This window comes from Oryctolagus cuniculus, chromosome 17, assembly GCF_964237555.1.
Source record: "Oryctolagus cuniculus chromosome 17, mOryCun1.1, whole genome shotgun sequence".
Lineage (NCBI taxonomy): Eukaryota > Metazoa > Chordata > Mammalia > Lagomorpha > Leporidae > Oryctolagus > Oryctolagus cuniculus.
In genome coordinates, this window is record NC_091448.1 from 9,621,899 (window position 1) to 9,766,077 (window position 144,179).

The 144,179-nt window shown below is 39.4% G+C and overlaps 3 protein-coding genes across 32 annotated transcripts; 1 reads left to right on the top strand and 2 right to left on the bottom strand.

Moving 5' to 3' along the window:
* Positions 1 to 10,942: 10,942 nt before the first annotated feature.
* On the bottom strand, positions 10,943 to 21,351 carry KCNJ2 (potassium inwardly rectifying channel subfamily J member 2). Of its 2 annotated transcripts, NM_001082198.1 has the most exon segments (3): positions 13,964 to 16,159; positions 16,979 to 17,073; positions 21,143 to 21,192. In NM_001082198.1, a coding segment is annotated over 1 exon segment (1,284 nt). In that variant the 5' UTR covers positions 15,946 to 16,159; positions 16,979 to 17,073; positions 21,143 to 21,192; the 3' UTR covers positions 13,964 to 14,661.
* Positions 17,147 to 30,204, top strand: LOC108178570 (uncharacterized). Of its 27 annotated transcripts, none has more exons than XM_070060383.1 (5): positions 17,147 to 21,212; positions 22,444 to 22,614; positions 23,197 to 23,259; positions 28,608 to 28,713; positions 29,675 to 30,204. In XM_070060383.1, exons 1-5 carry the CDS (start codon positions 21,018 to 21,020, stop codon positions 29,734 to 29,736), a joined length of 597 nt encoding a protein of 198 aa, XP_069916484.1. In that variant the 5' UTR covers positions 17,147 to 21,017; the 3' UTR covers positions 29,737 to 30,204. The 27 variants fall into 27 exon arrangements, 5 of the variants coding, with proteins under 5 accessions (XP_069916484.1, XP_069916487.1, XP_069916485.1 ...); XR_011383386.1 differs by having other exon boundaries at positions 20,997 to 21,212; positions 22,444 to 22,574; positions 28,608 to 28,928; XR_011383387.1 differs by having other exon boundaries at positions 20,999 to 21,212; positions 22,444 to 22,850; positions 23,080 to 23,259.
* A 22,545-nt stretch (positions 30,205 to 52,749) lies between these two features.
* Positions 52,750 to 115,327, bottom strand: KCNJ16 (potassium inwardly rectifying channel subfamily J member 16). 3 transcript variants are annotated; one of them, XM_008271761.4, is made up of 3 exons: positions 114,892 to 115,327; positions 102,906 to 103,030; positions 52,750 to 55,629 (listed from the first exon to the last, which is right to left on the bottom strand). In XM_008271761.4, exon 3 carries the CDS (start codon positions 55,556 to 55,558, stop codon positions 54,299 to 54,301), a length of 1,260 nt encoding a protein of 419 aa, XP_008269983.1. In that variant the 5' UTR covers positions 55,559 to 55,629; positions 102,906 to 103,030; positions 114,892 to 115,327; the 3' UTR covers positions 52,750 to 54,298. The 3 variants fall into 3 exon arrangements, with proteins under 3 accessions (XP_008269983.1, XP_008269982.1, XP_051681862.1); XM_008271760.4 differs by lacking the exon at positions 102,906 to 103,030; XM_051825902.2 differs by lacking the exons at positions 102,906 to 103,030; positions 114,892 to 115,327 and adding an exon at positions 79,243 to 79,756.
* Between the last annotated feature and the right edge of the window lie 28,852 nt (positions 115,328 to 144,179).

Here is a 144,179-nt window from a genome sequence, read left to right on the forward strand (position 1 = left end):
CAGATGTCAGCAAACACAGGGGCTGGGCCAGGACAAGGCCAGGAGCCAGGAAAGCCATTCAAGTTCCCCAGGTGGGTAACAGAGATCCAACTGTTTGAGCCATGACTGCGGCCCCCAGGATCTGCATCAGCAGGAAGCTAGAATCAGGAACCAGGGTTGGGAAGTGAGCTTGGACACTCTGTTGCAGGATGCAGGCGTCTTAACAGGCTAAGTGCTTGTCTTGAAAGACAACATTTTTGTGGCTATTTCTCCATAAAGGATGAGTCTGTTTATTAGTAACATTTCCTAAGTGAGGTTAAAATTTGTTATACATAAATAAGAAGGGGGAAAATCAAACCTGTTGTATAAAACCTATAGAATTTATTAGAATTATAGATTTCCTGGGACCAGCACTGTGGTACAGTGGGTTAACGCCTTAGCCTGAAGTGCTAGCATCCCATATGGGCACCAGTTCAAGTCCCAGCAGCTCCTCTTCTGATCCAGCTCTCTGCTATGGCCTGGGAAAGCAGTAGAAGATGGCCCAAGTCCTTGGGCCCTTGCACCCACGTGGGAGACCTAGAAGAGGCTCCTGGCTTCAGATTAACGCAGCTCTGGCTGTTGTGACCAATTGGAGAGTGAACCATCAGATGAAAGACCTCTCTCTCTCTCTCTCTCTTTCTCTCTCTCTCTCTCTCTGCCTCTCCTTCTCTCTGTGTACCTCTGACTTTCAAATGAATAAATAAATCTTTAAAAAAAAAAGCAGAATTAACTGGTAACAAAAACTAATAAGTGATTTCCTGAGGTCAAGGCCAAGCGTCAGGTTGAAGGGTGCAAAATAAAGGGAGGGAGGTAAGGGAAATATGATGATTTTGACAGTTGTAAGAGTGAACAAATTTATCAAATTGACATAGATGCACCCTACACACAAATTATTATAGGTAAAATATGCTTTAAAGGATGATTAAATGACAAATTACAAATGAAACAAGAGTTTTATAGACCTCCAAAATGTAACATTAAATGAACTGTGTATATTCATTTATATAAACAAGTAGTATTTTGATTAAATGGAGGCAGAGGGCTGATGACACTGGTTGCCTCTGAAATAATCCCACAGATTGTCTTAACCAAGCATTCTTCAGGAGTCCTGTCTCAGAACATAAACAGATCTAGTGGGGTCCCACCACCAGAGGTGTGGATGGAAGATGTCACCATTCCTGACACCCTACAGCCAATTTGCATCACTTTGCCTTGCCCTGCTCTCAAGCACCTTGCAAATCCAGAGGGAGAACAAGCAAAGACCAGAGTGCTCAAGTGTGCAGTTCGTTCCGCATTCACAGTTCTCATTGTAAATGAATATTTTGAAGCCATCCATCTCCAGGCTGGTTAAATCTCACCCAGCTGATGGAATCAGATTTCTGAGCCTGCGAGAATGATGACACACCTGGACCATGACAATTAAACTTTATTAATCTCCGCATCTTAGTGGCATGGTTATTGTGTAAAGAGAAATAAATTTGCGTGGGTGTAGAATTATCCATTTCCAACAATGTGGGTATAGCTAACCATGGAGTCATTTGTTTTGTTCACCAACTTAATGCATTCAGGATGTTAAATTAAAAAAATTAAAAGGAAATAGAGTAAGGTGCTCTAAGAGCCAGGTGCTCTTAGCAAAGAGATTTAAGAGTAAGAAATTCCACTAGAGATAAGGCCTGCAAGATAAGTTTGATGTTGCCTGTGGAGTATCTGCTTAGAATTCCTCCTCTATCTCTCACTAAAAAAAGTCTGACAATCTGACACTGCTCAATTATGGATTTTTATATTATTTTGAAAAATGCAAAGGTAGATTGAGTTTCTTTTGAAGGTTAATATGGGGTTAAAAAACAAAAACAAATTAATGAAATGAAGTCAGAATAAAACAACAAACAAAAAAAAACAAAAACAAACAAACAAAAAAAAAACAGAAACAACATATCTGAACTCAGAGCCAGACAAACAACAAAGATGTTTAATGCTGTATTTGAGGAACTTCCTCTTGTGGTTGTTATAATCCTCTGAATGCAAAGGTCTGGGAATCCCACATTCTTTAAGGTAAAAATTCCCAACCTTATTCCATAGCCTAGACAGCTCATAGCAAGAGTCTCGGGTGATTGCTGACGTCATGAATAAGAGTGCCAATTGTTAAATCAACAACGGGAGTCACTGGGTACATGCTCCCCACGTAGGATCTCTGTCCTTAATGTGTTCTACTATGAAACTTAAAAACAACACTACTAGTCGAACAATACCCTATACCTTGTGCGGTTGTGTGAGTGCAGCCTGTTGAAATCCTTGCTTAGTGTATACTAAGTTGATCTTCAGTATATGAAGGTAATAGAAAATGAAACTCGATGAAGGGCGGATGGGAGAGGGGAGGGCCACGGGAGGGAGGGAGGTTGTGGGGGGGAAGCCACAACAATACAAAAGTTGCACTTTGTAAATTCACATTTATTAAATAAAAAAACTATATAACAAACAAAAAAAAGAAAAAGAAAAAAAAGAACTTAATACTTCACCCTTTTAGTATTTTTTATGTTCTGCTTAGGACTATTGTTTGAACTCTGTGATTAATACACAATTGCTCTTAGGTGTTTAATTAATGCTATAACTAGTACTCAAATAGTATTTTATACTTTGTGTTTCTGTGTGGGTGCAAACTGTTGAAATCTTTACTTAATATATGCTAAATTGATCTTCTGTATGTAAAGATAACTGAAAATCTTGATGTGAATGGAAGGGGAGAGGAGTGGGAGAGGGGAGTGTTGTGGGTGGGAGGGAAGGTATGGGGGGGGGAGCTACTGTAATCCATAAGCTGTACTTTGGAAATTTACATTCATTAAATAAAAAAAAAAAATTCCCAACCTTAGACAGCTAAGGAGGTTTTGCAACTGTGTATACCTATATTTTCTTTCTGCAAGCATGTAGCCGTTGTCAGTAGGTATTTCAGCAACATGGCAGGCCTATTTTTACAAATGACATTAGCCAAACCAGCCACATTTTTTTTAACTTGCAGGTTTCCAGTTCTCCAAATAGGGAATATCCCTTCATATTTTGTTCATATGAAGGCCTTATTTGCTTTACAGGATGTCTCAGTCTGGGACAAACACGTAGAGTCCTCTGAATCAATGTAACACCATAGAAATGTCAAAATTCACAAAACAGTACACACAGGCTTGTATACTTGCTGGTCAGACACCCTTTGTACGTCTTCATTTTCATTGGCAAATAAATTCCGTATTGCACACACTTCATGAAAATCACTACCAGGAAGTAGCAACGTAAGTAAGTTTCAAAATTATGCCAACATGCAGGTCCGTGATTGTCTTGTTTCCCTAAAGAATACTGGAAGGAAGAGGTATTTTTACTTCCTGTAAATTTATCTCTTCAGGCCAACAGAAGTAGACCCCTAAATTCCAAACAGCCCACCCAGATCACTATTGCTAGAGAATCACTGGTGAGGTACTTGTGTCTCCCACCCCATTTATTTCAAGTAGCAACAGGATGATTTTTTAAAGAATTTTGCTGGCCTTCTTTCCTAACTGCTTTTTTGGCCTTCTCCTGTCCACTTCCTTTTTATTATCCTGCAAAATGATTATAAACCCACAGAATGTTTTAGACTGGTGAGTGCCTGAAGGCAGAGCCAGTTCAGTAGCCATCCCTGGTGAGCCCAGATGGCCCAACAGGAACGTGTGCTGGAAATGGGCCCAGTTATAAAAGCTCCCCTCATGCAGATGTCAAGGGTGAGGAAGGGAAGTGTAGAAATGCAGAAGCCTCAATCCCTTGTCAGGGAAATCTGTGCAGATTTAGACTCCTCCTTGATGAGTTCAAATGTCTTGAAATGGAAGGGAGAGGGAAGCTGTAGACCGAAGCAAAAGTACATACTGTATTTATAATCGAACACAAGGTTTTATATAATTATATCCTTGTGCACTTTTTATTTTTGGTTCTGGAATAAAGTCACTCAGATGAATTTAAACAGTGTGCAGGAGAAGGTGCTTCAGTGCGCCTTGCAGTTGCTATGGCAACTCTGGGGCATCTTATTCAGCTGCCTCATTGATTGGGTGTGCCCCAAGGATGCTGGCTACAACTTTCAGCTGCTCCTGGAAAAGGCAGGCCCAGGTGCTTCTTTGATCTGATGGCCATTAAAAGGACTTAAGAGAGGCAGGTTGAGGGATCCAACCTCCCCTCATTTGTGTATGAATGGCTGCTTAGGAGGGTGCTCTTGCCAAAAGTGTCTGGTTAAGGACATATATACACTTGCCTTTGACATTTCTGTGTTGGTAAATAATCTGCTTTTATGGGTAAGTTCCCAACACAGCTATCTGTATATTTTAAAGGGAACTCCTATGTACCATTTGGGAAAACACTCTGTTTGAAGGATTAAACAGTGACTTAATTGGAATTTGAGCGATAGAACTCTATCTGCAAAAAAATAGGAAAACAAAATAATAAAGTTAAGACTTGATTCATTTTCTTGTTATACAGGAATGAACCCAGATACTTGTTCCTGGGATGTCTTTAGGCCCACTGGGTGTGTACAGAGGCAAAGATGATTCACAAAGCTAATCAAAGCAGAATCTGGGGTCAGAGCAGTCATTTAGCATGAGGAAATGAAAGAACAGAGTTTGTGAGAACACAGTCCCTACCAACTCACTTAAAAAATTAAGAACAAACACTGCAAAATTTTAAACTGAATATTGCACTAAGTAACTATGCTTTAAGATTCAATACTTTGATTGTAATTTTATTGAGTTTCTTTGATAACTGCTAATAATAGCAACAGAAATACAGTGTTGGGTATGAAACAGAGACTTCAAAAAGGAAGGAAAGCAGGAGGGAGCGAGGGAGGGAAGGAGGGGAAGCATATGCCTGCTATCTTTCAAATGCGGCTTTTGAGGATCTCTTTGCTTAATTTTCTTAGATTTCTCTGAACTAAGAAGTTGTAGTAACACTTTTGCTTTACTATTCCATAACTTTCATACCACTAGGAGCCTGTGTGGGTGTATTCGTTACAAAAAAAAAAAAAAAAAAAAAGCAGCTATCAAAACCAATCCAATGCACACAATATTTAATTTTTTTCTTGAGGGGACTATTTGATCTGTAAAATTACTATTGTAATAGTTAAAAGATAAATTTCATTATAATGTGTTCAGATTATGATTCTATATGATTATAAAATTGCTGTGTATACAATGAGTTGATTTTATCAGGTTTTTAAAACATGATATATGGCAAATTCATTCAAAGAAGGTAGCTCAAGAGAAGCTATAAGAGGAAGAAAATGGTATTTTTTGTTATTATATTTTAAAGGTTTTCTTTAAAGATTTATTAATTTTTTGAGAGGCATAGTGACAGAGAGAGAGTGTAAGAAACAGAGATAGGCCGGCGCCATGGCTCAATAGGCTAATCCTCCACCTTGCGGCGCCGGCACACCGGGTTCTAGTCCCGGTCGGGGCGCCGGATTCTATCCCGGTTGCCCCTCTTCCAGGCCAGCTCTCTGCTATGGCCAGGGAGTGCAGTGGAGGATGGCCCAGGTGCTTGGGCCCTGCACCCCATGGGAGACCAGGATAAGTACCTGGCTCCTGCCATCGGATCAGCGCGGTGTGCCGGTCGCAGCGCGCCAGCCTCAGCGGCCATTGGAGGGTGAACCAACGACAAAGGAAGACCTTTCTCTCTGTGTCTCTCTCTCTCACTGTCCACTCTGCCTGTCAAAAAAAATAAAAATAAAAATAAAAATAAAAAAAAGAAAAGAAACAGAGATAGTCACTCCATCTACTGGTTCACTACCCAAATGGGCACAATAATTGTGCGTGGACTAGGTCAGAGCCTGGAGACAGAAACTCCCTACTGGTGTTCCGTAAAGGTGGCAGGAGCCAGTATTATAAGTGGCATTTTTTTTACAAAAAAAGAAAAAAATCACTGGATATTAACATAAAGAGAGCAGATATAAAGTAGTTCAGAGATACAATTCTAAGAACATAATGCTACTTCTATACTTCCTTCCCTCCAAATTTCTTTTTCTTTTCTAATTTTTGAAATAAATTTTTAATTTACATTATAGTCAAAGGCTTAAAAAGAACATAGTCAGCAGTGCCTTCCTATACAGCCACATTGCTGGTCCCATGAGTCTTGTAGATTCCAATTTTAAGATATTGCAAGCTTGAGAAAATAGGTTTGTATCACCAAACTCCTACGTTAACAAAAATGCTCCCAGATAATACTTCTCTGGAAGTCAAAGGTAAAAACTGGAAGTAAAGGGAGACGTGATCGTGATCGTTGCTAATTAGAAGACAGAGAGTTAGGGCAGGTCAGTTTATTTATGGACATGTGAAATGTCCGTCAAAGTCATCGTGGTCAAAGGGCTGATTACTTGATCCAACTCCACCTTCTGAGTACAGCACATTTCCTGGGACTTCTGCCCTATTCTGAGCTATATCAGAATCATAAACAATTAAGACCAAACCGGCTCATTCCATGTTCTTTAGAGCCCCACAATGGTAGCTTTCTGCAAAATGGAATTTACAACTTAATTATCAGTCTTTATCATTTAAATGTGGTTCGTATTGTTACCTGATTTTTTCTTCAAAGCAAAATTTAACCAAAAAGATACAAAAATTCACCACAGTTAAAATATTCAAATAAATGCTGTGAAAATAATTCCCAAGGTGTTGTGAAAATATAGAATCCATAGTGACATCCCTGTAGAAATATTTAATAGTCCGACTGAATATTTTTGTATATGGAAGCAAGAACTACATAGTGCCTAATAGATCCTGAGTGTTCAATAATTGGTAGTTATTACTAAGATTCAGTTAATTTTCTTAATTTTGACACAAAATGAATATACAACCATACTGTCCATTTTTTCAAACCACTGACTTATTGAAGACAAAGTCCATCTATAAAAATTAAAGTTTCCAGCATCATGAAATAGTCCTCAACAAATTTTTGATCAGACTGAATAAAATTTTCCAGTAGTTAAACAATTTCGCCTCAATATAATCTTAAACCTGAAATAGAAGAGATCTCTGAAAATGAGTATAAGCATTCAAGCAAGATGTTTTGTGTTTCATGAGGACTTTCTGACCCACCTGACATTCTATAATAATAATATAATATTATCTTATAAACTTATTATGTCATATATGATATGCTGATGTATAATATGATATCATGATATGACATCATGATGTGATTTCCTTTACACAGTAGGTAAGAAGCAAATCTAAATGCTGCTAGGAGACTTCTGACAGTGGATGGTTTCATGGTAAATAACACAAACATGAAAACACTCCCCACCAGGAAGAGATGCACATACTAACTTGAGTCACATAAAGAAACATTAAATAATATATATTCTGCTTTAATAAGGTTTAGAATGGTATAACAGCTTAAAAAATTCTTCCAAACAATGAAAATGCTCTAGGCACCAAATTTCAGTTATTGGGAAAGAGCCACTTATGTGTAATTATTCACCATGATTATTCTCACCATTTAGTCATACTCGTGTGGAACCTGGCTCATGTTGCTTAAAGCTTACCTTCCACATCCTCCTTTACTCTCCCAATTCTTCCTTCCACACATCATTATCTTTTCTCTAGTTTCCAAAACAAGATAACTCACTTCCCAGTTGGGCCCTAGCACTACAAGTTCTGCCCTGGGATACTCCAGAGTCCCAGGTAACCCAGGACAATTGGACGCCTTATTCCAGGGCCAAGTACACTGATAATCTTACTCCACCTGTGCCTTGCAGGTGTTACCTTGGAATTATGTAAGTGTTTTAAGAAATCACTGTAACCACCTATAACCCTTACTCCAACGGTTAGACCACTAGACTCCAAGATTCTGACGTCAGGAAATAATCTAATCATGAACTTAATCCTTTACCTCACAGAAAGTGCACAGAGCTCACTTTCCGGTATCTAAGGACATACGTAAATTTGAAGCAACAAAACCTATGGATTAAACAGCTTGCCTGCTCTCATATGAGCATTTCCAGTGGGAAATTTCTTATTTTTTTCTTTGTAGATGTTATCTAGGGAGCTGCTGCTTAAGGTCAAGATTCTGGAAGAGTTGTTTGTCATTGTTCAAATGCAGGACTCAGACTGCACCGTTGCCTTTTCTGTTTTGCATTTATTTAATAAAACTATAAAAATAGGGGTCAAGCCCATACAGCACTGGGCTGACCACCTGGTATTACCATTATGCCTCCTGCTTAATTGTCCCCATCACCAGGGGGATCAGGTTACATCCCTGGCTGGCTCCAGAGGGAAGAAAGCAGTGGTGTAGGAGCAGCTAGGTGCCTGCAGTTTTGGGCACGAAAAGAGCTTTGCGGTTTTGCCTGGAGACAGGCCCAAGCAACTCCTCATTAATTGAAATTAATCTGAAGTTTGAAATTTACCCAAATCCCACAACCAGTGCCTTGGTTCATAATTGTTCTACCCCTTGTGAGTTGCTCCCACTGTCCAAACACTAACAAAGGAATTAAGGAACAGATTATGAAAGAGAGGCAGGAGCCCTGTGCTAAGTCCCAGGTGAGGAAGCGAAGGATGCATTTTCATCAATGAGGAGAACAATGAGAAGCAGAAAGGCCTTGGATTGAATGGTGAAGCTGCACCTGGGACACCTGTAGGAGGAATGCAGCACCATCCAGGGCTGAATGGCCTCAGTTTAAATCTCAGCTCCACACAAGGCGTCTTGAGAAAGTTCACTGCAAACCAAAATTAGAAGATGTCTTTATTTTGTTGCAAAAACATTTAAAATATATGCAAATTCTTCCATAATACTCATTTTCCACAAACTTTGTGAAGTATTCTTACCTATTGGTTGTGAATACTTAGACATGGTACTAGCCTGAGACTTCGTTTGTTTCTTAAAAGAGGACAATAAGAGTCATTCTTGTGATGCAGCAGGACAAGCAGCTGCCTGCAAGGACATCATCCCACAGGAGTGCTGCTTCAAGTCCTGACATCCAGCTCTCTGCTAAGGCACCTGGGAAGGCAGCAGAGGATAGCCCAAGCATTTATGCACCTGCCATCCACTTGTGGAAGACCAGGATGCAACTCCTAGCTCCTGTTTTCAGCTTGACTTAGCCCAGGCTGTTGCAGTCTTTTGCGGGGTGAACCAGCAGAAGATGGAAGAGTTCTCTCTTCCTCTCTCAGTCAATCTGCCTTTCAAATAAATAAACTTGGAAATTTATTATTAATCTTGAAGATTTATCTTTTAAAAATAAAAGAATAGGCCGGCGCCGCGGCTCACTAGGCTAATCCTCTGCCTTGCGGCGCCGGCACACCGGGTTCTAGTCCCGGTTGGGGCGCCGGATTCTGTCCCCGTTGCCCCTCTTCCAGGCCAGTTCTCTGCTGTGGCCCGGGAGTGCAGTGGAGGATGGCCCAAGTGCTTGGGCCCTGCACCCCATGGGAGACCAGGAGATGCACCTGGCTCCTGGCTTCGGATCAGTGCAGTGCGCTGGCCGCAGGGCGCCAGCCGTGGCGGCCATTGGAGGGTGAACCAACGGTAAAGGAAGACCTTTCTCTCTGTCTCTCTCTCACACTGTCCACTCTGCCTGTCCAAAAAAAAAAAAAAAAGAATAATGGAGTCATAGGGTTGCTGTTAATATTAAATTGTTTAATATTCATAAAGAATGTAGAACTGCAGGTTTCTTTCTTTTTTTTTTTTTTTTTAGATTTACTTATTTGAAAGGCAGAGTTTCAGAAGAATATGAGGGAGGGAAGGTCTTCCATCTGCTGACTCACTCTCCGTTGGCTGAAAAATAGAGGCTGGATCAGGCTGAAGACAAGAGCCTTAAATTTCCTCCAGGTCCCCCACATGGGTGCAGGGGCCCCAGGACTTGAATCATCTTTCACTGTTTTTCCGGGTGCATTAGCAGGGAGTTGGATCGGAAGTGCAGCATCCAGGTCTCAAACTGGTGCCCATATGGGAAGCCAGGATTGAAGGCAACAGCTTTACCCACTATGCCACAACACCAGCCTCAGAGCTGCATTTGAAATGTAATAAATGCCATATGAGAATTTGTTAAAGAAAAAATATTAAGGAGCATCCATTGTTTCAGAATGCAAATCTCCTCAATATTTCTAACCTGGAGAAGCGTGTAGTTAAGCTATTCCCAATTTCCTGCAGGAAGTGGCATTTTCTCTGAGACCACATACTCTTGGTAACTTTGTGTCCTGTAACAGTATATGGTTTAGTACCTGAAACTAGGTTTGGAGGCAGATAAAACCTGAATTCCAATTTGACTCCTTCGGTGATTGGTAAGCTTTAACATTCAGACTCAGTTTCTTCCTCTGTAGTAGGGGACAACAACCTGGCTCATTGCCCACAAGCAGTGAATAGAGTTGTTGGGAAACGTTCACATCCATGCTGTTTGTTTTTCTATCGCAGAGGAGCGCTTTCCAACTACAGCATGGCATTGCTTAGTTGAGACAAAGCCATCCAGGTCCATCAAGCCAAAATCATTTATTGCCTGGCCCCTTAAAGAGTCCTGTTATATAATATGAACCTAATAATACTCTAATTTTTCTTGTGACAATGACAAAATAATATTCCAAGCAAAATCCCACTTTTAGTTGAAGCTCAGCAGAGACTATTATTACCAAAACAAAGAGAATCAAATCTAAAGCTTATAGTATTTTTTGTTAGTTTTGTTTGTTTGCTTTTTGGTCTTTTCTATCCTTTCTCTTGTTAGCCATTCTGTCCCAAAACAAAATACGAGCTTGGTTTCCTCTAATTTGGATTAAACTACTCTGCTACCACACTGCACCTGTCTGTCCAGGCAATATCTATGGCTTATGGCTCCATTCATCCGGATTATCAAGGTTTGTGTCCTATTATGTGGGAACATTTGCTTTATACTTCTGAATCTCCACAGTGGTCATTCGGGAAGCCCAAAGATTCTTGCACCAGTTGATTGTCTGTTTTCAATTTTTTATTTAGAAATAATAAAATAAGACATAACATATAAAAATATGTACAGTCCATGGTTTGTGCAGTACAATAGGAAGACTTTAGATACAAAAAGATGGTCAATGGGAAAATAATAACTATCATGATTGTCAAAGACCAGGATTGCTCCACTCTCTAGAACCTGGAGCAGAAACCTAACATTACTAGAAAAGAAATTCTAGTTTGCCAAAGGTTGAGGTGAGAGGTGACTATGCAACACTTTTTTTTTCCCACCTTAACATTGTTGGACACAGAGTGAAAAAGAACTCACCCAACTTCTCAGGACAAGCTTTTTGTGTTTACTGAGTGGTTTACTATGAAATATGAAGTGACACTTACTACTTGCAAGGCGAACATGATTTGGGGGACAGCTCATCACATAAACATCAGGATTTGGGATGGAAGTGGATAGGGAAGAATAGTAGGGTAGGGAAGAAATAATGCATTAATAGAACAAAAACAACGTAAAAAACCTTTCTTAGGAATTTGGAAACAACTACAGTGCTATAGTGACATCCTTAAAATGTCTGATTCAAGTATACTCTTAGAGGGATAGAAAACTATTCCTTTCTCAATAATCAAAATAGAATTCACTTTGTCTACCTTTTATTTAAAAATAGGATAACCAGGAATCTATGCCTTCCCCCAAAAATATAGTGCCCATCCAGATATGGGCAAACATTCTTTAAAAGGGATTACATCCTAGGTAAGTTATTAGGGGTTTGCTTACAATACAGAAGCAACTTGCATCTGGAGATCGACCCCAGATATTCACCGTGAGTCCCTTCCATCTGCATTCTAGTGACATGTGTGCACCAGTAAAGGAGACCCAGTCAATAAGGACAAATGTTTTGAAGGTAAAACGCAGCAATAAATGTTGTGCATTACCTGTGTCTTGGCTCTTGATGAAAAAAAAAAAAATAAAAGGAAAAACAGAAAAGAAAAATTGCCATTTAAAGCTTATAACTATTAAAATGCCAATAACTAGAAAAAGCTTTCAAATGAACAGTCCATGCTGAAATAAATAACAGAAGAACATAGCAATACGAACCTTATAAGGCTGGTAAATATTTGCTAAAACCATGCTAACCGGTAGCATATAGGTGCTAGCTCTCAGAAATTGCTGCACTGAAATCATACTTTCTATGGCAATTTTTTCCTTTACAGACTTCTATTTACATTTGGCTTTAAATATGAAAATATCTGATAAACTTTATAAAATGTACACTTTAAAAACATAGCTTCTGCAAAATTTTCTTGAAAAAAAAAAACAAACCTGTGCACCAGAAATTTTAATTTTTTTCTCTTTTCAGAAATAAGTTGAAAGATTTCCCTCCCTCTTTCTTGCCCCCATACCCACCCCCTTTCACAGAGCTCAAGTCTTTTTTAAGTGGCAGCACTGTATGTTTTGGGGGAGCCTCTCTTATGGTCACCCCCTTTCTCCACTGCATCTTCATTTAATTTACATATCACTGAATACTCTTTGGTTTGATTATTTTTTCCTTTGCAAAACATCTTAATAGCAGCAGCTGATGCCTTCAATAGCTTTTCACTGTCAACGGCCAAATTTTGCCTCTTCTATAAACTCTCTTCTTCACTCAAGCTACAGTTCCTCCAACTCCTTAAACAACTTCCCAAACCTGCCTCTGAATCTGGATTTAAAATAACACCACTTGCTTAACATCTCTTTCCTGGGTACACTGAAAATAACTCCATGGTTTTCAAACTCATCAACTTTGAAGGCTGAAAACAGCAAAAACTATCATAGTTTTGCAGGCACTGCATTAGGATGTGGCTGTTCAAGAACCAGAGACCATCACAGACACCAATTTACAAATACATGATTTTAGAACAAGCTGTTTTTTAATGGCATACATGGGATATAATACCATGAGGGAGTTGATTTTGAGACTCCAATTAAAAAAGAAAAGTCGGTAACCCCAGAATTCACAATAGGGAACGTTAAACCAGAAAGAAAAAAAAAAAAAAGAGTTCCATTATTGAGCTAGAGCAGAGAAGAATATGTTTCTAGCAAGGCGGGCAGCCATGTAGAGAGGCTTCTGGAAAGCAAGGTGTCCTTAGTAACCTGCTCTAAGGCTCCAGGAGAGACAATGGTCAGCTCGCATTTAATCCTAAAAATGCAGACGCAAAGGGGGAAATAACCCTGTTAAGACTCTGATCTCCTTTACTTGTGGTTGTGTTCTGTTTCTTGACTCTCTGATTCTATAATACTGAGACATTCTCATTCTTGTCCTCTGCCGTAAAACAAGCACCTTTTTTCCCCTTCTTGAATACCTGAGCTGAGGTGCAGCATCAAAGGGGGTTGCCCACACCTTCTTACTTCCCCGCATGGGCATTTGCAGCCCTCGGTGATACTGCAGGACTCGCTGCAGCAGACAGGCTGATCAGAACAAACCTGCAGAACATGATTCGAATCTTTTCTAAAGGGAAGTCAAGCTAGAAATGTCCTGACTCCAAGCAATGAATTCAACCACAAAGGCATTTATCTTTCATGATGAATGGCTCAGTTTTGAGGATGCTAACAAAGTTCTACCAAGATCTTGTCTTCTGGAATAAGTCATGGAATGTGCAAAATAGAAAAGCCCAGAAAAATCTAAGAGCACATCACCATCTATCACTTTATGCATGAGCCTGGTCAAGCCTATCTGGCAGGAAAGAAATGATGCTGACACTAGTGTATGTGTGTGCGTGTGTGTGTGTATGAATTTTACTTTCCCTTTCTTCTTCCCCTTCTACTAAAAAAAAAGTTTCATGAAAGGACAAAATTTTAAAAAACACTACAGTCATTCAAATCTCTATTCTCTGAATAAGATGCAAAATGAACAAGTGGTTCCAGGACTTGCTGAGGTTCAAGGTTATTGCCTCAATTTCAAGACAGCCCATGGGGGCTTTGCTTCCTTTTTAGCATGAATTCCACTGTGCAAAGACATGCATTATCTTTGGTATTTATTTTAGGTAGTCTAACTTAAATTTTGAGATAACCCATTAACATTATGGAGAAAGAGAGAAGAAAAAAAAAAAACCCAGAGGCTACCATTTGGCTAGTGTTACATAATGCCCTTATGTAACCAAAGAGAGAGAGAAAAAAATCAATTCTAGCAAACAAATTACTGGCCTCAGAAAATCAGGCTCTCTTTTGGCAGTTAATAGCCAAATACTTGCCACTTTGAAGCGCATCATGAGCTTTCAACAAAGTTCAACACTGACTTTTAAATTACATAAAAGAAAAACTACACTGCAACAAAAATACAATTTGTGTTCATGTAGTTAGCAGCTTTTCAAAAATTAAGGCAGAGTCTTGCCTTTGTTATGCCATTAAAAACATTCTTGTTCCCTAAAGAGAAGCATTCTGGATAAGTCAAATACCCAACCAAGGCTTGCCTGCAAGTTCAAGTTTTGTAAAAACACAAAACAATACATAAAAACCCATAACTTATTCTACAACATATATGTGCCATCAGGTCATGCGGAGGCATGTTTAGTGCTTTATGTCAATCATCGAGCTTACAGTCTTCCCTTGAAACTGCTGTGCTAGCCTCAGTCTTGTGTGGCCGCTAGACTTGACCCACCTCTCGACCAGTACCGTCGTCTGTGTAACTGTTTCGGGCCTCTGACCAACAGACTGTGTAGTAAAGTAAATATTCCAGAGAAGGAGTCGGTCAGTCATATCTCTGACTCTCGCCGTAATGGCCTGGGCTCCAGAGGTACGCTGGCCTGGTTGTGAAGGTCAATGTCAGGGGGAGTGTCTGTACTTGTGCTTTCTGGAACCCCATTTTCACTGTCATCTTCCTCTTTGCTTGTGAGGGCGACTTCATTTTCATAGCAAAATGAATTAGCGTTTGACAGGATATATTTCTTCTCTGCTAAGTCTCTGGCACTACACAGGGGAGTGTTGGGTACTTCATAGGTTTTGTGGAACCTCGAATAGTCCACTTTGTAATAGTGCTTCTCTTCAAAGAGTACAGGCTCATAGCGGTGGCCCCAGAGAATTTCATTCGCCAGATAGGAGCTGCGGCACTGTGTTGTCATGGCAGTGGCTTCCACCATGCCTTCCAGTATTACAACAATTTCAAAGTCTGCATTGTCCATGTCCTGTTTACTCAAGTCATATAAAGGGCTGTCTTCATCTATTTCGTGCACTATTGTGATGGGGGACACCAGGAATATACGGTCAATCCCGCTGTCAAACCCAACATTGATGTCTATTTGATCCAGGGGGATATACTCCCCTTCAGAAGTAATTCTGGATTTGAGGAGCTGTGCTCGAACATGGGCTTCCACCAAGTGGCTTTTCCGAAGGTTGCCCACTCGCCACATGAGACACAGCTTGCCATCTCTCATGGCGATCACAGCATTGTGACTGAAGACCAGGGTCTCGTTTCTCTTCTTCGGCTTTGCCATCTTTGCCATGACTGCGCCAATGATAAAGGCATCGATTATGCAGCCCACGATTGACTGGAACACCACCATGAAAACAGCAACTGGGCATTCGTCTGTGACACACCGGAAGCCATAGCCTATGGTTGTCTGGGTCTCGATGGAGAAAAGGAAGGCGGCTGTGAAGCTGTTGACCTCAGACACACAGGCTTTGCTCTCTCTAGAAGCATCCAGATCCCCATGGAGCAGAGCTATCAACCAAAACACACAGCCAAAAAATAGCCAGGAGAGAACAAACGCCAGGCAGAAGATAACCAGCATCCATCGCCAGCGAATGTCCACACACGTGGTAAAGATGTCTGCAAGGTATCGTTGTCCCTTCTCACCCACGTTGATGAACTGGACGTTGCAGTGGCCATCTTTCTTCACGAAGCGGCTCCTGCATTGCTGTCGAGTGTGAACTTTACTCTTCCCATTCCCAAAGCCATTTGCAACTGCCATGGTGGCCAACTTCATCCCGTCCTCCTCTGAAGAGACAATGCTGTAGCGGTTGGTTCGCACGCTGCCCATCGCTTCTGCTGTGGACGCCAGTGCTTCTGCTTTGGAAAACAGTCTGAGTTTTTGTAAAAACCTTTGGAGAAACAGTTTTGAATGCTCAGTGAGGACACACACACACAAAATGAGGAGAGATGAGTGTCTCCAGGGGCCGTGAAGTTCTACCAAGGTCTGTCTACTGACATGCAGCGTGATCTCAATAATTCAGATGCTATCCAGAGAATAAGTCCTGCAAGAAGAAAGAAACTGTTAATTACAAAACAAATCATTCTTGAACAGTATACTCTCCAAGGCAACCGATCTTAAGGAAACCATCAAATTAGATATTGATAAACACAACAGTTTCCTTTGAATTATGGGCTTTTGGTTTCTTGCTAGCCTAAAATCACGTGTTTTTTTTTTTTTTAATTTTATTTAAAAGTAGAAAGTTACCTAACATGGAAAGGTTGTATGTGACAGAGATTCAACAAAAATTTTAAGTCTCTTTTCTCTCTCTTTTATTTGGTTACTTGTCTATAATAGTCTATTTTTCAGGTCTACTTTTCCTCTCACATTCTCTTCTTGTGCCTATCCTACTTGCGACTGTCCAGGGCAATTAAGCAGAAGAGGAAAGACTTTCTAATTCCTGTGTTTGTCACAAAGCTTTTAGAAAAAGGACCTGGGTTGAGAACATCTCACCATAATGCAGCAATGATATTGAGTTAGACGTGCATTCTGGGATAACATTAGAGCCCTTGATGACAAGTTTGAAATCTGAAGGCAGAAACTATTTTATTTAAATGATAAAACTTTGCAGACAGCCCTTATAATCATCTGAAATGGATCCCAATTTCTGGTTACTGTTTGGGCTTGTTCCATCACTTCCCACATTTGAAGCAGCCACTATGCAGAAATGCCTGATAACATCTCTGTTAGGGCGAGTGATTCTGACTTGAAGATGCAGGTTTGCTCTGGGGACAGAGAGTGATTCTGCTGCCTAGCAATCAGAGTCCTGAAATTCTCCTGGGATGGGACTGCCATGTGTAATGACAGGCTAGGAAGTAAGCACCTTTGTGCCCAAGGACCAGGTCTTCAGTGGATTGAGATAAGACAGGAACGCATTTCATGTGGGTCCAAGCTGTGTTCTCCCAAACAGAGAAAACTCTGTAATCAAAGCAGATCATAAATGCCAATCAGCTTACTTTCACTTCGAGTGCTGTTGTTTGCTATAGGTTCCTATGGAGAAGGCACTCACCTTTACTTAATATGAACAAATGGTAATTTTCAGTTTCCACATATCACCTCATTCTCCCTTAGTAAAAAAAAAAAACAACTATCTTTTTTAATTTTCCATCTTAATGCCAACGAAGCTATTCTTTTTCCCTTGACTATCAAAAGCTTTTGAGAAAGCTTAAGGTGTTTTCTTTACCAAATGTACAAAACTAACATACCCGAGAACTCAAAATAAAGGTGATTCTCAACTTTTCAAATAACCACATCCATCTTCTTTATTTAAGGGAGACACTGAATAACCCATCAAAAGAATCAGAAATTTGTTGTGGCTATGATAATGAAGGCTCCAGTTTTTCTTCCTCTCCTAAGGCCACATTATGATTAAGCTGTTAACAAGATCAATTCTAGCAAACCAGATGTAAGGAAATAAAGTAAACCATTTGTCTTACTTTTGTGCATCCCTGGAAAAAAAGAGGCAAGGTGCATTATCTTTGAAAATGCCTCGTTACAGTCTTTTGACTTCTCCCTCTTTATCCAAGTTATTATGCAAGAATGTGCCCCAACACATTTTTCCTGGGATTAGTCATCTGTGAAAATTGCAATGTGTGTTACATTTTGGCAGCTTTTGACACCTAAATGATGCCCAATTTGAAAGTGCCTTTGAATTACTTTATAAAAAGAAGTTACTGTGCCTTCCTAACCTTCCACCTGCTTCAATGTTTTGTCTGCCTTCCTGTGAAGCTTGCACGTGGACAAAAGGAAAAAAGAACCATATTCCTCGGGGTTCTAGATTTTGGACATGGAAAAAAAAAAACTTTAGACTGTGATTTCAGTTTATGTGGGTCACATGAAATTGCCAAGCATTTCCATGCAAAGACAGAGACAGCAACATAACACCAAAGGCAGGTGAACTTTCCAGAAACAAAAAAAAGTAGGGAAGAGAGCCTCATTTAAACAGTCTGTATGTTTCAGCTGTGACTGACTTCAAAACCTTACATTATAAGTTGACAACAAGAAATTCCCTTTTCATGATTCAAAACAATCCTTCCATTTGAGTTACCATGAGGGGCTGTGAGTAGACTGTCTCAAATTTCCTCTGTCTTATTTCTGCACTCTTTCCAGATTAAAACATAACAACCATATGAAATCTAAAGGCTGAATTATGACTTTCCAAAAATCTTGACCCCAGGACATTTGTTTGAATTCCACAAATCACACAATACCAGTTTCCTATGAATAGCGTTCCACATTTAGAGCCTTGAAAAGAGGCTGTATTGAGCGACTATTATTGTCTTATTTCCATTGCTAATGACAGAATTTGTTCCACATGTGGAGCATCATTTAGAAATTTTACCATTTCTTCCTGGAAAGAGAAAAATAAGAGATTTTTTTTTGGCAAAACGGAAACTTTTGTCACTTCAAATAGATATGCCCCAAAACAGATTTATGTGTGCATATGTGTGCACACACATTACGCATATTCAGATTTCTGTGGAACTGATTACATAGCAGAAGTCTAGAACCTGCCAAGATTTGATAGGGTTACGGTTTTACTTCTCCATAAAGACTGCCTTCACTGTTAACCTGCCCAAATGCCCAAGTGCTATCAGGCAACCTGAAAATGTCCTTGCCAGCTCCTCTCATTGAAAATCACTAATTTATGAGCATCTGGGAAAGGCTTACATAAAAAAAATAGTGCTTTCATGAAACTTTATTTCAAACAGATACTCAAAATAATGTTTGGAGAAATAGTCCATTAAGAATAAATGAGAACACTACGTGATTGACTTCCCAATGACTACCACTCTGGAGAATCAATACTTGCTTTGATGAACAATGTGTGAATTCCCTGATCAGTCAAAATATGTAAAGGCTGGGATATAAACTTAATGGACACAAATAATCATTTCACCCAGGCCACAACCAATGATGTAGAAAGTATTTCTGGGAAACTGAGAGGCTACATGTGGTGCTGTTCATGTTAAGACTATTTATAGGCTGAGCCAAAATTAAGCATAAGCAATGGAAAAAATAGTTCAGCGCTTTAATCTTAGGTAGATGGGTAGATGTTAAAGAAGAGAGCTGCAGATAAATACAAGGTCAAGGAGTTCATATGGTGCAAATGAAGGAATCTAAATTGTTTTTCCTTATCCAGGAAATATTTCCAATATTGCACATAAAGAATAGAGAAACATCATCATAAAGAATAAATGAGAATAAATGGGTCCAAGAGTATGGCCATGTTGTGCAGTGAATAAGAAACTTTCAGTGTAAGGATAGGAAATAAAGACAGAAAAGAAAATGTACTGGGATGAGAAGGAGGTCTGCTAATGAGTGCTTCGAGCAGCTATTCCCCAGCTGACGCCATATAGACCAGCCTGAGTGTGCTCTGGGCACATGTTGCTATGTGAGCACCACTGCTAGCAAAGCAACCTCTTAGAAGCTCAGTAAACAGAAGGGAGGGGGAAGGAAGGGTACGGAGGGGAAGGGGATACCCACTTATCTCTGGGAGTACTATTTCTAACACTTATATTCAACAGTGCATGTAGCTCAGCATTTATATATGCTGAAAAATATTTGTGTTTCATAAATAAAATATGCTCTTAAAAAAAAAAACCTTGAAACAATCTGTTCAGGTGAGAATGTGGTCAATCTTTCAGGCTACTCAAAAGTCTTACAAAGATTCTATAGCAAACCAGAGATTCTGTAACTGGAGAGTCTGAAGGGCGAAGAAAGACTGTTCTTTAAAATAGAAGAAGCCAAATTCATAAGAATGTAGAGCAGATATCGCTTATGGATAGCAATAGCATTTAAAAACAGGAAGAAGAAAGTGTCATCAAAACAGGAGGAGGAGGGGTGGAGAGCAAAGTAAAATGACCTTGACCCTAACTCTCACCCCTCCCACCATCCTCGGGGTAGCATTTCTGACTCCTTTGAGCATCAGGAAATTTCTAGATAATGGCAAATATAAATAACACCTGGAAGTGAGCACGAAGCAGCCAGCAAGTGTAAAGACAATGTTCAGCCAGCATACAACCATGGTTAGCGAAGAGGGGAACTGGTAAAAGGTAATGTGCATGCTTTTCTTGCCCCAAACAGGTTTTCAAATACTGCCTTATTTCCCGACAGGTAAATTCGGAGTTTAAGGAAATCTCTAGAATTCACATCTTTTTCCTGGTTCCATCCTCCTATCTGCTTACCCAGAACCAGGCATCAAATTCCCCATTTGTTATCTTTCTCTATGTTCTCCATTGTCATGATAAGTTCATGTTATGATGCAATCTTTTTGCAGAATCAACTCGTTTTGGTCATTTTACTTCCCTAAAACCACACTAGTAATATTTTTAAGAACAGCACATTGCTTAAGGGAGAGTGACATATGATGTCAAAGTTTTGCTCTATTGAGGCTCAAATCCAACTGGGACTCCGGCTAGGTTCTTTTCTCCCAGCAAAGCAAAGCAACTTTGAGACGCTTAATTCTGGAACTCAAAGCTATACACGAAGCAATGACCAAAAAAAGAAAGAAAAAGAAGAAAAGACGACAAGGATCTAGAACAGTGCTGAGCCCCAAGGTTTGCCAAGATTTGAGGTCAGAGCTCAAGAGGCACCGACCCACCCAACCACCTTTTTAAGTATTTTTTTTCTTAGAGAATCCAACGTAGATTGTCTCGCCTTTGCCTCTAAACCCAGTATCTCGCTACAGCTGGTGCATTGGAAGTTATGAGCACAAACAGATGCTGCAGAGAAATCTGTTTCTATTGCTCAACTGTTCCAAGCATGTCTCAGTATTTTTAGCTCTGGGGATGTTCTGGTGCGCACACAAACTATAAAGGCATGATCTGGGACTCCGGAGCGTGGGTGAGCGCCACAGCCGCATGACAGCTGGGCACCTCTGCAGCAGCCGGGCAGCGCAAGGCAGGGGACAGTGGTCCGAATCCACTCCCCGGCACACACAGGCAGCGAGCGAGAGGGAGGCGAGAAAACCCACAGCAGCCCTTACCTGTTGCTGGCGCCGGAGCATGGGGACATGGAGTGGAAGTGGGGGGCACAGAAGCATGGAAGATCCAGTGGTTGGTAAAAGCGAGGGAGCCAAAACAAACCAGAATTCCCAAGACCCAGCTTGCCGGCGCCGGGAAGGCTGCGCGCTGGCCAGGGCTCCAGTGCGCTCTGCAATATCCTGGGCTCTTTTGAGGCGGTCCATGCGCTGTCGGCCCTCGTGGTTCCGCCCCCCGGCTGCTGCCGACCAATCGCAGCGCGGAGCCGCTCCGGGGAGGGGAGGATGCTACACCCGCGGCTGGCCGAGCTGCCCGCGGAGCGAACCTGCCGCGGCTTCCTCCTCCTCCTCCTCCTCCTCCTCCTCCTCCACCCTCGGAGCCGGGTCGCGGAGTCGGGCCGGGGCTGGGGAGGAGGAAGTTGCGGCGCAGCTGGGACAGCAGCAGGTGGGAAGCGCCGCGGCCGGGACTTCCGCGGCCGCCTAATTGCTGCCTGGCGGGCGGCGAAGCTGCCTGCCCTTCCCGGAGCCTCACGCGTCGCCGTTTCTGCCCTCCTCGGTGGCGACTGGTGCGGGGCAGGCTCCGCGCAAGGGGCCTGCGAGATGCCAGGGCCCGAGCGAGGGTCGCGCTTCAGCCCGGGCGCGCCTCTCCCCCTCCTCTCCCGCCCCCTCCATCCTGACACCGCTCCGCAGCCCCAGCCCCGGCCCCGGCCCCAGCCCGGCGAAACCCCACCTGCGGCTCGCCCAGGAGCCGCTCCCTCCACGGGGAACGCAGCGTTCCCGGGATCCTCACGGGGCGTGGGCGATCCGGGGTGGCAGCCGCGAGGCCTCTAGGCGATGGCGGGGCGGAGGTGGGTGACTTACGGGGCTCTCCCGCGGGCGAGCGGCTCGTCCCCTCTCGCCCTGTCCGCCCGCCGCCGTCTCCCTCGCCACCGCCGCCCGGGCACGCTCTGTGGATCTGAAATCGGAGCGCTCCGAGAGCCCTGAACTCCCTGCAGCAGCAAAACTCCTACAGACTCCGCGCTCTGCCCTCGCCCCCAGCAGCCAGGCAGGAGCGTGTCGCCCCCAGCCCCGCCAAAAACAGAAGCAAAACTAGACAAAAACCCACGCTGCTGAGCTGAGTTAGCCGGGCGTGGACCCTGGAACTTTATGAATTAATCCTTGCACGTGTGTAAATCAAGGCGCGTGCTTTGGGGTCACAACGAAGCTTTGCTCCGTAAGGACGGGATATGTTGGGAGTTTTTTTTTTTTTTTTCCACGCAATTTGCATTCCCGGTAATTTTTTTTTTTTTAATGTCTGTTTCCTCAAGCGATCTAATAAGGCCTTCGGGCAGCTGATAAAGTTCTCCTTGAGTGATCCAGCTACTTGGACAAAGCAGCTTGTACTCCGGGCGGCACAGCCCGGCGGGTGTTTGCGTGTGGGAGACGCGAGAGTGACAAGGCGAGCAGCCGTTCTGCGCGGGTACCCACCTCCTAGGCTCGTATCCTCACGTGGCCCCTAGGAGGTGCTGGTGAAATGTGCTGAGGTTTTGCAAAGATGAACTTACCCGTGCGTTAGCAAGCTTGCCTCTTCTCCTAGCCGTGAGCAAGATGCTGAAATCCAGAGGCTCCTGGAGCAGGTCGTGCACGCGCTGTGGCTGCTCTGAGAGCCCAGTGGGTCGCTATTCCAGCCCATTTGTCGGGATTTCCAGCACGCCCAGCCCCGTTGCTAGCGGAGGTGCGTTTTGCAGCCTTGTATGTGAGAATGATGGCTCCACAAGGGAGTCACGTTTATTTCTAAACAGCTTTAATGAACTCTGTAAGAGAGATGGATGTGTAAGAATCCAGGCTGTCGCCCAAAGCCGAAAGAAGCTGGAGTCAGACAAATTAACTCTTAGCTCCAGGGCGGCAAAGGAGTCAACAACGCGCTCCTTCTGAAATGTGCTCCCTCTTGGATTCCTTCTCAGACACAAGCTGCAGGTCCAGGGAATGCCTTAAAGCTGTTAAGCCTAGATGCAAGCGGGAAAGGAATCGTTTTTTTGTATTTTCCGTTCTTCATTGCGATTTGATTGGTGCATCTGCAGATGGCTAAGGATCTTCCAACCGTTGTGCCCGGAGGAAGGAGCGCTCCCCTAACCCCTTTCCAGGTAATTAGCTCCATTTGAAAAGCAGTCCCAGAGAAAGGAAGACACTTTTTCTGGAATTGAAATTGTTTTCCTTCAGCATCCTATAAAGTGCATACACTGCAGGCCAAGATGGCTCTCTATGTCAGAAAGTATTTAAAGAAATTAGCACAAAGTTAGGAAATTATAGTTGGTTGTATAAATTTATATACCAGGGAGCACATAGTAAATACATCCCAGTCTTTTTTCTCAACCTTCAATCTCACATTCACTGCCCATCCCATTCCCATGGATTGAACATGTGCAGCAAGGCTTATTTCTTCAAAGAGAAAGTTGGAGAAAAGTTAATGTTTTTAATAAGCTTCCCAATCTGAATAGGATATTTACCTTAATTAATTTACGTATATTTTAAATTTTGTGACAAACTTCATAAATGCACTATTGCATCGAATCACTCCACTGTTTCATTTTTAAAATATTTTTAATGCACATTTTAATAAATAGATGACTTTTCACTATATCCCTATTGGGAAAATTTTTGTGTGCCAAAGGCATCCAGTGCTTGGGTAAATTTGGTTTTTGGAGCGATGTGTGGTGCAGATTTCTGTAGTCAGAGTCTGTCTTTTTTTGGCTGAGTCAGGCCTTATTTAGCAAAAATACTCATTAGATTTGGACACCAGTGCAGGTGGGTGTTGGGATCCATCTGTGGATTAAATTTTTTTCCAAGGAAATGACAATGATGCTGTCACTAAATCTCTCCATGGTAACCACCTATAACATTAGGCACAAATATTAGTCACAGTCCGGATCCCCAGTCAGGTTGTGAATGGTTTGGTGATGTACAGGACGATTGTTTCACTAGGAGCACACATTTTCCCCTTGCAACTAACTATCTCAAACAATTAGACTTATTTTCAGACATCCGTTAACCATACATACAGTTCATTTTCACAATGACAGGAGATGAAAAGCTCCTGGCATTTGCATCAGCTTGGTATTAAGAACTATTTATTAATCTTCTGAGTACTAATCAACTGTGATAAGTCGATCCTTGTTGAATTGGCTTGTAATGTAGACAGGGTGAGTTTACAATCTGCTGCTGTGAAGACAAGCCATGTACTATAGTATTTTAAGGCACTGAATGAAATCCTATCAATTGGCTTTTATTAGGCTTTAATATTAGGCTTTAATATTAATTCAATTATTAATTTTAGCATTAGTTAATTATTAATTATTAATAGTTTAATATTAAAATAATATTAGGCTTTAATAATTATGAAATTTCACTTACCATGTTGATACCTCATTGATATTTAGTCTTCACATTAAATTTAATGACTGTGTTTGTTGAACAACTACTCTGTAGTTTAGCTACTTGCTTGGTGACATGGTGTTCCCGGAAGGAACAGTTTTTGTCTCGAACTATTTTAAATTTCTAATTAAGAAGAGAAACAAATAAAATATTTAAATAACCAAAATAACAAAGCATCCTGTGATTAAGGTCTAAAAGTGGATTGAACAACTATGACAAAAATAATTCTAGGGAATTTCTTAGAGGTGGAATGGAGAGTTATGGGGAGGTCTATAAAATGGAAGGCTTAATAATAGGACACACGTGGTACCATGTGTGGTGGTATTAAGGATGGTGAGAGCATACCATACATACAGGATTGCTTCCTGTTGTTTTAAAATGCACAATCTGCTCCAGATCATACTAGGAATGTGTGATCATACGGGTAACTTACATGTTGCTTCTAGATTGGCCTGTTCTTACTGAATTCCTTTGTTTGAATACACATTGTTTGGTGTAAACCAATGAGACTTACTCCAAAAGCCTTATTTGCCATCTGTCACTAGTGTAATGTACAGTGGTGATGTCTAATATATCTGTCATACCTGGGAATGCAGCCTCTTATGCAAATGACTTTTAATCAAATTTGTTTGGGTGGACATATATTCTTCAAAATAGTGTATGCACTTTTTAACTCTAGCGTTGCCCTGGTAGCACTTTGTATCTATTAGGAGTCTTTCATATTTTGTCTTTCATACTATTACAAACATTTTTTCATGTCTTTGTTTCTATCTACCAATGGTGGAATTTTTCAAATCCAAAGCTGTATATTTTTCTTTTAATACCCTCATTGCCTTGCACATGACCTGGGTTGTAAGTCGGTCTCCACAAATGCCAGATGAGTGATGAAAAGAACAAAAGGAACAATATTTCTGAGTACAATTTGACTTTTGAATAATGACTCAGCTCAATTATAATAAACATAAGTTATTTCCTTCTTACCTGCAATACAGCAAGCCTAGAAAATAATATAGAGCTATCACCCTTTTTTAAATCACCTTAGAATGAGTTTGGTTAAGCTCTTGTTTGCTTCTTCTCCATGAGTGTGAGCCTTCCCTTCCCATTTTTGCTTCTGTCAATGTGCCTTGAATCTGTCAGATTGTCACTGTGCCCTAATTTGTTGATTCTAATCTGTACTTGGCTGAGGAATTATGTAACTAAGGTTGTTAAAAATATTTGAAAAATAAAAGCAAATATGATCAAATGCTCTAAAAATGTATTTTTGAAATAGCATGAATAATTGCTGAATTTGAAATAGCCTTCCACTGCTTAATTTCATTTTGGGGTAAAATAGCTTCAGAATATAGATTTATGACATTTTAAGATACCTTCTCAGAACACTTAGTGTCTGAGTCCTTATATTTGCTGTGCTATGAGCAGATAAGACCTCTGAATGTGTTTGAAACTATATGTCTATGTGCAACAAAATTATAGACTCATTAATTGAAAAACATTTGAGTGCTTATTGTGTCCATTAATGAACTTTACTTTTCATCAGATGCATATGTTAAAATCAACAACTGTAAATGGTACTGTTCTTTAAGAAACTCCAGAGCAGCCAGGTTATTATTTAGTAAATTACCTCTTCTCTCATGCTCACATAGGTGAGACAATTACACTCTGAAAACATCATACTCATTTTAGGGTTGGACCCTACATTACTATGATTCTGCTTCCTTTTTTTTTTTTTTTTTTTTTTTTTTTGGACAGGCAGAGTGGACAGTGAGAGAGAGAGACAGAGAGAAAGGTCTTCCTTTACCATTGGTTCACCCTCCAATGGCCGCTGCAGCTGGCACGCTGTGGCCAGCGCATCGTGCTGATCCGAAGCCAGGAGCTAGGTGCTTCTCCTGGTCTCCCATGCGGGTGCAGGGCCCAAGTACTTGGGCCATCCTCCACTGCACTCCGTGGCCACAGCAGAGAGCTGGACTGGAAGAGGAGCAACCCGGACAGAATCCAGCGCCCCGACCAGGACTAGAACCCGGGGTGCCAGTGTCACAGGTGGAGAATTAGCCTATTGAGTTGCAGCGCCAGCCCCTTCGTTTTTTTTTTTTTTTAAGATTTATTTATTTGAAAGTCGGAATTACAGGAGAAAAGGAAAAACACAAATAGAGCTCTTCCATCCATTGGCTCACTCCCCAGATGGCCACACTGACCAGGGCTGGGCCAGGCCAAAGCCAGGAGCCAGGAGCTTCTTCCAGATCTCTCACGTGGGTACAGGGGCCCAAGCACTTTGGGTCATCTTCCACTGCTTTCCCAGGCAATAGCAGAGAGCAGGATCAAAAGCAGAGCATCCAGGTCTCCAACTGGTACCTATATGGGATGCCAGTTTTGTAGGGGGTGGCTTTACCCATTATGCCACAACGCCGGCTCTATTACTATGTTTTTTAACCCCATGTTGACAAGAATCATTTAATCTGTGTTATCTGTGATCCATTGGCTCTCTCAAGGATAATGAACCTATAGCTTGATCCATCGTCTCTTCCTTAGGTGCTAGTCCTGCCTTAAGCCCAGGCCATCGGCTAGAAGAGGAGACAGCTGAGAAGATCCAAATCATTATACACAGACTCACACTGCCACTGGGGAAAGACAAAAACCTTATTACCAGATGCTCAATATCATCATTTAATAATGGTTATGAAATATTAATAAGAAGACTAATAATAAATGGGCATGCATTGAGGGTGTTCCGGGCAGTAAGCCTTCTTCGTGTGCTTTATAAGACACGCTACATTATACTTCTGTGTTACAGGGATATCTGCATGGGAAAATATGAAAAAGGGCTGGCAGGAGGGAAAGGAGGAGACAAGAAGCTATGCTTTGAAAATGATTGGCTTGGTCGGTGCCATGGCTCACTTGGCTAATCCTCCGCCTGCACCACCGGCACCCCGGGTTCTAGTCCCAGTTGGGACGCCGGTTACTAGTCCCGGTTGCTCCTCTTCCAGTCCAGCTCTCTGCTGTGGCCGGGGAGGGCAGTGGAGGATGGCCCAAGTGCTTGGGCCCTGCACCCGCATGGAAGACCAGGAGGAAGCACCGGGCTCCTGGCTTCGGATCAGCGCAGCGCCGGCTGTGGCGGCCATTAGGGGAGTGAACCAACGGAAGGAAGACCTTTCTCTCTGTCTCTCTCTCACTGTCTAACTCTGCCTGGCAAAGAAAAAAAAATGATTGGCTCTAAAGGAAACAGAAACACCCTCAAAAGTCCTTACAGAAGGTGACCCTGCTGCCAGCATCCATAGTCTTCCTCCAAGCACAGTGAGAAACACCCTCCAGTAAGAGACACCAAAATCAGCAATTCAATGCTGGTTATGAAAATACCTGTGAGAAGGTTGCTTTAGCAATGGCTCTGTGGAAGGCCATTCAGCATCAATTCTTTCCAGAACTGACAAAAAGCAAAACAAAACAAAAACTTCACACAACCAAAACTGGTTACTTTTATAAACATTTACAGACTAGGCTACAAACTGCAAAGAGAATCCAAAACATATTTTGAGTAACTTCAACAGCACTGTAATGATGCTTTTGATAGAAAGGATGTCTACCTGAATGCTTAGATTTGTAGATATAGACTCTAAGAGTTTAAAGATTTTTTTTTTATTTTTTGAGTCTATTTAATATTTTTTGATTTGTTTGTTGTCAAAGTAATGCATGCTGATTGTGGAAAACATAAAAATAAGCACTTTAAAATGTAGAGGAATGTCAGAAAACATGGAAAGTAAAATAAATCCACATCTCTATCATTAGTAGAAAGCCATTACAAATATTTTGATATATCTCTTTCTCTTTTGCCTATTTTTATATGTATTTTATATCATCTGCTTTACAATTTTAACATGAATTGATTTTGGTACATGAGTACATTACTTTTTTATTTATCTAAATGTATATTATGTAATTAAAATCATTTGAAAGCATTTAGGTTAATATCACATATTTTTATGTACATAGCATGTAAGAATCATAGATAATCATCACCTACATTACTATACATTTTGTTCTTTACTTTTTTTTTTTTTTTTTTTGACAGGCAGAGTGGACAGTGAGAGAGAGAGACAGAGAGAAAGGTCTTCCTTTTGCCGTTGGTTCCGGAGCGCTGCGACCGGCGCACCATGCTGATCGATGGCAGGAGCCAGGTACTTCTCCTGGTCTCCCATGGGGTGCAGGGCCCAAGCACTTGGGCCATCCTCCACTGCACCCCCCGGGCCACAGCAGAGAGCTGGACTGAAAGAGCGACCAGGACAGAATCTGGCGCCCCAACCGGGACTAGAACCCAGTGTGCCGGCGCCTCAAGGTGGAGGATTAGCTTAGTGAGCCGCGGCGCTGGCCCTTGTTCTTTACTCTTATAAAGGTGCTTTAACTGTCTTTGCAGACTAATGTTTATCTTCACCTCTTGTGTTTTTTTTTTTTTTTCCCGTTGTTGTTAGAATGGATTTCTGAATGTAGAATTACTAGGTCAAAGGATATGAACCCTTAAAACTATTTTTTTTTTAATTTTGGAGCTTTCACATCAAAATCCAATTTGAATGTCAAGGATGTTCTAAATAATATGACTTTGATGATGGTGCCAGTATTGCATAGCGGAAAGAAATGAGATCTGGGTTAACCTTACATTTGCAAGATTCACCTGGCACTTACTAGCTATGAAAGATCATTACAGAGATTTAAAACAATGTACATAAATTACCTGACACAAAGTTATCACCTAAACAGTAGTAGTTATTTTTACCACTACTGCTGCAGCAGCTATGAATAATGATGAAAATGATAGTCAATAAATGAAATAAGTTAGTTTGGAGACATATATACAATACGATTTCAAATAACATAGAAATCTATTTGCAATACCCGGGTGAGTGCTAAAACAATAAGTAAAGAGTTAAGTACCTGAGGAGTTTAAGGACATAATATAGCTGTATTTGGAAATATAGGTTGGTATTAAACAGAGAGGAAAGTTAAATGAATTCTCCAATTGATGGCCAAAATTTCAATATATTCATGAATTTTTAAAGAGATACTAGGATTGAACATTATATTTGGTCCAGATTTTAGACTCTTCAGAAAAGAATGCTGAGTTGACATTTCTCCTTTCCCCAGTGAGGGATCCACAGACCCTGAGAAGAAAGAGAAGAAATGTAACGGAGCAGCTGGAACATTAGTGTGACTGCCGGTTCTTCCTCCACTGCGTCTGGCTGCAGCCCTGACAACTTATCTTTTCTTCTGTTTTATTTTCTTTCTTAATATGATTTCTCTAATCTCAATTTTAATTTAAAAGGAAATAGAGATGTAGAAATTATGTTCCAGGAAACCTCCTTACCTAAGTGGAAGCTAAAGATACGGATTCTCAGTCTGCTGATTCCAAATCCAATGTCCCTGCAGGGTATTCCAGTAGCTTTTCATAGCAGCTCTGTGCAGGCGCATCTAGAAACCCAGGGCAGGAGCTGTATTTTTCAGAACCATTTACTAATTCCTCCTAAATTACTTTTTCTTCTGATTCTAAAATGTATAAACCCTGACTTCAGATCCTTGCAAGGGACGCAGTTTTAAATGTTTGGCTCCATTCCCATACTTCCCTGTGGGAAAATTTCTTCCATTTTTTAAAAATAAATGTGATCAATATCTGCGGATTTGATTGGACTTTTCCTCTGTCTTTGAATAGTTTCCATTTTGTAAGCACACATCCTCAACTGATGATTAATTCTAGTCTTCTGATATATGTTTGTTCTAATATTTAAAGACCTTGTGGATAATTCACAAATAAATAAAGCTTTTAGTACAACTATGAGAAAATAAAATGCAGAATCACAGAATCCGACTACCACCAATAACATTAGTGATTAATGGTAACACAACATTAACAGCATTATATGGTTATTAAAAGAAGATACAAATTATTTATGTCACCGCTTATTTTGTAGGTGCTTAGTTAGATACTTTTATGTACTTAGCAGGATGAAATCCAGATACTTTTTCTATTGCATCTGCAGTTGAGCTACCTCCAGTCTATTTTAAATGGCACTATAAACAAGTGTTTTAGAAATGGTTTCTAGCATTAGCAACAGAGAAACTCTGACATTTTAACACGAATTTACATTCTGCCATCAGTGTTTCAGTTTCTGATCTTTTCATCAGCAAAGATCTCAACTCAAAACTTTATTTATACCGAAGTATATTCTTTTGTATGGTTTACATAACTGAATCACCAAATTCAAGCAAGGCAGGAACCAGCACTGTAAATAATGCTGTTTTTGCAACCTGACTGTGGTTTCCCTATATGTAGTCTGAAATATGTGAAAACTTGTAAGGGGCCTGTTAAGTCAACTTGGGAAAGAAAGCAATCAAGTCAGAGAGCTAGCTTTTTCTCATTTACTGAGAGTAAAGTGGGTTTATGTGTTAACATACACAATCATGTTTTCAAAAAATTCTTGAAAAATAATGATAGATTTCCCACTTAGGCAAAGGTGAAACTCCAAAGCTATTACTCTTACTACATATTATTTTGTATATTAAGAAGGTACCGCCTTAATACAGATTAAACTAAAAAGGAATATACTCATACTTAACTATTAGTTGGCAGAAAGCAAATACCATGCATTCACAAGCACATAATACATACAGCTAAATTTGTTGACCCAGTAATGACACATCTAAAACCCTCACAAGAGGAGGCAGAAGGCTAAGTTTTGATTCGTAGTGATACGTTCTGACAGAAGAGCTGTGATCAGCTCTAATACTCCCTTTTTCAGTAAATTGCTTTCATGAATCTGATTTTATGGTGATTACAGCCTGGTTACATTTCACAATTTTCAGTTTAAAACATCATCTACTCATTCATTGCACACACATTTCTTGTGCACTGAAAATATGAAAAGTTCAGAAATAGGTAATGATAACTCTCAGTATTTTTAAAAAGAAGAAGAAACTACAAATCTCTGAGGTTAAATGCCTTCAGTATTTCAGTAAATCAGGAGCTAAGAATGCATAACTTAAGCCATCCCCTTAGAGTAGAAAACAAGGAAAATATTCTTTGTATTTCCTTACAAGAGTAATCTGAACATTTACCTGGTCAAAGCATCATTTAGCACAACAGGCTTAATCACCAATGCGGTATCCATAGTTTCAAAATCCAGGCAGTATAATGGAAATTTATGCAAGTCTCCTTAATCCTGGGCTCAAAATGAATCAGTGCTCTTCCCTAAGTGAATCAAGCACAGAAATTAGTTTACTGCTCTCTATGCCCTATCTTCATTTCTCCTGCACTGGTTGCCTTGGTTCATTTTTCTTCTCCTTGGTCCATACATTATTTTAAGTCCTACAAAAAGGGGATCGGGACCCAATCACAGTTGTTGATCCAAGCAGAGCTCTCCGAATTTTATTATGAGTATAATTCAGTATTTGATTCACCTCTGGAATTGCAGTTAAAGACCTACATGATTCCAGTTCACTGAAAAGCAATCCCTACCAGAGGAACATACCAGAAAAGCACCATAACACTTGATCTTCTAAAACCAAGCCATACCCCACAGCCTGAGACAGTCCAGTCGGTAGGGAAAAAAAGAAGAAATAAAATCGTTTTTTGAATTATTTCTCCATCATGGGTAGCAACTCTCTGTGAGTTGACTTATAGACCTTGACATAAAAAAAAAAAAGAGAGAAAGAAAAGAGAAAAGCAAGAGCTGCAGGCGTTGGCAGGTGCTCTATGCTTTCTCCTGTCTCCTGACCGCCTTCCGAGTCTCCATCAGAGGCAGCCTGATCTGCAGCCCTGCACATGGAAACTGAGATCTTTCCTACAAAAGACTTTACTCTTCATGTCACTGAAGACCCCCTCCAACCGAGAAAATATTTTCTCACAGGAGAGTTTAAGAAAGTCTGAGTTCATGCTCTATAAGAGTTTCATAATTTCCTCTCTGCAAATACCAGGGTATTTATTTGTCTTACGTAATTTCCAGGGAATCAGATGCATGACCTGACTTGTATTCTGCTGATCTACTGAGGGACCTTACCGTCAATCAGTCACCCTCGGTGAGAATGTACTCAAGGGCTGATATATGACTGCAAAGGAACTTAACAATTCCTGGAAGGAAAAGGGTTAAGAGCCAGTAAAAACAGCATAAATTTACACATGACCTAGTGTGGGTGCACTTTTATTCTCTTCCTTGCAAGGAACAAGAACAATGACAACCTCCATAACTAATGCTTCTGGTTTAAAAAACCTTCTTCCCAAAGGATGTGTTTTCACCCACTCAACAACCTTCTGGTTAGAAAGGACCTGTAGACAGAGATGCAGTAGCTGGTGAGTTCTCTCTGCAGAGGATCTAAGATGTTCATTACATCATGGAAAAATAATCTCCACCATTGTGCTGGAGGGAGCGGCCTTGTATCATTGGCTTGCCATGCTCTGATTCTGGCTGACAAGTTCTAGAACTGTGTTTTGTCCCAACCTTAACTTGCTTGGAAGGGGGATAGTTTGAATAGCCAGAGGCATTGGTTCCAGAAAGAATTATGAGCAGATAAAAGCCACTGCAGTGGCTTCAGTTTAAAAAAAAAAAAAAAAAAGGAAGAAAGCAAGCAAACTGGCTGTGATACCACCGCCTTTCATCAAGCAGAGTGCTTTGCCATTTCTTTCTACAAAATATAGAAAAAGTCTCATCTAAGCAAGTCAGAAGTGGCCGGGGACAAATAGAGGACACGCGTTGGTTTGCCTTTGTAGATGAAGTCAAATGCACTGAATAGTAAGTGAAGCAGATGCTCACCCCAGGAAACTGGTGGCAAACTGAACTCTCAGTAGTACGTGTCCCCGGCCAGCAGAAAGTGGGCTGTGATGGACTGCGGCCTCCTCTTTCTTCACAGTCTTTAATCACTCAGCAACCCTTTTTCCTTCCTTTCTTTCTTTCCCCTTTATTTTCCAGAAATTTTTCACAAGCTTGAAAGTAGGGACATGGGGAAAAGCTGCATTCATTGGCTGTAGCTGCGATAGGGTGGCAGAGGATTCCTGCTACCCCCCAGATGTCAGGGCACCACAGCAGCTGCCCTGGAAAAATCTGCCAATGCACACCTCTTTATTCCCTTTCCTCTACTCCTCCAGCCTGCTGTCTGCTGCAAGTTTCTCCAGGAAAACCTCTACAGTGCTTCCTGACCACAGGGCACAGGTATCTAGAAAGCAGATAGAAGAGCTGGCTTGAGAAGTTTGGGTTACTGTTGGATTAAAAGTGCTAACACAATACTGAATTAAAATGGAAAAAGGAGGAGTGGCATTTGGCTAGGAGGTTAAGACTTCAGTCACACACTGGAGTATATTGGTTCAATTCCTTCTTCTGTCTCCTGATTCCAACTTCCTACTAATGCAGATGCTGTGAGTCATCAGTGATGGCCAAAGTGGTTGGGTTCCTACACCCATGTGGGAGGCCTGAATTGAGTTCCTGGCTCCTGGCTTCTACCTGGCCCAATCCCAGTCATTATTGGCATCTGGGGAGTGAACTAGCAGATGGGAGCTCCGTGTGTGTATAAGTGTGTGCATGCATGTGTTTGTACCTGACTTTGCCTTTCTACCTCTCAAATGAAAAAAAAAAAAATAGGAAAGATAATAATGCAGAAAAATAAAGAAACATCAGAGATCATATTATTATTATTGGTTTTAAGGAGCCAGTATTCAAAATAGGATTGAGCATTTTCAATGGAAAATAAGCTAGATTACGAAAAGGACCCAGAACAGAGATATATGTGCTTTTTAGCACAATATCTTTGTAAGACTAGGTTCATATAAAGTAAAACTCTGGGCCTTTCTAATATTTGAAATTGAGACTGCCACACTTCATGATTCTAGATTACAGTTCTGCAAACTAAACCTAAAGACCAAATAGGACCCCCCACCTATACAGTCTATGGGCTAAAGTTTTATTTTATACTTCTGAGGTGGGAAAAGAACGCCATTTCGTGACATTTGAAACTCTTTATTAAATCCAAATGTCTGTATCATAAATAAAGTTTTATTGGAACACGGCTATGTTCATTTGTTCACAGATCGTGTGTGACAGCTTTCAAGCTACAACAGCAGAGCTGAGCAGATGATACAGAGACCATATGTGGCCCACACAATCTGAAACATTTACTGGCTGCTCCTTTATGGAAAACATTTGCTGAGTACTGACCTGGGGAAATACTACGGAATACCAGGTGGAACTAAGTAAAAGTGTAAGAGCTTTTCCTTACCTCTGATTCTTGGAAGCTGACTATATGTAACCCAACAATTTATTTAACTGTTGGTACTTCTGTGTTAAAGCAGAGATAAAAATGCCCTTAGATGTATTTTACAATGTACCATATAATCATTGCTAAATATGTACTCAAACAGTAAATGTTTTTGATTCAAAGTAATTACAGTTGACATGTTTTGATCAAATATCCTTACATGTTAAACTTAAGTGCCTTCCAAGTGAGTTCATAAAATAGACTTAAAGTTATTATTAATATCAATTATTAAAAATGAAGAAGTGTAGGAACTAATGCCGTAGAGGTTAAATTTTGACCTATTTTTCAATACTGTATGTTTTCTTGACCCTCACAACCCTGCACCTAGACTGTTTTAAGCCTGCTGGTGCACAGAGCTGCCTGAGGGTCTGTGAAACTCTCAATGAGGTTTCTTGCTTTGGGTTGCTCCACCCAGTATGTCTTCAATCTGATCTCATTAGTAATCATGAAGTATTGCCTTGAGAGTGCTTACTGATTGAAAAATAACTCCAAACCCAATAAATAATTGAATAAACTGAATTATGTAGATTCAAAAGCCCTATAAAATGTTTAAGAATTTTATTGAATTCTGAAAAAGATAATGCTATAGGCCGGCGCCGCGGCTCACTAGGCTAATCCTCCGCCTAGCGGCACCGGCACACCCGGTTCTAGTCCCGGTCGGGGCGCCGGATTCTGTCCCGGTTGCCCCTCTTCCAGGCCAGCCCTCTGCTGTGGCCTGGGAGTGCAGTGGAGCATGGCCCAGGTGCTTGGGCCCTGCACCCCATGGGAGACCAGGAAAAGCACCTGGCTCCTGGCTCCTGCCATCGGATCAGCGTGGTGCGCCGGCCGCAGCATGCCAGCTGTCGCGGCCATTGGAGGGTGAACCAACGGCAAAGGAAGACCTTTCTCTCTGTCTCTCTCTCTCACTGTCCACTCTGCCTGTCAAAAAAAAAAAAAAAAAAAAAAAAAAGAAAAAGAAAAAGATAATGCTATTACATGATTCCATTTCTTGGAGATAAAGTATGTATGTTTATATTAACTTTTGAAACTACGCCTCTTTCTATATTTGTCTTCAAGGCTAGAATTAGGATAAGGCAAGTAAGGCAATACTCATCTCAGTTGTAACACTTAAAGATACCAAAATAATCTCACAATAATGAAGGTGAGTAATACTTTAATAAACTATCTTTTTAAAACAAAGACAATGGGGGGGCCGGCGCCAAGGTTCACTTGGTTAATCCTCCGCCTGCAGTGCTGGCATCTCAAATGGGCACTGGGTTCTAGTCCCAGTTGCTCCTCTTCCAGGCCAGCTCCCTGCTGTGGTCCAGGAAGGCAGTGGAGGATGGCCCAAGTGCTTGGGCCCTGCACCCCATGGGAGACCAGGAGGAAGCGCCTGGCTCCTGGCTTCGGGTTGGCGTAGTTCTGGCTGTAGCGGCCATTTGGGGGGTGAACCAACGGAAAGAAGATCTTTCTCTCTGCCTCTCTCTCTCACTGTCTAACTCTGTCAAATAATAAAATAAAAAATAAATAATACAAAGACAATGCAAAATAATTTATGGTAAGCAAAATAGGTCATTTATATATGTATAGATATTTATTCAGACTAGTCATAGTAGCCTATGATAGGAGTAGGCACTTTGTGGTTGGATGGATGATGGCTCCATGGCATTTTTGCTGAGTCAAAAAGTTTGTAGAAAATAAAATTAAAAGATAACTTTCTTTTGGTGCAAAATACTTTGAAATTCCATACATGAAGGAGTCTTCAAAATGTTCATGGAAATGTGTATAAGGAAATATCTGCATGGATTTCAGTTTTTTTACAGAGTAAAATTATCTTTTAATTCTGTATTCCATAAACTTTTTGAAGTATACACACATACATAATTTAACAACAATGACCTACTTTCTGTAACTACAGCTTATTTTTATGTGTCTGTTAATTGATACTTTCTGATATTTCTGTTTCTATCATTTCATAACAAAGAGCAGAACCTAATATGCTATATTATTTGTGATTGTACAAAGAAGGTATGATGCCTTTTATAGTCTCTCTAAAGTCTATATTCTTTACTAAGGCCATGATAACATCTTGATCTTTAATTTTTTGAGATAGCCACATAGAGAATTGGGTAAATATTCTTCCAATGCACTTAGACTTAGCAATTGTTTTTCTACTCATCAGGAAAAAATATCTTTTATCTGTCTAGAAATGCCACTGAATCATGCATCCATTTTGTTCTTCAGCTACTAAATGGATGAGTACAAAGAGAGTTCTAGACCACAGTAAATGAGGAAAGTTCTTTACTGGCTTAATAAGGAAACAGAAAAAGTGGAATATGCATTCTCACCATCATTCGTTGTGCAGGTTTTACTAGCATGCTTCACAGAAAGCAAGGCTTAGACAAACCCTTCTGGGAATGTAGGTACAAAAGCACTGAAGACTTTACTCCTACTAGAAATCTCTGAGCATGAAGATTAGTGTATGGTCTTCACTCAATGAACACCGTTAGATTTACCTGTAAGTCCAATGGAATCCTATTCCATGAAAGTCAAACTGTCAGTTTATTTCAAGGTCAAAACCCCATTTAAATAAGTAAGGCTTTTGGACATCTACTTATTTGAATACTTTCTTTCAAGGCAAAACAGATCAGAGTATATTTCACCATTAATTCTACACTAGATTTGCCATTGCATGATTAACAATATGAAATACTAAATCCACAAACCTTGAAAATCTTCCTGAAAATTCTAATTTTCCTTGAGATCATTTTTTTACCTAATATTGATTTCTTAAATTTTTCCTTAATGTTTATAAAGTCACTTAATTGCTGTATTTCTATAGAGAACAATCAGCCATTCAAATCCTGTGGCATATATGGGTAAAAATTTAGAACTGATTCTATGAAGAAACATTACAGAGGAGGAAAATTGAAGATGAACATGAATGGGATTTAAGAAGTAATAAAGGATTGCATTTGATTGAAATTTCCATTTTTCAGGACAGGCAGGTTAAGCTGCCCCTTGTGAAGCCTGCATCTCACATCAGAGTGCCTGGGATTGAGTCCTAATTCCACATTCAGATCCAGCTTCCTGCTAATGCACCTGGGAGTCAGCAGATGATGGCCAAGCACTGAGGCCCTGCCACCTTATGGGAGAGCTAGATGCAGTTCCTGGCTCTTGGCTTTGGCCTGGGTCCACCAAGGCTATTACAGGCATTTGGGGAACAAAGCAAGGGATAGAAGGCCTCTCTCTCCCTCCCTCCTTCTCTCTCTCTTTCTCTCTCTCTCTCTCTCTCTGTTGTTCCTTCATTCAAATGAACACTTTGTGGGGGGTGGGGGTGTTTAGAAAATTCCATTTCTTGGTTGATTGGTTTTTGCTGTGTCATCAACCTACTTTAGTCGTGTGGCCATTGGTTTTGAACAATTTCAGTTTAAGCAGACTCATAGTTCCCTAACTCGTGTATTCAGCACTCAGCCTCTTTTATTATGCTTTATATGATATACTAAAAAGCTTGTGAAATAGTATACAGACCCATGGGCTAGTATAAGTATTTTTGACAGTCCCGCCATGCTTCACACACTTCCTTTCGACAGTTGGTTGTAATATGTTGCCAAATGGAGCTGGCATACTGCAAAGAGTTGAAGGTTCTCGCTTGTTAGTACACTTAAGTGGTAATATATTTCTCTTGAACCACAATGAGGATCTAGTAATTTATTTCTAGATCCTCCTAATTAATATTTCAATGAAAGATCAAATTCATTATCTTTTGTATTAAATTATGAATGAATTCACAAAAATGAATATGTTATTTTGGAAAGCTGGATCTTTTTCAAGTTCTTGATAAGTTCTTGAAAATGAATCTTTATAATAGATGTTATAAAAGAAGGAAAAAAAACACAGACATTTTGGCTAGTGTTACTTTAAAAGTACAAAACAATGTCCAAAAGTTCATGAAAATGGAATCAAAAGTTTATAAGTTCATTCTGGTGTAAAAACTTTGAAGTGTGTGCATTTTTTATACAGTACATTTCCATGAACTTTTTGTAGAAACTTTGTGTGTCATAAACTTTCACCCTCTTGTAACTGCCTGACAATCTTATTTTATTTCCCCAGTCCACTCAAGCTTCCTTCCATGCCTCCACTCAGATGTCTAATAATATTCATTCTCATCTGATGACTTCCTATTACACTGAAAAAGTGGGAGCAGAGATAAGAGAAAGACTTCATCCCTCAGTCACCTCTACCCCAACATGGATTCTGCTTCTACATCTCCACGGTACATCCTTGTTTTTTTTCTGTGTCTGTAGCCAAGATATCTCCATTCTCTTTACCTTTGGTTTAGATGCCATCCCTTCTTATTTGTTCAAAGATTCTGCTTCTTTAATTATCTTTTCTCTCCTACATTATCTATTTTTTCCTTAGAGAGGGATCATTCCCATCTGTTCATAAACATACAAAACAATCTACTAACAAAAGAGAGCAAAAGGCAAAGAAAGGGAAAAGAAGGTAAGAGAGTTTCCCTTGAGATTTCATCTCCCTCCTGCTATTTGTCTTCTCCCTTTTATGTCAAAACTTCTCAAAACTTGTCTCTGCATTCTTACTTCCTGTTTTCTATGGAACTTCATTCAGCCAAGCCTTTACTCCAGACTGTCTCTGATGCTTGGTTCCATCACATTGACAATCCATCACTCTCTCACCTTGCATTAGTTTCTCTATTTGACTTTTAATTAGCCACTCCATATATTCTCAATCCTCCTTTGTTTCTCCTTCTAACCCTCTTTTAATAGTTGTCCTTATATCTCAACATCACAATGATGCAGTGCCCCGGCTTGTTTGAGTAACACCAGTTATTCCAGTTAATTCCTGGGAGATCTCACCCATGCCTACTGTGTCTTTAAATATTTACCTATGTAGATGGCTTCCAAATTGATATCTGCAGGTCCTTCTTCTCCAACAACTTAAAATTCATATATACAACTTTCTACCCTTTGTACCACTTGGGTACCAAATAGGAATCTAAAACACACCAGGTCCATTCTTTATAATCTATATTATTAATTCTTAATTTTTGTTATTCAGATTCTTAAATTCTACTTTAGGGCCATTTGAGTGATTTAGAACTTTTTGCCAGCAGCCTCATGGTGTGCTTTCTCTATTATAGGTGAGTGAATGTGACTGAATTCACCTGAGTGAATGTGACTTTAGCTGAGAGACATCTTCTGATGGTCTAAACTGGAATCCTATTATCCTTTGCATGAGTAAATTGGTTTTTTTTATAGCCATTTACATTACCAAACAATAAATTATATATTTGTCCCTTTGCTTTCTATATTTTTCACTATGTTTTAAATTTTGTAAGCACAGATCTTTTGTCTATTTAGTTTCATATTGTCTTCACAATGTCTATAAATGACCTGAGTATATGCTCAATATATGAGCATATAATTAATGAACTTTAGAAAAGCAGATAATGGTAACAGAAAACTCTGATATCACTGGCTGTATTATTTGTAGTCTAGGAAGGAAGAAAGGAGGAAGATAAATGAAGTCATGATTTAGAATGAGAATTATTATACTTTGTAATGAACTCTGTGTAAGAGTGTGTAAGTAGAAGATGCAGATTCCTGTATCAATTCTTCTACTTATGTGATTGTAGGCAAGATACCTTTTCTTCTCTTTTTTTAAAGTAATATTTATTCAGATACAGCATTTATACGTGAGCTGATAATAACTATGAATATTTTTAAATCTATGGCACATTTGTGCACATACATAGATGGATGTGTAGGAAGTTGACATCTATTTTTTTAAATTTATTTGACAGATAGAGTTAGTGAGAGCGAGAGACAGAGAGAAATGTCTTGCTTCCGTTGGTTCACTCTCCAAATGGCTACCACGACCAGAGCTATGCCGACCCGAAGCCAGGAGCCAGGTGCTTCTTCCTGGTCTCCCCATGTGGGTGCAAGGGCCCAAGTACTTGGGCCATCCTCCACTGCCTTCCCGGGCCACAGCAGAGAGCTGGACTGGAAGAGGAGCAAGCGGGACTAGAACCTGGTGCCCATATGGGATGCCGGCACCGCAGGCAGAGGATTAACCAAGTGAACCATGGCGCCGGCGCCGGCAAGATACTTTTTCATCTGAGTGTTTCATTGATAAAGTTGCCCGTAGATATACATGAAAGATGCTGTTATAAAATTCAATGGGATGTATCTTTAATTTATGGTAACATTATACATACAAATAAGATGTGTTGGGACATTTTGTAACAATAGGGATTAGAATATTAAAAGCATATATTTTCTCAGCCAATAAAAATAGGCATCATATTTTGGCCATTTTCTCTCTGCTAGGTGTTGTCTTAAATGCCTTTACATGCAATGGATCATTATGAAATTGTCATAATCTTATAAGAAAAGTGCTTTAAGCCTGTTTCACAGATAAGAAAACTGAGGCTTGGATGTCTGATTAATTTTCTAAGGCCACACCACCAATAATCCACAGAGCTAGGATTCCAATCTAGGTCAGTGCACCTCCTCGATTTTGATCTAAATTAAATGAGTGAAATGAGGAAACAAAGAGAATGAGAGACAGAGAAACTATGGAGATCGAGAATAAGAGATAGAAAAGAACAGATAACAGAGATACTGATAAAGTCAAAGAAACAGAAACAAAGAGATGGAGGGCAGAGACTGAGAGAAGGTTGGAGACACTTGAAACCAAAACTGGTACAGCAGTGCACCAGTGAAGCCATGTTAAACTCTTCTGTATCTCATTCTTTCATTACTCTCTCTCTCACACACACACCCTCTTCTTAAGTAATATAAGTGAATTATTAGAACTTATTTCTTTTTAATACTTTCATCCTTGATAAAAAAAAAAAAAAGAAAATCTATACCCTTGATCAAACAAGCACTGATGATATAAAACAGTGGCCACTAAATTTCATAATTCGTTACCAGATATGTTAGTCCCTAGAAGACAATACTCTGTGGGAAGGTGGCCAGCCCTATCGTTCTCCATTCTTCACATCTGGATACAGACATAAGTGGAATTCTGAAAACAGAAAAATCCTTTAAACAAATATCAAAACTCATTACAAGGCATAAAAATTGTGAAATTATAATATACATATCGACAAAGGAAATTTTTTACTCGTGTTATTAAAACTGTGTTTATGAAGCTGTTTCTATAAATGTTTTATGGTGATTATTCTCATGCAATATTGGTAATTGGTCCCTGAATTCTGGCTGCTTCATTTTGCAATGCATAGATTGCTGAATTATTTACTAGAGTCTCAATGGACCTTATCCAGATTTCCCTGTCTCTATTTTAGAATTGAGAATGGCAGCCTAAACTAACTCCAATTTTGTCTTACAATTATATAACCCACGTTGAGATAGCCAGGAGAAAATTCAGTTCATGGAATCTACACTTAGACCATGTCATTTGTTGCTTTTCAGTGTATGCCACTTTCTGACTTGAGTGGTGTCCATCATATTTGGTTTATAGGCATTAGCAACATATTTTCCAGTTATTCTTCCAAATGTTATCCCATACCAATATGGGGGTGGGGTGGCAGGGGAAGTAGGGAATAAAAACTTAATGGGTTTACTTCACGGAAAAAAAAAAAAAAATTGTGTTCTCTTGTGACCACAAGGTGGCACAATGGTGACCAAGAATCCTCAGCCTCCTAACAGAATTGCAGTTACCGGAGGCATTTCCGTAACTGTTATTATTAATGCCGTTATTATTAAGTATTTGGAAAGAACAGCATTAGAATGTTACTCTCGCCTTTTGTTTAAAATAGTGCTTTTATTTATTTTTTTGTCTTCTTCCTTTTTAATAGTTTGCTTTCTTCCAATCATCAGCCCTCAAAAGGGCAGATCCCTTATTTTGATTTATTGCCCAAAGTTTTGAAACAAAGAATAATGTAGATAACAGGTTACATTTATGGATAAAGATGAGCAAAATTTTACGATGTTTGATGGATCTAATCTTGCTCTCAATTTGGTTTTGGTTATTCCATGATTACACTAACATTTCTTTGTAACATAAGAATAAAAGTCATTCTGGGAGCAGGTGTTTAGCCTAGTGGTTAACGCACCCACTTCCCACATCTGAGTGGCTGAGTTCAATTTCCAGCTCCAGCTCCTGACCCTGGTTTCCTGCCAATGCAGACCCTTGAGGCAGTAGAAGTGGCTCAAATAATTGGTTCTTGCCACCTACATGTGGTACCTAGATTACTTTCCAGGCTGTAGCTTCAGTGTCATCCTGGTCCCAGCCACCGTGGGCATTTGAGAGGTCAGTAGATGGGAGCTTGATCTCTCTCTCTTTCTCTCCCCCTCCCTCTTTCTCTCCCCCTTTCCCTCTCTTTCTCCTTCTCAAATAAATACTATTAAAAAGATCATTCCAGAAACTTTGTCTTAAGTAAAGTTTCAAACTGGTTATTTTGGAATAGCTATTTCTCTCTGGATTTCATGCAAGACATAATATTGGGAAGAGCACTCAGAATATTCCAATGTGATCTCCATTTCTTTTGATTTCTTCACATTGAGAAGCATCTTTCTTCATGCTCAGGGAACTAGGAAACCATCACGCATAATAATATGCCTGTAGTATTGTAAGTTAGATACACTTGCTGTGAAGATGAGAAAGAGCTGTGCCACGTTCTCCCAAACAGAAATGAACACAGGCTGGCCACGTATGATGGCTCATCACCCACTGCATAAATCACCCAGTTGAACATGCACCATTTAATAGTACCATAAAGGATGAGTAGCACCCTTGAATGAACATTTTCCCCTGGCTCCCACAAACTAAGAGCTGTGGCACTTCACAAAACATAAGAGCATGATTACTGCCTTTTGTTAATGTCATAAAAGGATGTTGCTCTGATCAGAATTTTAGTGATCTACCTTAGTTCCTATGTTCTTCCTACCCTCCTTGCTTCCTGCCATTGCAATGGGGGAGAAAACAGTATTTCATCCTTTTTTAAAAGTCAGACTGTGTGACATTTTTAAGTCCCTTAAATTTTGCTGTTTAAAATAGTTCAAATTTGAGATCCGGAAACTAAATTCAAGCAATACTGCTTTAACTGAATTTTCAATTTATTATCATGGGACATATAAAATATACTGCATCATCACATGCATGTTAAAGAAAGATTTAAAAAGAAGCAGAAAAGAATATGAAATTGAAACTTTCCAGTTAAATTCAGATAGTAATCATGAAAATGGGAGAAGAAAGGCACTAAGCTCCATCTGCGTCTCACTCTTTCCAGGCTGTTATATCAAAACGGCATACATTGAGTGGCTTATCAACAGCAGAAATTTATTTCTCACAGGTCTGAAAACAGCAAAGTCCAGCATCAAGGACAATTCAGTGTCTGGTCACAGCCTATTGACAGATCCTTCTGACTGTGCCTCAGTACCATAGAAAGGGTGAGGGGAATCCCTCGACTCTTCTGAAATGGCGCTAATCCCACCCACAAGGTCTCTGTATTCATGAACAAACCACCTCCAAGGGCCTCAGCTCTTAACACCATCACCTTGGGAGTTAGAACTTCAACAGATGGACTTTGGTGGACACACACATTCAGACTTAGCAATGTACTAATGGAAAAAAGCATAAAAATCCAACAGGAAAAAAAGCAAGCTGGAAGTGGAGTGAGGAAAAACCATTACATTTTGTAGTTGTAAGGAACCTTGAAAAGATCTAAATAACATCTGTGTGGTAAATGGTCAGAAGCAGAAGACTAGAGAGGTTGAGTATATTAGTAGCAGGGCTGGAACCAAGCCCAATTTCTCTTGAGATCAGGGAAAGGATACATTTGGAAACATGACCTCAGACATCAACGACCACATCAGTATGGAAGCACCAAAATAAACTTGCCTTTCGGGGCTGACGTTGTGGTGCAGTAGCTTAAGCCACTGCTTGTGACTCTAGCATCCCGTACTGGAGGGCTGTTTCTAGACCTGGCTGCTCTGCTTCTCCAGCAGTTTCCTGCTGGTGTGCCTGGATGACAGCAGATGACAGCCCAAAACCTGGATCCCTGGCACTCACGTGGGAGACCAGGAGGAAGCTCCTGGCTCCTGGCTTTGGCCTGACCCAACCTTGGTTGTTGTGGACATTTGGGAAGTGAATTTAACAAATGGTGGATATAAATTCTCTCTCTCTCTCTCTCTCTCTCTCTGTCTCCCCCTCTCATCTTTTCAAAGAAATCAAAATTTTTTTTTGACAGGAAGAGTTAGTGAGAGAGAGAGAGATAGAGAGAAAGGTCTTCCTTCCGTTGGTTCACCCCCCGAATGGCCATTACAGCTGGCGCTGTGCCGATCCGAAGTCAGGAGGCAGGTACTTCCTCCTGGTCTCCCACACGGGTGCAGGGCCCAAGCACTTGGGCCATCCTCCACTGCTTTTCTGGGCCACAGCAGAGAGCTGGACTGGAAGAGGAGCAACCGGGGCAGAATCCGGCGCCCCAACCAGGACTAGAACCCGGGTGCCAGTGCCGCAGGCGGAGGATTAGCCTAATGAGCTTCGGCGCCAGCCAAAGAAATCAATCTTTTTAAAAAGTTTATTTTTTAATTTCATTTTTCAAACAATGTTTTGACGTATCTTCATACATATATGTGCATAGACACCTATCAATATGTATGCATAAAGGCATCTGAATATACTCTTATAATTAGCCTATGATACGGTTTGAATGTTTGTCTCTTTCTAAAACCCATGCTGAAATTTAATTGCCATTTTAACAGTATTTAGAGCAGGACCTTTAAGAGATGATCAGGCCACACTCTCCTGAATAAACTGATGCATTTATTCCATGAAAGGGTTTATATCTAAAGGGACACACTGACTCCTTTCTTCTCTGTCTTGCCTTCTCTTGCCCTTCTATCTTCCACCATGGGATGACACAGTAAGAAGGCTCTCACCAGATGCTGGCCATCAATCTTGGACGTCCAGCCTCAAAGAACTGTGAGCCAGTTGGGGTGGATGTTGTGGCACAGCAGATTACACCACTGTTTATGATGCCCACATCCCACTGTTGTGGTATCTGGATCCTGGTCTCAGCTCTGCTTCTGATCCAGCTTCTTGCCAGTGAGCATTCTGGGAGGCAGCAGATGTTGGCTCAAGAACTGGGTCCCTGCCACCCATCCTGGAGATCTAGATGGAGTTCTTGATTCCTGGCTTCATACTGACATAGTCCCAGCTGTTGTAGCCATGTAGGAGAGTGAACAAGCGGATGGAAGATCTCTGCCCCCTTGTCTTTTCCTCTCTCTATGTCGCTATGCTTTTCAAATAAATGAAAAAATTTAGTAAACTCTTTAAAAAAAAACCTGTGAGCAAATAAGTTTCTTCTCATAACAAATTAGCCATTCTGTGGTATTCTGTTACAGCAGCACAAAACAAACTAAGACAGTCCACAAGGCAAATATTATCTGCTGTGTTTACACTCATGAAGAAAGCCAATCTAAAGGGGAATTAACAAATTGCCAAGCAGGCACATCTGGAATTTGAATCTACTCCTACCTGGTTTTACCAAAAAGATGCCATATTTTAAAGAAAAATGTATTGTTCTTCCCCCATCCCAGGGGAGTTCAACATGTTGCTTCTTTCCTAGAACATACATTGTGGTTCTAGGTGTTCTGAGTGAGTTGCAGATTCAAGGGACCCACCAGCAATTGTAGACAGCGAGGCTGTCTAGGTTCAGGTAGCTGCAGCTTTTCTGGGGGTTGTGATGGATCATTTTCGGACAACTAACCCGATCCTCTCAGGACCCCTCTGATTTACTGGAACATATCCCAGTTTAAAAATAAGAAAGTCACTATAATAGGAAGAAAATTTTATAAAAGTCAATTTTATAAATGACTTCAATTAAAGTCAACAATGAAGAAGGACTATGCTGTTTTTTTAATTATCCCTTTATTCTTTTTTTTCAATTTTATTTAATAAATATAAATTTCCAAAGTACATCTTATGGATTACAATGGCTTCCCCCCCATAATTTCCCTCCCACCTGCAACCCTCCCATCTCCTGCTCCCTCTCCCATTCCCTTCACATCAAGATTCATTTTCAATTCTCTTTATATACAAGAGATCAATTTAGTATATATTATGTAGAGATTTCAACAGTTTGCACCCACACAGAAACATAAAGTGTAAAATAGTGTTTGAGTACTAGTTATAGCATTAATTCACATTGAACAACACATTAAGGACAGAGATCCTACATGAGGAGTAAGTGCATAGTGACTCCTGTTGTTGACTTAACAAATTGACACTCTTGTTTATGGCGTCAGTAATCACCCTAGGCTCTTGTCATGAGTTGCCAAGGCTATGGAAGCCTTTTGAGTTCACCAACTCTTTTCTTATTTAAACAAGGTCATAGTCAAAGTGGAAGTTCTCTCCTCCCTTCAGAGAAAGGTACCTCCTTCTTTGATGGCCCATTCTTTATACTGGGATCTCACTCACAGAGATCTTTCATTTAGTTTTTTTTTTTTTTTTTTTTTTCCCCAGAGTGTCTTGGCTTTCCATGCCTGAAATACTCTCATGGGCTCTTCAGCCAGATCTGAATGCCTTAAGGGCTGATTCTGAGGCCAGAGTGCTGTTTAGGACATCTGCCCTTCTATGAGTCTGCTGTGTATCCCGCTTCCCATGTTGGATCGTTCTCTCCCTTTTAAATTCTATCAGTTATTATTAGCAGACACTAGTCTTGTTTATGTGATCCCTTTGATTCTCCCTTGGTTTGGTATTGCTTGCTAACTTTTATATGTCTCTTAGTAGAGTAGAATTTTACTCTCAAAACACCATTTTACTGAGCATGTTGCCTCACACCATGAAGAGGAAGTGTGACTTAGGCAATCAGAAGTGATTTGGGGAAGACAGTTCAGGAATCATTTACATTAGGATGGGAATAATTTATATTTCTTCTGTCAAATGACTGCATGATCACTCCTTTTAAATTTTGTTTGCTTATGTTTTGGCCTAGCTCAATGTTAAAAACTGAAAAAATACAAAATGACAAAGCCTAAAAGAGAATGAATTTGCAGCTGGCAATAGTACTGATAGTTTATATTTTATTCACTCTTCCTTTGGGCCAAGCATTGTTCTCGAGGCTTAACAGATATTTTCACACTTAAGCCTTACAATTATCAAGTGGGGACTATGATTTTTCTTACTTTATAGCTGAGGAAACTTGAGTACAGAGAGGTTAAGTAAATTACCCAAAGTCACACAGCAAAAAAAAAAAAAAAAAAAAAAAAGAAATCATATTCAAGCATTGGCAATTAACCCTGCACTTTTAATGATAGCTTTAAAAAGCAACAAAAACTGAAGATAAAAAAAATGAAAAACCAGGGAAGCCAGCTGCGCTGCCTCAGATCCCACAGTTCGTAGGATGAGCAGCTGTGCCAGCGCAAGTCTCTGTCACTCTCAGGTCAGGCTCCTGTAAGAAAAACCTGCTGTTCATTGTGTTTGCTTTTCCCTAAAGCTGGCCCTTCCAGAGGACTGGATGTTCCAGCTTCCAAGGTGAAAGGCTTGGCAGCAATGGATCCGTGTACATGGATGTGCCTTCCTAAGCATCAGCATTTCCCTAACAAGGGGCAAGTTTGTTTTCGTTCAATTGTTTTTGTTTGAATACATTTTGGAGAAGATGACCCTCATTCATGGTGACTTTCCCACCTATTTCTCTCATTTCCCTCCTTGCCCAGCCTCCATAAAGTATTGGACCAGTCAACACTTTGGTAGTAACTTGTACTTAACAAAGAATCTTAGAATGGTCATTTCTTTTAATGACTTAGAACAACAATATCTCAGCTTTGGGGAGCAAGAGAACTGTTTATTTCTTATAGTGATTCAAAGAGCCCGTGGCTGGTCATTGGTAACCATGGTTCTGTCACTCAAGTTGTCTCTCTTTGGATAGAAAAGGAGGCTTCTTCCTTTGTAAACAGATCTGGTTGAATAAGTTGATGTCCCACTGATGTCCTACAAATCTTAGTCCTAGAACTGGCAGCACGCAGAGGCTATTTCTGCCCTTAGCCTGGCCCCTATGGCCAGCCTCTCTTCATTCCCCAGGCAAACTAATGTCAGAAAGCATCAACCAGCAGCACCATAAATAATTGATCTGCAACATGTGCTTCTAATTCAAGCAAAGGGAGTTTAACCACAGAGAGCACTGCATGTGATTGAAGTATTTTATGTGGAAATTTGAAGGTTTCTGATAACTTTTTGTAAAGATGGTTTCACAGTGACTAAACCTCTTGGGCCTTTTCCTGTCTCAAGTTCAAGTTACTTAGATAGTGATTAAGGATGTTTTATGGGCCCCTGGAGGTAAATGATAGCATAGAGAAAAAGGTTTTCTCAGGCTGTGTAATTTAGCAAGACTTAATCTATTTGTTTGAGTTTTCATCCGTGGGGCTTGCTTAAATTCTCTCAATAATTAACCTGTTTCTCTGCAGCCTGAGGAGTCTTCAAAGTTTTCACCCAGGGCTGGGGATGAGCGATTGCCCTGCACAGCTTGCCTTATTTATTTAGAGGATTCTCAGTCTCAGCCAGCTGCTTTTTGCCTGGGACGACAGACAATTCTAGCCACAGTATCCCCTTCCCTTAAAGTATTTATAAAATAGAATAAATCAATGCAATCAAACAGCCAAAGGCAGGAGCTTATTTTATTCTTTTTTTTTTAAAAAATTTCTCTGCTAGGTATTCAGCAACACAGAGTCTACAGAAATGCAGGAATATATATGGGCCGATCTAAGCTTCCACACTCCTCACAGAACAGCCCTTCGGCAGGTGCAGACCTTCCCAAGGAAAGGAATATGGAGTTGGATGCTGTCCCCCTCAAAATCTCGGAACCCGGCAACGTAGTCCTTAGAAAAGCGTGTTAAGGTGCTTTAGTAAATGGACAGCAGTGAAAGAGTGAAGCAAGTGGGAATTCACGTGGAGTTAGTATTCCCTACTGAAGACACTCTCCACCAATGCAGCCCGACAATGACTTCTCAGCATCGCTATCATTCTGTCTCTTTAGGAAAATGACCCCTGTTGGGGCCTTGCTTTCTCTGCGCCTGCAAATGTATCTGAACTGAGTCTGAGTTACTTGCCGTCATTTCCAAAGGTCTCAGATTCAGGAGAAGCTTTGCCGAGCGTCTGCCAGGTGCCCCTGCTGCCTAGTCTGTGTGTGCTGTGTTCCTCCCTACTTGCATGTGGTATGTGGTGCCCAGAGTCCTTTTCTCTGGAGTGCAGGTCATGCTGCTCCTTTAAAAATGAAAGTGAGAGGAATGAAAGTGATTTCAGAACGAAGTCAGGGCTCTGTGATTTAGAGCACACTGTGGGTGTGTAGGCATGGTTTCCAGAAATCCACAGGCAAGGCTTACCTTAAAAAACAGAGAACTCATCACAGGCCTTGCAGGCCATTCAGAACATAAACACCAGGGTTTGCAATGGATGGGACTGATAGAATATTTTAAAATGAGTAAAATTTGATGCTTAGTCATTTAAATAGGAGTGGCCCTTGCACACAGCTCAGGCATTCAGAAATCATGCAAGCACTTAGAATAAGGTCCTAGGGTCCTTGGCATGTCTTTCAGCTCTCCTTGAACATGCTAAACTGATGCATTTTGCTCTCCGTAGGAGGAAAGGGGGAGTCTTGAGACAGTATTAGCAGAGTTTTCTCATGTTTTAATATTTCTTTTTTTTTGCTTTCTTTGGTTTTTCTTTTTCTTCTTCTTTTTGTTTAATTTGGAAGGCAGAGTAACAGAGAAGGAGAGACAGAGATTTTTCCATTAGCTGCGCCAGGCTGAAGACAGGAGCCAGGAGTCCATGCAGGTCTCCCATGTTGGTGGCAGGGACTCATGCACTTGGGCCATCTTCTGCTGCCCCCAGGATGCACATCAGCTGGACTGGAAACAGGGTAGCTAGGACTTGGATATGGGATGCAGGTGTCCCAAGGGGTGTCTTAGCCTGCTGCCCCATGACACCCACCCATGGAATTTTCTTGTTTGCCCAAGCCTTCCAATGCTTGTTTTGTCTGGGGCCTCTGTGGATTTCAGGCCATTAGCTCAAGTGAAAGTCCCAGGAAAGCCTGGAATGTCGTTCTGAGTGGGAAAGGGAGAAGATGAAGAGCAGTCTGACAGCGGATTTCTGTCCAGGCCACTCAGTCATCCCTGTCTTAACAGGATTTCCAGGCCAAAAGCAATTAATTTGTGTTTATTTTACAATAATAATGGCATTTCCTCAGCTTCCCAGAAAATATGTGGTTTCTCCAGTGACCAGCTCCGTCAAACGTCATGTACAAGTTGCACTTAAGTTGCACCTCATTTTGCTCTCAGCGGCCTTATATCCTGGATAGTTCCCCTTGGACACTGTGCTCACTGTGTCAGTTAGAGATCGTGTTTATGTGTGCACAAGAAGTCTGGAGGCAAGCCATCCCCGACTGCTCTCTGCTCCGTCTTTCCCTTTTCCCTCGTAGGAGATGTCTTCAATTTACATTCTCACAAAATGGCCACAGGGGTGTCAGCTGTCAAGTCTGAGGCCCAGACTCTGGGGAGAGTGAAAGGGCAGTGCCCACTGCCAGCGCCTATACAAGAGCTTTCATAAAGACCACACCCGGGACTTTCTGCTGACGTCTCATGGTCTAGGATTGTACCACTTCAGCCCCCCAGTTGCAAGGGGATTAGAAAGCATGATCGTGATTTTGTCAATCTAAGCACATTGTTGTCCAGTTAGGAATTTATTTTTGGAAAAAGCAAATTAATTGGAAGTTTGATGGAATGTCTTGTTGTGGGAACTCAATACATCTATAAAACTTAGTAACCCTTAAAGAGCTGGTGACATAAAAAAATCCTATTTCCTTCTCTCCCCTTCCTTACTCACTCCTCAAGGTCCCCACTCACAGGCCACAACACACAGCAGATCAATGCCTTGATGCCACACTTTGTTTTCCATCTAATTAACTCCACTACATAATTTCATTTTTTAGGGACAAAGTAAATGGTATAAGAAAAAATATTCAGTCTACTTATCATTGATAGAGTGTCTGAAACTGGAAATACCATTTTGCACAGGGCTTTTTTTGGTAATGCTTACATAAGCAACTAATTGTTATTTCACATATAGCCGTTCTACAAGCTGTTAAAAGCTCATAAAAATGGTTTATGATGATGCCTATGCTCTGATTATACGAAGTAGCATTCTCTTTTTTGGTGCACTGCACCCAGTGCTGACCAGCTCAGCTGAAAGCATTTGTACAATGGAGGATAGGATATATGCACACATTTTCTGCAGTGTTTTAAGACCTTTATTAAGTTGCTCATTTGAAGGTATGTTTTAAAGTATGATATAAATCTACTTGGAAATTAAAGATGAGTATTACATGTGAATGCTGATTTAACATTCTACTTGGGCTTTGAAGATTGGATTGTGGGGACACTTAGCACAACAGGACATATTTAATTGACTATTAGTGCTCCCATTATAATATCAGCAAGGCAAGCATCATGGACAGGCAAAGTACAAGAAGCAAAGCAAACCAAAATATAACTAGATGTGAGTGAACAAGCTAACAAAGGGGAAAAAAGCAGTTTTGCTTACTGTCATGGTGATTGTTTTCCTACTGAGGAGACTGTAGTACTCTAGCTAAGTAATTGCTGATAGAAAATCCAAATTGACACTGTGTGTAAAATTTTTAAAAATGGAGTTGGCATTCCCGAACTAAGATAGAGAAGTGCATTATTTAGATTTGTGATAATAACCTTGAGGACTGCCTAGCAACTTACAACCTAAACCTTTTATTCATGAAGCAATAGAAATAAAAGATTTGAACATATACATGTATATTGAAATGTAACTTTATTGCTCCTAGGCAAAAGAACGAGGGAAACAAGAAGGAAGAAAGGCAAGGAGTGAGGGAGAGGGAGGAAAAAGAAATAAGAAGAAAGAAAACAAAAGTATTTTTCATATCTATATATTTTGCTTTTATTGGCAATCTTGGACTATATTATTCAGTTTGGTTTACATGTGTGGTTCATTTAAATTAACAAACACACATACAGACACACATGCACACACACACTGAAAGGGAGAGAGAGAGGAAAAAAGAAAACTTTCCAGAAAATACAAAAGACAATGTGTGTATTTAAATAAAATAAACAAATAAAAGCAATTACTGCCAACTCAGTAACAATTTTAAAAGTGCACAAATGAATCTGAATGTGCCTAATAACTCCTTAATTTACAAAGCTTAAAGTGACTTGGTGATTGGCTTTTTACTTAAAGTAATTAGGATTAACATCTCGTTTAACATGGCAATACAGTATACATATTTATCTCAAGTCCTATAATTTAAACAATTCCATAGGACTCAGATTATCCAATTAATGTGCATTAAAACACTGATTTTATTGTATTTCACAAAATTGCCCACTTAAATTATTGTTGCAAGTTCAGAGAGTTTCTCAAAACCCTAAACTCAAGTCATTTACCTACTTTAAGGTGATAAAGATGGAAAGTGATTGTTTCTGAATACAAATAAATACCTCCCTTGCTCTCCCCTCCCCCATCCAAAGAAAGGTTGTATCCCTTACCTAGCAGCCAAAAGTTTAGTGTTTCAGGACACAGGAGGGTAACATTTTCTCCCAAAGGATTTGGGACTGTTTATTGCAACTCTGCAATAGCTACCTTACCTCTGTCATCCTGTCCCTTAAAAAAGTGAGAGGTGAGCTAGGACCTGCCCTTATCAGAGAACTGAGAAAGGTTGACTTGTTTCTGTCCCTGATTTTTGGAGTCAACAAGGACATTTAAGAGAGAAACACTGCTCCAAATAGTGATGCCAACTTTTCTTCTCCCGCGTGGATTAAAGAAAAAAAAAAAAAAAACAGCTTCTAGAACTCATTGAAAATGCATTGACTGGACAAGAGGCTGTGGAAACTAATTTGGTGGCATTGTCAGTTTCCCAGGGCTACTACCTCTGCCTGCTGATAGCAAAACACTATGAGAGAAAAACACAGTGATTTGAACTGGTCAGTAGATTTCAGAGCTACATATCTCAACAATACTCTCTGCTAAATGTATAGCTTGCATTGCATACCTTGGTTAGATGATATGGAGCTTTTTATGGGAAATCACTCATATTATTAATTTTGATACATTTAAAAATTTATTATTTATGTTGGCTTTATGTTTCATAATTCAATGTTGCATCTCTAATTTAAGATACATAATAAAAGATCTAATAAAAGGAGCTGAAATTTCATCAATTAAGCTTCTTCATAGTATTCCTAATATAAAAAATTTGATAGCAAAAGCAAATTTTAGTCATTGAAAGTCATGGAATTTTTAGATTTTCTATTTTGTGAAGTTTCACCTACTCTATATACCCATCATCCCCATAAGACATGGCTATCACATTTCTAAAAAGCTCTGTGTACACATACTTGCCTTACAGTGATTGGCAGGAAGGTCAAATGATTGGAGTGGGAGCCCCCAAAATGACAAGGTAAGCTACATTTGTGATTCTACAGAGATTCTATTTAAAGTCAGCACAGCCTTCTGATAAGGTGGTTCCTTACACTCATCAGTGGAGGAGGTGGTCGTCTCTTCGGGGTTTTCACAGCTGCTGACAATGGCAACTGCACTAAATGACCTTCGCCTGACCTTGGTGTCTGATGTACAGGATCCTCGGACTGGAAGGGCTTTTTCCATGTTGTTGAGCTGCTGGTCTTTCCAGTCCAATTGTTTGGCACTGCAAAAAGGAGCATACACTTCAACACTGCCCTCAAACTGTAAGCAGTTCACTTTGTAGTACTTCCTCTTAACTTCTAAGACATCATTAAACCTGTGACCCCAGAGAATTTCTCGGGGAACATAGGAACTTCTAGATTGGTGGGATGTACCAGTGGAATCACCAGTATAGATAAATGTCACCAAAATTTCGAAGTTATCTTTGGCCACTGCTTTACGGTCAAGGGCATACAGAGGACTCTCATGGTCAATTTCATGAACGATAGTTACTGGGGTGACCAGGATAATCTGGTCGTTGACTAATTTGAGATCTTTAAATGCCATTGTCATCCGTCCTTCACTATCTTCTGTGTACCGGAGAAGCTGGGCTCTCACTGTTCCTTCTACCACATGGTTTGGTCGGAAATCACCTATGCGCCACATGAGGCACAGCTTCCCATCCCGCATGCCTATGAGTGCAAAATAACTGAAACGAATGGTTTGGGCTCTCTTCCGAGCAGTTGCCATTTTGGCCAAGGCAGCTCCAATGATGAAGGTATTAATGATGCAACTTAAGATGGACTGAAGGATCACCATGAGCACGGCCACGGAGCATTCTTCAGTGACACAACGGTATCCATACCCTATGGTGGTCTGGGTCTCGAGGGAGAATAAAAATGCTGCTGTGAAAGAATGGACGTTGTCCACACAAGGGGTGATGTCTGGGTCATTTAACAGATCTCCGTGATGAAAGGCTATCAGCCAAAAGATGGAGCCAAATATCAACCAGGAGAGAATATAAGATAAAGAAAAGATCACAAACATATGGCGCCACTTGGTGTCCACAAGCGTGGTGAAAATGTCGACCACGTAGCTCCCCCATTCTCCAAAAATGTGCTTGAAGTACACGTTGCAGCTGCCGTCTTTGTGGAGCAGACGTCTCCTGGCTCTTCGCTTCTCAGCTATGATGTGCTCTGGGGGGTAGCCTGGGTATTTTGTGTCCACGTTTACTACCTGGTAGCTGCTGCCGTAATAGCTCATTCTTAAGGCACCCAGGTAAGCTTTGTATTAGGAGTTATGGGTGAGTCGGTATTAAAATTTTCAGTTAAAACCTGAAAAAAGAAAAAAAATGATAAGTTAAACATACTTTAGCTTTAGCATTCAATTTCCATCTTTACAGCAATTAGCCAAATTTGGAGCAATTTTATGCCATCTAAAACAGCTAAGACTGCATCTGAACCCTGGAAACACTCAGTATTGATTACTCATTTCAGTTCAGAATTCAACTCAATCATTACAGGAACAAAATATGCAATTAGAGAAAATAACATTTTTATATATGCACAAAGCTTGAATAAACATTATCATTATCCCAAATGACGCCTCATTGCCTTTTCTGACCTAACATAAATAAAAACATTTACTTTACTTTTGTAGACTCTTCTTGCATGAGGCCATTTAGAAAACACAGTAATCTATAATATAAAAAGGCAAAATAGAATCCAGATATTTTTCCTTGCAGTCTTATAAACTTTCTGTTAAAATTATATGGTGTTTCATAAAAGAAGGGTGCCATCGAGAGTTTCTGCCTTCATGCTATGATGGACTTATATGCTGGCTGCTATCACAGGGAGCCCCTCACCTTCAGCACCTGTCACGTCCTCTCTCTTGCATGGAGCCTTATCTTCTTCCTGCACTTCTCAGGACAGCACAGGACCTACAGAGATACTCATTCCAGAATAACCTCTTTTCCCCTAGCTCCACCTTTAGTCTGCAGTGGAAAAGTTATCTTTAACCTCAGAGGAGTTAAAACCACTCCCATGTAAGCTTTCAATAAGGTGTAAAATTGCATCTGTCTTTGTCTCACATTCATCCTTTTTGTATTCAACACTGGCAACTCTTCTCTTTCTCTGTGAATAGAAGTCGAAAATTTGCCAAAGTTGCTAATCTTGCTTTCCTCTTAAAGGGCACATACAACACTCTGACTCTTCTCTCTGACTCTTCAGTGTTTTCATGATGCTTTCAATCCATGCCTAGGAAAAAAAAATTTTCTCCCTCCAAAAATTCAATCCTGAAAACATGTAGTTCTTGTCATTTTTAGCATCCATGGTATAGGCCAAAGGTTTCCCAACTAAAGTCAAAAAGCAGATTTTAAAAATGCCATGTCAAAATCGTCTTTGGTTATTTCAGGTTAAAATAGAGAAAGTGAAGTAACTACAACCCAATTTCAACAGTTTGGTAATTATTAGTGAATTTGGTAATTAATAGTTTGGTAATTATTAGAAATCCTACACAGTGAATTTCTACTAAATGGAAAAAGGGAAAGTAAAAAGGATACTTTAGACTATAGGATCCTGCCATTCTGCTGCATAGAAAATTCAGTATATGTCTATACTATTTCTAACACTGAAATCCCAGGAACTAGCCGGGGAAATTAATCACTAAATACTTATCCAGCACCTTCCTTGATAGGAAAGGGCAGAAAGAGTTAACTTCTCTTCAGTGAAAAAGAATCATTTTTCTCCTCTGAGGATCAGGCCCATTTACAATAAGCTCTTTGTTTAATGAACCACTTGCAAGGATGGACTCTGCTTACAGGCAAAAAAATTCCTGTGGTGCATGGGTGGATTTCTCTGTCCTGTCGCCCACCCCTCAGCCATGTCACCTGCCCATCCTCCTTATGGATTTTGAGAAGTTCCATCCTGTCTCTGATCTTTCTGTTTCCAGAACATGACCCAGAGCTGCCAAAATGCTTACTAGCATATGGAGCAAAAAATATTCCTACAAGTTTTATCTGTGACATTCACCAGTCATTGAAGGTGCCCGTCTGTCTTGTCATTGGATGACTATTGACAAACAGAAGAAGCTGTTCCAGGATTCTCAGTCCTCGTACTCTTTCACCTAATCCTACAAGGCCTGAGAATGGAGGGAATCCTATCAAAGGCACACAGGATTTCTCATCAGGAGGCGGATTTGGAGATAGAGTTGCCTTTTTGTGAAAGGCTTCCAACCCATTCCCTAAAGGGAGCTACACACATCGTGGGAGGCAGAGAGTTAGAAAACACAGTTCATAAATCAAGAGCTACTGTATGACTCTGCTTTTTCCCATGCCAAAAGAAAAAAAAGTTTTTTTTTTTGAAATGGCATTCAACTGGCATCATTCTGGACTCCAGTGGTGCCAGCAAATGTTAGAAACAAGCCACTTCTAAAACACCTTCCCAAGTGTGCTAATTACTGAATGAAGTTTCAATTAATACAAATACAAAGTGAGAAAATTGGAGTGTGTAGAAAATTTGTTTGCAGAGCAGCGTAACTGTTCCACAGAGACGAGTTACCACTGTGAAAATTCTGCCCCCAGTTCACCCCATCTTCTGCTCTGTATCATCATTGTGAGTTTTAATGCCAGTTATCCAAAGATGAGAATTCAGACTGTGAGTAGTTTTGAACACTATCTTTATCTATTCTTTGAATCTTTTTTTAAACTTTTATTTAATAAATATAAATTTCCAAAGTACAGTTTATGGATTACAATGGCTTTTCCCCCCCATAACTTCCCTCCCACCCGCAACCCTCCCATCTCCCACTCCCTCTATTCTTTGAATCTTTAAACACTTAGATTTTTACAAAGCAATCTCAAAAATGACTTTTTTTTAAATGTAATTGTGTTTAAGCAAAACAATTTTTCATAATCAAACTTATTGTATTCTGTCTTACTCATTTCTCAGTCTACACAATAAGCCAAGAAGTTTATGGAAACCCCTTCATCAAAATGGCTAGACATAATTAAAAAACTTACTAATCTCTTGCTTATATTACATGAACTTGGACACTTTTCCAACTGTTTGCCATTCAGTAACAGAGGATAGCACTTGTCAGTTGCTTGGAACTTTATTTTTAATACTTGTGTTTCTTATGATTCAAAGTGAATCTTAAAAGTATCTTAGTGCTTTGATAATCATCTTGTCATCACCAATCCTAGCACAAAAAACATTTACAATATTCCTATTTCTGGATTGCTTTTTGCATGCTGCTCTTTACAGACAGCTGTTGGCTATTTCGTAGGTTTCAAAATTCCTTTTTAAATTTTTTTTAATTTATTTGAAAGGTAGAGTTACAGAAAAAGGGGGAAAGAGAAAGAAAGAGAAAGAGAGAGAGAGAGAGAAAAAACTCTTCCATCTGCTGGTTCATTTCCCAAATGGCCACAATGATCCAGGCTGGGCTAGGTCAAAGCTAGGAGACAAGAGCCTCCTCCAAGTCTCCTGTGTAGGTGCAGGAGCTCAAGAACTTGGACCATCCTCTGCTGCTTTTCCTAGGCCATTAACAGGGAGCTGGATCAGAAGTGGAGCAACTGGGTCTTGAACCAGTGCCCAGATGGGATGTTGATGTTGCAGGTAACGGCTTTACCTGTTTTGCCACAGCATTGGTCCCCAAAACTCATTTTTTAATTTGGAATGGAAATTAGGTCAACTACAATTACAAAGTTGTGGAGTATAAAGTTCAAAGGTAAATGCTGAATCTGGTAAAGTCAATTTTCCGGGGAATTAGTAACAAAGCATTGTGATACCTTTGCCATGCATGGAGTTCTTTGTATAGATAGAGCTGGAGTAAGAGGCAATACATAGCCAGGGTGATGGATCCTCACCATGTAATGGAAGCTCACTGAAATGTCCAAACTTATTTACAAAGCCATGCAGGTTCCACTGGTTGCCTCCATCCCATAATGAGATTTGAGAGAAAGAAAATTAGAAGGGTTACCCAACCCTTCTAATTCTTATAGCCACTTTCCCCCTCTCTTGCCATTGTATTGAGTGCAGACATAAAAGCAGTGTTTTCTAATCTACTTTGACTAGTAGGATCTGTTTTTAAGCTTTGGCTTTCAAAGACTTAGTGTGGATTTAAGGAGAAAGTTTTACCGATTTAGCACATTTCAAGTGGGCTATAAACACAGCAGGGAACATTTTCAGAAAACAACTCTGCATCCCACATCTTTGTCCCAATTTCTCAACACACAAGTGCCTCAGTCAAACTCATCAATTTTGAAGTAATTCTTGTGCCAGTTTGTCAAAGCCTCATAAACTCAGCTATTTATCAGGTAAACTACTCCTGTAGATACTAAGCTTTGCACTATCATGTTGAAGGTATGACACAATGGCTAAGACTACACAAACTTGTGTCACATTAATGTTAATATTCAATGCTTTCTCTAGCATATACTTATATTCATTGTCAATTTTCTATAAGGTGAGATGCTCCACAAAAGAATAACCTAAAATACTTTTAATAGAATCCAGTTATTCATATCTACAGACTGAGAGGTTAGTTAACACTTGAGGTCATCTGTCATTAAGTTACTTTCTTGATCACTATTAGATAGGTACGTGTGGATGGAAATGTGAGAGCTGATACGGCGGAGGGTAGAACAGATGGCCTAATCCCATATGCAGGTGGCCTGTTGCCCTAGAAGACAGTCTTGGGTGTCTCTTAGTGGGGTGCAGCAGGGAAGTGGTAGAAATGGGGTCAGGACAAGGTGCATTCAGGTGGCACATATGGGTGGGCTCTGGTTGCTTGGGAGGAGAGAAAGAGGGATGTTCACTAATTAGGATAAATCCCCCAAAAGTTAGGCAATTCTGCTGTTTTGTGCAAAACCTGTTCCACAACTTCTTGGCTTGGAATTATGCTGGAGCCTTATCTTGCCTAAACTCCTCTGAAGATATTCAGAAAAACTTAGGTGGGGCTCGGCATTCATCCAGCGAACACCTGCTTCACCCAGAAGCTGCTGGGTACTGTCTGTACTTTTCCAAATTCCCCCAATTCCATAACTTCCGACAGTTTCTCCTTTATTGAAGACTCTGCATCATTCTCGGGTTTTTTTCTCAGCTGTTCTGTCTGCAGACTGGCCTAGGGAGACCTACAGCTTTTCTTTCCCTCTGTTCTTTTCTCCCTCTCAATGCTACTCTCTAACCCTCAGTGATGGCAGATTTCACCCCTGTCCTGCTATAGCATTGCAATTTGTCCTCCCAAATCAATATAACAAAGTGTTGTGCCAGTTTGTTATACAAGAACAGGTTATCATGTGTCGGGAGCAAACAATGAAGCAGAAAACAGAAGCGGGAAGAAGCACACATCAACCTTGCATCACTGATATTTTCTAGAGACCCTGCTTCTAGCTTAGTTTTTCTTTAAATAACACCTACATCCTCACAATAAATCCCACCTCACCCAAAATACCACCGTGCTTCATAAAGAAGAAATTCAAAAAATGGGATTATGTTTATTTCCTGGACGTCCAAATTGTGCCTGCATCAATCTAATCGTTACACATTATACATGAATAAAAATATCACATTTCTCTGCACTCACTATGTTGATAATTATATTTTATTGACAATAAAATTAAAAATCATTTCAAAATAATAGGAAATATAATTCCAAATTATCTGAGTTTAACTAAATTAATTAACTTAATAAGAAATAGTCTAAGATCTAGATGAAAAAAACATATTTTACATTCAAAGTATGCATTCCCAATTATGTTAGTTATAATTTTCTCTAATGTTACCCAAATAAGAAATTATATTTACTATGACTTATACAGGTTTAACTACTATACTTATGTTGAAATTTTGCTCACCTAATTTACAATGTGGGTGGTGGTAGTAGTGGTAATATTACCTATTTCACTGAATTGCTTTGAGTTTTTAATGAAGTCATTAATAGGAAGCCACTGTGCACAGTGCCAGGCACAGTATAATTACTCAAAAAGTATTGCTTGAATCTGGACCCCATGAGGACTCTCATGTCCTGCTTTGTAGAACATCGGAGCATTTGCTTTAACCCTCTCAAGGAGTTTTCCACTGCCATAACACTAGAGAAGACAGTACGTGGCTCCCAAGAGATTTTCTACCTAATTCAGGGATGGTATCACTCACAGGGGCCACTTCCATCTTTCCACAAATTGCCCAAATCCCGAGAGACCAGGCAATATCCCTTTCTTTTTCACAACTGTCGCCATATGGAAGGTACCTTGTTTCTTGTTTTATACACACGTGTGTGCACACAGACACACATCTGTACCTTCAACTCGGTTTAAGAATCTTGTTGCTATTTATTCTGAGGAACGAGCCTACAGGAAACAAGACAGACAAGCTTGGCAAAGTTTTAACAGGTTAAAAAAATGTCACAAGGTGATTATCATGGCTAATTCTTCGTCTTGAATTGTGTGTACATGTTTTGCTAAGGTGGTTCTGAAGATTTCTCTTGTTCTTATCTTGAAAATCAGCCTGCCTGCCCTTTCTTGGTTGGATGCTGGCCTGCCTTGCCTGGATTTTAGCTTAAAGTGGAACTGGCTGTGTGCAGAAGTCAGAGATCATGAGATCCTATGTCATTTTAAAAGCCCACAGTTCAATTTCTCCTCTTTGTGTAAGGAAACAGTCCCCCGATGACATCTCACTTTCACATTGGAGAATTTGTTCCTGATTTGTCTCATCCAAGTTTTATTTTTAATTCATGTTTTTAGGCTGAATTTCTATCATGTGCCAGACGCCCACTTCTAAGGCGCTCAGAACAGAATAATCAAGTAGAAATGTACTCCAGTTGTGGGTCAGTTCTCAACTTCCTGACAATGTTGTGCAAGTGACTTTTCCCTGGTCCTCAGTACATTTATCCATGCTATGGGTGGTGGCAGTAGTGATAATATCTGTATCGCTGAATCATGCAGTCTACATTTGAGAGCTGGGCCTGGGAAACATGAAAACAGTAAAGTGAGATGCTCTTTGATGGTAATAACTACCACGGAAATGGCAAACTAGAGCGCTCGTGTGGAGAATGCTGGGAGCAAAGAAGGAGGTGGCTGTTTAACCAGGGGCATCCCAGAAGGTTTGGTCCAATACCTGGCATTCATGTTGAGAACAAGGTGTTCACACCTAGCTGTGGGTAGAAATGCCCTTCACTCAGATCTGTTCTCTATCATATTTTGTTTGTTTGAGGCACAGTCACTGTCTGGTTGTTAAGGCCGTCATTTTTTATTTTATTTTATTTATTTTTTTTTTGACAGGCAGAGTGGACAGTGAGAGAGAGAGACAGAGAGAAAGGTCTTCCTTTGCCGTTGGTTCACCCTCCAATGGCTGCCACAGCTGGCGTGCTGCAACCGGTGCACCGCACTGATCCGATGGCAGGAGCCAGGTACTTCTCCTCGTCTCCCATGGGGTGCAGGGCCCAAGGACTTGGGCCATCCTCCACTGCACTCCCTGGCCACAATAGAGAGCTGGCCTGGAAGAGGGGCAACTGGGACAGAATCCGGCACCCCGACCAGGACTAGAACCCAGTGTGCCGGCGCCGCAAGGCGGAGGATTAGGCTAGTGAGCCGTGGCGCCAGCCAAGGCCGTCATTATTTATAGGTATAGCTTGGCTGCTGCATCCCTTGCTCTAAGCTGATTTTGAGACCTAGTTCTCAAAAGAACTTATTACAAGAACTCACGTGCATTATTTATTTTATCACTGAATGCAGGCTTTCTTCACTCTTTGCTTGGTTCTCCTGGTTTAACAGCCTTCTCACTCAGTTTCTAGCCTCTCTCATCCAGTGTGATCATTCCCAACCTGATTATAAGAACTCTCCTCCTGCTACCATGGGCACAGTCCATATTATTACCTTACAGTAGAATGGGTAAAGACTGGGATATGGATTGAAGACTTGGATTCTGGCTATGGTTCTGCACATTGTAGCTGTGTGATATCAGTCTCTTTCAAATATCTTTAAACCTCATTGTATGCATTAAAAGCATTCAATCATCGATTTGTCTCAAAATGTTTTTGTGAAGAATTAGTGAAAAAATATGAAATTACAATAGTCAGCACCTTTGAAGCTCTCTCCTTCTATAGTCTTCCTTTAACCCTTCACTTGAATAAATCTCTCCACTGGTAGCTTATCATCCTACGTCCTTATCTAGTCTGGGTGAGATAGATGTTCAAGATATCATCTGAAATAAGAATAGGGGTTAACCAGATACGTCAAGGACATAGCATTTGAAAAGTCTCTAACTCAAAGATGCATAGGGTCTGCTTTCCAAAGAACATGGACAGGAGTTGAGTGGGGAAAAAATAGAGGCTACAAAGAGAGAGAGAGCAGAATGTAAAATATTTTGTTGGTGGAAACAAAGATTTGGGCCGTTTTTCCACAAGAACAGAGAAAACTCTTAAAGTACAAGACCACTGGAGTCCAGGGAAGCAGACATAATTCACAGTTCCTTGGGGGTTGATCCCTGAGACCATTTGCTTCTGCCCAAATATGGTTCTCTCTGTCTCCTATAAGTTATCTCTGCTTATGTTAGGGAGGGACAGATTTTGTTGCTTGAGCAACAATAAAATAAGTTAAATTTCAGCTTAACACGTGTTTAAAAACATTTCTCCTATGTACAGGAGTACAGTCTAATCACTGTCCTTTATTCCTTTGTGCAGTAGGTCCTGAGAGTTCACCTTTAAAGCAGGTCTTTGGGGATGGCACTGTGGTGTAGCGGGTAAAGCTGCCGCCTGCAGTGCCGGCATCCCATATGGGCACTAGTTCAAGCCCTGGCTGCTGGCACTGGTTTGAGTCCCAGCTACTCTATTTCTGATCCAGCTCTCTGCTATGGACTGGGAAAGCAGCAGAAGATGGCGCAAGTCCTTGGGCCCCTGCCCCCACGTGGGAGATCTGGAAGAAGCTCCTGGCTCCTGGCTTTGAATGGGCCCAGCTCCTGCCATTGCAGCCATCTGGGGAGTAAACCACAGGATGGAAGACTTCTCTCTGTGTGTCTGCCTCTCTGTGACTCTGCCTTTCAAATAAAAATAAATAAATATATTTTTAAAAAGCAGGTCTTTTTTAAAGATTTATCTATGTATTTATTTGAAAGGTAGAGTCACAGAGCTAGAGAGAGGGAGAGGCAAAGAGAAAGGCTTCAATCTGCTGGTTCACTCCCCAAATACCTGCAATGGCTGGAGCTGGACTGATCCAAAGCCAGGAACAAAGAGCTTCTTCCAGGTCTCCACTCTGGGTACAGGGGCCCTAACAGTTGGGCCATCTTCTACTGCTTTCCCAGTCCATAGCAGAGAGCTGAATCAGAAGTGAAACAGCCAGGACTCGAACTGGCACCATATAGGATGCCAGTGCCATAGATGGTAGTTTTATCTGCTATAACCACAGCGCCTGCCCCTAAAGCAGGTCTTAAATCTTACCACTTCTCATTGTCAAAACCACCATGTTTTCAAGGAGCCTCATCTTCAGTGGATCATGGTAATAACTTCCAAGAGGCCTTCTACAGTTACCTTTTGTGCCCTTCTATCCATCCTCTTGTAAAAATAAGGTCAAAGCATGTTACAGAGCATGTAGTGAGTTTAGGATGCCTGCATCCTATGTCAAGAGTGTCTAGGTTTGATTCCTGGTTCTGGGTCCTGACTCCAGTTTCCTGCCAATGTAGGACCCTGGGAGTCAACTGTGAGCTCAAATAATTGGGCTCCTGCCACTCACATGAGAGACCTGCATTGCTTGCCTGCTTCCCCGCTCTCAAATGAATTGAAAATAATTGAACAAATAAAAACATGTTTCAGAGAGGTCACTAAGCACAGTGGTGAAGAGATCTGCATCCTACACCAGAGTGAGTTTGGTCCCTGGCTCTGGGTTTCTCACCCGTGCAGACCTAGGGAGGCTGTGCTGACATCTCAGTAACTGGATTACTGTTTCTCATACGGGAGACCTGCACTGCATTCTCCACATCTACCTCTGGCTCCAACAATGCCATGGGTGTAGTGGGCATTTGCCTTTTCTGTTTAATTTTTCCATATTCAGCTTTTGTAATAGACTCAGTTATTAAGCCCTAAAGGACAGAGGGAAGTTTTTCCCTTCCCTATATCATGTGTACCTGCAGAGTCGAGTAATTGCAACAGAGACCATGTGGTTCACAAACATAACATATTTATTATCTTAACTATTATCTTATTTTCTTTGGCTCTTTACAGGAAGGTTAGTCAAACCTGTTTTAATACCCAAATATGTTCCCCTGGTGACTGGTTTATTTGTCTACTGGATTGCCTCATGTAATAAATCGTAAGCTTCATGAGAAAAAATTCTCAGTTGTGTGATGCAGCACTATATTAGAGCAATAGGTGACACAAAGACATTCAGTAATTGCACGTCGAAGGAATGAATGGGTAGATAATTGAGTGATATATAAAGATGATATTTATCCTCAAGGAAATTTCAGAACTAGTAAGAGAATCAAACTCTCAGAAATGAAGAAACATCAATGTTGACAATTCTCCAAACACCAGCTCTCAACTCCTTCCATTAATCCCATCTCTCCCTTTTCACAGCAGTCAATTAATAGACAATTAAGCAAAAGTCATACTATTGGGTTTTGTAGCAGCTTCAGCAATATTGACAATAAATATCAGTATTATGATGTTATTATGTTGAAGAAATCTCTGGAGATCTGGAGCTCTAAAAACAATGTGCCTGGCATGAAAAACTGGGGCAGGTTTATGGTGTGATGGCTTAAATCCCCTAATTGAGATACTCATATCCTATATCAGAGACACTTGCTAAGTTCTGGCCATTGCTACTTCAGATTCGGTTTCCTGTTAATGCATATACTGGGAGGCAACAAATGATGGCTTAAGTATTTTATTCTCTGCCTCTCATGTGGGAGACCTGGGTGGTGTTCTAGACTCCCGGCTTCAGCCTGACTCTGCCCTTATTGTTTCAGGCATTTAGAGAGTAACCAACTGATGGAAGATACCTCTTTCTCTTTCTCTTTCTCTTTCTCTTTCTCTTTCTCTTTCTCTTTCTCTTTCTCTTTCTCTTTCTCTTTCTCTCTCTCTCTCTCTCTGTCTTTCAAATAAAATGAAAATAATCTTTATAAAAATGATTTAATTGAATTTGTTATTTGAATTATTAAAAATGTAACTCCTTCAATAATAAAGTACATTAAGTTGTCATTTTGAAGCTATAATAACAATATATGTATACATTTATTGTTAACTGTTTCTGAAGGTGCTGTAGTTTGTATATGATTTGGCTCCCCAACTCATGACAATGTTTAAATGCCAAAGTTTCATGTTAATGGTACTAAGAGGTACAGACTTGAAGCAGTTATGGTGTCTTAGTGTGGGGACTTTGGGATTGGATTGAGCTGCTGGGGTACAGCCCCATCACTGACTCACGATGCCTTTATAAGGGGAGACCCTGTGGAGGATTGCGCTGCCTTTGCCTCTGCTTCCTGGATCACCTTGTGATCCTTTTCCTGCACTTCTTCCACCATCCACTACCTTCGTAGGTATCAGACCAGCAGGCTTCCCAGTCTGGACCATGAACCTCAAAAAGTGTTAGGTGAGGGACAGGTGTTTGATACAGTAGTTAAGGCATTGTTTGGGAAAACTGCATCCCTTATGACAATGCCTGGGTTCAAGACCCAAGTCCAATCCAGCTTCCTACCATTGCCTACATGGGAAGCAACAGATAATGGCTCAAATACATCTATGTCAGAGACTTGGATTGACTTTTCAGCTCCTGAATGCAGCCTGGCCTAGCCACAGTTACTGTGGGCATTTGGGGAGTAGACCAGCAGATGGAAGATTTCTGTCTGTCCCTCACTTGCTGTCTTTTTCTCTCTATCTCTCAATCATTCAAATAAAAAAAAATAGTGTAAGCGGAAATAAACTTCCATTCATAAATACCTTCTCCTAGATATTTTGGTTACAGTAAATAAAAGCTGACAAATACAGAAAGTGCGTTAGTTATATGTGATAATAGTTTGTGAATGTGTTATACTTTCCTCGCTTAGCAGTACACTGGCAAAACATTTCTTCTAAAGAAACCATCAAAGATGAATACAAGAGCCCGACTACACTGAGGTCGATTTGTAGTGACAAAATTTGGCTGTGACCAAGCCATCTAATAAATGTAAAATTGGTCACATAGGTAATGGTACAATCATATAATCACAGTATACCCATTAAAAGTGAGGCAGTAGAAGAATGACAGGAAAAACTTAAACCATGTGGTTCAATAAAAATAAAAACAGAACCATAAAACAGTTTGTCCAATATAATTTTTAAGTTTGAATATATTTAAACACAGAGGAAAAACAGAATGATATACAACAAAACGTTGAGGTCCTGTTTGTTTGGTTTGAATATTTTGTCTCCTCTTTTTTCTTCTATTTACTTATTTCTATTTTTTAAATGTTACAATAAATATTCGTGACTTTTACAAAAGCAAAACAGCTACTTTCAGTTAATATGGTGAAGCATGCCCATGCCGAGGCTCCATAAAGGGAAAACAAACCAATAGTAATCTAAAAGCATTTATTAGACCTTTTAAAAGGCAGCTATAAATAGCAGAAAGGCAGACATTCTTACAGACGTTTAAAGTCAGACGTTGATGCTGTAATTTTTGCTGGAACAATTCACAGAAACAAATATAGTGACATTTAATTCATCTAAGTAAAACCAGATCTCATTTAAAACAAGGAGGTGGGGGGAAGAGGGAGTCAGATCAGATTTGGCCACTGGAGACCAATTGGAGAAATCATGAAAGCAGCTGGTAACAAATCAGGGCTACATAAAGCAGAGTCAGAATTAAACAGGCATCAAAATACAGTTCCCCCTCGCAGTGCCCCCTTTTGTCTTTCCCCATTCCAAACCATATTAAACTGCCAATACCTTCATTTCTTGGCTTGGTATAGGAAAATCTGTTTTAGGAATCTTTTATCTTAATATTTGCAATAACTTTGAAAAGAAAATGTTAAAAATCATGGTATTGTGCAACTTTATTGCTTTAAGGTCCACACTGATAGACTTTTAAAACCCAAGGAAATATCTTTTAAATGGATAAATGCTGAGGAGGGTAATTGTATGTTTATGATGCAGATTTGCCTAAACAGCTGGCACTACCCAATCCTGACTAAACACATATTCAGGAACTACTCCCTTCAGTGGACTAGCAGTGTAGTGTGGCCATGTTTTTGAGAATGTAGTCTGTTAATCATGTGCTTTAAAAGTTCCAGAGAGCATTTTACCCATGAAAACCTTCAAGTTCTACCGCAACTGTTCCCACCTGGGTCCTCCCCAGTGGATTCCTATGTCTCCTCAAGATTGAGATCTACTATCTAAAAATTTTAAGAGGGAGACTCTGGATTCTTGTTTAAATTATTACTAATTTATTGATTTAAAAGGTAGAGATACAGAGAGAGAAGAAGAGAGAGAGGTTTTTCCATCCCATGGTTCACTCTCCAAATGGCAGCAATGGCTGCAGCTGGACCTGGACTGATCTGAAACCAGGAGCCAAGAGCTTTTTCCAGGTCTCCTATGTGGGTACAGGGGCCCAAGCACTTGGGCTATCTTCCACTGCTTTCCCAGGTGCATTATCACGGAGCTGGATCAGAAGTGGAGCAGCCAGGACTTGAACCCTCACTCATAAGGGATGCTGGCACTGCAGGCTGAGCTTACCCTTCTATGCCACAGCACCATCTCCAAGTCTCTGAATTCCAATAGACATGGATTTGAGGGCAAATGCCTGCTTGATCGTTTGATCTCTTTTTTGCATAACTCAATCAGCCTCTTGAGCCCTTATTTGCCCACCTGAAAAGTCAAAGAGTCACATCTCCAAAGCTGTGACCTGAACCCTTTTAGCCACATTTAAACAATATAGGAAAGTGCTGGATTGCTGAGAGTAGGATAAAGCTACGCTCCCAAATCTCCTTTCCTAGTACCTGGTATTCAATGAGTATTCAATCACTGTGCTGTGGCTCTCACTATAATCAAATGATTCAAAAAATGAGAAATGGAACCATCTTATGCAGATCAACATTTTCATTCAAATAGAGATTCAAATGAAGAGCCAGAGAAAGAGAGAAAGAGAGACAACTGTCATTTTTCCCACTGTGAATTATGAAATTGGCAATTTCCCAGATTTGTTGGAGAGCTTCTTTTAGCATCTCAACACCGTGACCTTTATATCCTCTTTCAGGCAGACATGACAGAGTTGCGCAGAACTGCAGGTATTACTAAGCAGAAAAGTCATTGTACTAGTTACTCACTTTGCTTTCTTCAGCTACCTGACAAGCACACACCCCATTATGTTCTTAAATGCCAGGTTATCTGTGATTGATGTTTAATAGCTCTCATATAGATTTATTTAGGAGCTGCCTTGGTTAAACCTAACCATTCATTCCAAAATAAATGTAATTTATAGAAATCATTTGTCTCATGAGTTTTGGCTTTTTCAAAGTTTGGTATTTATGGTATTTCAACAAAAAAAAAACCAAGTTATTTATTTTTGTTATTATTTTCCTATTTGTGAGAATTTTCAGAGAATCTATGTATTAGTCTATTCAGTCTTCTGGGAATCATTGAACTCACAGATGTGATTTGCTTATAAGACCGGGAACTCCCTGGATAGTTCCTACAACTTCTTTGACATTTAAATGATTGAATTTCTGCTTTCAACTGTCAAAATGAAAACTCAGGACATCTTTATTGAGGTGGAAAACAAAGCAAGTGTTATTGGCTGTTGGCTCAATTTCCATGTTCCCTGTGGATGCAGATAAATTGAAAAAACCTTAAAGTCCAAGACAAAAGGTCTTCCTAGGAAGATTCAGATACCCAGCATTTTGAGACAATACTGTAAACTGTATGTTGTCTGTCACACAAGATTAGCTTTCTGTTGGTGCGTGCTTCTCAAGGCCATTTGGCTGGGAAGTATTGCCAAATACAACAGATAATAGAAGATTTAAGTAATTGACAAGACTTAATGTATTTGATAGACTCTTGAATTTCCACTCATCTAATTTTGTATGCTTCTCTACCAGTTACACTTTTGTTTCTACTACAGTGCTGTAGAAGAATGAATCATTTTGTCTTGATTTGCAAGGTTTGAATTTCATTATCCATGAATGCCTATACAAACAGTGGCAACCCAAGATACAAATGCTTTTAGTAACACTGTTCCCAGTGTTTCACTGACTGAAATACTCATTTTGATGGGCACTGGAGAGCTGAGTTTGGGGCAGATAGAGAACTTTTCTCTTAAACTTCACGGTAAGATGTTTAAACATTCACTGTGAGAGTCTCTGTAGTTTAGTTAACTATACCAATGCCTTTCATGGTGTAGAAGCAATCAGGGAAGTGAATTTTGTGCTTTCTTTAGTTCAATGAATATTTAACTATATCTGAGACATTGTAAAGACTATGAGTAAGGAGTACAAGAACTGCTACTTGGTTCAGTTCTTGATCGACCCAGTCTTACCACATCTCCTTCTGAGAATACAGAGTTACTACAAGGATATTGCAGGAGAATATTATCTAAATGAGCATCATGCTATCAGATCCAACAGAAAGGTGGTTAAGGTTGAGAACTGTAAAACATTTAAGGAGCAAAGGAACTTTCCCAGCACTCTGTGGTTGAGGTTTTTTATTGATTTCTAAGTTAATGAAGTAAATTATACCATCGGCAAGCTATAAAAAAGTAATAAGACATCAATTTGCATTTAACTTAGAATAAATCATATACTTTGGAAAGAATGCTGTATTACTATACATTGCTGATTATTAAAAATGATTTTCTATTTCATGATTTCATGCTGTAAGAACAAGATATAATCAAAGTGAATTTTTGGATAGTTAAGCACAAGTCAGTTTAAGATTTTTAATTTTAATTAATCGAGTTTCTTCATCCAGTAGATAATCTCCCTAGGGAAATCTGAGTGCTGCTTGGCTTGTACAAAGAGATTTCCCATATCTACATCAAAATTCTTTCATATACATGAATGCACAAAGCATACTATTTGGAGGAAAACTTATAACATATTCTGAAAAGTCAATAATTTAAAGTACTTATCTTATTAAAATTATTTATAACAATTTCAGTATAACTCACATGGTTTCCTTTTATTGAAATCTGATTGAACAGGAAAGAGAAATTAGAAACATGTTTTTTCAGGTAATAAAATTACTTTTTGCTTTTTTTAAAGATTTATTTAAAGTCAGAGTTACACAGAGAGAAGGAGAAGCATAAAGAGAGAGAGAGAGGTCTTTCATCCACCGGTTCACTCCCCAGTTGGCCGCAACAGCCGGAGCTGTGCCGATCCAAACCCAGGAGCCAGGAGCTTCCTCTGGGTCTTCCCACATGGGTGCAGGGGCCCATGGACTTGGGCCATCTTCTACTGCTTTCCCAGGCCGTAGCAGAGAGCTGGATCAGAAATGGAGCAGCCAGGAATTGAACCAGTGCCTAAATGGGATGCCAGTACAGTAAGCAGTGGCTTTACCTACTATGCCACAGCACGCGCCCCGCCCTTTGCTTTAATTTAATCAAAATTCCATTTTGTACCCCTGAGTGGTAGATAATATTTATGAAAAATTCACTCAACTGATGAGTATTTGCAAGAATTTAAAAGATTATGAGAAAATAATATAATGCAAACTAATTTTTTCCCATTCATACAGTTTAGGACTTCTTAGCTATGAAGTATAAACATCACTGGCATTTGAACTCCCAAATCTCATGTAACTTTCCTGTAGAAAAATAGATTAGACCTCTCAGTTGACAAAAAATTAGGAACTCATCCCCAAAGACAGATGTACAATAATTTGTGAGTATGTTTATGTAAGTTCCCACACCCACAAACTTTTAACAGAAGATGTCTAATAGTCTGAGTGAATATTTGTCCCGTTAGTCATCTATACTTAGCTAAATGGCACTAAAATCTCATGGAAACCACAGAAAGTACAAGGTCCTGCCCCTCACCTCCCAGTTCCCCAGAGCTTCCACTTGGTTCTTCCATGCCTGGGCTATCGAGCAAGGCGGATCTCTACTTCTCTCCAGAGTAGGGCCACTCATCTTCTCTATCCTCATTGGAATGAAAGCAGGCTGTTTATGAAAAGCAATGCACTGAGATTCCCAACCTCACCTTTCTTTGTTCATGTTTGCCTAGTCCTTTTTCTTAAGGGAATTTTCTGTTTGTTCAATAAAATAGCATTAATTAAAATCTCAGCTCTCTAAAGAGTGATGGCCCAGAAGTTGAAAAGTATAACCTAGTATTTGGTGGGGTGCAAGCTGAGAGGTTCAGTCCATAGGCAACTGCTGATGCTAATGAAGATGTTTCTATGTGCTCCTGATACTCATTTTTACAAACCCTTTCCCCTCCGCCCAGAATGATTTCTTCTTTTAGAAGCTCAGTGCTGTGCCACTCTCCTCTAATTCTAACAGCAATCTTGGAAAGAAAATATTATTATATCTTAGTTTTTGTTTTTGTAAACTAATAATCTAAGCCTAAGTTAATTGTACACCATATTCTTGCTAAAGAAATGGAATTACAACCTAAGTTTCTATAACAAGATTTTAAATGGCACGTAAATGTTAGTATTATGCCCTTGGATGTATAGATCTTCTGTATATAAAGCTTGATCCAGGTTTTCTACAATTAGATTATGTAGTAGTCTAATAATTACATAGTAGTCTAATAATTTCAGACACTAGGCTCCAGGAAATATAACACTTCATTTGAGGTGGTTTTCAAAACTTCTACTAATGAGATCGAGCTTTGATAAACACATCAATACACTGTAGTACAAAAAGATAGCCCAACCAGAAAACCTCTATCAGATCAAATCACTAAGGTTCAACAGATACCAAAACTTGAGATAATATGATCAATGAGAGTTAACTAGGTGATGCACATTCTTGGACAAGAATGTATCCAATTGTGAGGTTAAACAGCTGGTGGATGAGCTAGAGGGAAGGCTTGTTGTCTTCAGAAGTCCTCTGGAATTCAAAGTGTTTTAACACAAAGAGAAAAACAATGCAGTTGGAGTGATGTCACAGAGCATCCTGAGGAAAGCTGCAAGGATAAGGCTTCCTACTGCGTGGATCCAATGTACACAGAATCATCTTGACATTATTCCCTTTGCAGCCAAAAGCTTGGCTCATATGGCAGAATTAGCCCTAATCATAAAGACTCAATGCTGCAAAGGAAGAGTGTGTGTGTGCCTGTGTGGTTCCTGATAAGTGAAGTAGAGATCAACATTCAATCTCTCCTCCACACAAGCTCCAAGTTATCACTGAGGTGGACAAAAAATTGACTTGCTCTTCCTAGGGGTATTTTTAAACTGTGTTCAGAAATTTTCCTTTGGATTGTAATGCTGATTATTATATATGAGAAGTATGGTGGTGGGGAAGAATGAGCCAAAATGAAAGGAGCGTATGTCAATGGCAGCCCAGTATCAAAAAATAAAGGGAAGTTCATCACATCACACGTGACTAAGAATGATCTGTTTGGCTGATAAAATCAGATGAAAAAAATACCTGCAGTTTCTGTTGGTCAAAGGACAGAAAATGTCAGTTGTGCAGAAAGAATAAGTTCAAGAGATCTATTATATAACACAGTGACTACACTGTGTTCTTGAAAATTGCTTAAAAAGTAGATTATTAATGTTCCTATTGCACCAAAAAATGATCAAAAGGTGAGATGAGATTATGCTATTAACTCCATCCAGCCATCCCACAAAGTGAGCACATTATAAAATATGTGTACAATGAATATATGTAATTTTTATTCATTAATACAAAATTATAAATAAGTAAATAAATTAAACCTAAGGCTGGGAAGTTAAAAGCACATTTCTAGGCCGGCGCTGCGGCTCACTAGGCTAATTCTCCGCCTGCAGCACAGGCACACCGGGTTCTAGTCCCGGTCTGGGCGCCGGATTCTGTCCCAGGTGCCCCTCTTCCAAGCCAGCTCTCTGCTGTGGCCCGGGAGTGCAGTGGAGGATGGCCCAAGTGCTTGAGCCCTGCACCCCATGGGAGACCAGGAGAAGCACCTGGCTCCTGCCTTCAGATCAGCGCGGCGCGCTGGCTTCAGTGACCATTGGAGGGTGAACCAACGGCAAAGGAAGACCTTTCTCTCTGTCTCTCTCTCTCTTACTGTCCACTCTGCCTGTAAAAAAAAAAAAAAAAAAAAAAAAAAAAGCACATTTCTATCTTCATTTTCTAAGACATTCTGTGAGAATAAAGCACAAATTATCACTATAGCCCAGCACAGAACTTTATTGGTGAAACAGCACCTTCCAGTTTGGTGAGGTGTTATCTGCCAGCATTGTACACTGAGGACAGCTTGTGTTCTGAGTCTTTCAGCCTTGAGAGTCCATTGCTTAGGCTAGTCAGGCCACAGGTTGTTGATTGCCACTGTCATGGCTCCTTCTCTACAGCTCGTTGGCCTGGGGACCTGAGAGGATGATCCCAATGGCTGGGTATATTTATTTATGAAAACAATAATTTCATCTTGTAAGCATAAAACCGGAAGCGTCTGGATTAACAGGAAATGGAACACCCAGCCTACTGAAATCCGAAGCCGAACTTTAGGATAATCCATCAAAGTGGGGCATGTGCTATACGTGGGGCAGGTCTGGGCTTTTATTTTAGGAGGACAGAAGTCCAGCTCAGCTGCTGGAGAGTACTATAAGGAGAGAAGGGTGGCAGTGCTTTAGTTTATCAGCTTAACCGACATCCAGTGGTAGAACAAGGGAACAAGAGGAAGGGATAATAATGTTGTATGGGGAAGTGAGGGTGAGCAACACATGGATATCCAGGAAGACAAGCATCCCACACCAGAGGGATACGTCCAAAAGTAATCCCTCAGGCACCAGGTATGGAGCTGGGGTTTAGAATCTCCATGCTGAGAGGGAGATGAGGACCAGATGCATTTCTCAGCCAGAGAAGAAATATTATGCCCATGCTTTTGTTTAAACTTCCCAGTAACCCTGAGAACCAAGTATCAAAATTATCTCTACTTTAAGATTAAAGTGTAGAGGCTTCATGAGTTTGATAAATTCATTTGGGGCCACATAGGCAAGGTTTAAGCCTTAATTAGAAAAGGTGTTATTGGAGGCAGAATCAGAATGAAGATGAATCTTTAGGCCTGAATCCAGGAAAAAGAGAAAACTAGGGCTCAAGTCAGCTAAAACCACTGGCTGAGTCCCCTGCAATGAGTTTTGGAGACACTTATTTAAGGGTCTGAAGAAATGATCTATCTCAGAACACAGAGCCCAGGGTCTGCTTGTGAGATCATACAGTGCTATGGTTTAGAGAAATTCCTATGCAGGGACATTTGGGGAATTGATTACACTAAAACCCAATCAATATTCACTTTACAAGCCTAGCAAAGATGAACAGCAAGAAAGGAAGGAGTAGTGGATGGGGTTAAAAATATATCTTTTCAAGAAACTCAAGGATAAGATTCAACAAAAATAGTTTTTCATCCACACAGAATTTCCAGGGAAAGTTACAAATGTTTGTTTTGTTTCATTTGCAAGGAGAGACAGAGAAAGAGAAAAAAAGAGAGACAGAAAGACATAGAGAAATTCCCTTTTTCAATGGTTTAATCCTCAAATGCTCACAACAGCCAGAGCTGGGTCAGACCAAAGCAAGGAGTCTGGAACTCAATCTGGTTTTCTGACATGGGTTAGAGAAACACAGCATTTGAGCCATCACCTCCTCTGTCCCAGAGCACACATTAGCACAAAGCTGGGCATGAAGCACAGAGGCAGGAATTGAACCCAGGTCTTAGATATGGGGCAGGGCATCTAAACTGGCACCATATACTGATAGGTCAATTATCAATCCTAAAAATTTGTTTTATTGGAGATTTTATATCTGAGGTGTAGTGTCTAACTCTTGGTAGTGTCTTGTTTGCTAAGCGAAGTCAAGAAGTTTGTCAAGAGAAGTTCAGGTGAAGAGGTAGAGCAGGCGTTCATACAAGAAGAATAGAAGGAAGGAGGAACTATTTAAAAAGATACGCACTCGTGTATTCAAAGCCTTTATTGAGCACCAACTGTGTTCCCTAGATATTCAGAGATACATAAAACATTAAGCTGTTCCAAGTAGCTCACGCCCTTGAATGTAGGGGTGGGATACCCAATATTTATGTAATAGAGATGAGACCCTTCTGTGTGATGCTGGAGGGGGTGAGATTAAGATCTGCCTATGAACCTGTAGGGATGTAGATTTAATGTCTTTATAAACAAGAATGTTGTTACCAACAGCATCTGCACTGATGAAAACAATCCATTGTAGATAAGGACTGTTTATTCAGAAGTCAGATAATCAGCTAGAAGAATTTATGCAACAATTTCCTGAATTTGTTGGGAGGTTAAACTAGAAGACTCTGAAGCTCTGTTTTAACGCTAAGACATAAAGGTTTTATATTATCTTATTCTCACTAATTAATAAATTGCATTCACACCAATTTTATGAGTGGCATTCAGTATCTCCTAGAGGATTAAAAATAAGCAATGTCAAAATGACTTCATCTTCTCAGTAAAGTCAGAACACTGGAATCTTCTATTTTTAAAAATAATTATAAGCCGTATTTGTCAAGTCAACAGGAAAGATCACCCTGCTTCACATTTTCATAGCATCAATGCCTTTTCTCATTTCACTGATTAAAAAAAAATTAGCTAGCCCATTTTCATTGTTTGTTGTGAATTCTGTGTGTGTGTTCAAACCTCCAAAAAAAAAAAAACTCATATTAGATCGTGGATTTTGTGAGCAAGAGTTAAAGGAAACCCAGGACAGTGGCTGACAGAGAAATTTCCAAGGATTGACGTTTCCTGATGTGCGACATGTGTTCCAGGGTGCCCTTGAGGCCCAAAGTGATGTTGGGTGCTGCTTCCTGGAGTGAACCAAATTCAGGTCTTGATGGTCTGGATCTTATAAGGGCCTCAGTGGGTTCTTATTGCAACTTGTCATTCCAGATATATTATTTGTGTAATGCAAACAAGTTATGCCTTTACCTTTACACTGAGATTTGATTTTTGGAGTCAGACTTATTTGTGTTGGAATTTCATCTCTGCCATTTACAACTATCTGAACTCAGACCAGTTATTTTAGCTCTTTAATCCCCATCCATTTAATAAGGGTAATTATGAGAATTAAATCAGATAGCATTGGAAAATAGTAGGTGTCTCATACATGTCTGTAGTTTTCACCTGAAGCTGAATCACTCGGACAAAACAAAACTTCTACCTTGGCTGATTTGAATCAGCCACTACGACAATGGTAAAAAAGGCCATTGGAATATAGCCACATTGTCAGGAAAGATTGAAATGTGAAATAACTAATGTGTCTTTATTAAACTATGTACACACAAAAGAATGTCCTTGGCCAAAATTCTCTTCTTGACCCTCATTACCCCTCTTGCCAGCCCATCCCAACATACCTTCCCTGACCTCAGCTATTGCCTGCAGACACTCGGCTCATCAGAGGGGTGAGGCTCAGGGATGGAATGTGGATGTCCAAAAACCAAAAGCTGAATACCACTGGTCAGAAAACCATGGCAGAAGCAGGTCAGGGCTGGTATAAATTGCCTGAACTACCTCTGATATTCCCACTGTACTTTACTTTCCTTGTTACAGAATTGCAGTTGCCTTGTGTTTTCTTAAACCTGAGAACAAAACATGTGTTCCTTGGAGTTAAGCCATTTAGAGTATTACTCCAGGTTTAGCTATTAACTCACTATCACTCTATATATCAGAGTTTTCCTTCTCTCTAAAATGGAGCTAAGAATTGTCTCCAATTAGTTTATGTTCCCTTTGTGTCAGACATCATATCAAGTTAGATTAAATACTATTTAAGAGATAGACACAATTAGGTGGTTTTGTAAGGAAGGTAGACAGAGGCTGACTAACCTAAGAAGGTCACATTGCTATTGAGTAGCCAGGTTGAGCTCTACCTTCTGGATTGTGAGCTTCTACAATCCATGGGAATATTCCTCCCGGTTCATGCTGAGTGTTCGGATTATTTAAAGACTCACAGGAAACAAAAGAAGAATAAAACAACCTTCAAATAGACAAACTTAAGATTTTTAACCAATCATAGCCTTATGTTTAAACCCATGGCCATACATCTATGTCTTAGAATTTCCACAAAGACAAGCTGTTTTCTTTCAACCTGCGTTACTTTTACTAGGGAAATGAAAACCTGAAGGTATTCACTTCAGTAGGTATTAGTTACTATATAGCAACAGTTCAGATTATAAATGGAAGGAAAATGCTAAGTAGAAGAAAAATATTAAAAGCTAAAATCCCAGTGCTTTTATACCTAATCAGACTTCAATACTTGAGCTGCTTAATATTTATTGAAGCAACTTTTCTGCAGTCATTTCCATACAGATTTTACAGTATTTCTGTCTGTATTTTTAGTTGTGAAGATGTAATTAATTCCAAATCGATGACAATACATTTTATCACGCAGTTTCAGATTTTTAATACCACTCTTGTCAATTTGCGACAGAGCAGGAGAGACAAAGACAGAGGGAAAAAATGGTTTTATGAATGACTGTTTCCACAGGAAATTAAAGATTCACTTCTTCCACGTTGTCCCACGTCAATAACTAATATTCAGCTGGTTAAGTCATCATCCTTTTAAGTCTCTCTCTCTCTCTCTGAATGTTACTTCCCTTAATAGATCTATAAATGGCCCTGGCATTCTTAATCTCTTTAGTTCAGCACTCCCCAGAGATTATATGAGAGAAAGAATAACTATTCCCAGCCCTAGACGGCACAGCAAGAAAGCATACTACTGAGCCAAAGGGAGCATCATAAAGGTGCCTATTAGCAGACATGCCCACAAAAAGAATGAGTTTATGAGAGCAGACAAGCAATTAGTTCAGGTTGGGATCATTTTGCAATCCGCTCCATGGTCTTACCTTAGTTACAGATAATGAAGTTCAGATTCAAACCCTTTGTCCTTTTCATCTTGTAGGAGCACTGCACTCAGGCATCTCAGGACTCTTTCTCTTTGCCCTTTTCCTGCTCTGTCTGCGGCTGTCGGCACCTACCACCATGGAGATGAGAAGCCCCACAGGAGAATCTCACTCCTCTTTGCCTTTCCGCACACATTCACCACAGACAAAGGCTACTGAGTTCTCAGCTTCACTCCAGTGAATTGACACTTTCTTTAACTGGTTCCCATGCCTACACATACTTGACAGTTTCTCCAGTGGTGGCTGACAGAAAAGAGAAATCGAGGAGAAATATCCTTCCTCCATACTCAGTTACATCTCCATATTTTGATCCAATCTCTGTGACCTCATTCAATCTTATTCAAGGATCTCCCCAGATCACAAAATAGCCACAAATTGCTCCTAGACTACTTATTGTGTCCAAGAGGGCTAGATTTTCTCTCCCTAAGAACTCCAGGGCTTGTCCAACTTCTACCGAACATATTCTTAAGTGTAGGCATTCTATTATTGTCAGAGTAAAGATTTTTCTATGCAAACACACACCCTGTCTGACTATGCAATTCTACACCTAAGACAAACAACCTCTTGCCCAACACCATTTCATCTGGGTCCCAAGAAAGTGTGTACCCCTAGGAAAACTGTTGGTAACTTCAGTGGCAAAGTTTAATAGCTCAACCTCAAGGGCAAAGTTTAATAGCTAGTTTTCTCTTGTAGCTTTCTCTTTGCTTTTTCTTTTGTTTGGGATAAGAAAGGGAATAAGTATATTTGTTGAACATCCATCTCCCACCTATCTAGACATCTTATAATTTAGAATGAGCTAGTCATAAAATGTTGACCTTTAAATGTAGGTGCCATTTATTGAGATGATAGAACTGGATGAGAAGGAATTTAAAGTGGAAGACTCAGTAGTTGACATTGTGTTGTGGTAAATTTGATATGCTTCTGATAACACAATGAAAATGTCATGTAGGAATACACTATTAATCTGGAACTTAGGAGAACATTCTAGAGTGGCAGCATAATAATGGAAGTTATCAGTACATACATGATATTTAAAACTAGGAACATGGAAGAGATCCCACTTGGAAAAGAGGGGCATTTCAATGACTAAGATCTGGGACAATCCAAGCTGAAGCTGAAAAGATGAGGAGGGTCCCATAAAGATTTCTAAGAAGAAGGATTGTCTGAAGTAAGAGTGTTATCACGAGGTGTGGCATGAAGTGAAGAAAGTGCTACAAGAATAGGAGAGTGACCATCAGTATTGACCAATGGATTAGGCAACGTTGTGTCCTTGGTGACCTTGGTGAAAGGTGTCCCAGTAGAGTGTAGTAGAAAAATGCCTGATTAGATTAGAAATAAGAGAACAGCTTGACAGAAAGTTGAGAGAGCATACACCAAACTTTCAGTGACTTCTGCTGTCAATTGGATTTGAAAATATGGTGATACATGGGAAGGAATGCAAGGATCGAGAGTAGCTTATTAGCCGGCACTGCGGCTCAGTAGGCTAATCCTTCGCCTTGTGGCACAGGCACACCAGGTTCTAGTCCCGGTTGGGGTGCCGGATTCTGTCCCGGTTGCCCCTCTTCCAGGCCAGCTCTCTGCTGTGGCCCGGGAGTGCAGTGGAGGATGGCCCAAGTGCTTGGGCCCTGCACCCCATGGGAGACCAGGAGAAGTACCTGGCTCCTGCCATCGGATCAGCGCAGTGCGCCGGCCGCAGCACGCCGGTTGTGGCGGCCATTGGAGGGTGAACCAACGGCAAAGGAAGACCTTTCTCTCTGTCTCTCTCTCTCACTGTCCACTTTGCCTGTCAAAAAAAAATAGAGTAGCTTATTTTTAAAGAAAAATTGTTTCTTATGTTTTAATGTGGGAGATGTAATTTGACACATCTGGACAATATTGCTATCTTATTAATTTTTAAATTAAGTAAATATTCTTCAATTATTCTTGTATGTCATTTCTTTTTGTAAACAAATGTACAATGAGTGCATCTTATACTTTATTTTAATTAATTTACTTAGGCATTTGAGAGGCAGGCAGACAGACAGAGCTCCCATCCAATGGTTCACTCCTCAAATGACACCAACAGCTGGGGCTGGGCTGGGTGAAGACTGAAGCTGGAAACCAACCACAACTCCCACATGGATAGCAGGAACCAAGTTACTTGAGCCTTCACCTGTTGCCTCCTAGGGTCTGCAGTAGCAGGAAGCTGGAGCCAAGAGCTGGAGCTAGGTAACAAACCCAAGTACTTTGATATGGGATGCAGTGGTCTCATCCATGAGGCCCAACACTCATTCTCTGCATGCCATTTCTATTAAAAATCAGTAGTTTTGGTTAACATAAAGATATCCAGTTTGTTCTCATAGCTTCATTGAGAAGAAATAGAGAAAGAATGGAATATGACTGTTGGGTGGATTACTGGGTCATCTTTGTGCATGTGATGTAACTATTAGTTTTAACTAACTGTGTGCAAAATGAATTATTAATCAACTATTTTCAACCTTTGTTTTTTCCATATTGCATAAAATAGATTACTTAATTTAATCTAGATAAAACATTGATTGCTTTTATAATTGTGCAAAATAGCATAAACTATGAACGACGTAAACTTTTCACAATGAATTTTCAGTAACTCTTAAGGTAATATACACACAAATCCAGATATCAATCATAACCTAACCTTAAAGTACTTACACACCTAGAACATTGCCTGGTGTACAGTGATGTTTGATACTTATTTCTTCTTTAAAATTAAAAATGAGTGTATGAGTGAATAGCAAAGCACTTAAGAGATATGCAATTATAACCATTTACCTTAAAAGTTACATGGGTAGTGACTGGGGGCGAGGGTGTTTGGTGCAGCAATTAAGTTCACACTTGTGAACTCACATCTGACATTGGAATGCTTGGTTCAAGTCCCCAGCTCTGATTCAGAACTTCCTGCTAACACACACCCTGGGAGGCAGTAGGTGATGGCTCAAGGTCAAGTCCCTCCTGTATGGAGGCCCAGATTCAATGTTTGGCTCCTGGCTCAGCACTCACAGTTGTGGGTATTTGGGGGGGGGGGTGGCGGGTAGCCCAGCAGATGGCAAATTTCTTTATCTGTCTCTCAAACATTTTTTTAATGCACTGATTGTACTGAATATCTTAGACCTAGGCCTTTCAATCTAATATTTTGGACCAGATAATTCTTTGTTCTGAAAATACGTCCTGTTTTTATAGGATGTTTTGCATGCCTGTGAACTCTTCCCACTGGGTGCCAGTATGACTCAAATCCCTGGTTATGACTTTGCCAAATGTTCTGTGGTGAGCAAAATTGAGAAATAATTGTCCTTAAACTCAAAGAAAAAAGTCAATGGATTTTTTTCTTGGTTTGTCAAATCTATAATGCATAAATGTCATTTCTTTCATTAAACACTATAAAACTGTATTCTTGAGAGTGCAAGTGTAAAATGTGTATGACATCAACTTTAGCACTAGTCTGTGGTAAAGTTTATGAAAATTTGCATTATGTAGAAATGACTCTAGGTAATGGGTTTGTAATATAGCACATTTCCATGGGGGGAGTAATTTTAACACTATTTTTTCAGAGAATCATGTTAAGATTGGTTTAATTGCCAATTAAAGCAGAAACAGACATTGTGACACACCCAAATAAGCCACCTCTTGCATTCCAAATCTGAATGCCAATTCAAGTCCAGTCTGCTCTGCTTCCCACCGAATTCCCTGCTAAATGTGCTGGGGAGGCAGTGGATGATGGACCAAGTGCTTGCATTTCTGATGCTCTAATGGTGTACCTAGTTCCTGGTTTCACTTTGGCTCTATTCCAGCTATTGTAGTCACTGGTGAATGAATCAGCAGGTGGTAGCTCACGCTCTCTCTCTCTCTTTCTCCCTCTCTCTCTCTTTCTCTCTCTCTCTCTGCCACTCTGTCCTTCAAATAAATAATCTTCTAAAAATAAATAAAATACAGTAAAAAGTAACACAGTAGTTAAGAATTGAGACAGAGTGCTACTCTGCCAACCAGAATCCTGTTCTTAGCTGCTTTATTTAATAACCCCTTGACTCACCACCCCATCTGTAAAAGAAATATTATAAAAATGTCTAATTCATATAGTTCTTAGCAAAACCAAGTGAATTAACACTTCTAAAGCACTTAACACAGAAACAGGCAAAAAAGACCAATCTAAGTGTTTGTTTAGTAAATATGATTGGGAGATTTGAAGAGAAATACATGGAGGTTGGAGGATGAGCATAAAGCTTTACAGGTGATGCAAAGACAAACAGAAAATGGAAAGAATTGGAGGAGCTTATATGGCTGAGGGCATGGGCAGAGGAGTGTTAGGTAAAACTAAAGATATGCAAATGAAAGGAATTGATCTTGGAGAAAAATCATACAAAATATTCTTCTGATCATCATATGATAACCAAACTAATTCAATAAAGTAATTGGAAATAGAGGAAAAAAAACCTGACTGACGTTTTATTCATGTAGACATTAGATAATGAATGGAATATTTATTTAGTTGATTGCTCATACCCAATGAAAATTTTAAGTTAGTACTTACAAGGGAGTCTATGCTAAAACCATGATTTCAGACAGACCAAAACAAACTTCACAGGTGCCATTTTTGCTGGTCTGACGGCTTCCTGTTATTCTAACTGCCTGGCTACCGTAGGATATGGAGGAAGTGTCTAAAGTTGTCACTACTAAACAGTGCGTTCCTTCTGAAAGTCTCCCCCACTGCTTATGATTCTAAAGTAATTTGAGCCTCACTGATGCATTTTCCTTCCTTTGGCCAAACTGTGTTGCAGTAAATTATTCTAATAGATTGCAAAACCTGAAGCCATAAATAAATCAGTCATGAGATGACTAGTGTGTCATTCCTCTCAAACATCACTCAAAACTGAAGAGTTAAGCTTCACAGGAGTTTCTGTTTGGTATTTTCATTTTCTGAATTTTAATGAATTGTTTGACAAGCTGGTCATTGTGCCCACTCACAAACACACAAATTACAGGCAAAGACCCTCCCCTCTGGGAATTTCAAAATGAGAAGATTCAACTTGCAATATGAATCAACAGAAGGGCATTGATACGCAAGAATTCATTGCAGGAGCCCCTCTACAGTCCCCTCTCAGGGTAACTCTCAACCTCTCCTTGATCATTTCCAACAGCCAGAACTCCCTGACCCTCACGTGTTCTGTTCCTTTTCTATGATGACTCAACAGCACCGAAGAGGAAGTCCTTCCTTAAACTCAGATAAAAACATGTCTCCCCATAGCTTTCCCAAGGCTTTCCTGGCCTCATGTCGTTTCCTAAAAGTCTGCAAAACAAATCTTGTACTACTTCCAACAGCCATTTCTTCAGATAAATTGAGATAAGAATCGTATAGCTGTAACTTACCTACTAACTCAGGTCTCCTACTAACCAATATTAATCAGTGTCTCCTATTTCTGATATTGATCATGACAATTCTACCTGCTACTTTTGATGGTGAAAGGCCAGGAATAAATTGTAAAATAATGAGTCACCAGAATAGCAAGTTATGAACTAGGACTACTGGACATATGGTCAGCTTACTCAGAAGTTGACTGTCTAGGGTGGAAGAAGGGGCTTATTTGTAGTTTCCTATTGCTGGGGTATAATCCAATCATGGCTGATTTCAAGTCACTGATAAAGAGTCTTAGAAGTGTATACAATTGGCTCTTGAGTGTTAGTACTGGAGCTGGCACAACACTGTAAGCTATGTAATGTCTTAGAATTTTTTTAATATCCTTATTGTTCTCAGGAAGGCTCTCTTTTTTTTTTTTTAATTTTTTTTTTAATTTTTTTTTATTTTTTTGACAGGCAGAGTGGACAGTGAGAGAGAGAGACGGAGAGAAAGGTCTTCTTTTGCCGTTGGTTTACCCTCCAATGGCCGCCGCGGTTGGCGCGCTGCGGCCGGCACACCGCGCTGATCCGATGGCAGGAGCCAGGAGCCAGGAGCCAGGTACTTCTCCTGGTCTCCCATGGGGTGCAGGGCCCAAGCACCTGGGCCATCCTCCACTGCACTCCCTGGCCACAGCAGAGAGCTGGCCTGGAAGAGGGGCAACCGGGATAGAATCCGGCGCCCCAACCGGGACTAGAACCCGGTGTGCCGGCGCCGCTAGGCGGAGGATTAGCCTAGTGAGCCGCGGCGCCGGCCAGGAAGGCTCTCTTAAGATGTGATACATTGAGGGCTGGTGCCATGGTGGAGTGGGTTAGTCCTCCGCCCTTGGAACCAGCATCCCATATGGGCGCCGGTTCTAGTCCCAGCTGCTCCTCTTCCAATCTAGCTCTCTGCTATGGCCTGGGAAAGCAGTGGAAGATGGTCCAAGTGCTTGGGCCCCTGAACCTGCATGGGAGAACGGGAAGAGGCACCTGGCTCCTGGCTTTGGATCGGCGCAGCTCCAGCCGTTGTGGCCATTTGGGGAGTGAACCAACGGACGGAAGACCTTTCTCTCTGTCTCTCCCTCTCACTGTCTGTAACTCTACCTCTCAAATAAATAAATAAATATTTTTTTAAAAAAAGATGTTATATATTTTGATTTGTAATTATTAGGTTGTTCTTTGACTATGCCAGAATCAGATCAGATTCCAATCAAAATTTCACTGAAAAGGTCCAGTTAAGCTCAAAATTCAAATACAAAGCTATTATGTAGAGGGGAAGTATCTAAAGTCACGGAGAGCCTCTGGCTTCTAATTTTTGGATTAGATAAAAATGGTCTTTGCTGTCAGTACAAGAAAAAAAACTGGATTGAGTTAATACATCAGTGTATGGGCTCATTAAATTGTGCATACCTCTGAGCAATTATTTTACACCACTAAACTATAATTAAAGTTTTTTTTTAATGAAAGAGAACAGAAACTGAATTTAAACTGTTGTGTTGTTAAGAATGATTTATTTTAGCTTCTAAATATTTTCTTATAATCCAGTAATCATTTAAATCTTTATCGTATATTAAGAAAATTCTATAAATATTCTACTTAAACTCTACTAATGAAAAAACTTACTTTCCTGTTTAACCTTTTCCACTCTTGGATGAGTTCCTAATTTCTTAAAAGCCATGAATATGTTTGTTTTTGTTCCCTACTGAATGCATTCTACAGTAGTTACTTGTTGAGTCACATTTTCCCAAGGGTGTAATTTTCACCCCTACTCTATTCATACTGAATGAAACTGCTTCAGATAAACTGTTAGCACTGAATAAGAGGTAGCTAGAAAAATAAAAATGTTTATTTGGCTTGATGCTGGGATCTAAAATGCAGAGAACTCTGAAAGAAAGAGATGGAGGAGTAAGCAGCATCTAATTAGTCATTACAAATAATTCGTGTCATTCTAAGGGAAAATGAAAAGCCTTTGATCAGCAAAGTAACACAATTGGATTAGTATCAATATAAGGCATTTAAGATATGCATTTACCATTCTGAGTCTGTTGGTGAAAGAGATAGGGACAAGACTGTCGGACCAGAGATAGGGATGGTGGTAAGGAGGACATTGTGCAATCTCAGGGAATAAATCATGAAAATCCACAATCCGAGGTGGGGCACAGTCAGTGGAGGGAGGGAATCCAAGGTGCAGGGTGGACAGTGGAGGGAGGAGGCTGAGGTGCAAGTGGAGGGTGGAAAAGTGCCAAGAATATTTCTGAAGAAGCAATGGATTCAGATGTAATCGATTCTAGGTTGGGTGACATGAAATTTCTGTTGTTAAGCAGAAAGGGTTGGTGGTTGGAAGACACAGTAAAGATTTTAAAAGAATGGAAAATATTTTAAATAGTCACTGTAGGGTAGTTGAAAAATAGATTATATGGGAATGCTTTGAGGGCTTGTTCTAAGTTGCATTTCTTCAATAATGTAATAGAATATGTTTAAAAAAGAGTTCCTTGTGCTCCTGAGATGCCTCACCATGGCTGAGCTGCTCTATGAATTTCTACTACTGAGACCAACCAAACATAATAAACTTATTTTGAGTTAAGAATGTTAATATGGTAACTCATTCCAGTCCATTCTTGGTTTCCGGTTTGATCACTAAATAGCCTTTGTGACAAGGAACAGTGAAATTCCCACAAAATATTTGTTTCCAAAACATTTGCTGGAGACCACCTGGAACAAATCACTGACATCAGAGATGAGACAGGAGCACACAGGCAGCGCAATTGACACTGCCCTTTGTGGGCATCCCAGTAATTTAGTCAAGGAACAAATCCCCAGTGAGGTCATGTCTCAGTTGGGATTGAATGGCTAACTCTGTATCTATGATCACATTAACAAAAATGCACATAAATTGTCCAGGAATTTTTCCTTTGTTTGATTCACAAATTAAACTTGCATATGTCATGTCTGCAAAATGAGCACTTCAGATTATTTCTTTGACTGTAATGAGGTTCAAGTGAGAATAAAGAGCATTTAATACATTAGGACATGCTACCTCTTTGGTTGATTGTGTCATGAACCTCCCTGCACTTAATGAGCATTGGTTTTTAAATGTAGACTAGTCTAGGTCTTCAAAAATAGTTTATACCTCAAAACTGTGAAAAAATGACTAGCTGTAACCTGCTTAATCAGTAGAAGCCATTGCAAATGCTGAAGTCAAAATATGTTCTTAATTATCTAATGTCAAACCATACTAGTTCTGAGAGGCCTGATTTCCAGTAGTAGAAAGTTTCCATCTACTAAATTATAATGATGCCTTCATCCTCCACATCATTTCATGTCTATATTTTCTTTCAGCAGTGCTGTGCAATGCCTAATAAAATCTGAAAAATTATCATGCTTTCAGCATTTTTAAATCTTTACCTTGAATGCTGTGTCTGGTCAGATGTACAAAAGATTGCTTATCTGGTTTTATATTATGCAATAATAATAGTAATAATTATAGTAATAGCTTATTGAATAGGTATTACCTATTAAAACCTCAGTAAAAATTTTACAGAATTTTAATTCTTAAGCAATCCTATTAGCTACTATTGTCACTATAGCGATATTTAAATAAGCAAATTGAGATAAATATGTTAACATATTCTTCTAAAGTTACATGATGAACAAATATTGGCAGAATTTGAATGGAAACTCTAAATATCAGACAAGAACTTCTCAGTTAATAAAGGCAAGGTAGACCTTAAAGAAGTAGAGCTAAGGTGAACTATCTACAGATGAATGTCATATCATCTCTGAGCAGTTCCACAAGAAGAACATCCAACCAGAGTGTATGCTGGAGACTCACAAGCAATGATTCTTCCTGAGATAATCTGGAATGAAGACTGAGTAATGCAAATGTCAATTGAACAGTTCTGAGCTAGGCCAAAGGAATCTTGACACAAGGTTGAATCTGTTCTAACCATTTTTCTACCTTCCAGAATCGTTGGTGATGCATTTGATATTCGGTGGCCCTAAATGATTTTCTAAACCTGAGCAGGGCTAAGCTTGCTATTTAAAAAATCTGTGTAGAGATAATAACAAATACGATAGAAATAGACAGAGGCAATCGTAATCAGAGAAAGCAGAAGTTATTTTTCAGAGCTTGCTGCAACCAGGGAGTCAGGTACTATCATTTCGTTTGGCAGAGACACAAAAGCAGGCAGAGGAGGGGGAAAGCTTTGTCATGGAAACAAGGGAAGGCTTCGTGTGTGACCTGTTCAGACATTGCAGGCATGGGAAATGGGAGTTGAGCTAACCAGAAGCAGAGTGTCCTTTGTGGTTGGTTGGAGCAGCATGTTTTCCTTTTCTCGTTTGTCCTGACTTCAAAGTGGGGACAAAAAGTAAGGAAGCTGGCAGTCACAGCCAAATGTTAACCATTTGGGGCCAGTTGCTGCAAATGTGGTGAGGGGGCTTCCCAAGACAGTTGTTTCAGAAACTGTGGGTCAAGGAGTCAGTGCTATGATGCAGAGGGTTAAGCCACCGCTGCCTGCAATGCTGCCATCCCATATGGGCACTGGTTTGTGTCCAGGCTGCTCCACTTCTGACCCAGCTCCCTGCTAATGCACCTGGGAAAAGGAGGAGAAGACGGCCTAAGTGCTTGGCCCTCTGCCATCCACGTGGGCAACCCAGATGAAGTCCTGGATCCTGGCTTTGGCCTGGTTCAGCCCTGGCTGTTGGGGCCTTTTGGGGAATGAACCAGTGGACTGAAGATCTCTCTCTCTCTGTCTTTCCCTCTTTCGGCCTTTAACTCTGACTTTCAAACAAATAAATTATTAAAAAAGAAAGAAAGGAACTGTGGGTCCAAGTTGTTTTGTCTGACCATCATTCAGCCTCTCAAGTAAACAGCACAATATGTTGGCAAACGAAGTATGACACAGCTACTTTACACATATATACTTCTTGAACATATAGCCTCCACACAAATACTTATAAATTTATTTATTTGTGAATAAAACAAAAAATAAATTATTCAGAAGCTGCCAAAAGCAAAAAAAAAAACAAGTATTGAATGTAATTATAATCGAATCTTTCTGATATTCTCTTTTTTTTTTATCTTTTATTTAATGAATATAAATTTCCAAAGTACGACTCATGGGTTACAATGGCTTTCCCCCCCATACCGTCCCTCCCACCCACAACCCTCCCCTTTCCCACTCCCTCTCCCCTTCCATTCACATCAAGATTCATTTTCGATTATCTTAATATACAGAAGATCAGCTTAGTATACCTTAAGTAAGGATTTCAACAGTTTGTTCCCACACAGAAACATAAAGTGAAAAATAATAGATGATTTTTTTTAAATGATGATGAAATCAGATCAGACCTATTGTCATGTTTAATCCCAGTGAGAGTCAAGTTGGGAATTGATAATTTCTTTTTTTTTTTTTTTACAGAAGATCAGTTTAGTATGCATTAAGTAAAGATTTCAATCGTTTGCACCCCCATAGAAACACAAAGTGAAATATACTGTTTGAGTACTCGTTATAGCATTAAGCCTCAGTGTACAGCACATTAAGGACAGAGATCCTACATGAGGAGTAAGTGCGCAGTGACTCCTGTTGTTGACTTTACAAATTGACACTCCTGTCTATGGCATCAATAATCTCCCTATGCACCAGTCATGAGTTTCCAAGGCTATGGAAGCCCCTTGAGTTCTCCGACTCTTATCTTGTTTAGACAAGGTCATATATTTATTTATGTGAAAGTCAGTTATAGGAAAAAAAAAAGTAGAGAGAGAGAGAGAGATCTTCCATCTGGGGTTCACTCCCCAGATGGCTGCACTGACCAGGGATGAGTCAGGCCAAAGCTAGAGCCAGTAACTTCTTTCAGGACTCTCATGTGTGTCACAGGGACCCAAGCACTTGGCTCATCTTCCACTGCTTTTCCCAGATCATTAGTTGGGGCACATTAGGTAGAACACAAACTGGCACCCATGCAGGATGCCGGCATCACAGGCAGTGGCTTTACTTGCTGTGCCACAAAGCTGGCCCCAAATCTTTCTGATCTCAATGAAAACTATTGTAACAAATGCTCAGTGATGACAATTTTCTGTGGACAAATTCTATGCCAATACAAGGATTTTGGGAGCAATATTTTCTGCTATCTCTTGGAATGGTAACCTGTGGCAAGTCATAAGCACCATGTTCAGGAAACATGACATTGTTCCTACTTAGTATTTACTTTCAAGTGTGACTTCTTGTAGTATCTATGGGGACATTGGTATAATACATTTCAATATTGTTAAATCTATCAATTATAATTTATTTAAAACACAAAGATGTTACATAAAAGTATTTTACTATGTCTGCCACCTTGTTTGCTGGTTGTATTTCTCTTCCTTATTCCTTTATTGAGTCATTGGATTGTTATAGTGATTTAAATATCTTTTTTTTTTTCTTTTTTGACAGGCAGAGTGGACAGTGAGAGAGAGACAGAGAGCAAGGTCTTCCTTTTGCCGTTGGTTCACCCTCCAATGGCCGCCGCGGCTGGCGCGCTGCGGCTGGCGCGCTGTGGCTGGCGCACCGCGCTGATCCGATGGCAGGAGCCAGGTACTTATCCTGGTCTCCCATGGGGTGCAGGGCCTAAGTACCAGGGCCATCCTCCATTGCACTCCCTGGCCACAGCAGAGAGCTGGCCTGGAAGATGGGCAACAGGGACAGAATCCAGCGCCCCAACCGGGACTAGAACCCGGTGTGCCGGCGCCGCAAGGCGGAGGATTAGCCTAGTGAGCTGCGGCGCCGGCTGTGATTTAAATATCTTACTAGCCTAACTTTTCAATCCAGAAGGCATCTGACTATACAATACACACTTTCACTTAATGCTAGCCACTCAAATTCTTTCAACTTCAAATTAACAAATGCAACTCTGACTGACTAATCAATAATCTTTTCAGCTAGAACATGTTTTCTCATAGAATATTCAACTGATATTCCTACTTTTCCAACCACTAACTCCCTTCACCGCCTGAGAATATTGCTATTGCTGCCATGAAAATAAGGAGCAAAAGGTAGTCTTGGCCAAAATAAGTGAGTTAGTTATTCCACAGAGACACTCCTTACGGTTTCTTTTATTTTCACTTTGACTTTTTCCAAAGCCTTAAGTAAATGCAAATGTTCCTATTGTTATTTCTCTTTAGGCTAGGAAGTCTGGAAAATATAGAGGAAGCTTCGGAACACAGGGCTGGCTGGGACCTAAGAGAAGTTATGGAAGAAAACCTGAGTCAGAGCTGTTGCGTCAATATCCAAATCCCAATTTTCTCCATGTTTATGGGATAACTATTTTTGAGAATGTGGTATGTCTTTCACCTTTATCCAAATCCACGGTTAATTGTTCCTTTTTTTTTTTCTTTTTATTTGGTCTTTCTCTTGTGAGACTTGTTCTTCCATTTCATTTATTATACGTACTAAGATTGCCTACTTACTGCCATCTAGTCAAATTCAAATAGTAGTGACAAGTTACAGAACGGTGGTCAGCATGCTAATAAGAGTCATACAATAAATAAGTAAACAAGTGTTTTTGTCTTGCATCCCATAAAATCCAAGAACTCAGAAAACCCAAGAACGGAAAAAAAGAATTATTAGAATGGAAATGAATGCAAATTCCTTCTTCATTTCATGGCATTTCTTTACTGAGGAACATGTTGAGTCTCCCGTCTGCATCACCATCTTTTACAGGTTGAATGTGGAAATGGATCTTTGTAAATGTAATTAAGGTACGATCATGCCAATGGTGTGGGGCCTCAATCCAATGTGCCCGGTATCCTTGTAAAAAAAATCTGGACACAGAGAAGGCCACAATAAGTTGGATGCAGAGATTGGAGTTAAGCGACCAAAAACCAAGAAATAGCTGCAGCTACCTGACGCCAGAAGGTGTAAAGGACCATCCAGAGGAGGAATGACCCCATCAACACCTGGATTAGATTTCTCGTCTCCTAAATTCTCAAAAAATAAACTTCTGGGGTGGGCATTGTGGGTGGTGCAGCAGGTAAAGCTGCTGCTTAGAATGTCTGCCTCTCATGACGAAGTGCTGGTTGGAGTTTCTGCACCTCCATTTCTGATTCAGCTTCCTGCTAATGTGCATCCCAAGAGACAGCAAAGACAGCTCAACTGCTTGGCCCCCTGTCACCCATGTACGAGACCTAAATGTTGTTCCAGACTCCTGGTTCTGAACTGGCCCAGGCCTGATTATTGTGGGTATTTGGGAAGTGAACTAAAAGATGGCAGATATCCTCTCTCTCTCTCTCTCTTTCTTTCTGTGTCATTGTGCCTTTCAAGTAGATGAAACTGAATAAATAAACGGAAATAAATATTGAAAAAGAAATTCTCCTTTCTTAAGCCATCCAGTTTGTTGTACTTTGTTATACCAGCCTTAGGAAACTAGTATGGCATCCACATTTGAATTTGAAAGGCTATTTTACATTTTTAAAATTTTATTCCATCTACCCCTTCCTTTCTGAAGAATCTTTTACTACCTTTCAACCTTTGCAGATTGATGGGTGTAATGATTACTTTTAGTTCATCAACTTGACTGGGCTAAAGGGTGCTTAGCTGATAAAGCATTCCAGTTGTTTGTGAGAATGTTCCCAGAAGATATTAGCCTTTGTATTAGTCAACTGATGGAAAAGATCATCTTCACCAATGTGAGTGGGCTTCATCCAATCCATTCAGGACTGGACAAATAAGAAAATGGAGAAAAAGTGAATTCACTCTCTATTCTAGAGCTAAGAAACCCCTCTTCTCTTGCTTCCATACATCAGAGCTCCAGGTTCTTAAGGCTTTGGACTCAGATTAAATATTTCACTAATGGCTGCCCTGGTTCTAAGGCCATTGGAATCAGACTGAATTACTCACCGGCCTGCCTAACTCTCAAGCAGCAGATGGTGTACCCTGGGAATTCCTGGCTTCCATAATTGCATGAGTCAGTTTCCATAATAAATCTCCTCTTTATCTTATCCATCTGTCAATCCACCTACCTACCTATCTACGTACCTATCCATCCATTCATTCACCGATCTATCCTACTGTGTCTGTTTCTCTGGAAAACCTTTATAATATGATTGACTAGTACATATTTTAATTACTTCCAACTGTAGAACTAGATGTCCAAGTATGTAACTCATACTCTGGGTTTGTTTTCCACAAATATGACTCTAGGTATTTGGCTTAGTCTTAAGATGTCACATTATAAAGAGGTGATGGAAATGTTAAGATATTGCTCTTTGACCTTATACACTTTCTACTGATCACTGGATATGTCTTTCTGGGGAATAAACCAATAGTTTATTCCACATTCTGAATATGCAGGCTAATGGTAGCAAAAGCATACCTGATAGAAGTTAAGTTATTTTGATCCTATATGAAAACTAAGATGAATAAAATGATTAAAACAATAAAATTAAAAATAAAAGGTTTGCTATTGTTCATCCCAATGTGTTTCTAGGGAGATATTTTAGAATTATATAATTTATACTGAAGAACAAATTTTGAATTTTTTATATTATTCATTGTTCTGGTTTGTGAATCATGCATATAACATTCTTTCCTACCTACCCTAAATTTCATCTCTCATCAAGGCTGATGTAGTAAAAGGGTAATTCAAAAGACTTTGTGAAAAAACAGAATTAAAGTTTATTTTAAAGCAAAAATTTTTGAAATCCACAGATAATTTTTTCCAATATTCATTTCCATGAATTTTTGAAGACAATTGTATATAATTTTCAAAAGTTTTTTTCACTGAAAGATACCTTTAATTTCATTTTCCATGAACCTTCTGAAGTTCTCTGCTACACACTTGACATCAATTCATTGAAAGATTGATGTCCCTCAACCCTCAAGTTAAATGAATATATCGCATAGAAAGGTGAATAAAGGAGAGGAGAGTCTTGATAGAGTGGGGCATCTGAACGATTCGAGGGGATAGGCTCAGCTCAAGCACAGCAGCCTCTAAGTGTCTACTAATGCCCTGCTGAGTAACAGTAGGGACTCAACACCCCTCTGGGACAATTGCAGAGAACTAGTCTTGCAAACTGCAGAACAGATGGAATAAAAGCATCAGGAGGAGGGCAGTGTGTGTGTGCGTGTGTGTGTGTGTGTCTATGATAGTGTGTACACGTGTGTTTTAGTGTATACTGGGGTTAGGTTTCTTGAGAGAAAGAAGGGCTCCAAATGAATACTGCATGTTTTCAACTTGTTTGCCGCATATGCTGTCAATTAGAAAATCCTATTATATGTCATTCCTAGGTCTTATTTTTTATTCTTTACCCCAAAGAAATAAATGTGATTCATTAGACTTCCCCATTATACTGAAGGAAGGTAATGATGTTAGAAAATTCAAGTTTTCAGAAGTGATCTGTGTACACAGGAAGTTAGTAAGCAATTTAAAGACAAGGTTCAAACAATAGAAACTATCTTATCGTCTAAATTGTATTTTCATTTTGGTTTTACTTTAGATAACAGTCAAATGAGTGGCAGATGGTCACAAGAGAATATAGTATTAACAGGAAGGGAAGTAGATACCATGAATGAACTCAGTGGAGGACATACACCTTGCTTAATTCATCTGGGAAGACATGATGTCAAAAGCAGGTTTGGCTATAACTCTGAAAGACATGCTTAGATGGGTGAATCATTTGGAAGGGGAATTATATTCTAACAGATGGGAGGGAAGAAGACATTTTTATAAAATCGGAAAGCTGGAGTCACCTAAGAGATGTGGCAGCAGCGAAGGCTAAAATATGACACTGGATCCAAACTGAAAGCATTCTACTTCCTGGTTAAGGATTTGGAAAGCTTTTCAACAGTCTTGATGGAATAGAGCATCTGGATGACTCAAGGGAATAGGCTCAGATCAAGCACAACAGCACCTAATTGTCTATGAATGCCCTGCAATAGTAGACATTTCACAGTTTTGTATTTAATTTATTTGAAAGAGGGAATTAGAGAGACAGGGGCAGACAGAGAGAGAGAGAGAGAGAGAGAGATCTTCCATCTGCTGATTCACTCCCCAAATGACCACAACTGCTGGAGCTGGGCTGATATTACCCTAGGAGCCAGAAACGTCTTCCCTGTGACTCATGTGGGTTAAGGGGCCCAAGGACTTGGACTGTCTTCCATTGCTGTTCCAGGTGCATTAGCAGGGAGCTGGATCAGAAGAGGGCCAGCCAGGACTTGAACCAGTGCCCAAATGGAATGCTGGCACTGCAGGTGGCAGTTTTGCTCACTATGTCACAGTGCCAGCCCTAACACTTACTATTTTTAAGATGTTTATTTTATTTCCACCTACTTGATAGGCAGAGAGAGAGACAGACAGAGATCTTCCACCTGTTGGTTCACTTTGTAAATGCCTGCAACATACAGTGCTGGGCCAAGCCGAAGCCAGGTGTCTTGAGCTCCATACAGGTCTCCAAACAGGTGACAGGGGCCTATTCACTCAGACATCATGTGCTGCCTCCCGGGGTCTCATGAGCAGGAAGCTGGATCAGAAGTGGAGTAACTGGGATTTGAACTCAATACACATGTAGATGTCCCAAGTGGTCCTTAACTTGCTGCACCACAATGCCTGCTGCAGAATAAGTTTTCAGTAGCCACCTGTTATTTCTGAGGAAATGAGTTAAGCAAAATGAAGACATTTGCATTTTACAGGTGCTGTGTCTAAAAGGGATAGCAAAATTATGCAGGAACACATTCCTAGTCACCTGGGTATATCAATCACAGAATACTAATGAGAAGGTGTAGGGCCTGGTAATTCAAAACAACAGTTACAGACTTTAAGTGTTTTTCTTATGAATACATTAAATGTACCCAATGAATTGGTAACTCAGTCTGAAAGTAGGGCTATGTGCCTGAATGAAATCCCTAATTCAGGCCAGAAAAGAAAAGTCCCTAGGAAAATAATGTCCTCGTATTTTCATTGACCTGCATTACCCAAATACAGAATGCAATTTTATCCTGCAGACATGTAACAAAGATCATCTGTTTTCTACTACGTAAAGGTTTGTAAGATGGCCAACAATGTTTTTAGGTAGACTTTCCTCTTAGAGCTTTCAAACCTGTAGAATTCTCTTTAAAGGGGAAAAAGAAAACAACAGCCCAGAACAATTACCCCCATTCAATTATAAAATCACTGCATCAGCCTTTCTACCCCTGACCCCTTGGACAGAAGCAGAAGCAGCAGGCTGTGCCCAGATCAGGTTGCTCTGTTGTACCAGCACAAATTCTTGGGCAGGAAGATAAGTCAGTGATTAAATCCGAGGCAGAGCCTGGAGCATGAATGCTTGGACAAATGATTGAACAGCATTCTTGTGGAGCAATGAGGCAGCTGAGGCTGGACAGAAGTGGCTTCTACCAGTTCCCTTGTCAAGGTCTCCTTGTTGAAAACACCCGTGCAGAATTCAGTACCAGACCCAGGGTGATGTCAGCAGTTATTGCTAGGGTCAGGGAGTACTGAAGCAGTCTCCCATTCTGCCTTTACCCCAAGTGTAATGTAATTAGAGATTCAGTTAGTCAGAGCTGTGTTCTCTGTAAATATTGGAGTGACTTCCTTTTACTCTTTTTATCTACATGTGTATTTCGTAAACAGAGATGTGTTAACCTTTCGAAAAATGTTACATGTGGTTGTTAGTCTAGTTTATAGATAAATATTTTTGCTCCTTCCCAGTCAGTTAAGCTTATTTAAGAGTGTGTCCTTGGGTTATAGACTGCCACAATTACAGAAACCCTGTAGTTTTACACTTCAGGAACTTAAGGCGTTACGTTTTTCCCACTGGCTCCTCCGAGTCAGAAACCCAATTTTTGAAACAAATAAATCAAAAAGGACTTCGGGTGGTTGTTCCCTTCTTGCATTACGAATCTGGGCATTCTGAGAGTTGCATGGAAGCAAGCACACTTCTGCTTCCTAGCAGTTTACAACACGGAAACGAGACACAATTCCTAACGCAATCTGGAAAAAAAAAAAAAAAAAAAAAGAAAAGAAAAAAAGCTCAGGTGGAGAATACTGGTGCTTAGACCACCCCTGCCAATTAATTGTGTTATAGAACAGATTCCATTAAAAGACCGGATAAATGAGGGGAGGGTGGCCCCAAGCATACAGCACAGTGCTTGGCATACAGCAGGTATTTAACATCTTCTGCAGTTCTGAAGATTTTTGTAGGTCCAAGAAGAGGACAAAAATGGGGATTTGAAGGAGAAATTGGCTTGATTTCCTGTGCACACCTCTGCCCTTCATATAGCACCATGAGGACAAAGCAGCTGCTTTAAAATGACAACAGAATAAAATTCTGAAATGTCTTGGTGAAAAAAGATTTGTAAAAATATTTAATTGAGTCTTTTTGTTCAATATATAAACTTTTTAAATTGAGGACTTTTAACCTACTGTACAATAGTCAGATATACACATTTTAAATAATTTAAACCCTGGGACAAGAACTGGCCATTGCGTAAAACTACTGTGATACAACAGCCAGAATAACATACATGAACAACAAACAAAATGATGGTGGCAGATAAGTGGTCGTGTACTCTCCAATATATTGCTAAAATTCCTGGATTAAAAAAAACTTAACTTGACTTCATTTGCTTCATTTGACTTCTTTTTTCATAAATTTATTTCTTTTAGTTTTATCATTTTTCCACATTCTACCACATTCACTTCATTTGTAATTTTTTTTTTTTTTTTGACAGGCAGAGTTAGACAGTGAGAGAGACAGACAGACAGAAAGGTCTTCCTTCTGTTGGTTCACCCCCCAAATGGCCACTACAGTCGGCGTGCTGCACTGATCTGAAGCCAGGAGGCAGACGCTTCCTCTTGGTTTCCCATGCGGGTGCAGGGCCCAAGCACTTGGGCCATCCTCCACTGCCCTCCTGGGCCACAGCAGAGAGCTGGACTGGAACAGGAGCAACTGGGACAGAACCAGCGCCCCAGCTGGGACTAGAACCCGGGGTGCCAGTGCCGCTGGCAGAGGATTAGCCTAGTGAGCTGCGGCGCCGGCCCCATTTGTAAATATTATATAATAAACAAATATTATTTTTTAAAAGTAGTTATTAATATCATACTGTGAGAGATTTATTATTATGATCATAACTTTGGAAAAAGGGTATTTTGTCATGTACATGGTATAATTCAGTGAGGCAATATTTATAACTATATGCCAAATGATATGACAACTATACAATTTTTGTACTCTACATATGAACATCCACAAATAAGAGAAATTACATGATATTTGGATTTCTGGGTCTGGTTTATTTCATAATGATCTCCACATCCATCCATTTTGTTACACATATGAGGTTTTCACTTTTTATGGCTGAGTAATATTCCATTGTTTATAAATACCACGTTTTCTTTATCCAATCAGCAATTGATGGACATTTTTGCTATTGAGAATTGTGGAGTGAAATTGACATTTTGAGATTCAATGATTGCTTACAGCCCTTGTCTCTACTATTGAAGAACAGTGTTTTTTCTTCATACACTATATATTTGTTGAATGTTTTACTTATACTTAGTGTAGTGTTAATCTTATGAGTATAAGGTAAAGTGAAAATGAATCTTTGTAAAAATTAAGAATGGGTATAGGAGAGGGAGGAGGAAGAAGGGTGGGAATGTGGGCAGGAGGGAGGGTAGGGTGGGAAGTATCACTATGTTTCTAAATCTGTAATTATGAAATGCATGAAATTTGTACACATAAAATTTTTTTTATTATTTTTTGACAGGCAGAGTGGACAGTGAGAGAGAGAGAGACAGAGAGAAAGGTCTTCCTTTGCCGTTGGTTCACCCTCCAATGGCCACCGCGGCAGGCGCGCTGCGGCCAGCGCACCGCGCTGATCCAATAGCAGGAGCCAGGAGCCAGGTGCTTTTCCTGGTCTCCCATGGGATGCAGGGCCCAAGCACTTGGGCCATCCTCCACTTCACTCCCTGGCCACAGCAGAGAGCTGGCCTGGAAGAGGGGCAACCGGTACAGAATCCGGCGCCCCAACCGGGACTAGAACCCGGTGTGCCGGCGCCACTAGGCGGAGGATTAGCCTAGTGAGCCGCGGCACCGGCTTGTATACATAAAATTTTAAAAAGAGAGGGCTAAGCTGCTATAAACATGAGATTGCAAATATCTCTTCAATATGCTGATTTCACTTGCTTTGAATATATTCCCAGGAGTGGTAGATCCACTTTTATGATCTGAGGAATCTCCATACTGTTGTACCAAGGGTTGTACCAATTTGCATTCCCACCAATAGTATAGTAGCGTACCCTTTTCTCCCCAATTTCCATTTACTTTATTTTCAGTGACTGTCACTGACCACCTTGAATATATAAGAGTATTTCAAAAACTTTGTGGAGAATGGAATTGAGAGCTGTCTATTTTGGTGTAAAAATGTATCTTTTTTTCGTAATATATATTTTCATAGACTTTTTGAGCATTTTTGTAGGCATAGATTTCAAGTTTTTTTTGTATGAAAATAAATTTATCTTTGAATTTCATTTTGTACAAACTTTTTGAAATATTCATGTAGCCAAAGTGTACCTGTAAGTTTCCCACCAGTAGAATTATTTATGTCTACCAAGTTTAAAAATAGTGCTGCCCACCCAGGAAAGGTGAACCTTTTGCTTCTTTTCCCATAGAGAACCATTTAAATGAATGATTTGAAATTACTCTGCCAAGAAATTTCAATCGTCCAGGAATGTTTCCATTTTTGAAGTACATTACATGTGTTAGTTGCTTCAGGTTCATTATTCCAGCCCTACTCTGAGCTTTATACTGTGTGTCTCATGGACCCAACTTAAAGATAAAAACAGAAGTTTTATAGTGGTAAACTGCCTTGGCCTAGACCAGTGGTTTCCAAGCACGAATGAATACCAGGATCAGCGGGGGGATTTGTAAACAGATTTGCAAGAGGCTATGTCCAGAATTACTAAGAAATCAGGTTGCACCTGCAACCTGAGCATGCCTGTTTCTTAGAGGTTCCCAGGTGATGCTGACACTGCTAGATCCAGACCACACTTTGAAAACCACACAGCTCAGAAGTGGTAAAGTCTAGATTAGGAGCTAGGTCTGCATGATTCTAAAACACATTTTGAAGCGACACTGAAAAGGCATTTGAGGACTTCTCTACTGGAATAGAAGAGAAAAGCAGTAGCTTATAGCGATGAGATGGTGAACCCAAGAGAAACAGATACTCAAATCAAAAACTTGGGGTCTGAACTCCTGTATCTGCCATGTACTAGCACCTCATTTAATTTACCTAATCACTTGTGTTTTCATCACTGCAAAAAGAGTCCTACTATTAAACTTTCACTACTGTCATTTAATTGTTTTAAAGCTAAAATGTGACAATTGATGTAAAAGATTTTGCTTAGCCTCAAAGTACTACAACAAATGTTGTTTGTTCTTTTCTTTAGGAACCAAATCAGAGAAGAAGATGAACAAAACAAGAAAAACAAAAATACACCAGAGAGTGATCTAATCTTTGGTTTAAAAGCTGAGACTACGTAAAAGGAAATGCCAAACACAACAAAGAAGTTTATTAGAAACTTCAGAAGTTCATTCATCTCAAGATGAATGCACTAATAGTTTTTTAGGGTGGGGAAATTGCCAGATTTTTTCCCATAGTGTATTTTTATAATTTAAAGTGCATACATGCCATTTCTTTCTTAAAGAGGAATTCTTTTAACGAATGTTGAAAATTTATCAATAGGTAATCATTTTGATGTAATTATTTTTTAACCATACAAATTTAGTGCTAATAGTTTTCTTCTTTAGGCAGTGTGATTTTCTTTCTATCACAGAATACTGAAAATATTTTACACTTAAAATAAAATTTTCTTGTACTGATTACTGGCTTTTTGCTTGATGTTCTCTCTGAAGGTGTAAATTTTAATTCACTAGTAACATATGCTTTGAACCAATGAAATACAAGATTTGCTGTGCAGTAAATGGCAAACAATATTTTATAGGTGACTTCATATCATGACTACTCTTTATTAAGTAATTGAAATAAAGAATAAAATTTGAATTGCTTCTACTTTCTCATGCAAGCTCTCATTGTAAATATCTCCTTGTCATCAGACATAATTTCTAATTAAAAACTAATACTCACATATTAATAATTGTCTTGAATTAATTAAGGAGAGACTTTCTATTCTATACTAAAAAAGCTGTGGAGGTTCATTGAGCTCTATTTTTAGCTACAATTTCCTGCACAAACAAATTATGTCACTGTTCAATATTTGATATTAAAGTCAACAAAATTCCGTATGTCATTAGGACCATAAAGAATGATTGCATTTTCCCCAACAATGAAACATTATATCCTTAGATTAGATATTAAACTTGTTCAATGACGTGCAATCATTAATGATCAGCGTTAAAGTTTTATTTGTGTTTATTAGCTGTGTTGAAAATGAAAAACCCCTGTGCTGGGCTATCTAGGATTCTACTCATTAAATAAAATATACATATCTTTTCTATTTCTGAATTGTGTGTTTTTATACTTTAAGTGCCTATAGAAAGACAGAGTAATTTAAAATGTTTGATGTGCAAAATAGAATACTTCAGTAAATCAACAGGAAGAAGCATAGAATAGGATAGTGGTGGTAGGATTTGATTCTATCTTATAAAATGAGCATTTCTCGGAGTTCACTTTGCATTATCTACAGAGATTTCTTGACTGTTGGGTACATGAGGCCACTTCAAAAAGTTTATGGTAAAATGGAGTTTAAAGATAAGTTTATTTTTGTGTCAACAAATTTTGAAATCCACAACATTTTCTTCATAAGATTTGTTTTTTATAAAATTTTTGAATATTCCTTGTAAAATCCAAATTATGTTGTAACGTAAATTAGTACAGATATGAATTTATGGGGAATTGAGTTTCTTCAGAGGGCATAGATTAAAGGCTAAAACAAATACTTTAGAGAAAAACAATTCCAAATTCAGCTATGTCACCTACTAGCTGTGTGACTTTCAACACATTATATGACCTTTCAGTGTCCCTGCTTCCTTGTTTGTAAAAATGAAATCTGTGATAAGGATTGAAAGATCAACATTTTTAAAACACTTAGAACAATATACAGAAAGCGTTTAGAAGCCTGTGTTTGTGAAATAAAAATCAAACATACATTACAAATAAAAATTCTTCTGTAATATGATACATGTTTCTTTGCTATTTGTAAATGAACATTTCATAAATTTGTCTACGTACTCTTGTATTGTTCATGAAAGATTCCAAAATGTTTCCTTTTGATGACTTAGGAGATAGAACACATGGGATGTAGAGACAAATCCTTTAGTGAATTGTTGAGATCAGCTGTTATCATGAAGCTATCTCTGTGAATCAAAAAAATATGTCTGAAATACACAGCATCTACCAACTAGATAAAATTGATCAAAGGAAAATTGAGGATGATTAGGGTGAAAAGTTGATCAAACACATTCTAATAATGAAATAGAAAGAAAAATCTATGGAAGATGACACTGTTAAGCAAGTACTTTTCATGATGAAGCTTTGGCATAACAATAAAATGTGTTTATTCATTTTAATTTATTTGAAAGAAAGAGATAGAGAGATCTTCCATCTGGTTGTAAACTCCCCAAATGCCTGCAAGTTCTGAGCCAGGCCTAAACCAGAACTCCATGGGAACTCCATGGGTCTCCCATGTAGACAATAGAAACCCACATACTCAAGCCATCATCTCTTGCCTCTCAGGGCATGTATCTACCGGAAGCTGAATCAGAGTAGAGTTGAGACAGGATCCCGGGTGCTCTGATAAGAGATGTGGGCATTCCAAGTGGTGGCTTAACTGGATGTGCCACAGCACCCACCCCCAACCCAACATTTTGAGTACTTTTTCCTATCTCAAACTTTAATGTGTTTGTATGTACATATTATATATAAAATATGCATATTATTTATATATAATGAGTGGTCAAGGAATTTTGCTACTTTTTCTTAATGCATCTCTGTTGGTTTTCTCAGCTTAAAAGAGTTATAAGCTACACAAAAGTGAGACATTGAAAGAGTGGTAGGTGGCTTAGAAAAGTAGCATAATTATGTGAATTGTAGGATCTGGGTTTGTGTGCAGATTTGGTTGCTATCCATTCAGCACCACCACTCTACAAAATGATATAAAACAAAGACCAGAGAATCTTACAGAACCCAAACTTATTAAAATATCAACAAACCATTCCCTAATGTTTTGCTTTTAAAAGTGAAAGCAATCTGGCATCAGATAGCCAGAATGAGTTTCTGAAAAACCATTAAAATTTTAACACTCTGAAACTTGTTCAAGTTCAGTGCTCTTAATCCATCCTTGTAGCAAAACAACTTCATTTCTCTCCATATCTGAATGAATTAAGATTCTCTCCAACCTTTCAGTGAACTCTTTGGTATCAGAATCAATGTCTTAATTTGTTTTTCTTCAGAATGGGAGTGTCAGAGGTACATACTTGGATTGTATGAATTTCGATAAATTGGACTAATTATACCAGAATTCCTTTCCCTTCCTCTTTCTGTGCTAGCCTGGGCCATGAGAGATACTAATACCCATATAGTTTTTGACGATAAAGCATAGGAAATGAGTAGATACAGAAGAAAGAATAACCCTGATAAACATATACCATGTTCTTTTGTAGAGTTAGCTGTACAATGATTCATTCCTTTGGGTAGTAGGCAAATAAAGTTGAATTCATTGGTTCCTTGCCATTGGGAAGAAACTAATAGGTTTGGAAAGTATGAGAAGTGCAGTATGCCTAGAGTGCAGAAGCAGAGCTAGAGGGATTCCTTTTGCTATCAATATCATTTGGGGCAATATAGCACAAGGAGTGAGCAACTTGAGAAGGAAGAAGAGTCTTGACAAGTAATCACTTTTTGTTAGAGATAGTTCTAGTTTTTAGAAAAACCTACCTTCCATCTAAACAAAAGTGTTTTCTACAAAGTGAAAAAACACCATTAATTAGCTTCTTTTATCACTTCTGCCTTCTCCACATTTCCTATTAAATTATCCCCCATTCCCAGATTCAATCCCAGTAAGAGGTAAAAGAGTTCAGTTTTAGGACTGCAGTTCTAAGCAACTTGGAAATAGAAAGGATGATGATATTAATGTCCTCCTGCATGTGCTATGACCTGGGTCCTACCCTCTCCTGTAGTCTTTGCTTTACTATTCTGCTTCCACATTCACTTCAAGAAACCTTACCAAGTGCCAGATTGAATATCTATGTTTCCTCAACACCTGTTAAGACTCTTTCAATTCAAGTAATCTTATTCTTTAAACCTAGAACACAGGAATGTTGTACTTCCATCATAAAACTTCCTTGATTCCCCAGTTACTGTGATTGTTCTGCCAATGCCTTCATTTGCTAGACTTTGACTTTCCCAAAGTAAAGGAACTGATGAAATAATCTTTATATACCTAGTGCCCAATGGACTAAACCATGGAACATACTTAGAAGGATTGAGGTGACATTTGCTCATTTCACAAAACGAAAAAGATAACATTGTGTCTGTTGAATTCACCATGATTACTAAATGCTAATTTTTTTAAATTTATTTATTTGTTTATTTGAAAGTCAGAATTACAGAGAGAGGAGAGGCAGAGAGAGAGAGAGAGAGAGAGAGAGAGAGAGAGAGAGGTCTTCCATCCTCTGGTTCACTCCTCAGTTGGACACAACGGCCAGAGTTGCGCCGATCTGAAGCCAGGAGCCAGGAGCTTCCTCCGGATCTCCCATATGGGTGCAGGGGTTCAAGGACTTTGGCCATCTTCTGCAGCTTTACCAGGCCATAGCAGAGAGCTGGATGGGAAGTGGAGCAGCTGGGTCTTGAATTGGCACCCATAGGGGAAGCCAGCATTTGAGGCCAGGGCATTAACCCACTGTGCCACAGTGCCAGCCCCCTGAATGTTGTATTTTGATGTCTAGAACAATTAGGTTCACAGTACTGTACTCATTATAGTAATTATCTTGTACCGTTTTGTGCACAATTAGTGTATTTTACACACAGAGACAGCCACTCACACACCAAAGGCATGGTGATTGAGTTTTGGACGTTTTTCCCTCTCTACCTGCCATCTCTGTTCACTCTGTAACCTTCTGCATCTGTTATACAAACTGCTCCAAAATATCAAAACCCAATTCCATGCATTACTGGAGAAATGTATCCACTGTTTACATCCCCAAAGGACAAGGATGAGCTGACACAGTTGTTCAGGAGAAGTACATGAGAATATTCTGCCAACAGAGTATCACATAGACACATTTTTCTGACTTTGCTGTACTTAATTGCTGTGAGTGCAAAGCAGAGTTCATTTTGCTAATGTTATGTTTTGTTTGGGTCAGTTTTTTGAAATTTTACCTTGTTCAGCTTTGTTTTTCTGAATGTTTCTTTAGCTTTTAAATTCTCAGTACAAATGGTGTGACCTCAATGTTGTTATCTAATACAATTAAATAAGTGTTTAGTCACAAGGAAATGAGATTATCTTCCATTCCCATAAAGCCCTAATTTAAATATGTGTAACTCATAAAGTCTTAGATAATTTGCTCAAATTAGCTACATGGCTTTCTCCTTGGGTGTTATATCTAGCCACCCACAACTTGGCCTAATTCCAATCTAAAAAAAAGTTAAACATACAAAAGCAGCAATCTTGATGTGACAATCCTGGTGAATAACTCATAGTGTCTCACATTCTGGCACCTTCATAAAGTTCACTTGCAAGTACAGGAAGGGTTTCATCATGTCACTTACAAATAGAACTCAATAATCCAATTACAAGAGCATTAAAAGGTCAGTTAATAACTTAATTAGTTTATCAGGGATGACTCAGCGAGCCTTTCTGGAGCTAGTTGGTGAGGATGTTCAGTTCTTGTTCTGCAGACCTATTGTGCTGCCCTCTGTTTAGGAGAGCCTTGAATCGGAGATCGGCTGGACAATTTTTGTGGTCCAGTTATTAGGTGCCTTGTTTTGTTAGGTTACTTTGGATTGTTTTACCAACGTAGAAACAGAATGTTCAGAATCACCCATTGTTTGGATCAGGCTCACATGAGATTAGAAGAGCACACAGTTGGGAAAAGCCTGGTCCAGTTTGTAGGTGAGTGGATGTTTTTCTGGAGCAGAGCCAAGTAACTAATCAAGTAGTAACCAAACCCAAGAATTTTGTCTAATAAAATCATCCTTTAATAGTGCTTCTCAAAATTTTCCATTGAAAAATCTCACAAAGTAGAAGAGAAATCAGAGTATTGCCCTTATCCTTACCAAAATCCTGAGATATCTGAGGATATAACAAAATGAAGTGCCCAAGCTCAAAAATATTCAACAGTCTTGCTATTTTTCCATGAACTGTGTGCTAGTCTTGGACTTATTACCTGAATTACAAAAAATAGTTATTGAAATTACTTGTTAGTTAAGTTATTTAATTTCCCTTACTCCCCATCCAACTATTGAGTTAAATTAATGCTTCTGAAAGGTATACCATATTTATTCTATGGTTTCTTATAGCTACTGGTATACTGCTGCTACTGTGAATAGTTATTTGTAGGTTGGACTCATTATATGCAAAAACAAACAAACAAACAAAAATGCAGTAGAGCGTGTATGATACCCAATGCATTTTATAGTCAGTGAGTTAAATGACAGAGGAGGCAAAGCCACTAAATAAAGTGTTGGACTGTAGGTTATTGTAATTTTTTTAAAATTTTGTTTATTTAGTTAAAAAGAAGGGTCTCTCTCTCTCTCTCTCACACACACACACACACACAGAGAGAGAGAGAGAGAGAGATGGAGGTAGTATTCTGTCTGATGTGGGATGTGAGCATCCCAAGAATCAGCTTAATGTACTATGCCAAAGCACTTGCCCCTAAAATAATTTGTACTTAGTCTAAATTAAAAGACATTGTTTTCTCTTTGATCAAATTGCATTATTAAAAACTATCGCGCCGGGCCAGCACTGTGGCACAGAAGGTTAATCCTCTGCCTGTGGCACCAGCATCCCATATGGGCTCAGGTTCTTGTCCTGGCTTCTCCTCTTCCAATCCAGCTCTCTTCTGTGGCCTGGAGAGCAGTAGAAGATGGCCCAAGTACTTGGGCCCCTGTACCCACTTGGGAGACCAGGAAGAAGCACCTGCCTCTTGCTTCAGATCAGCGCAGCTCCAGCCTTTGTGGCCAAATGGCGATTGAACCAACAGACGAAAGACCTTTCTCTCTGTCTCTCTCTCTCTCACTGTCTGTAACTCTACCTCTCAAATAAATAAATAAAATCTTTAAAAAACTATTGCACTGAAAATTCTGCATTAAATTATCATCTATGTCCACATGCAAATGATGGTGTTTTTAAGCCAATCAACATTGTGGGATTTTACACTCATATAATTAGTAAAGTATGTTTTTAAGCCAATCAACATTGTGGGATTTTACACTCATATAATTAGTAAAAAGTGCAACTTTCAACTTAGGACGCCTCAAGACTGGATGGCACAACACTTGGTTCATCAGGTTGATCAAACCCCAGTCTGGATGCTGCTATAAAGTTCTGTGTTAGATGTGATGAACAGTTATCCCAAGTAGACTTTGCATAAAGCAGATCACCATTTATCATGAGTGGGTCTCATCCAATCAGCAGAGTGCCTTGAGAGGCAAGACAGGTTTTCCAAAGGAAGGAATTCTTAAGCCTGCGATTTCCCCTAAGTTTGCTTATTTGCAAATTAAGCCTCTAGACTGCAAATTTGGCCTCTAGACTACAATGTAAACCCTTATTAAAACTTGTCAGCTCCTTCACCACGTAAATAAATTCTTCAAAATAAATCTTTCCTTCTCCCCTTCTTTTCTCTCTTTCTCCCTCTTTCTTGTCCTCATCCTCCTCTTTGCCATCTCCCCACCGCCCTTTCCGCTTCTGGTCTCTCTGGTTTTCCTTCTTTCTTCTCTCTAAGGACCCTGTTGCTTCTATTCCTCTGAGAAGCCTGTGTCATGCACACAGTTACCAAACCATAGGAGGAAAAAGACAGCAACTTCAGGGTAATTGTCAGAGTGACTTTTTGCCAGTGGAAAATCCTGTAATAGAGTTGGCGATAAAAACAATATTTCAGTGTCTAAATGCTTTGAATTTCAAAGACATGAGCAGGATAACATCAGCCTACCACAAACTTGATCACCTTCCTGCTTTCCTGGAAAAAAACTGCAATTTTTAGGGAACTCAGCACATTTCATATCATGATCATAGTAGACCACTCACTGCCCTTAATTATTTACAGATTTGTCTTTCCTGCCAGTCTTAGGGCAGGGACAATATCTTGATTATCATTGTACCCAGACTATGTAATACAGTAGGACTCAACAAATGATTCTTGATTGCATAGAAACATGGCTCTGATTTAGAATATAATTAACTTCAAACATTTGACAAAATGAAGTATATGCTTATGTCACGTTTGGTAAGACATACCATTTTCTATAAAATAATAACTAAATGTTTGTTCACTTCTAGAAAGAACAAATCTTACAAAATGTAGTCTAAAGCCATGAAGCCATTTGGAGTCTTTAAAAGTGTACTTATATGAGCAAACTGAAAAGACGAATTAGTGTGATATGTAGAACACATCAAGTTGAAAGTCACCTTCTTTATGTGGAGTTTTTGGGCAAACACAATTTGGTGCTGTTTCTCACCTAAACAATTGACTTTTTTTTTTTAAATAAAAGATTTATTTATTTATTTGAGGGGCAGAGTTATAGACAGAGAAATGGAGAGGCAGAGAGAGGTCTTCCATCCACTGGTTCACTCCCCCATTGGCTGCAATGGCTGGAGCTGAGCCAATCTGAAGCCAGGAGTCAGGAGCTTCTTCTTGATCTCCCACGTGGGTGCAGGGGTCCAAGCACTTGGGCCATCTTCCACTGCTTTCCCATGCCATTAGCAAAGAGCTGGATTGGAAGAGCAGCAGCTGGGACACAAACAGTGGCCCATATGAGAGGACGGCATTGCAAGTAGAGGTTTAGTTTACTATGGCACAGTGCTGGCCCCTAAAATAATTTGTACTTAGTCTAAATTAAAAGACATTGTTTTCTCTTTGATCAAATTGCATTATTAAAAACTATAGCGCCGGGCCAGCGCTGTGGCACAGAAGGTTAATCCTCCGCCTTTTTTTAAAAAAAATAACTTTTTCTTTACACTTGTGAACAATTTCAGATTTCTTGGAGGGGTAAATGCAGAGTCAAGGTAACTGGAAAAAGTTGTGTTTACTAAGGGAAGGCCTCTAACAAAATGATACATCTATCTTACATCTGCTTCCTTGATCTTAGGTAAACCACAGGAACAAGAAGAGGAATGAATTTGATTTCATCTTTTAACTTAAAATCGGCTGTAAGGAAAACAGTCATTCCCACATATGTTTAATGGAGTAAAATAGCTATGAAGCCCAGGACACAAATATCCTAAAAACGGTGATTAAGGAATTCTGTTCTCAGTCTGCAGAGCTGAGCAGCTGAGAAGGTGGGATGCAGCTGGGCCAGCACAGGAACCTTGTGCACATGATTTTCTGAGTGTAGAAAAACTATTTTTTTCTGCAGCTGGGCCCTTGGGCACAGAAACTGTAACCCAAAGTCTCTTATTTGGGGTTATTTTTTGTTTTCTGCAAATATCTCGGAAGGACTGCTTATCTGGAGTCCCCACTACCATGATTTCCAACAAAGGAACCAATTGGAGACACCACAGCTGATGACTGTGCTTAACTGCTCTCTTCTCAGCAGAACGTGAAGAGAAGGCACATTCTAAGCAGGAGAGTTACTGGGAGAATTCACTGCCAAAGAAATCCACTTTTACTTCGTAGCTGCCCATCTGTCAGCGGCATCTGGGATGAGCCAGACAGAGCCTGGTTCAGTCAATGGGGTTTGTGCATCCTGAATAAGTCTCCTGTTGGGGAGCACATCTTTATCTCTTCACATACAGTGATAAGACATCTTTCATTTACTCTACTGGGCATGCTAGAAGTACATGTCTTCATTTACACTCAATATACATACTAACTGTGCTTATTCTCACATTTGTATTTTGTTCCTCTGCCTGTCCTGCCTGTCATCCACAATATTCTTCTTCCTCTCCCTCTCTCTCCTTTTCCTCTCCTTCCTTCTCATCACCCTCCTACCCACATTCCCTACCTCCCATAAATCCCCCCTCCTCTGGTATTTGTCAGCATCACAAAAGCATTCTCTGACACACCTGGCTTGCAAAATCTTCTCTATCTTATAAAAACTATGGCATACCCGCTGGGCCTCAGCTATGACGACTGTCACTCTTGCAACTTGGCTTTAGTCACGCTGGCTTCATTGCTGGTTCTTGAAAATGTCACAGGTACTCCTGCCTCAGGGCTGTTCTGTCTGCCTGAGTTGCTCTTCTCCAGGTCATTTACATCTCTCAACTCTTTATCACCACAGAGTCTTGGATCAAATATCATCCGTTTAGGGATGCTGGCTTATAATTGCAAATCCATTATAGGCAATTTTGAAGATGACTTCCAATGACCTTCATCTCCAGATACTAATAGATCTTTGTAAAAATTAATAGTGGGAATAGGATAAGAAGGAGAAGAAAGGTGGGGGCATGGACAGGAAGGATGTAGGGTGAGAAATATTACTATGTTCCTAAATTTGTATATATAAAATACATGAAATATGTATACCTTAAATAAAATTTAAAAAAATAAACAAATAAGAGTGTGAGCTCAACTAAGAGAATCATTTCCAGTTAAAGGTATATAACTAAAATTAGGGGCTGGCACTGTGGCATAGTAGGCAAAGCCACCGCCTGCACTGCTGGCATGTCATATAGGAGCCGGTTCAACTCCCAGCTGCTCCATTGCTTTCATTGCAGCTCTCTGCTATAGCCTGGGGAAGCGGTAGAAGACGGCCCAAGTCCTTAGACCCCTGTACCCATGTGGGAGACCCAGAGGAAGCTCCTGGCTCCTGGCCTTGGGTTGGCACAGCTCCAACTGTTGCAACAAATTGGGGAGTGAACCAGCAGATGGAAGACCTCTCTCTCTGCCTCTCCTTCCCTCTCTGTGTAACTCTGGCTTTCAAATAAACAAATCAATCTTTTAAAAAAATAAAACTAAAGAATGTCAGTTGCAGGATTAAATTAGAAGATGACTGTGGTTCCTGTCCTTCTTACTCACTTGCTGTAAGAGAAGCCGGTTGTTACATGGTGAACTGTTCCACAGAGGCTCATGTAGCAAGGAACTGAGGGAGCACTCTAGTGAGTGATGAGTGGAGAATGGAGACATTCATTCAGCTGAGCATGAAGGCACCAAATCCTGCCAAATACCAGTGAGTGGACTTAGTGGAAGATCACCCCTAGGCAAGACTGGAGATGCTTGCAATTCTCATGAACACTTTGACGGTAGCATGGAGCAGACTCAGACCCAAAGGATCCAAACAAGCCTGGATTCCTGGTCATAACAACTCAGATTGCAAATGCTTGTTTTTCCAAACCGCTGTTTGGGGTAATTTGTAACATAACAATAGAAAACTGAAAAGTAATACAGGTATAATATTTCCACTACTCTGCCCCCACCAACAGTTCTTACTCTCATTTTATTTCTCTCCATGTCATTGACTACCATTAAGCATATTATATATTTATCTATTTATGTTATTTAATGAGTGTTCCCCAACTTCTACTAAGTTTCACAAAGGCAAGATGCTTTGTCTTTCCCTATTCATTGATATACCCTTAAGGTCTAATCAATATCTTTTACAGGGTAGGCAATCAATAAAGATCTGTAAAAGAAATGAAGTGCTGTGCTACTCAATGACAAATTCCTTAGCCTTATAACCTCAAGAGAGTGCTTTTATCAGAATACACAATGTGTCATTGACTCATGATTTAGAACTTTCTTCATCACACATAAATATTTATGGAGAGGATTAATCCGTGAAAAAATTAGCAGAAAATGTCTCTTCAGTACAGTACCAACCAAATGACTGGATGACCCATTTCAGTACCTCACAGTGGTTAGTGACCTAGAGTTTATTTTTTCCCCAAAATTTATACATCCTCCACTACAGATCCAATGATTGTGTCAATGTGCTTAGGAGAAGGGTGCTTTTGGTTACTGCAGTGAAAGCAGCCATGGTAGGTTCTCAAGGACTAAGGCTTTGGTCACTTGGAGAGATATAGACTCTGTAAATTACAGCCACTCCATCTGTTGAAACCAGTATCTATGGAGAATATCACCCAGAGGTTCACAAGGATAGGCTATTGGCACCAGCCACATCCATGCAGGATGAGCACACGAGGGAGATCTCTGTGTAGCTCTTCCTCTTTGCACTTTGGATCAGTGCATTAGAAAAGTTAGAATAGATTGTGACAGTGGGAAACACAGACGTTTGCATATTCAGACAAGAATAAATTTGCATCTTAAAGGAGTTATATGACTTTTCCAATAATATACAGCCAGAAAGTGGAAAATCCAAGCCTCATGTATAAATGAATATAACAGCTCCTTTACAAGATTGAGGTGAAGATCCAGTGAATATAACATGTAGGCATCCACAGCACGGGAGGCACTTAAATGCTTATTTCCTCTCCCTGCTATAGAAACATTTATAGTCCATGTGATGCTTGAAATAATGACATTTTCCACGGACTCTTTTCTAATGTTAGGATTGAGTCCACTTTTTCTAAGACTAGGAAGTAGTACAGAGTACTGGAGCATAAATCTCATATAAGACAAAAGCTGACTGATGTGTTCAAGGATTGGTCTTTACAAACTTAACAAAGAAAATGCATGGATCTTTTGGGGTAAAATATTTACTTTAAATATACTTTATGTATCTATTATATATATTTTTCCTACAAAGAATACTATTACCAATTCCTCATTTTCAACAAAATTAAATCCAAGTGTTGTACTCTCCACTAACCTACGTAATGGAAGAAATAGTTTTTTTTTTTAATCAATGTCCTTGAAAACTCTTCTTTTCTCTCAAGTCAAACTATTTACATAGAAAAATTCTTTAAGATAGGGTATCAAATGTCTCTCCCACTCCAATCTTTTCCTCCAATTTCAAATATTGTCATGGTTTTGTTTTTAATTGGATTTATCATAATTTATTCTAAAAATAAACAAGATTATATCTCTCCATTACTCAAGTTCTCACTCTTTTATTCTTTGTTCTGTCATGATTTATGTTGGACTCTGGACATTGTACACTTTTAAACTCCTTTTTGGCTTAATTTCCGAAATTCCTTAAGTATATTCCACAAAACAAGTGTGGTTTAACTATTTTGTGTTACTTTGTTACTTAAAATCTGACATAAAGAGCAGTAGTCTACATTTTCTATAGTAAAGTAGCAAAGATACATCAATAGATTATTTTATTCTTAAGGACCTGACTCTTATCTGGCTGTAAGGTAATATTCTGCAGAAATAAACCAGCCCTAGTTTTCCTAAATATTTTTCAAACCATTTACTCTATAGGAGTAAAATGACATGATTAGAATTCATCTGGATTATTGAAAAGTTCTCGTCTTCCACCAAATCCACCAGCAAGGAAAATTGTTCAATTTTATAGAAGCGAATCCATGTCATTCAGAGAGCAAAGATTTTTAAGTCCACACTTCTTTTAATAGACCCTCAGTGATAAAATTCTAGGGTTATAAAAATAGGAGAATAAAGACATCTTTAGAGGGATTATGATGTACACAAAAAAGGAAAATTCTTTTCTTTCAATTTATGTTGAAGTAAGTCTAGAAGTATGGATGCTTTATTCCCCCTCATATCATTGCATGGAACTATAGTAAAACATTAACTTATTTATAAAGCCGTATAAACTTGCATATTTTTCAGTACTGGCAGTCACACATTTATAAATGTATACACAGACAGATACAGTGATCTGCTTTTGAAAGAAGCCATAGAGTACTTCATATGGTATGAGTATGATTAAGTCACTTTTGAATGTTGACACATACAAAGGCACATAAGAGCTCCTTATCCAACTTGCCCAAAGCTTCAAGATAACTTGAGGAATACAACACATTGTTTGACTCTTACTTAAAGTACTTGGATAAGAAATTAAATCATCTTAATTGCATTTAATATGACATAAATATTTTCATTGCTGGACACAGAGCATTGCTGCACCTGAAAGAGAGCATCAGGAGAAACCACAGGCCAAAGGACTTTGTATAACAGAAAAATAGAGCAGTACTTACCTTGATTCACTCTCCCCACAGAGGATCTGTCAGCTGGGTGCTCTCAGCTGAGCAATGGTAAGAATGTTCTTTAGTTAATGATAAAGGAAAAAAAAACCCAGGAGACCAAGAGCCTGAGTTAACCATTGACACTGGTTTGTTCCTACAGTTTCACCCTGGTAATCCGCATAGGTAGCCCCTGGCATCTTATAAAGCAAGCAACAGCCAGTCAGCTGAGACAGCATTACCTCACTGCCTCTGTGCCTCTGTGCCTCTGTACCTCTGGAAGAGGTACAGTGTGAAGGTCATTCAAGTACACCCTGACTAAGTGAAAACTTAGTCAGGGATACAAAGGAGGAAGGTTTCCTGGGCCAGAAACACACTCAACATTGCCAGTAAGTGATTCAAATATTTACAAGCAGGGTTACTGGGAACCAACCTATGGAAATGTGCATGTCAATTATCAGACACAGTGAGTGGTGCAATGGAAGCCTTCTCAGCAGAACTTTCCGTATACATTTTAGCAGGGAAGGAGTGGGACTGCCTGCTAATGCAACCTGAGACAGGATGGCTGGTAATAGCTCAATTCATTCACTGTTTCATTCAACATGCCTTTGTTGATTATTTATCCTATGCAGCACGGTTCCATAGAAATAGCATCCTCAGTTGATTAGCCCTGATGAAGTGGAGGAAAGCAGTTGAGGATAGACAGTCCTTCCCCCAACCCCAGGAACCAGAGCTTGTATCTGAGAAGGTAAAAAAAGTGCAGGCTGTGCTACAGGTTCCCAATGAGGCTTCCCCTCACCACACCTGTGGCTGTTCCCACACCCCCTTGAGTATTCCAGGAAAAATACCATGGCAGAACTGCACTTGAAATTGGTACACATTAGCACAAAGCTGGAATCAGAAGTAGAGTGGGCCTTGAACCCAGGCACTGCAATCTCTGGGGTGCAGGCATCCCAAGTAGGGTCTTCACCACTGTGACCAATGCCCACCCTTAGTCTTCATTTTTGTTTGTCTTTTGTCACTATCACATGAGTTAAATGAAATGATAAATATCTAAGTACCTAGCATAGTGCCAGGTTCCTAGAACACACTGGAAAAAAAAAAAAAACACATCTGAACTCCTTCCTATAGAAAGGCTTCTAAAAGCAACTGCCACACCTGAAGAGTTTTTAGCTGTGCTCCACAAGGCAGGGGTGTCGTATCACCGTGACAAACAACATTCTCACAGAACTAAATATGGAAAAGACAGCCACCGACGGGAAGTGAGGAAGTGCGATTTCCATTTCCCACATTTCTTTGCCATCACTTACATATGTGTGCATACACACTTTGAAAAAAAAAATAGTCTGAAATTACTCTGCCTGGCAGTAAGTCCTAGTGGGTTAAACTAAATGTTAAGGTAGTCATGTAGTCCAGTGGCTCGCCTGGAAGGCAGAACCTTGAGTGATAAGGGAATAGATGAATGTAAAATACCAGAGTCAAAAGAGAGCTTCAAAAAATGTGAAAGGCAGCCATGAGGAACTAAAGAAATAAAAATCTCAAGCTCTTCTGAACCTAGAGGAGTTCAAAATTCTGGAGAGTTCAATGCAAGTATTACCCTGGCAAGGAATTAGCATGCACTTTCCTTCCAATGAGCGTGGGCAGCCAGGGGACCTAAATCACATCTGGCTCAACTTACTCTCCAGATCTAGGGGGAGCTTTTCTAAGTGCTGGGCATAGTTACCATTTGGAGGGCTGTTCCATTTTTGCATCCCCCCATTTTTGTTGAATGAATACTGAGGAAGTAAGACTGGATATTAATGTTGGTACTGTCTTTTACTATCCTGTGACATTGGAAGCTGTTTAAACATTCTGCATCCCAGTTTCTTCATCTGTAAAATGAGGGTGATTAAAACAGTAATAACAGTAATAACAGCAGCACCTACCCCAGATAAATCATCTGGGCTATCCTTTAGTTTTTGACATTCTGATGAGAGCACGCATTTTGCAACCTGTTATACAATATCTGTAGAAGAGGAGTCTGGACTCGCCATGAGTCTTATCATTCCAGTCACCCTATCTTTTTTTTTTTTTTTTTTTTTTTTGATAGGGAGAGTTAGCGAGAGAGACAGAGAGAAAGCTCTTCCTTCCGTTGGTTCACCCCCTAAATGGCTGCTATAGCTGGCACGCTGCTCCGATCCAAAGCCAGGAGCCAGGTGCTTCCTCCTGGTCTCCCATGTGGATGCAGGGCCCAGGCACTTGGGCCATCCTCCACTGCCTTCCCAAACCACAGCAGAGAGCTGGCCAGTCACCCTATCTTTTCTATCACCTGTAAATGTCAGATTAGCAGTTGAGGCAACTTTCACCGTGATTTATCCATTACAAGTCTGGCTTGATTGTTTAGTGAGTGTTTACCAATTGCATTGCTTGTTTGAAAGCTGAACTCTGTTAATTAGTGTTCCACATCGAAGGGCATTTCAATGAACACAAGGAAACACACGGCTTCTACTGCTCTGGAAGGAAGATGTTAAGGACAATGGCTCTGTTTGATTGAACATTTTCATTGACCTGAGTCAATGAAGCATCTAAAATTAGCGTAAAACAAGATGACAGGAAAGATCAAGACAGGAAGCAAGATAGGGAAATGGGATGCTTTCCCAACTTCAACTGAGTCAGATGGCCTTAGAGTGGCTTCATTCCTTTGTTGGAAGTAAATTCCAAGAACATCAGACATACCCATACTCACACGTAAGTAGGAAAACACTGTCCAAAGCCAAACAAAAATGATATCTGGATTGGCTTTTCTGTTGCATGTCTATGCCTCCTCAATCTACCTGAACTGAAAATCAATCTTATTGATGTTTAACATTTGTGAACTGTAACCCTCATTGAAGCAGAAATGGAAACTGAGGCAAACTGAAGGAGCATGCTTGTTTTAAGATTTGTCAAATTACAAGATAATGAAATAATATATTATTTCAGTGTAAGAACTTTAAGTGATAGATGATTCACTTTTCAAAAATCTGTATTTTCTTATTGTCCAATGATCTTAGTAGTGGCCAGAGAGAAGTTTATATTATATTAAGGGTCTGCTGATGATGTAGGTTTTGCTAACTCTAGCTATAGCATTAGCAGACTGGCCTAATTTCAGTGCTTATAAGAACTACTAAAAATGTTTTTCACATTTTTGAATGTAAGAGAAAAAACTAAAAGAAGAACATTCGATGACATCAAAATTATATGAAATTCAAATTTCAATGTCCATAAATGAAATTTATTGGAACAGAGACACGCACAATCATTTATATAGTGTAATTACATACTTCCATGATACAACAACAGAATTCAATGGTCCTCAAATTCTTGACAGAAACTGACACTCAGTTCTAAACTATTCAATATCTTGCACTTTACAGGAAAATGTGTCAACCCCTAATCTAGCCAAACCATGCAACTGACTATATTCCAAGGCAATGCTTCTCTTCCTGATTAATGGCTTTTCACACACAGTTAAATCAAAGGCAAGCCCATGTCTGTAATTTAAAATCCTTCCTTGAAGATGCCTTTTACCAACTCCTTCCTTGCCTACTACAACCACCAACTAATAGTTTATTTTAAAAGATAAAAAGAACCAAACCTTTATAAGGCATTATTCCTTCCTATTTATATGTTATAGCTCTTTGTTACATTTTTATTTCCTTTATCAAACTTTAAATATTAGTGGGTAGGAATTCACGAAGCTATTTCCTAGAATCTAACTAAATGTCTAGAAACAAGTATTGGGAGTGAATGCCTGCTTTTTTTAATTAAGCAATATACCATGGTTGAAAAATGGTATTTTATTTTTCCTCCCCTTGACTCTTTTATTTGGTTTACTGTCTTAATGAATTTCCGAGTCATCCCTTGTATATCTCTTTTCTCTCGTGAAACCCAAGACGCCCCACCTGATATTATGATCATGACACTGTGCTTGGTGTATCCTCTCTCTCATCATCCCAGCTCTCAGAGTGGCAGCCCATTTCCACTGGAAGGACCGTGTGTGATTCAAGCCAAAATATACAGAAGAAACTGAAAAGAACAGGAAAAAAAAAACACCTTGAATTTTCTTCCTCAAGGAACAATCCAGTTCTGCATTTTAATAAGAGCATCTAAAATACTTCAACATTGATTTAAATTAAAATATTGAAATTGTCTGTATCATGCAAATGAGTCTGATATATTGATTCGTGCTAGCCGGTGAAGCTGCGTTATCTTTCTCAACTGGTAAGGGGTTGAAAGAATATCATTAAAAAATCTCTTCTAAGGATTTTGTATGTATGCCTGGATTCCAAAAATTTTTGCACTAAATTAAACATCTTTTAATTTCATTTTCATGAAATGGTTGAAGTCCCATCCCATGTGTTTATTGTAGATCAAATGAGTAAGTGGCAAGAACAACTAACCTCCTATTTCAATTTCCTCTGGCAAAATTATGTCCAATCTTTACCCTTATTGTTTTCAGACAAAATTGAGATTTAACTTTATGTACAATTTTGAATCTTGCTTTCTTAATCTTTGCAAAGCACTCTTGATTTAATGCAAAGGACCATATTTCTAACCATGGAATGCCCAACACCCAGGAGACGTCAACCAAGCTGTCTTTTGTAGCATTTATATTTGGTTTGTAGTACTCTGCAATCACACCCACATTTACTGAAATGATTTAGACTATGTTGTGGGGATTAAGTGGAACTATACCTTGAGAGAGCTTTATAAACTATCAGGCTTGCACTAGATATGACCTGAAGAACATGCTCAAATAGCAGGTAAACATTATTCCTCTGCAAGAAGTGCCGGCCAATTAAAAAGGTATCACTCTCCTCAAGAAGATGGTTTCCTTGCCAGTGGGGGGTTCCTTAAAGGAGGCTAATTTGATTTCAAAAGATGCCTTTATATTCTGTCTTTGTCTATCCAATGGAAAACTTCCAGATAAATACTTGGGCATTTCAAGCTTCAGACTCTATTTGACTTCATCACCATATTGATTACTTCATTAAGAAACACATGAGGGAAATTTAGTTACCTGTGTCACTTCCTTAATTCTTCTTTACTTTTCATAGGCAGGTTTAATCCTTTTCTTCCCAACTTATGCCTTTCTTGTTCTCTTTCAAACTTCAGGAATGCCTCATTGCCTCACTCTCCTCCAAGACTATTTTTTTTTTCCTAAAGCTTTCCTTCCCCCCAAACTGAGAATTAAAAGCAATATTTCTTTTGACAGCTGGTAACTAATCCCACTTTAACAGGAAGGAGAACAGGAAGCCAGCAAAGGAATTTTCCACTCCTGTCTCTCTCAATTTTTTTCCACATCAGGTACTTTTCAAAATCTAGACGTTTCCAGTGACTCTGTATATCTTCTTGTTTTGTCTACGAGAGTCACGTGTTTTTTCACTTCTCCTGTGCTGATGAGAAACCTGACCTAGCTTATGTTTGATTTTGTAGGAGGGAGAACTTGAGAACTTTTTGGTCTCAAAAGGGAATATAACTGAAATGTGATGCCTTTGCTGATGCAAACGGATTTTTTTTCTTTTGAAAAGATAAAGTTCACAAGCTGGTCCATCAACCACAAATCAAAGTGTCTCATATTATGATAGAAACTACAACTTTGATATCTTCAGTAAGGCTCTGTTCAACCATCTTTCACCTGCCCCACTATCTTCCTCTAATCCCTTTCTCCTACCTCTCTTCATTCCCATGTTTCTTTTCAGTTTAATTACTAAAAGGCTCTATTTCCTTGTGCTCCAAACCTTCCAGAAGGTATATCAGATGCAAAGGAAAAAAAATAAACTTGATTTTGTTTCTTCAGGAAGAATTCCATTTCAGCATTTTCATAGGACCACATACAACATTTCAGTTAATGATTTTTAAAGTGATGAAATCATATTTTGCTATAGCAAGTGGTTTGCAGAAAACATGAACAAAAGGCATTTGTGTAAACTGATATAGCTTCAAGTGAAAGTACTTAACTAAGATGATGTCTGCTGCAATATGTTAAATTCTATACAAGTTACTAAAGGCATTGCCTTAAACTCAAGCAGATTTTTCCTGAAATGTCATTCTGTCCTGTTTGTACCACAAATGAGAGTGAAGTAGAAGGAGCAAGTTAATAGTCAGTGTTGAAGTTAGAGGGCCAAGGGAGAATTAGGGAGAAGTAAATGAAATAAAATGTCCTTTAGCAACGGATAAAATTAAGCAAAATGAGAAACATAAGGAGTCAAAGATAATTCTAAAGTTTCATTATCTGATTATATGGGAGGAATTACTCTGAAGATTTTTCAGTTTTTAATGGGGAGAAAGTTCTTCAATAGCATGGACTAATTAAAAGCCACCAAGTGCAGAGGCAGCATCACTGGAGAATTAGTCAGGAAATCAGTTTCTGTTTCTGGATTGATAACTATCCAGAAGTGTGATCCTCATCCAGACATTATTTCCTCGGATCATAGCTTCCCAGTGTTTAAAATAAAAGATGCTCACTACTATCCCTTCTACTTAGTTTTGTTCTTTTATCATTAAAATGGAATGAAGCTATGCAAATAAGGACATGGATTATGTGTTCTTTTGTTCTTATGGTCAATGCTTAGTAGTATGTCTAGTGCATAATACTTATTCAATAAATATATGTTTAATGAATTAATGAGTCTATGGAAGATTTTATACTTTGACAGATGCAAAAGGGTTGATAGGATTTTGACAAAATTAATCTAGAACTTTGAACATACATAGATGATTGGGTTAGATCTGTGTAGACACAACCTGTAAGACAACAAAATGTGGTCATACCTATAGTCTTACAACTTAGGTCATTTGTTATTGCTCACCTGTAAATGTTCTCAGCAATCATTAGTTTTCAAAATGGAAGATTTAGGTTATTGTGCACATGCCCTATTCCCATTGTCATCTTTACAAGATGCTAACAATACACTGTATAAAATGTAGATCTTACACTGAAATGAAAGGAGCTACTTTGCTATTTAAAAGCTCAGAAACAGTGCATTTGCTTTTTATTTGTTTGGTCTTTTGGGGGGATGAAATTGCATCTTCAATTTTGTTTTGTGCTTCTAAAAAATTGAGTGCTTATATTTATAATGCAGTTATTTCAGTGTCTTGTAAACTACAATCCTGCTTAGAAAGCAACATATTTCAAAATTCAACATTTTGCTTCAATTTATATATGGGGGCAAAAAATGAATGAAACAAAATTTCACAGAATTCAATAGACAAACACCCCACATCCAATTATTCTGGAAAGTTTGCTTTGCATTCATGGTTTCTTTTTTATTTTATTCTTTTTCTTTATTTTTATTTATTTGAAATCAGGAGTCAAGAACTCCATCCAGGTCTCCCACATGAGTGACAGGTACCCAAGTACTCAATCCATCCTGCTGCTTCCCAAGGTGCATGTTAGCAGGAATCTGGACCAAAAGCAGAGTCAAGACTCAATCCTAGGCACTCTAATATGGGATGGAAGTGCCCCAAAAACAGCCCACCATGACACAACACCTATTCATGATTTTTTTATTCTAATAGATGTGTTTTTAAAAGATTTCAAAATCCTAATCTATGCAATTCAAAAATGTATACAACATTCTCTCTTTCTCTCTCTCTCTCTCTCATATGCACAAACACATACACATATACACACAGACATGTATTCCACACTAGTATTTCAGACATATACGTATTATAGATTAGTTGAACAATAAGAGATTTGGTACACACACCTATAATTCACATTAAACATTAAAGTCTCATCAAATGCTAAATTTTCTTAGAGCTGAAACATTTTTCTTTGCTATCCAGAGCCAAAAGGCATACATTGTTCTAGCAACCTCTTCCTCCCCTAGAATTAAATTTCACAAAATGGAATCTAAGGAAAGAATATACAGGGATCCCCAAATGCATATTGAGAAGGAACCCAGTTTTCACCCATCAGATAACAACACTCAATGACTTGGGTAACCCAACTTCACTTCCTTATGGCCTCAATGAAAAGAGCATTCATTTCTTTAGGAAATCAGTGAGATGAATTGTAATGAAAACCAAGAAATTCTGCCAGGAATTAGCAAAGACCATGAATAGCCTAGTTTAAAAGTTGAATTTCTTGTTTTCCTTCCTGTGTGGCACTCTGAAAAGACGAGAAAGCAGTACATTTCGTCTTTGGAAAACCCAATGCAGTGTGTGAGACGCTGCCAACTAGTTAAGTTCATCCTGGGTGAATAACAACTATGGGGACATTAAGAATTAAATGACTAGAGAACAGGTTTGAAAATGAAGACATTTTATCATGTTGATTTTCTTGCTAATGTAGAAATGGGAGTAAAAAGGTCCTGTTTCATAGGAAATAGCACCTCCAGGGCTTGAAGTTGTAGCACATTAAAAAATTTAGCATCCCACATACCCATCACACATGTGTTCTCTTCTTTGAATTCAGCATGCTAGTCACAGGAGTTACATCATTAACAGTTAGAATGTGACATTTGTGTTCCCAAAGCCACAATACAGCACATGATCTGCAACAAAAACCACAGGACTTGGAAGGAAATTAGATTGAGGTTCATAATAAATAAAATAAATAAAAAATATTATGTTATGTATATATACACCTAACAAAAATAATAGCTCACTTTTTCAGACTGTCATTGTTAAAGAAAGCATCAAGCATCAATGTGACAATAAACATGAGTACATATGGTACTTTGCCATGAAGAATTCTAAAGTTGACCTGCAGAAGTGGGAACTGGAAGAAAGGTGAGCAGATTATAGGTTACTGGGAAGTGGTGGAAGGCGAAATATCTGAAATCCAATAGGGAGCTGGAAAGCAGGTGTGGGTGAGCTCATATCACACAGTAAGCAGAGGTGGCTGGTAGAGTCTGAGGGTTTTGAGTGTGTTTGATGTATTCTTTTTTATTTTATTTAAGGTATACAAATTTCATGTATTTCATATACACAGATTTAGGAATGTACCCTTCCTCTCACCCATGTTCCCACCCTTCCTCCTCATTCCTTTCCTAGTCCCTCTCTTAATTTTTGCAATGACTCTACCTTATACTCATGAAATTTACCCTACACTAAGTAAGAGTTCAGCAAATAATAATCAGAAAATAACACTCTTCTTCAATAGTAGAGACAAGGACTGTAAACAATCATCAAATCTCAAAATGTCAATTTCACGTCTATTCATTAAATTTTTAGTACTGAGTTAGCAAAGATCACAGAAAATATGTGATATTTGTCTTTTTGGGACTGGCTTATTTCACTAAGTATAATGGTTTCCAGTTGCAACCATCCTGTTGCAAAAGACAGGATTTCATTTCTTTTTACTGTTGTATAGTATTCCATAGTGTATACCATAATTTCTTTGTTCCAGTCATTAGTTGATGGACATCTGGGTTGATTCCATATCTTAGCTATTATGAATTGAACTGCAATAAACATGGGAGTACAGACAACTCTTTCATATGCTGATTTCATCTTAGGTGAGTTCTCAGGACTGGGATTGCTGGATCATATGGTAGATCTATTTTCAGCTTCCTGAAGTACCTCTATACTGTCTTCCACAATGGTTGTATGAGTTTACATTGCCACCAACAGTGGATTAGGGTACTTTTCCCTGACATCCTTTCCAGCATCTATTGCTTATTGATATCTGTATGAGGCCCATTCTAACTGGGGTGAGGTGAAACCACATTGTGGTTTTCATTTGCATTTCCCAGATGACGAGTGATCCTAAACACTTTTTCATATGTCTCTTGACCATTTGACTTTCCTGTCTTGAAAAATGCCTGTTCACATCCTTTGCCCATTTCTTAATTGGATTGTTTATTTTGTTGTTGTTGAGTTTCTTGAGTTTTTTTAGATTCTGCATATTTACTCCTTATCAGTTTGCAAATATTTTCTTCCATTCTGTCAATCGCCTCTTCACTTTGCTGAGTGTTTCTTTTGTAATGCAGAAGCTTCTCAGCTTGATGCAATCCCGTTTGTCAATTTTGGCTTTGATTGCCTGTGCTTCTGGGGTCTTTTCCAAGAAGTCTTTGCCTATGTCAATGTCTTGCATAATTTTACCAATGCTATCCTGTAGTAATTTGATGGAATCAGGTCATAGATTTAGATCCTTGAACCATTTTGATTTGATTTTTGTGTAAGGTATAAGGTATGGGTCTTGTTTCATACTTCTGTACAAAGAGATCCAATTTTCCCAGCTCCATTCTCAGAACAAAAGAAGAAATTAGAAAAAATAGAAACAGTGTTAGAAATTTATGGGCTATTATCAAACAGCCCAACATAAGGTCTTAGGAGTTCCTGAAGGTGTGGGGAAAAAGAATGGATTAGAAGGCATATTCAATGAAATAATTAAGAAAACTTCCCTGGCCGGCACCATGGCTCACTAGGCTAATCCTCTGCCTGCAGCACTGGCACCCCGAGTTCTAGTCCCAGTCCCTGCACCGGATTCTGTCCTGGATGCTCCTCTTCCAGTCCAGTTCTCTGCTGTGGTCCAGGAAGGCAGTAGAGGATGTCCCAAGTTCTTGGGCCCTGCACCCTCATGGGAGACCAGGAGGAAGCACCTGGCTCCTGGCTTTGGATTGGTGCAGTGCGCCTGCCATAGCGGTCATTTGGGGAGTGAACAAATGGAAAAGGAAGACCTTTCTCTCTGTGTCTCTCTCACTGTCTAACTCTGCCTGTCAAAAATAAATAAATAAATAAATAAATTAAAGATTTTAAAAAAAAGAAAACTTCCCCAATTTGGAGAAAGAGAAGAGTCCAAGTACACGAGGCACATAGAACTCCTTGTAGACATGACTAGAAAAGATCTTCAGGGTCCAGTGCCATTGCTCACTTGGTTAATATTCTGCCTGTGGTGCTGGCATCACATATGGGTGCTGGGTTCTAGTCCTGGTTGCTCTTCTTCCAGTCCAGCTCTCTGCCCAAGTGCTTGGGCCCCTGCACCCACATGGGGGACAAGGAAGAAGCACCTGGCTCCTGGCTTCAGAGTGGTGTAGCTCCAGCTATGGTGGCCATTTGAGGGGTGAGCCAACAGAGGGAAGACCTTTCTGTCTGTCTCTCTCTCTCACTGTCTAACTCTACCTATCAAATAAAAATAAAAAGATCTTCACCATGACACATTGTAGTCAATTTTTCAACAGTAAACATAAAGAAAAGATTCTAAAATATGCGTAAGAGAAATACCAGATTGCTTTCAGAGGATCTCCAATTGGACTCCTAGCTAATTTCTCATCAGAAAACCTACAGGCTAGGGGACAATGAAAAGACATAATTCAAGTCTTAAAAGAAAAACCTGTCAACCAAGAATACTGTACCCTGAAAAGCTCTCATTTATGAATGACAGTGAAGAAAGCCCTTCTATAACAAACAGAAATTGAAAGATTTTGACCATTTATAAAGCCTTACAAATGATGCTTAAGTATATATCACACACAGAAACACTGAAAGATAGTCATCATTATGAAAGGATGTGAACACAGAAAATCTCTCAGTACAAAGGAAATCCAAAGCAAACAACAGGAATATTTGCAGAAAAATGGCAGAGCCAAGTCATTACTTATCATTAGTAAGTTTGAATGTAAATAGCCTAAATTCTCCAATTAAAACATAAATACTGGAGGAATGGATTAAAAAACAAGACCCATCTCTTTGCTGCCTACAAGAAACACACCTCACCACAAAAGATACATGCAGACTGAAAGTGAAAGGATGAAAAAAGATATCCCATGCTAATGGAAAGCAAAAACAAGCACATGTAGCCATCCTAATATCAGACAAAATATACTATAACACAAAAACTGATGGATTCTTACACTGCTCAATTGAGCTGATAATAGTTGTGTACCTCTTCCTAATGATTCTTATAGACAAAATAGCACATAGTTTTCTCATGCTTCCTGCTAACTTCAATCAGACAGATGTTATGTTAATTTTTTATAAAATTATTTATTTATTTGAAAGGCAGAGTTACAGAGAGGCAGAGAGAGACAAAGAGAGAAAGAAAGAGAGAGAGAGAGAGAGAGAATCTTCCATCTGCTAATTCACACCCCAGTGGTTGCAATGGCCAGAGCTGGGCCAGTCTGTGGTCAGGATCCAGGAGACAGGAGCCAATAGCTTCTTCCAGGTCTCCCACGTGGGTTCATGGGCCCAAGAACTTGTATTATCTTCTGTTGCTTTCCCAGGCTCAGTAGCAGGGAGCTGGATAAGAAGTGGAACAGTAAACTGGCGCTCATATGTGATACCAGCACTGCATGTGGCAGCTTTGCATGCTACGCCACAGTGCCATTCCCAGATGTTAACCTGTTCCCTAGTACTTCAAAATTGTTCCTTATACTTCAAAAGATTTTTGAGAAAATGGAATTAAAAGCTATGTTTCTGTTGGTGCAAGAGTTTTGAAATTCATACCATTTCTTCATAACACATGTTTTATATGGACTTTTTGAAAACCCATCATATGCATAGGCTTCAAATTTTTTACACCAATGGAAACTTACCTTTTAATTCAATTTTCATATGTTTTAAAAGTGCCCTAGGGCTGGCGCTGTGGCACAGCAGGTGAGGCAACCGCCTGCAGTGATGGCATCCAATTTGGGTGCAGCTTCGAGTCCCAGCTGCTCCACTTCAGATCCAGCTCTCTGCTATGGCCTGGGAAAGCAGTAGAAGATGGCCCAAGTCCTTGGGTCCCTGCACCAACATGGGAGACCAGGAAGAAACACCTGGCTCCTGGCTTCGGATGGGCATAGCTCCTGCCATTGCGGTCAATTGGGGAGTGAACCAGTGGATGGAAGACCTCTCTCTCCTCTCTCTCTCTCTCTCCCTCTCCCTCTACTCTCTCTCTATGTAATTCTGACTTTCAAATAAATAAATAAATCTTTTTAAAAAGTGCCCTAGGCAGGCGCCGCTGCTCACTTGACTAATCCTCCACCTGCGGTGCTGGCACCCTGGGTTCTAGTCCCAGCAGGGCTCTGGATTCTGTCCTGGTTGCTCCTCTTCCAGTCCAGCTCTCTGCTGTGGTCCCGGAAGGCAGTGGAGGATGGTTCAGGTGCTTGGGCCCTGCACCTGTGTGGGAGACCAGGAGGAAGCACCTGGCTCCTGGCTTCATATCGGCGCAGTGCGCCTGCCGTAGCGGCCATTTGGGGGGTGAACCAACAGAAAAGGAAAAGGAAGAACTTTTTCTCTGTCTCTCTCTCTCACCGTCTAACTCTGCCTGTCCAAAAACAAACAAAAAAAAGGGCCCTAGTGTATGAAGTGCATTAGAACAAATTTGTGTTTTCAAAACAAGTGTTATAGCAGAACTGACTAAGCCTGTTGTCAGTTTATAAATACATATTGAATACCTAACAGTCACTAAGTAATTAAAATGTTCTTATCTGTGTGGTGATTTCCAAATAGCTCTTTGATGTTGTATAGATATATAAATAATTCGATATCTATGTTTTTCACCTTTCTCCAATAATACTGTTTTTCTCCTCAAACTGGTAGACTGTAAATATCATGGTCAATGAAATTGTTCAAGAGCTTCTTTTCTAATGTGATGGAATGTGTTTGACTGGATCATGTTATCCTTCCAATTCACCTTCCATCTTCTACCTCAGGCTCCAGTTTGAAGTTTTCCATTTGTCCTAGAACTTAGGATATTCTAAAGATGTAAATTCGCCATTGAACATGTATCTAGCAATTACTTATCCTTCAACTGTTCCTTTATTGTTGTTCATTTAAACTTGTATTTTGCTGTTGTTGTCTTGTGCTTTTTAACCCCTCAGTTCTAGGAAGTACTTTGCTTACACAGTGTTCATAGTTCAGAATTTTCCTTGTAAATATAAAACAATAGGAACACTCACACCATGCATGGCTTCTTTTTCATCATGCTTTTAATTCTAACCCAAGAAAACTACCTATAAAACATGCACACAGGTATGTGTATTTCAGATCTTCTTGTAACCATCACTTCTAAGATTAAATTGATTCCTGAGGAATTTGCTAACATAATCAGTACCGAAGGTTGTTATCAAAACTTCTTGTGCCCTTGAAAATTCTTTGTGTAAACAATATACATCCATTTTACCGTCATTTAAGAATACCTTTTTTTGTGTGTCAAACCAGACACAGACAACCAAGATTAAAACGAAGGGAAAAATCCTATAGCACTTCTGTGGAATCTAATAAATGCAGATTTGTGGAAATATAAGAAAGCTAAGCTTTGAAAATTTCAATAAAGGACTCGATCTCTTGAGATTTTTATCCCAAACCTCACAGAAGAAAGCAACAGGAAGCTGTGCCATGCGGGGCAGAGGCCATGGATTGATCTGGACAAGATGACAGATGAGGAACAGGGTAAAGAGTTAAGATCAGAAAACAAACCAAAACAAAGCAGAGGAAACAGGTTCCCCCTGTTAACCAAACTAGCCAAACAGAATGGCTTTGTCATTCTTAAAACAGAAAATAAAAATTTCAGAGAAGCTCCTTCACAACATTTAGAAGAATATGTTTTATTAATTTTCTTGGTAAGAAATAAGTAAATGCCTATTGATCAACCAATCCAAGACCCTTCCTAAAAATTCTTTTACTATCAAATGGGGATATGATGTAAGAGCAATATTTGCCTTCTAGATTTAAAAGGAAATCAGTACAGGTTCCCTATAGGGAGATCTGACATTATGAAAGTATTAAACTTTCTTGTCTTTATGTCTTTCAGGATAAATGTTTCTATTTTCTTTAGAAATCAATTTACAGATGGACCTCAAGGTATGACAGTTTGACTTACAAGTTTTCAATTTTATGATGATTGCAAAGGTGATTCACATCAAGGGGTAAGTGTTTGGTACAGTGGTTAAGACACTGCTTGGTATACTCACATCCCATATTGGAAGCCTGGGTCTATTCCCAATTTCCAGATTTTTGCTGATGTTTCCCTGGGAGGAAGCAGATGAGTCTCTGCCACCCATGTGGGAGACCTAGATTGAAGACCTGGTTCCCAGTTGCAGCCTGGCCCCCTGGGTGTTGGATGTATTTGAGGAGCTGTCAGTAAATGGGAGGTCTCTCTCTCTCTCTCTGTTAGTTTTTCTGTATTACAAATAAATATATTAATACTAATAATATAACAATGCACATTCAGTAGAAATGACACTGAATTCTGAAATGGGATCTTTTCCAACAGTTTCAGTATTTAGTTGGAGCCTCTCTTGTGACGCCGGGCATGCTGGGAAGTGCCATGTTCCCCATCAGCCATGTTGTCATGAAAGATTAACAACTGATTCCCTAAGCTATGGTGTTCAGTAGCTTGGGTGTATTAGTGTGTCTTTGCCTTATGATATATTCAGCCTACAAATGAGTTTATCGGGATGTAATGCCTTCTAAGTCAAGAAGTGCCTGTATCTCACTTTCTCAGAGTAACACCAGACAGTTTCATAAACCCGAGAGGACCAGTAAGTAACTTTCTTCCTTTATTTTCCTTGAAAAATAAAGCCCCAAATTTGATTGCTGTGTAACTGTCTGAACTCTCAATATTACCCACTTGCTTTCTGAAGTTTTAAGCAGACAAGGGATATATGCTTCAAAAATCAGATTATTCTTAAAATGGGAACTCAATTTACCAATGCCCTGCCCTTATTGAGTTACTGTTGTCATACACTATAAGAGACTTTTCTCATATGATTGTAATTACCAACATAACCAAGCCATTAGAGTGTGGCATCAGGCTGGCCTGTAATATTGCCTAAGGTGATTTGTTTAAAGAGAGAGAGCTACAGATGAATGAACCATAGGGATTCCAAAGGCAGAAACTTTGACTTGTGCAGTGTATTGGATTTGGCAGCATAGTCTCAATCCCACTCACTTGATCCAGCTCAGGTATCAGTAACTGGAGAAGAGCAAAGACCAGCGTAATCAGCTGAAACTACCCATGTCTGATCAGGTTTGGGCTTGTGACAGGTGATGTGCTGCCTAGATTCTTGGGGCAGAGGGGCAAGAAATGAGAAAATCCCAGAGGTGGGAAAAGCTCATTGAAACTCTCAAACATGAGTGCAAGTTATTTGAATATAAAGGAGAGGGGGAAAAAAGATAAAAGAAATAGCACATAATTATATACAATTGCTTCATCATTTCTACTTCAATAATTTATTTTTTATTTGTGAAATTAGACACAAATGTTCTTGCCAATTGCTAATTTTCCCACTTCCTCTAAGCCTTGAGTGCTGATATGATTATTCTGCAAACTGTAGTTGGACTATTTTGGTTGGATACTGTGATGCTAAGTGATTTGCTTATTGCGTACTACCTAAAACATACAGATGTTCCATCTCCTGGCTGGTCTTCTGGTACTTCAGCACTTGTCCTAATAAAGCATGAAATTTTTTCCTTTCTTTGGATTGCCATATTCTGTATCCATGTCTCCCTTCCAAATAGGTTGGCACCATAGCCAGGTTAATTCTTCAATCCAAGCTCAGTCTATTATTGGTTTTCTGTACTACCTTTTAAGTCTCTAAAAGGAAAATTCCGACAACATTGAGGAACATTCATTGAGTGCCTGACACATAGCCAACACTTGAATATATCAATAAGTCAATATATTAAAGTTTATGTGACAAAATCAAGACTCAAAATCTATTGAGTCATCTGAACATGAAGACATAGCCTGTATTTGTTGGCACCAGTCCACAGGCAACACCTTGTTAGAGGAGGAAAACTGCTACCATTTCTCTCAAGATAGTCAGGAATGTCCGAAACAGCTTCCACTAATCAAAATTTCCCTGGAGTGCCTCTGTGTAGAGGACAGTGTGGAGAGGAAAACCAGGCATTTTATCTCTGGAGCACATGACTATGACATGTGATTGCCAATCCTTCCACCTGACTCATGCAATGAGCTTTCCCATCATCAAACTGGTGATCCTGAAACAAAATGAAAATGTATAAAATATATTTTTTGAAAAACACAAAGCTATAACTTGAGAAGAATTATTGTGCAATAAAATAAAAGGTAAATTATGGATCATTTCCTTAAATTGAATCAACCAGTTGATAATTCTATGTTTTAGAGAAAATCCATATAAAATGGAAGGAACTAATTTGGCATGGGAAAATGGTGATTCTTAAATTAATCAAATGGAATTGGATAATGTTGAAGAGGAGTCACGATTTGATTATGTGCTTTGAAAAACACTGTTTTAAAATTGAGAGATACAGCTTGTGGTTTCAACCTTGCGACTTACAAGCCTTTGACCTTGAAATGTTATTTAACTTCCCTTTTATCTGTAAAATTAAGATGATTAAGATGACTGAGCCAAATCTGAGATTCCTTCCAGTGTAGAAATTCTGTATTCTTGGATATGTCCTTCTTACATTCCCATAATTTGTTTGCAATTTGCTTGTTAATGAAATTAAGTTAGAACTTTAAATAGACACCTCTTCCTCTTCCCTTGCTTTTTTTAAAAAATGAATCAAATTATCATGTAATTTAAAATTCAGTGGATTCAAATGAAATTATTTTGCCTTAAAATGACGGCATAATTTAATTCTGATATTCAGTGATATTGCTGGCTTATGATACACTAATTGGTCCATCTCTGAAAATCATACATCAATCTGTACCCTATTCAGGCATAGAATAATTCTCTATCACAAATAATATGTACTATTAATGAAGTGACTTAGAAATGTTTTCAGCTTGAGTTCAAATAATTTTAAGAGGAGTATATAATCTATGTCTGAAGCCTGCTTCATACCAAAGGTGAAACTGGATAGTGACAATGATATTTGGAAGTATGGAAAAATGTACGTTCTTATGAAAAATGGAGCAGGAACCTTTCTGAGGTACATACCTATCTTGGTAACTGGATCATGCTAATTTTTGCTCAAAACTGTATACTATCTGTTGAGTTGATCAGTGGACAAAGGGAAGTTATTCCAAGCAAACCAGATGGAAAATTATAAACTCGATGAAACATGAGGACTTGAACGAAAGCTTCATGCACCGGAGTGCCAGTGCCAAAAGCAGATTGAAATTTCCTGAACCATGAAATGGTTATCTATCTATCATCTATCTATCTATCTATCTATCTATCTATCTATCATCTTCCATCAGCTAAAAGCAGCATCTGCTTTGCATGTATAAGGAGCTGGTATTTCCATATTTCCAGCCATTTCAGTGGGCATCAGAAATGAATAAGTCAAGTCACTAAAACAGTAATCAGTAGAAATACTATTAGTAAGGCAGGTTATTCACTCTCTAGGTAGCAGAATATTCTTGCTCAGGGTTAATCCTAACAACTACACTAATTCTATGCTAATTATGCTAATTGCAGCAATGAGAACTCACCACTATGGGCACTGGTTTGCTGCTCCACTTTCCATCCAGCTCCCCGCTAATGAGGCTGGGAAGGTAACGGTATAGGGCCCAAATGCTGTGGTCCCTTCTCATTATGTGGGAGAACCAGAAGGGGCTCCTAACTTAACTTTGGTATGGCTCAGACCCATCTGTTCTGGCCATTTAGAGAGTGAGTCAGCGGATAGAGGATCTATTTGTCTCTACAACTCTCCCTTTAAAATAAATAAATCTAAAAATAAAGAAAGGATAAACTCACAACTAAGCCTAGTAAGCTCATCAACTGAAGACTGGATAAAGAAATTATGGGATATGTACACCATGGAATACTACACAGCAGTAAAAGAAAATGGATGCAACTGGAAAACATCATACTTAGTGAAATAAGCAAGTCCCCAAAAGACAAATACCTTATGTTCTCCCTGATCTGTAGTAACTAATAGAGTACCTAAAAGGTAATCTATAGAAATGAAAATAACACTTTGAGATGCAATGACTTTGAACAGTCCTTGTCTCAACTGTTGAGGAGCAGTTTTTTTTTCTTTTTCATATTATCTTTTGAATTCTGTATTTAGTGTAGGGTTAATCTTATGTGCATAAAGTTAATTGAAAATAGATCTTAGTAAAAAATAAGAATGGGAATAGGAGAGGGAAGAGGAATAATTGGGGGAGTGCGGGTGGGAAGGAGGGTAGGATGAGAAGAATCACTATGTTCCCAAATGTGTATTTATAAAATGCATGAAATTTGTATACCTTAAATAAAAGATTTTTGGGAAAAAGAAGTAATATGCCTTGGCATGTTTCTTTTGATCATTAATTCAGATAATTATTCATCAATAATGAAACTGCTTAGCCTAGGTCTCCTTCGTTCTGTCTCTTTTTCAAAGAAAAGCTTATCCATGACAAAGGAATACAAATTAGGTTTTTTTCTATGTGTCCTTATTTTTTTCTAAAGTAGACACCATCTAGTTAAAAGAGAATTAGTGGAAATAACAAAAAAAAATCCATGAGAAACAAGCCTCTAGAGCTATTAGTGGTAAATATCTTCTATGCAGCATTTGCTAAGGGCCAAGCATTATACTAAGTGCTTTAAGTGCTACATCTTATTTAGCCCTCATAACCTTGTGAGTCAACATAAAATTATCACTCCCATTTAACAAATAAAAAGATTAGCCTGAAGTTGACCTCAAGATCACATAGTTCATAAAGGTCCCAGGATCTCTTTATCTTTGGCTTCCTTCCCACTCACATTCTTTCGCAAATGGCGTCGGGGGCAGACTAGAAATGACCTTGCCAGTCTCTTTAATGCGAGACATTTCCCTGTGAGTTAAAATTGAGTTCATTCAGGTATTCCTTCAGGAGGAAAATGCACGCTGGCGGAGCCCAGGTGTTGATTGAAGGGTAATTGTCCTAAATGTTGCAGTTACCTTCAAAGTAATGAAGCTCGTATATGAGGTGACTTGAAAAAGTTTGTGGAAAATGGAATTGAAAATGCATTTATTTTGGATAAAGAAAAAAGCTTGAAATCCATGTATGGGTATATACTGCACTTCCATGAACTCCTCATGTGCCAAGCCTCCTTTATGTCTCTTCTTCACCACGAGTCAGCCGCTGCATCGCGAGTCACTTTTCTCCCTTGAATTCTCACTATTTCACGAAATATCTTTCTTTCACTCTGTGCATTGGCACAGGCTTATGTTGTCAAGGAGATGATTTGTGCACTTGTCCTGAGATGATACCAAGCTCTCTTGATCCAGACACATGTGCTAAAGGTCAGCTGGGGCAATTCATTTATTTCCTGGAGTTACTCTAAGCCCCTGAAACTGATCCTGATCTGGGTGTTCCTGAATGTGCTGAACACCCAAACCACAGTGTAATTGTGAAAAGTGAAAGTCATGAAATGGTTCCTTGGGATTATGCGAGCGGGGTTTTCATTTGACACTACAGTGAGCAAGGTGAAATTCAAGAACTTGAGAAGAGCTCAAAGAATTGTAAGTCTGGACAGTTCGATCTGTCTCGCTTCAATATCTGCCAGAGTTGTTGCCTGGCTTTATACATTCCTTAACCTTATTTTAATGCTTAAGAACCCTTTATGGTGACTCCTTCAGAGGCTTATGTCCATTCAAATACTATCTTTTCTGAATTTTAAATCACACCCAAATGTTTACTGTAGCATTCAATATTCTGAGTTCTGCTACTTCATTCTATTGTACTCATGGGTAAGTCACCAAGTTTTTTTTTTTTGGGGGGGGGGGACCAGTATATGTAGCTCAGCAGATTCTGATGTAGGAGTCCACTTCCAAATAAATCAAATCTAATTATCCTTTTAATAAATTACCTTTACTGAAAGGAATATGAGGTAGCAGAAGCAAATTGCCACAGAAAACTTGATTTCCTGGTTATAAGACATCTTTGCCAAGCCAAAAACATAGTCACTACCTTGTCAAAACCTTAAAGGCTTCACTAGTTCAATATTCTAACACTAAAAAAGAAACAAAACAGAGAGAAAGAGAGAGCAGGAAAAAGACAGAGACAGAGGGAGAGAGAAAAAATAGAAAGAGAAAGATGTCACCTATTATCACCTTGAAAGTAAGGAACACATTACGTATTTAACAGCACATTACAAATCAAGTAATTATTTGAGTTCAGTAAGATGTGTTAATCTTTTTATCAGTAGCTATTAATTCTAATATTTTGAAATCCATGGCTCAATTTTATTTAAAAATGCAAAGGATTCTCATATATTAACTCATTAATATAAACAAAACCACTCAGAAGTTAATTCCTTGGCCAACTGGGTCTATGTGATCTTGTTTATTACTTAGGAGCATCCAGGTGGAATGTGAGAAAGGGAAAGATAGGATTTTTTCCCCAGCTACCATTTAGTAGTTGTAATCCATTTTCATTCCAAATGCTTTTCACTTTTTCCCTCTATTTGCTTGCAATACGTTAGCCAGTGGTTTTCCAGGAAGATGGGTTCCATAAACCATCAGGAACAATAAAATCTGGAGAGGAAGAAAAACCCAATGGACCAAGAGGACAGAATCTGCCCCATGATGGAAAAATTGACTTTTCCTCCTTTTCATTCTTATTATTCTCTTCTCCTTGCCCAGTGATTTCTTCTTAGCTTCTCAAACTTTTGGCACAAATCTACATAGAATTGGAAAACACACACACACACACACACACACACAGACACTGGTGCCAGTGAAGTGAGAATGTCAGCATTTTAAACCTCACCAATAGATTTAGTAACAAGAATAGGATGCTATAGATGCCAGTGAAAGTGTGTCCATTAAAGTATGAGTTGGAGCCATTTCTAGAGGGCAAGATTTGGTGTATGTTACTCACCCAATACCACAGAACTGATTGACACCACCAGAAACCAGAACTCAGGAGGCCCTGGAAATCTGGAGTTTTATCATCCCATACCACCTACTGTTCTCTGATTTCACATTTCCAAGTCTCAGTTGGGCTGCTCCACCATGCTCCTGACTCAGTTTGAAATGAGCAGGTGATAGAATAAATATATTTAGCACGAAAATACTTGTACCAAAATTGAGCAAAGTATTTTTGTCTTTTACACCAGAATTTGTCCGATAAAGTATCAAGCCTACAAAATCTAAATTTACTGCCCAATTTACTTACCAGAGGCTCCTGAATTCTTTATAAGACCCTCCCTTTCTTCCTAGAAAAAAATGTTTCCATAGCATTTTGTTCAAGACTCCATCAACATGCTTCTTAAAGTAAATTCTGATTCTTTTTTTGTACATTTCTCTTCCATACTGGGAGCTTCTAAGGCCCTGTCTATCATGTCGGCATCCACTACCCACCCTTCTCTATCTCTCTAACCCTTCATAGTAACAGAGAGGGGCAGAGGAGAGAGAGAACATGCAGGCATTTAAATAAATACAAGAACACATGAATAAAGGAATTTTTGGTTGTCCTTTATGTGACTTAACGCTTTGCTCTAAGAAAAAAGCGTAGCATGCATTATTTCAACACTATCCTTTCTCAGAAAGTAGGTAGGCACCACGAGTTATGGATTACTTCCTCCTCTGAGTCTAGCTAATTTTTATACTGAACTATGAAGGAAAAGCTGCAGGCTTCCTGTTTGCTGAAGGCTGACTTGCATGCCATTGACGGCATCTGCCTGCCCTCAGCCCCTCCATGACTCCCTTGACACAGACACACAGCTCCGTACTTTGGCAAGGTTGTATTGCTATAAGGAAATCCACATTTTCTAGCCTATTAAAAATGACCTTTATTCTTTATTGACTCTATTCAAAATTAATATGCCTTTGAGACATATTAAATTGATTTTGGGACTCAGAAAGAAAAATAGACGCATAACTAAATCAATAGTTATTCACAGTGACTAGATACCTTCCAAGACTTGCTTTTAACCAGGAGACTTCAAAAAGTTTGTATAAAAATGGAATTAAATGGTAAATTTATTTTGATACAATTTTTTAAAAATTGCTCCATATTTTTTCATAATTCATAATTTCTGCAAGCGATTTGGACACCCCCCTATATTCTTTATACAAAGACTAAATTTTCTTCAGAAACCAGGCAGATATGTCTTAAAGAAGACTTGTTATTTTTGTGGCAGGTTTAAAATGATTACATAGCCTGGATTTTCAAAGTCAATCACTTCTATTTTTGTGGGAATGTCCAGGAAGAGAAGATGTTGCTAAAGGCAGAGGGCTCATGGTAAGAGGGAAAAGTCTACAGATCTAGTTTCAAAGACACTCCCTGCCTTCCTCCATGAATATGACATCTAACAACACAAAGACTTGCTTCTACAGAAAAAACAGGCTTTCAGAGAGCAGGCAGAACATGAGAAATGAGGTATCAAAATGAAATCATCTCTGCAGCTTTGACGCTTTGGTAATAACAGCATTTTTAAGTGTCTTTGACAACACTGGGTGAAGAGATACCGTAACCTGAATTTTTAGTTTTTCTATATGCAAAAGAAAACCTAAAGGCTGAATTGTAAGTCAAGACTATAGCACTGCCAAAGGGTAAGGAGAGTGAAGGAAAGAGTTTAGCTTCTGCACATGATCCAACAACTTCAGCAGCAAAAACTTAGAATGCATCAGTGAATCTCCTAAAAGCTGAGCAAATTTGCCTCTGGCAGACTAGAGACAACCTGGCTGATGTATCATCTTCTAACTGATGAGCTTCATTTAAGAAAAAACATTTTAAATGTTCGCCCAGGCAAGTAAGTTTCAGACAGAGAGAACTGTGGCTCTCAGAGCTTTTTTGTTCAAAATTCTTTGAAAAGAAACATTTTTAGAGGTTGAAGAGAGATAAACTATTGCAACTCTGTTCTTACCAGAGCAACAGTATCCCTGGATCTTCTGCAATATTAGGGTAAAATACATCACAACCAAAGGTAATATTATCTGAGAAACACTGGAAGAATCACAGATTCCATCACCTGGAGACTGATAATGATAAATCTACCCAAAAGGACAGCAACAGCAAAATAAATCAACACAATATCTGACAGACTGTAAATACTATCCTGACTTCTTAGATGCTAATTCACTTTTATTTCCTTTATGTTCTTCTACAAAGGGGTAAGAGCAAGAATAAAATATAACGGTGTAGAGAAAAGCAAATAGCCTAGTAGTTAAGACACCTATTGAGGGGCTGGTACAGTGGTGTAGCGGATGAAACCGCCACCTGCAGTGCTGGCATCCCATATGGGTACCGGTTCGAGTCCCGGCTGCTCCACTTCTGATCCGGCTCTCTGCTATGGCCTGGGAAAGCAATAGAGGATGGCTTTGGAACCCTGCAGGTGCATGGAAGACCCAGAAGAAGCTTCTGGCTTCAGATCAGCACAGCTCCAGCCATTGCGGCCAATTGGAGAGTGAACCAGTGAAAGGAAGACCTCTTTCTCTGCCTCTCCTAGCTGTATGTAAATCTTACTTTCAAATAAATAAATAAATCTAAAAAAAGACACCTATAGAGATACCTGTGTCCTATCCCAGAGTACCTGGGATCCATTCCCAGCTCCAGCTCCTCACTTCAGTTTCCTGATAATTTGAACCCTGGGAGGGAACAGTGATGGCCCAAGTGGTTGGACTCCTGTTTCTCACATGGGATGCTTGGGTTCAATTACTAGTTTCCATATTCATGTCCAGCCAGGCCATTGCAGGCATTTGGAGGAGTAAACCAACAAATCAGGAGTTCTGTTTGCCTTTCTATATACATATTTCTTTATCTTTACCTCTCAAATAAATTTAGCAGGAAAAAGGCTTAAAAATCCCATGTAACTTGCCTCATTCAAAACTCATTGTTGCTCATTAAAAATTGCATGAACACACACACATCGTGAGCCACCAGTGTTCTTTGAAGGTTGAAAACCGATTATAAACTCACCAAAACTTATAATAAAATTCTCTTAATAGATTTTGAGCTTTTAATTTTAAGGCATTTAAAGTGTAGATTAAAAGCAATTTGGACTTAAAGGTTTACAAATAGAATTTCACATTCTGCTTTGTTTACTTAGGTAATTAGATAGAAATTCTTATTTCCAAATATATTTTCTTTCTGAATCTTTATTACATTTAGAAATTAGACTATGGGCTTTGGATGATAATGCTATGTCAGTATAGGTTCACCAATTATAACAAATGTACTGTGGTGAGGGGTGTTGATTTTGGGAGAGACTATGCAGGTTTGAGGGCACTAGAATATGGGAAATCTCTGTAGCCTTGGTTTAAAATTGCTGTAAACCTAAAAGTGATCTATAGAGTATGCCAAATAAATTGAAAACCAAAACTAATGGCGCATTATATGATTTCTACTCAAAGGAAAATCATTAGATGTAAAATATTAGTGTTAAAAAATGAGTGTTAAACGCAGATTGTCAGAGACTTTCGAATGCTAATCTTTCTACTGAGCAAAGTGTTTTCCAAGATCATGTACAAGAAGTAAATAATGAACTTCCATGTGCTGTGCTAAATATATCCTGACCAAGAAGTGGGGTTTTCCTCTGTAACAATCCCTAGCTTCCAACAAACACTGTTTTCTTCCTTGCCTCCACCCTCCTTTAAATGTTAACTCCTTGTTTAATGATGTGCAACAAGAGTAAGTATTCACCAGAGATTTTGTGAGAGAGAAGAGTAAAGAAAGCTCCTGTCCACTGGTTTATTTCCCAAATGCCTACAATGACCAGGGCTGGGCTTCAGTCAAAGTTGGGAGCTAGTAAAAGCTCAACCCAGATCTCCCACATTGGTGGAAGGAACCCAATTGTTTGAAACATTACTTCTGGCATTAGCAGGAAGCCAGAGCTAGGAGCTGGAGCCAGGAATCCAACCTCAGCTCTGTGATATGGGATTTGGGAATCTTAACCTCTAGGCTAAACATCTGACCTGCACTAGGTTTTGGAAAATAATTGCTGTCTTCTTTGCTACTCAAGAGACAAAAAGGACATAAATGTTTATTTTGTTTTGAAATCATCAAGTCAGAAATTCAGCTAAATTTCACTTAGAGACTTCCAATTGTTGGTAGTAAAATACAAAATGCAGTCCTGCAACACCAGGCTACATTTTCCAAGCAGAAATAAACATGAAATTCAGACACTAATAACACCAATGCTCACTTCCTGCTCAGTTTGTGGAAGGCCTTGGGCTACGGTGTTTTTAAAACTGATCTCACTAGCCTTGCATCCTCATTTCACAGAAGAGAAAATGGAGGCTTATAAATGTAAAGTAATTTACCTAAAATTCTACAGAGAAAAAGTACTGGAGCTGGAATTCAAAACCACATATTCACTTAAGTCATATTTGAAAATTCACACCTTATCCATTAGAAGCATTTAAAATTTGAACTTGACCTGACCTAAAAATATATCAAGGAGAAATACTGAGTTGGGAATCATGGGATATGTTAGCATAGAAAGCATTTATCAGCTGCATTGCTTGAAAAATTATTTCATTTCTCTGAGCCCAGTTTCCTTATAAAATGAATAAGTTTACCCAAAATGATCTTTAATTATGATATATTTAAGCTTGAAGTAAATTATAAAAGTAAAAAAAAAATTAGAAACAATACTTACTAAGGTTCATCTTAAACACAATATAATAGGTAAAATACTTATGACAGAAATATTTAGATAAAAGCTGATGGCACAAATTTAATTCGATAAATAGAAAGGGAAGTGTTTACTATTATTACAAATTATTAATGTTTAAAGTCTTTATCTATGTCCAGGCATAAAATTTTCTGCTTTAGCTGTTCCTTTAAGTTTCTCTTGTTATCTCTCAACCAAACACTTTCCTACTCTGGCTAATCCCTCTATCTCTTTTTATCAGAACCTCAGTCTGACATCCAGTGCAGTTGCTCTCTCGGGACATTCCGATGTCTGTGAAGCTCTGAAACCCATTTTATGCTGACAAATTGCTCAGCAAACTTTCCTCCTTCCAGAGAAACCCGAGGGTCCCCATGTGGTTGAGGGGATGCACGCATCCTATAGCTACCATGGCTCACCCTGGAGAGTCACGCCCTTCTGCCAGTAGAGGCTGGAGACAGCAGTATAACTCGGCAATATCACGTGGCTTACTTTTAGTGGCCTTAGAGTCTCAGGTTATCTTACAAGTTGCGTGTGAACTTCACAGTGTCCCTGATTAATGGAGAAGCGTAGACTATGTTTCTCACAGCATCCTCTCCCTCACACTGAAGTCCCATAATGCTCATTGCCGTTTTAAAATCCTAGAAAACTCTCTGTCTCTCTGTGCTTGGTTTCATCAGCAGCAGCTCTCTTGCAACCCTGTCTCAGTAACATGACAATCAACCACCTGCCAATTATTGGCTCTTAATGCCCTTTTAGCTTGACATCGGCCATATTGTAGTAATTAGATTTTTATAAGTATGTCTCTTCTCATAGTCTAGAAGAACCTCAGTGACAAAACTCATAGCTGAGTCTTTCTCTAAATTCTTTATAGAACCTTACAGAATTTATGGCATATAAGAGGTTCAGATAAAATATTTAAGGAGTTATTAAATGTGCAAAAAGGTCAAATCTGAAATATGTTGTTCTACCTTAAAACAACTTTAAAAGTGAAGAGATAATTTGTCTTTAACATCTTCCCCTGGCAATTTTGTATCGTTTATCCAGAAAATATTTATTGGACACTTACAATCTCTTAGAAGCTCTTTTCAGTTCTGGTGATACAATTTAAAAAATAGCTTAACTTGCTCAATGGGGCATTGCATTCTATTGGGGAGATAAAAGCAGTACAAGAAAAATGGATTATGCTACAAAGTGAGAGGTCCTATAAAAAGAGCAGGGAATGCAAGTATCAGGCGTGAAGTAGAAGGTAGTCACTGTAAACAGGATGGTCAGGTAAGCTGCGTGAAATAAGAGCAGTTGTACAAATAAGAGGGAGGAGGAGGAGAAGAGGAGGAGAAGAGGAGATGAAGAATGGGTATAGGAAGAGCAACAAAACAAATAGTAGCCTTTACTTGTCTGGTGCATTGACTCACGATTTCACATAAACTCTCTGGATCTAGGCAACTCATCATATTTGTCCATAGCTCATCTTTCTCATTTTAGCTCCTGGATATATATAACATCAACTCCTTTTTTTTTTTTTTTTTTTTTTTTTTTTTTGACAGGTAGAGTTAGACAGTGAGAGACAGAGAGAGACAGAGAGAAAGGTCTTCCTTTTTCCATTGGTTCACCCCCCCAAGTGGCCGCTAAGGCCGGCGCGTTGCAGCCAGCGCACTGCGCCAATCCGAAGCCACGAGCCACGTGCTTCCTCCTGGTCTCCCATGTGGGTGCAGGGCCCAAGAACCTGGGCCATCCTCGACTGCCTTTCTGGGCCACAGCAGAGAGCTGGACTGGAAGAGGAGCAACCGGGGCAGAATCCAGCACCCCGACTGGGACTAGAACCCTGAGTGCCGGCGCCGCAGGCAGAAGATTAGCCTAGTGAGCTGCGGAGCCAACCCTCAACTACTCCTCTTAATCTAAAAAGATACACCTAGGACTGGAAACATAAATCTGCTATCACTGAGATTGATGGCCTGAGAAATTATTTTGTATTTGGAAAAATGACAAATTCTAATTTCTTTGGTTTTGTAGGTATCTGTATTCTGTGAAGATCTAATCTCATATTCCCTGATTGGTGTTAGTATAGCAATAACAAACTGCAAAGAAGTTTTCTTCAAGGATTATTTCCAAATGGGTGGTCTTTTAATTGTTCTGAATAACTGTTTATCAACAATGGTGGATTTCACTGCTTTGAATGCACACACCTGCACATCTGTGAATAGGCACCTATAGACATCATAACATTCTTCAAGGACAACGAAGTTTTGAAAGAAGGATGAAATTTAACAGATATAGTTAAAAATAAATACTTAATAGTCACAAATATGTCATTAATTTTTTCTGGTAGAAAATGGAATGGAAAACTTTGAGAAAACTACACTACAGCAGAAATTGCTAACGGTGCTTTTCTCAGTGTTCGCAAAACAATGGTGTGATGTAGACCCTCTTATTTACTCTATTTTAGACATGTGGAAGTAGAGAAATAAGAAAATTTAGGAACCTGCCAAAGGTCATACAGCCAAGAATGGCAGAATTACAATATGAACATGGACAGTCTAATTCTAGAAACTCTGCACCTAAATATTTACCATCAAAAATACAAATAGTAGAAATAACATTGGAAAATAAAAGATAAAGATAAAATGATAAGAAAAGAACAAATAAATGATGTGAGATATAAACAAAAGCATTGAAATAGAAAAAATGCAAAAGGATAATGAACAAGAAAAAAAGTTGAACTTCTATAACTTTCCATAACTCACAAACTTAATACAATAATACACTTTTTTTTAGAATGTAAAATCCATGCAGATTTTTATTTGTTTTCCTCTCCAAGTGATCATATTTAGAACTTTTAAGATCCTGGGAAAAAAATCACTTAGGCATTGCAAACTTCTTTCC

Bases quoted from the DNA above. Each gene is read 5' to 3' on its own strand.
- KCNJ2 (XM_017348806.3), bottom strand. From the start codon at position 15,945: ATGGGCAGCGTGCGAACCAACCGCTACAGCATTGTCTCTTCAGAGGAG.
- LOC108178570 (XM_070060383.1), top strand. From the start codon at position 21,018: ATGACAGCTGGGCACCTCTGCAGCAGCCGGGCAGCGCAAGGCAGGGGA. The intron at 21,213-22,443 runs GTTGGTAAAAGC...TGTTTCCTCAAG, and splicing joins GAAGCATGGAAGATCCAGTG to CGATCTAATAAGGCCTTCGG. The intron at 23,260-28,607 runs GTAATTAGCTCC...TTTTTTTGACAG, and splicing joins CTCCCCTAACCCCTTTCCAG to GCAGAGTGGACAGTGAGAGA.
- KCNJ16 (XM_008271760.4), bottom strand. From the start codon at position 55,558: ATGAGCTATTACGGCAGCAGCTACCAGGTAGTAAACGTGGACACAAAA.